The sequence below is a fragment of the Enhydra lutris genome, unplaced genomic scaffold, assembly GCF_002288905.1.
Source record: "Enhydra lutris kenyoni isolate GAN:26980312 unplaced genomic scaffold, ASM228890v2 scaffoldscaffold20, whole genome shotgun sequence".
Lineage (NCBI taxonomy): Eukaryota > Metazoa > Chordata > Mammalia > Carnivora > Mustelidae > Enhydra > Enhydra lutris.
In genome coordinates this window covers 31,125,762-31,232,409 of record NW_019154104.1, presented here as the reverse complement: position 1 = coordinate 31,232,409, position 106,648 = coordinate 31,125,762, and the positions used below count along the sequence as shown (strand labels likewise).

The 106,648-nt window shown below is 52.2% G+C and overlaps 2 protein-coding genes across 3 annotated transcripts; one reads left to right on the top strand and one right to left on the bottom strand.

The window, feature by feature from the left end:
* The first annotated feature begins 10,313 nt into the window (after positions 1-10,313).
* Positions 10,314-13,096, top strand: LOC111148587 (ankyrin repeat domain 9). Its single transcript, XM_022505279.1, has 3 exons — positions 10,314-10,468; positions 11,463-11,531; positions 11,999-13,096. The coding sequence occupies exon 3, from the start codon at positions 12,040-12,042 to the stop codon at positions 12,991-12,993; it is 954 nt and encodes a 317-aa protein (XP_022360987.1). The 5' UTR covers positions 10,314-10,468; positions 11,463-11,531; positions 11,999-12,039; the 3' UTR covers positions 12,994-13,096.
* Positions 13,097-18,975: 5,879 nt separating this feature from the next.
* Positions 18,976-105,949, bottom strand: LOC111148490 (tectonin beta-propeller repeat containing 2). Of its 2 annotated transcripts, XM_022505072.1 has the most exons (19): positions 105,657-105,949; positions 89,979-90,107; positions 89,454-89,585; positions 85,193-85,350; positions 76,498-76,810; positions 74,512-74,644; positions 70,884-71,198; positions 69,067-70,064; positions 67,323-67,506; positions 64,699-64,872; positions 62,691-62,871; positions 61,500-61,641; positions 58,268-58,508; positions 57,458-57,547; positions 55,653-55,886; positions 47,609-47,757; positions 22,295-22,436; positions 21,699-21,848; positions 18,976-21,375 (listed from the first exon to the last, which is right to left on the bottom strand). In XM_022505072.1, the coding sequence occupies exons 1-19, from the start codon at positions 105,873-105,875 to the stop codon at positions 21,224-21,226; spliced, it is 4,236 nt and encodes a 1,411-aa protein (XP_022360780.1). In that variant the 5' UTR covers positions 105,876-105,949; the 3' UTR covers positions 18,976-21,223. The 2 variants fall into 2 exon arrangements, with proteins under 2 accessions (XP_022360780.1, XP_022360781.1); XM_022505073.1 differs by lacking the exons at positions 18,976-21,375; positions 21,699-21,848; positions 47,609-47,757 and having other exon boundaries at positions 22,333-22,436; positions 105,657-105,893.
* Between the last annotated feature and the right edge of the window lie 699 nt (positions 105,950-106,648).

Sequence of the window (106,648 nt, the reverse complement as noted above, 5' to 3'; positions counted from 1 at the left end):
GTGTACAGCATACTCATGGGCTCTACAGTGTGTTTGGCTTTTTGCCTTTTTCATGTGTTTGAGGTTTACCCCCGTGGCATGTATCAGGTGTTTTCATCCCTTTCTGCGGCCGGGTGATTTTCCGTGGCGTGGATACACTACGCCTTCTTGATCCATTCTGTGTGAACGCGGGCTTCCATTCTTTGCTCTCAGCAGCGATGTCCGCGTGCAGATCTGTGCGTGGGTCTCAATCTGCATTTCTCTCAGGCAGATACAGAACGGCAGGTTTGCTGTGTCATACGGTAGGGGTGAGGAACTGCCTGTTTTCCGAAGCAGCCACACCATTCACATTCCCACCTGCAAGGGGCGAGCGTTCCGGTCCTCCACAACCTTGTCGACAGTGGGTGTGCTCAGTCCATGGTTAGACGTTCCAGTAGGTGTGTACTGGTGTCTCATTCTGCTTTAACTTGCATTTCCTTTTTTTTTTTTAAGATTTATTTATTTCGGAGAGACAGCACAAATTGGAGGAACAGGTGGAGGAAGAGGGGGAAGCAGGCCCCCTGCCAAGCGGGGAGCCTGATGCGGGGCTCGATCCCAGGACCCTGGGATTACGACCTGAGCCCAAGGCAGAGGCTTCAACCCACTGAGCCACCCAGGCGCCTCAAAGGTATCTTTTGAAGTGCAAATGTTTTTAATTTTTATAAAGTCCACTTTATCAATTTTTTCTTCTACAGAAAAAAAAAAATCTAAGACCTCTTTGTCTAAAACCAAAGTCATGAAGATTATCTCCCAAGCTCCTTCTTGAATTTACCTTATTTTCCCTCACACGCCCTCCCAATTCCTAGGCCTGACAGTTCTATTTCCTCAGCTTTTTCTTTTCCCACTCAGACACCCCAGTTTTGTCCCCCTCTTTCCCCACTTTTGTCCCCCCTTTAGCAGTGTTTCTGTTTTATTTTGTTTAAATGTTTAACTGGGAGCAAGGAGCCCACTGCGGGGCTTGAATTCCCAACCCTGAGATTGAGACCTGAGCTGAGAGCAAGAGTCTGACCTTTAATGGACTGAGCCACCCTGGCGCCCCTGTTTTTTTTCTTTTCTTTCTTTCTTTCTTTTTTAATTCTTAAATCAAATCATAACCCACAAGGGCAGGGATGTTTCTCTGTTTTGGTCAGTGATGAGTCCCCAGGGCCCAGGACAGTGTCTGGCATCGAGTAGGTGCTCAGCAGCTATCTGTTGGGTTCAATCATATTGTTCCATCGCGTTGGGGAGAAAAGTCCAGCTGCATTATCGAGGCCTACAGGCCCGACACGATCCGGCCCTGCACACCCTGCCCCCTTGCCCACCCTGTCCTTGTCAGGCCTTCTCTCATGTCCTCAGGTGTGCCAAGCTCACTCCCAAATCAGGGCCTTTGCTCTAATGGTTCCCTCTGCCTGGACTCGAATTCCCTCTGCATTCCTCAGGTCTAACACCTGTCCATCAGAGCTCAGCCTCAGTGTCCCCTTCTCTGAGGTGGTCCCCGGCCGCCCCATCTAAAGCAGCTGCCCCATCCACCATGTCCCATGACACCATCGCATCGCCCTACTTTCACTGTCCACAGAATGCAACCTTCAACCCGAAAATTTCCCAGTTCATATCTTTACAGAGCGGTTGGTTATCCCCAGTCTCCGTGGGCCGCAGGACAGGAGCAGGGAGAACAGAGCACCTGCCCCTCTTTGGTCAAAGCCCTCCTCCTCCGGGAGCCCTCCTTGGTTTTTCCAGCTCTCGGAAGTTCACCGTCTCCTCCGTCTTCAGTACTTTCCCGCTGCGGCATCGGGGGCGCCCGAGGGACCACGCTTCCTGATAGTCCTGGCGCTGGCAAAGTCTCATTCCACACTGACTCTGGGCTTGGCCATGTCCCTTGTTCGGGCCAGTGAGACGTGAGCAACTGTGATGGAGGTAAAGGTCTGATAAGCTCTGGCACACGGGCTTGTTCTCAGTGAAGCCTGCGCACACGCTGCGAGGAAGGCCCAGTTATCGCCTGCAGAGGCCATGGAGAAGAGAGCCAAAGGATCTGGGAGGACAGCCGGAGCTGGCGCCCGCTGAGCTCCCGGTGGACAGCCCACGCCAGCCGCCCATGAGAGCACTAAGGGTGTTTCGCCGGGTGTTTCGCCGCAGCTGAGCCTCCGGCTCCTCGCGGGTGTATACGTGAGCTCAGCCCACGTCACAGAAAGCAAAAGAACCAACCAGTCAGTGCAGAGAATTGTGAGAAATACGGACTGTCGCACGCCCCTGCTGTGGGGTTGACACACGGCAGCAGACAGCTGATACACCTGTGGCGCTCTCCTTTGCCCCTCAGTGTTCCCGCTCCTCACTCCCTGCCCATCCCTCCTGAAGGTGGGCAACTCACCCAGTTCACCCTCCCAGGCCCTCCCAGGCCTTACTGACCTGTCCTGTTCTCCCTCCACAGTGGACATAAGAAAAGCCCAGGACTTCACTGACACTTGGCAAGGCCCTCCTTACCCTCAAGGACCACAGCTCCCCACTGGGCAAGGGGAGGCTTCCTGGGGCTCCCTCATCTCCCCATCCAGATAGCACTAGACCCTCAGTAGGATCCCTGAGGCGTGTCCTGGGGGGAGGGGGGTCCCTGCAGTGGAAGCAAAGGACAGTCTTGGAACACAGTAACACAAGAGGTGGCCCAGCAGTGGGTTACAGGGATGGCTGGGGTCCCGGCCGGCCACGTCCCAGCTGTGCACCCTGTGGCCCCCTGGCTGGCTCTCAAGAGGATCATAAAAGTGCACCTGGGGAGAGTGAGGGCTGGTGTTGTGGGTCAGGGAAGCCCCCGGGGGGCGGGGTTTGGGGGGTGGGGGTTGGGGGTGGGGTGGGGTGCATTCAGGCCACTGGCTGGGTGGGCGGGCAACATTCCTGGGGGAGGGAACAGCTAATGCTAAGATTCGTTCCCTGGTGGGCAGCGGAGGCTGTGCCCCGGGTCACTGCGGCCTGCAGGCCATGGGGGTGCAGAAGCCGGGCTGGCGGCCTTGAGGCTGACTTTCGGTGGGGGCTGGGAGCAGCGCTCGGCCTCACTTCCCAGGCCCGGAAATCGAAGCGCCCCTCGGCCTCTTCCGCTCCGGGAGAGCCGCCCTCTCCACGCGGCGCCCAAGCGGGGTCCAAGGGCTCGCGAGCGAGGGAGGCGCGGGGAGAGGAAACCCGGTTCCCCCCGCCCCCGGCTTCTCGCCCCTCCTCGCGGAACAATCCGCTCCGCCCCCTACGCCCCGGGAATTCCGATTGGCGGGTCAGGGCAGCGGCGGGCCCGAGCCCCGCCCCCGGGGAGGGGCCGCTGCCTGCTGTGTGGGGAAGGGGCGGGGCGGGGCGGACCGGGCCGACTGGGCTGACGGGCGAGCCTGGTGCCGGGACAGCAGAGGGCCGCAGGGGTAAAGTGGGCAGGATCGTGGCTATTTGACAGAGGAGACTGAGACCCAGAGGCTGGCGGGGGCCACGTAGCGAGTGGCGAGCGGGGTGAGGTGTCGGGGGTGGAGACCCAAGCCCGCGGACCCTGCCGCCGGGTAAGGGCACGCAGATGTCCTTGCCTCGGGGCGACCTGGCTCCACACCCTCGCTGGGCCAGGGACCGGCTGCAGGCTGCGAAGGCGCGCGCGGCCGCCAGGGGGCGGTGTCGGCCCGCTCTGGGCACTGGTAGGGCGGGACCGCACCCCTGCCTGCTCTGGTCCCTTGTGCCCATAGGGCAACTGAAGCCTAACCCACACCGGCTCCGGCTAGTGACGGCCCCCTCCCCAGGGTCGCGGGGCAGGGACCCAACTTCCCAAGCCCTGCACCCGATGGGTGCCACAAGCCAAGTCAACGTCCCGGTCCCTCCATGCACCTGCTTTGGCCCCTTGCCGAGTGGCGCCACCTCCACAAACTTGTTTCGCCTCTAGTCACTACAGAGAAAGGGTTTCTTCGGAAGCGGGGATCCCGACGCCCACGGCTGGGGGGCCTTGGGAGTGTTCCCACGCTCAGCAGGCACACAGGGGTCGCTGTTTCTAAGAGTGAGCTGTGCGACCTGTGCCAGGCCTGGCCCTACGGCCTCAGCGTCCCCCTCTGGCTCACTTCACTGCAGGCCAGAACTCTCTACCGATGACCGGTTAGTGGAAAGTAAGGCAGAAGGCTCAGACAACGGGGGACCGTGCTTGTCCCCATGGCCCTGGGGTTCAGCCCAGTGAGGAGGTGCTGCCCCAGTTCGGAGGGCTTAGTCAGGTACCTCTTGGCCCTTAGGGGGCACCTACACTCTCAAGGTCATGGAGCCAGGGGGCAGTACTGTGCCCTCGGTGGGGGTGCTGGGGGAGGAAGCAAGCTCAGCCTTCCGCCTTGCCCACTGCTCTCCTTGCTGGCCAGCTCCCCCTCCTGCCACCTCAGTCCCCAAGGCAGCTGGACCTGGCCTCCACCTGAGCAGACAGCTGTGTGTCCCCCGGTCTGCTCTTGTGCTGGGCCTCTGCTGAAATCTTGGCCTTGTGCTTGGGGCTTCCTAGTGGCAAGGGCTCTGGGGCAGCCTGGATGAATCCTATACTTCCTGCTCCCTACCCTCTGGGGCACCTCAGGCATGAGGACCTGCCCACACTCCCCACAACCAGCCAGACCAGCTAGGCTCCCGCCCCTGCCTGCCCCCACCCCGGGGTGCCCTGACCCCATGCACCCTCCTAACTCCTTCTCCACTAAGTCATCAGCATTTATGTGGCACCCACTATCCTCCCGCAGGGGCAGGCCAGCCCCCTCCCTGTGGTCTGACAGAGAAGAACCCCCAGAGGTGCAGGACAGTATGGTAGGGACCCAGAGAGGCTGGGGGAGCTCCTTTAGTCAGGTGACACCTGAAATGAGGCCATGCAGACTTCTGGGGACTGGCCGTCCAGTCCTGAGGGAACAGCACGAGCAAGGGCTCCGGCGAACTGAGCATGAATGGCCAAGGCTCTGGGTGGAATGTGAGAGGGTCTGGCCTTGAGGCAGAACAGGGGTCTTAGTCTGAGATGGGCAGCATCATCAAGCAGAGAGCCTCTGAGCAGAAGAGGGCCCCACCTGTTGTGCCTTTGACAGGATCCCTCTGTCAGCTGGGGCTGAAAATGGCTCCACAGGAGTTGGGGGGCAGACTGGATCCGGGAGGTGGGATGGAGCAGTGCAGACTCGTGGGGTCAGTGTGTGGACACGGAGCCCAAGGGACTTGACGGATGACACAAGGGGCTGTGTGTGACTCCCCCTCATCTCAGGTAACCTCCTCCTCCTTGAAGTCTCTCGTGCCCACTCACCACTAGTCCTCAGAACATGCTCGAAGGGCCTATTCGTTGGAAAGGTTACTGAGTGAAGCTGCTTAGAAGTGCTCGCTGGCTGCCAGACTCCCCAGGCCCGGGATGGAGGGGCCCTGACCCATACCCCAACTTGTGTCTGAGGCCTCCCTTCTGTGAGGGAGAGAGACTTCTAGGAGGACGGGCCGCAGCTCTCATCAGCTCTCGCAAAGAAGTCTGAAACCCCAAGGTGCCTTGGAACTCACGAAACCAAAGCCTTCCCTTCTTGGGACCAGATGAAGCTTATTAGCTCCACCTCTGTGGGCTAAGCCCTGTCCCCTGAGCCTCAGCTTCCCTACCTGTAAAGTGGGCTGACAGTCCAACTTACTTTATGGGCAAGTCAGTGACGTGATGGCCACGAGATAGCACTTTGCCAATGGGAACTACCTCTTAAAACACTGATCTTGGGGCGCCCTGTGGCTCAGTGAGTCGAGCATCTAACTCTTGACCTCAGGGTCATGAGTTCAAGCCCCATGTTGCGGGTAGAGTTTACTTTAAAAAAAAAAAAAAAAAGTACCTTAACTACAAAAGTAATATCTAAGTATGTACCCTTGTGAAAGATTCAAACCACCAAGAAGGTACAGAGAATAAAAACAGAAAGGGTCCCTTTCTCCTTTTTGCCGATTCTCTCCCCAGGAGGCTCTGCTGGCGATAGATCCATGTGTGGCTCCCAGCATTTTTCCAACAACATGTCTGCCTTTTCTTTTCCCATTTTTAGGTTAGAATATTTTAAAATGCCGAATCGTTGAGGCTAGCTCTGTGCCAGGCATAACTGTGTCCTGTGAGAGCTTGGTGTCTCCTCAGGACGGCTCTCTTTGGCAGAGGTCCTTCCTTTCCCCATGACGAAGGGGCAGCTCAGGCTCTCTGTTCTTGCCTGTGGCCCCGTAATACTGGTGTGTGTGTTGGGCATAAGGCAGCCATAGGACTCACCTTCTAAACCAGAACCCATTGAGAGTGAAGGGGACACTGTTATAATTATCCCAGCATGACCGGCACTGTCCCAGGTAAATACTTGCATAAGTCAGGCTTCTCCAGGGATGGGCCCTGCCTCCAGCTGGCCTATGCCAAAATGAGAATCCACCAGCTCATTCAATGGGAAAGCCCGAGATGCAGCATGGCCCGATCCAGAGACCCTACAGGGACCCAGGGATGCCAGGGGAACTTGCTGGGGGTGAGGGGCAGGAATGGAGTCTCAGCCATACGAAGGAGTTGGTCCCTAGGCTTTAGGCTCCCACAGCCCTCTCTATAGCCCAGGAGAGGAGCAGGGACCAGCTGCTGTTTGGCAAAAACCAGAGCTGGGAAGAGTGAATCGTGACTATGTTAGCCCTTCCCCTTCGGCGGGTCTCCTACGTGGTTTCCAGGTTGTCACTGTTAAAAACACAGCAGGCATACTACCTCCTTGTTGCTTTTAAGTCACCTGTGTTCTCCTCAAAGGTTGAACTCTGAAGTAGATAGAAGATATGAAATAAAGTCTAAATTCTTTCATAAAATTCTAAAGTAGTAAGCAAGTGGACAAGACCCCCAGTAGTGATTGTTGGACATGGAACCTGTTGGCGCGTGGGCCAGTGCTTCTGTGGGATGAGATGCCTCCCCCACCAGAATTGCTGGACCCAAGTGCATAGCATCTCCCTTGCTCAGCTCGGGGGTTGGTGCCTGGAGGTGCCCTACCCTCGTCTGCCTGAGAGTGAGGGTCTAATTCTTCACCCTGTTAAATGTTTGCTGATTTCTTACCAAGCTGAAGTCCTTCATGTGTTTATTGTCCACTGCGGGAATTGCCTGTTCATGCCCTTCGCCCATTTTCCTCCTGGGTTGGTGCTTCTCACTGGATTACCAGAGATGCTTACCCCTTCTGTCAGTCCTTCACTTTGCATGCTGGACTCTTTGATTCCCAGAATATCACTTGTCTCCCCTTGGTTTTATCCTGTCTTTAGTCTGTGTTGGCATCTCAAGCTGAGCCTCGAAAGACCGACTGGATGGTGTGAAAACTTCTGTGGGACAGCTTGAACCTGAGTGCATGGGGGGACAAGCCTGGCCGTCCAAGGGGAGAAGCTGGAGGGGGAGGAGAGAGCACCTGTGGAACGGACCCTTGGGGGCCAAGGGGGCTTTAGCCCAGCACAGTCAGGTGAGGTCCAGGACCCAGGTGAGGTGGGGGCATGGGGTACCCCATCCTCTTTCCTGGTCCTGGCCATTTTGCATACTGGCCTTGCCAATCCTACTCTTCCTTTTGAGATCTGAAAATCCACCTGATGCATTTCACAGATAAGAGACTGAAGACAGGTGGAGTTACTCAGCCTAAGTCCCCACAGCTGGTGAGTAGCTGATTAGATCCCAGCTTGTTTGGCACCAGCCTCCTCCCCCAGGAAGCTCCCTCCACTCCTCCCTGTACCTGTTGCACACACCTTGAACTGGGTTCCAGGGCCTTGATTCTACTCCCTGCCTGGGCATACCCAGGTGCCCTGTGGGACAAGCTCTCCCAGGAGAGAGGGGAATGGACTTGGGTTGGGTTCCAGAGGGAACATAACAGGGTCAAAAGTCAAACCCCATATGAAGAAGGCAGTCCCCCCCCACTCCCTTCTGCCCCAGCCACCCTTCACCCCCCAAGTCCATTCTCCCTTCCTGAGGGAAGCTAGCCCTTCGCACCCTGATCACGCTGTTCCTGAAGCAGTCTGGCATTAAGAAGGGGCTGCAGGGGGCACCTGGGTGGCTCAGTGGGTTAAAGCCTCTGCCTTCGGCTCAGGGTGATCTCAGGGTCCTGGGATCGAGCCCCATATCGGGCTCTCTGCTCAGCGGGGAGCCTGCTTCCTCCTCTCTCTCTCTCTCTCTCTGCCTGCCTCTTTGCCTACTTGTGATCTCTCTCTCTGTCAAATAAATAAAATCTTTAAAAAAAAAAAAAAGAAGGGGCTGCAGGAGGTCACACCCTACCCTGGCACCTCCTCCCTGGGTCTGGGCCCCAGTGTAGCCCGCAGGTAGGCACAGGCTAGCAGTGCTGGGGGCCTCACATGTGCTCAGGCACAGAGGAACAGCTCCCACCAGCAGATGATGCCTCAGCAACCCAGACCAGCCCAGAGCGGCACGTACCCCTGAAGATGAGTCTGAAAGCAACCTTGGGAGAAGAGAGCAAGCCACTGAAAGGGAGGGCTGATTGGTGCCATGATGGACAGAGTTACAATGTTAGCCACCACCATGGGAAAGACCCAGAGCTGGGGGAAGGACAGTCACACGGGCCTTCAGTTTTACCCACCTGTTATTTCTGAAACTGGACCATGACTCCCAGGCATTCACTGTGATTATTTTTGTATGCCTGAAATATTTCACTAACCAACTGATTTCCAAACCCCTTCCGCTTTCACTTCCAGATCTTCAGGACAAACCCGAGCTCCTTGCCCCAGTGTCCAAGGCCTGGCCTCTCCCGGCTGACCTCTGAAGCCTCCCTCTGCCGCTCCTAGACCTTTGCTCCAGCTGTGCCTCAGCCAGGAATGCCTTTCCTCTGCTCCACCTGGTCTTTCTGGTTAATCCACAGGGACGGGAAGCTTCTAAGTGGTGGAGAAGTGGGATCCAACATGAGTTCTAACAAGATGCCTTTAGGAGTCCCCGTGAGGAGGGCAAGTTGAAGGGTGAGGCAAGGCGGCAGGGAGAGGTAGAAAGAGACCGGCGCTGAGGCCCTTTGCACACACTGGCAACCGCAGCCCATGCCCTGGCATCCTCAGTCCATCAGTAGTTACGGAGATGGAACTCCAGCCCTAGAAGTGAGCACGAGGAAGCAAGGAGCTTCCTTGAGCTCCAGATAGTTGACCTGGGGCACCACTTCCCTAGTTTGTCTCCCAGGGCCTGGGGGCGGGGGCGGTGCTCCAAAAGGCCAATTGTCAACCCCAGGCTCTCCATTCAGTGTCTCTCTCCCTGCCACCCCCATCATACCCAGAAATGCCAGAATGGGAAAGCTAGAACAAAATGCAGGGAAACTGGGGACCTGAGAGGTCAGCAGGGGACAGCTGAGGTGAGGTAGGTGGATCCCAGATTCCTGGGACAATGACCTCTAAATGACCTTTAAATCTGGTGGTGGCCCTGGACCCCCTGAGAGCTTCAGGGCGGGCCTATGAGACCACACCCCGCCTAGGTGGGCAGGCTTTGGTGGGGGTCTCAGCATGACCTTGGGTGCCTGCATGTGTGGCACCCCCAACCTTGGACTCTGTGGAGAGGCTGGGGTCCGATCCCCCCCCAAGAATGTCTGAAGAAAAGCAGGGGAAGCACCTGGTTTCCCTTGGGGCTGCTCTTCACTTGGAGGCCACCTCCCCGCGAGCCTCCATCTCCTGGCCTGTGAATTGGGGGTCATAACATCCCCCCCCCACCCCCCGGCTCCCGGTTGTGAGAATGAAATCAATTGTTCAGCACAGAGAGTGGCACAGAGGACGCGCTCATTCACAGCCGTCCATTCACCGGCCCCTGGGAACGTCAGCCTAGAGCAGGGGCTCCCCGTACCCGGATCCTGGCCGGGTAGAACGCAGTGGGGGGCCCTTAGGGGTCACAGCTCTGCCTCTTGACCCCCTCCATGTCCAGTCGGGAAAACAGTCCCGGAGGTCTCCCTCAAGGTCATAAAGGGCCCATGCAGAGGGGAGGTGGAATACGACTCCTGGGGTGACGAGGCAGGCACTGTCCGTGGAGACTCGCATTAAGCGTGGGGCCCCGCGATCCTGCAGGGTCCCGGCCGCCGGCTGGGGAGCCCGCGGGGAGCCTCTCCTCGCCGGCCGCTCGGGTTTCCAGGAGCCCCGCCGGGTGTCGGCCGAGCCAGCCCCGCCCCCCGCACGCCCTCAAGTTTCTTCCAACTTTTCCGCGGGTCCTGCCGGGCGCCCCGCCCACCAGCTGGTGACGCAACAATGGTGCAGCGTAGCGACCAATGAGCGGCGACCGGGCCCAGCAGAGCGGGCCAATGGCGGCGGTGGACGGTCCCGCGGTCCTGCCGGGCCGGGGCCGCACTGCGCCTCCCGCCGCCCGCTTGCCCGCCCGCCGCCGGCGCCGCCGCCCAGCTATCCGGCCGCGGTGGCTCAGACCGCGGCTGCGGCGGGCGCGGGCGGCGGCGGCCCGCCAGTCCTGGGACCTTCGCCTGCGCGCCTACCCGCGGGGGATCGGTGCCCGCTCCGGCCCTCCGCCGGGACCGGGACGTCAGGCCCCCGGCCCTGCCGCCCCCCCACGGTGAGTCCCCCCCTTCCCCCGGCCCGTTCGGCGCGCAGCCCCCGCCCCGGGCGCTCTCCCCCGGCCGCCGCCCCCTCGTGTCCGCTGGGCACATGCACACGCAGGTGCAGCCCTCACAGCGCTGGCCACCGGTCGGCAAACACCCTGGCCTCGCCCCCCGCGACCCGCGGCCGCCGGGAGGGGACGGGGAGGAGCTGGCGGGCTGCCCCGGGCGCACTGCCCAGCCCTCGGTGGCCCAACCCCCCATTCACGGAGCCGCGGCGGTGACTAGCTGCCCAGTGACGTGGGGCGGCCCAACTTTACGTAACCCGCCTGGCGCCCCACGGGTATCCACACGGGGTACATACACCTGGGGCGCAGAGTCCCGGGCTTGGGGGGTTGCTCCGGTCATGGGGCTCCCCGGAAGAGCACTCTGGCTGCAGCCCACCCCCACCGCGCCCGTCTCTGTAACTTAGTTACCCAGTGTGTGTGGACGCGGCCTGTCCGCTGACCCAGCCCCCTTGCAACCAAGGACTTATCCTTGAGGGAAAACAGTGACAGTGGGGAGCTTGGACCAGGGTCAGGGGTCAGAGGCTAGGGTTCAGGTTGGGGCTGGGGGCTCAGAGGGCAAGACCACGCAGGGATCAAGCTGGGCACCCTGTGGGTTGGGCGTTCCCCCACTTCTGGAACGAGCCCAAATCGGGAGGGACGGAATCTGTGTTCTAGGCCTGGCTGTACCATGATTGCTGCCTGACCTTGGACAAGCTTGCCCCTTGCTGGAAAATGGGATGACACTACCTGGTTCATCTATTAGGAAGATCAAGAGAAGTAGCAGATCTGGAGGCGATCTGCTGTGAAGAGTTGTGCTCACGGTTCTAGGTTGATTTTGTCCTCCCACCTCCTCCCAGCAGCTAGGGTTGCTGATATCCAGCAAACATCATGTTGGGGTGGAAGGCTCCACCCCATCTCGTCCTGCTGGGGCTCAGTGTTTATTCCTCCCACCCTTTTCTTACAGATGAGGAAGTTGAGGCTTAGAGAAGGAAAGTGATACACTCAAGTCCTGTGATCCCAGTCCAGGAACCAGGTAGGTCTGGGTCTAGAGCTCTGACCCTGCCTGGCCCCATGGGGGGAGGCTCTAGGGGCCCCCATCTGTGGTCAGGGTTCAGAGAGATAAGGTTATGGTTAGGTGGGGTTTGGCCCAGGTAGAGTTGTGGATTACAATATTTACCCTCCTACCTGGTCTTTTCTGTTTGGCGTTGGATATACCTGGTCAGCCAGGTCGGGGGGTCCCTGGGCTGGAGGAGGGGTATTAGTGGGTTTTCAGGGTGGCCTTGACTATGGGTGGGGTTGTGAGGGTGGGGGGCAGGGAAGGGCATCTCTAGCAGAAGTGCCAGAGAACGAGACACAAAAAGATTGGGAGATCAGGTGCAGCTTGATCAAGGATGTAGGGAGGTGATTATGGGTCCAGGAGAGAAGGGAGCTGTGAAGAGTAGCTGGAGCTTCCGGGGCGGGTGGGGGTGTGGGAGTCTTACCGCCATCCCCTCCCCGCAGGTGGTCAGCCGCCGGGCCCATGCCGTGAGGCCGCCACCAGCATGCCTTGGGACGCACGGCCCGGGGGCGGTGCGGACGGCGGGCCCGAGGGCGCAGGCGCGGCGCGCTCCCGGGCGCAGAAGCAGTGTCGCAAGTCGTCGTTCGCCTTCTACCAGGCCGTCCGCGACCTGCTGCCGGTGTGGCTGCTCGAGGACATGCGCGCCAGCGAGGCCTTCCACTGGGACGAGCGCGGCCGCGCCGCCGCCTACTCGCCCTCCGAGGCGCTGCTCTACGCGCTCGTGCACGACCACCAGGCGTACGCACACTACCTGCTGGCCACGTTCCCGCGCCGCGCGCTCGCGCCGCCCAGCGCCGGCTTCCGCTGCTGCGCCGCGCCCGGGCCGCACGTGGCGCTGGCCGTGCGCTACAACCGCGTGGGCATCCTGCGCCGCATCCTGCGCGCCGTGCGCGACTTCTCGCCCGAGGAGCGCGCGCGCCTGCTGGACCGGCGGGGCTGCGGCCGCGTGGAGGGCGGCGGCACGGCGCTGCACGTGGCCTGCGAGCTGGCGCGCCCCGAGTGTCTCTTCTTGCTGCTCGGCCACGGCGCGTCTCCCGGCCTGCGGGACGGCGGCGGCCTGACGCCCCTGGAGCTGCTGCTGCGCCAGCTGGGCGGCGACGCCGGGGCCACCAACGCCGCCGCCGCCTCCGGGGTGCCCGCCGCGCCCGGGGAGACGCGCCAGCGCCGCCTGCTGCTGCTCGACCTGCTAGCGCTGTATGCGCCCGCCGGCGCCGCCGCGCCCACCCGCCGGGAGCTGCTGGGCGACCGGCCGCGCTGGCAGCGGCTGCTGGGCGAGGACAAGTTCCAGTGGCTGGCCGGTCTGGCGCCGCCCTCGCTCTTCGTGCGCGCCATGCAGGTGCTGGTCACCGCCATCTCGCCCGGACGCTTCCCCGAGGCCCTGGACGAGCTGCCCCTGCCGCCCTTCCTACAGCCGCTGGACCTCACGGGCAAGGGGTAGACCTTGCCGGGGTGAGGGGGGAACACCCCCTAGGCGCTGGATTTTTGGAAAATCTATTTTTCAGAGCGATGTACCCAGCACTTTACATATATTGGTCTCTGTACAGGAGAATCTCTGCTTCGTATGTTGCGTGCGTTGCGGGCTGGGCCGGGCCGGGCAGGTGGGCCCCCAGCTGCAGGTTTCCTGGGCCTGGCTGAGCTCAGCTCCCCACTACTCCCCGCTCCCCAACTTTTTGCAAGGGTTCAGGGGTCATGCGACTCTCTAGAGCCAGGCCCAACCCTTCACTCGCTGGCTAGCCGCCAAGGGCGGTGAGGACCAGTGGCCTGTCTTGATCTAGAGCCTCTAGGACTAGGTGTCCTAGAGGGAGCGACAACAGCTGAGCAAAGGAGTTGGACAGGGGCAGGTGGTGTGGACGGACAGGCGGGGACGGCTTGTGGGGAAGCTGAGAGCAGCTCTTGTGAAATCCTAGGAGTTCCTCTGCATTGGGCACGTTTAGCCTTGTAAACTCCCGTGTGGGGGAGAGAAGGGCAGAAGGCTTCTCCCCCTCCCACACTGGCCCCCTGCCGGGCCTTGGGTGTCCTTGTGACAGCGACTGGACTTGTCCCTGTCCCTTCTGCTCTTCCCTGGCACGTAGCAGTCGTCTAGTCCTGGGGCTCCTGCTTCTCTCACTTCCACTGTGGCGCCCCTGGCCCCAGCCCGTCTTCAGGTGGGTTGGATGTTCCTTCTCCCAGGCCTGACCACCCTCCAGCCCTGCGTATGGGTTCCCCTGTCTCCCCGGCTCAGCCCCCAGTGGGTGTTCAGCAGCGCGTGTGGCTGACGGGGCAGCTATAGCTCCTGGTGGCCGAGGGCTCTCAGCCCAGCCCCTGGAGTTGCCTTCTGCCAGAAGGTTCTGAAGATGACCTGTTAACAGATGTGCCACTGCCCCTCAGGAGCATGCTCCGTGCCCTGAGGACCCTGGAGCCCAGGGAGGACGGCCAGGCGGCCCTGCCCGGGGAATTCCATCGGGCCATGAAATTCAACCTGCCCCACCCCAGGCTGGAGGGCCGCCATGTCCTGCTGGGAGCAGCAGCCTGAAGGTCGGCCCAATGGTGGGGAGGAAGGGAGAATGGATGATAATGGATGAGGCCTAGGGACTGAGATTGCAGGTGGGAGTGAGGGCTCCTCCCTCCTGCTGTGTGTCCTGTGGGTCAGTTAAGTAGCTTCTCTGAACACTGACACTTGGGGCAAATGGATGCTAACCTCTCTCCCAGCTCACAACTTGGGGCATCAGGAGCCCTGGCTCATCTAGGCAGTCCCAGGTCTAAAGATCAGCAATGCCGTTGTTGGGGGGAGGGCTTGTTGCCTTTGGGGGTGGCTGGAGGTGGAGACAGAGTGGCTCAGAGTAATGGGGGGCTCCTGGGCCGTGGGCCTGTGGAGGGCCTTGGTGCCTGGAGCCACCAGCAGCCTCTGCCTGGAAAGACCGACAGGGAGCCTGGGCCTGCAGACTTCCTGTCCTGTCTCCCCAGGCCCAGCTCTGTCCTCAGTGGGTCAACCCTCCTGGGCCCCTCTTCCCCTCCACTCTACACCTACAGCTGCTCCTTTGAGGGCCCCAGGCTGGGACTGGGGTGATGGAGAGTTGGAGCTGCCCTGCCTCGGGCCTTCCCGGGAGGCTGTGGAAGGGGCGCCCCACAGAACCCATTGTCAGGCAAACAGGAGGCAGGACCTGGGCAGGATCATTCTGGGCACTGCAGCCTGGGCGCCGAGCCTGAGCACATGTTCAGGGGAAGTTCAGGGGCCCAAATGGGGTGGTTTGGTTGGAGGGTGACCGGGAAGCAGAAACTGTGGGGACTGCTCCATCATTTGCTGGGTGACTTTGGGGCCTCTAGGCCTTGGAGGGCTGAGAGGGCAGGAGGAGGGGATCCCGGGGCACTGGTCCCTGATGTCCTCCTCACTGTGGGCGAGTGGGACGGGGTCCGGGAGGGTAATGGAGTTCACACGCTTGGAGCTGCACTGAGGGCCACAGAAACCAAGGCCTGGCTGGTGTCACTGCCCGATGGCTGCAGAGTGGGGCCTGATTCCTGCCACAGCTCCTGCGGAGACTCACGGAGGGATGCCTGGCTCAGGGCACCGCAGGCTGTGAGCGCAGAGGACCTAGGCAAATGGTGCAGGGTGATAAGTGGAACACCGGGTTATCTGGTGGCCACTGCTGGCCAGAGGGAGGGCAGGAGGCTGGGCAGGAAGTACCTAGCATTGGGCTTATCAGAACCTGGGGCCCTGCAGCCCCAGAAAGGGCAGCCGGCGACTCAGCTCTTGGTCATTGGACTCAAGGCAGGTGGCCTTGGTGGCTTCTCAGAGGCAACCGGTCTCTCTGTGCACGACGAGGCCACCTCTTCTCCAGAGTGAGGCACCTTGGTTTGCACATTGGGTTCACCAACCCCAGTCTTTCTATGGAAAACCTGACGGCGCCCAGGACTGCCATCCCCACACCCACCTGGCGGCCCAGGAACCCCAGCCTGTTAGAGCTCGGGGGCCAGAATCGCGTTCACCCACATGCCTGTGGGGGGAGGACAGGGGAGGTGAGCCCACTCCTCCACAGAGGGGTCGTGATCTCGGGCAGGGAACCTGGAAGGGACATCACGGGATGGCCCATGCTATCAGGGTGGCCTGGGGGAGGTGGCCTTGAGGGCAGGGGAGTGAGGGCCGCGCTCGGACTTCAGCCTTGGTATCACCTCGATACAAATTACTCTGATTTCCTTTCTGTTTCACCAGCTTCAACTACTGGGCTGAGAGCAACTTCCTAAATGACGGCCCGTCCTGTTCGGAACAAGGATGCTTCCTGGGCCCCGGGAAGGAAGGAAGCCAGCGCGCTCAGGGGAAGCTGTGCAGGGTCTGCCCCTGTTCCAGAAGCGAGAGCTGCTGCCATGGCTCCCCTGTGGTTCAGTCCGGCTGCATTTTTAAATGGAGGCATGATTGACCTATGATAGAGGCACATTTTATATATTTTAGAATATATAGATGGAATATATAGAATAAAAGATGGGAAGAGGCCTTTTAAAAACTTTTTTAAATAGGCTTTACATCCAGCATGGGGCTTGAACTCAAGACCCTAAGATCAAGAACCACATGCTGTCCCCACCGAGCCAGCTGGGTGCCCTGAGAATCACAGACCTTATGTGTGTCATGAGGCGTTCTGACAAATGTCTACACACATGTAACCACCCCAGTCAAGACAGAGATTTCTGTCTTCAGTGGTTTGTAACATGAATTTCTGCTTCTAGAATTCACGCTCCAGGTGGAACACTGGACCCGCAGGGAGAAACCAGGGCAGGGCGTGGCTGGGCTTCCAGGGCAGGGGCGTCCTGCTCTCCCCTCCCCCCACGTGGCCGCCAAATAAAGGGGCCAACTTCAAACTTACTATAAGCATTTTCCTGTATTGTAAAATGCTTCGTAAGTGGGATTTCTCAGAGGTCTTTGGTGTTTGCTTTGTGACATTTGACTCACTAGTGTTGACGGCATAAGAAGTCAATGTTAGGACTGTTTCTAAAATGTGAATTTTATTTCTTTTGAAATAAATAATACATTTACATGGCTTGAAATTCAAAAGATACGAAAATGTCTAGACCACAGGCAGCCACTGTGACCAGCTGTGTAGCGAACCCACCGGCAGTTAAACGGGTCTCAATCTCTCTCTCTCTTTCTCTCACCCTGTGCACGGTCTTTGGCCCAGCCACGTCCCTACGCACAGCCAACAGCATGGATGCAGCCACGTCGTGGCCTGTTTCCCCCAGGACACCTGCCCTGTGACGGCAGTGCCCGACCTTGTCAGGCCACTCCTAGGGGTCACAGGACAGCCTGTGTCATACGTCTGCCCCGGACTTAGGATCTGTTCTTGAGGACAGGGTCCCAGAGGTGGATTTGGTGGGTTTGCAGGTTTTAAGTCCGCTCCCCTTGCTCCGTCCGCACCCTGCCTGTGTGCCAGGCGTTTGCTGAGCAGCACCCTTTCATCCGTGTCCATACAAGGGCCTTAGGTGTTCCTCTGACTGGTGTGGACATGTTTTTTTTTTTAAGATTTTATTTATTTATCAGAGAGAGAGCGAGCGAGCACAGGCAGACAGAATGGCAGGCAGAGGCAGAGGGAAAAGCAGGCTCCCTGCTGAGCAAGGAGCCCGATGTGGGACTCGATCCCAGGACGCTGGGATCATGACCTGAGCCGAAGGCAGCTGCTTAACCAACTGAGCCACCCAGGCGTCCCTGTAGACATGCTTTTAAGGTATATATTCACCATAGGTGATGTCGCAACTTCCCCCTTTAAGTGGGGTTTTAAATTTATAGTATTGTACTATTTTGAGAAAATCAAATCTATATACTTAATTTCCTCTGTGGGAAAGCCTTTATCCTCCAGAAATCAGATACTACTACCCCTAGTTTTTTTTTTTTTTAAATATTTTATTTATTTATTTGACAGACAGAGATCACAAGTAGGCAGAGAGGAAGGCAGAGAGAGAGGAGGAAGCAGGCTCCCCGCTGAGCAGAGAGCCCGATGTGGGGCTCGATCCCAGGACCCTGGGATCATGACCTGAGCTGAAGGCAGAGGCTTTAGCCCACTGAGCCACCCAGGTGCCCCTACTCCCCCTAGTTTTAAAGTGGGTTCCACACCCAGCATGGATCCCCAATGTGGGGCTTGAACTCGACCCTGAGATCAAGATCTGAGCTGAGATCAAGAGTCGGAGTCTTCACTGGCTGAGCCATCCAGGCGCCCCTGATTTAAAGATTCTTTAATCCATTTAATAGTTATTTTGTCCACATAATGAAGGGGTGGGGCACATCAATTGTGACCTCCCCTGCCTGTTCCCTCCCCTAGATGTGCCTTCATCACGCTAGTTCCCCGCCGGGCCGGTCGGGCCGCCTGCCGTCCCCAGCCCGCCCGCCCTCCCACGCCATGCTTACTTCGCCCGCTGCTGTCAGCGCTCTTGGTAATTCCCACCTGTGTCTTCCAGGTCTGGAGTTCCACAGAGCTGGGCTCCGCTCCCAGTGGCCCCTGTGTGACCTCTAGCAAGTTACTGAGCCTCCCTGTCACCAAGGCTGACAAGATTTCCCTCAGGGGGCTCTAGGGGTACACGGAGCTGTGCAGAAGCCCTAGGCACACGTCTGGCATCCGGGGCACTTGTGGGCACGAACATTACTCTGGGACTTCTTCCCTGCCTCCCCTGACATAACATCCCTGAGAGGGTTCTTTTCTTTCTTTCTTTCAGATTTATTTATTTGAGAGGGAGGGAGAAAAAGAGACAAGAGCAAGGGAGAGCTCAAGAATAGGGGGACAGAGAAGCAGACTCCCCACAGAGCAGACAGCCCGACGCAGAGCTCCATCCCAGGACCCTGAGATCACAGCCCGAGCTGAAGGCAGACGCCTCACCGACTGAGCCACCCGGCCCCCAGCCACCGAAAGTTTTTTTTTTTTTTTTTAAAGACTTTATTTATTTATTTGACAGAGAGAGAGAGAGAGATCACAAGCAGGCAGAGAGGCAGGCAGAGAGAGGGGGAAGCAGGCTCCCTGCTGAGCAGAGAGCCCGATGCGGGGCTCGATCCCAAGACCCTGAGATCATGACCTGAGTCGAAGGCAGAGGCTTAACCCACTGAGCCACCCAGGCGCCCAGCACGTGATATTCTTTACCGTGGCCCCCTCTGTAGCCTGAGACTGAGGGTGACAAGGGAAGCCATTGGCTTTTGTACCTGTCTGTGTCAGAGCACATGTGTGCAGTAGAAGTGAGAGCTGCAGGCCCAGGATGCCTGCGTCGGCGGGGGTGAGAAGCGTGGGAGCGACGCTGCAGGCCGTCAGCGTTTCTTTTTTTCTTTTGAATATTTTATTTATTTATTTGACAGAGAGAGATCACAAGTAGGCAGAGAGGCAGGCAGAGAGAGGGGGAAGCAGGCTCCCCGCTGAGCAGAGAGCCCCATGTGGGGCTCGATCCCAGGACCCTGAGATCATGACCTGAGCCGAAGGCAGAGGCTTAACCCATGGAGCCACCCAGGCGCCCCATTCCACCAAGCGTTCTGACAAACAGTTAAACGCTTTGGGAAGGATGGATGTCTACGGTTTCCTTTGTCTTTCATCAGGGACATCGGACATGTCTTCTGAATTCAAACTTTCTCCGCCGTCTTCTGTGGAGTGTGACATTCCCTGACAGGAGCCGGACACACCTCGTTCAGGTCTTCCGTGGCATACAACGTGTCCTGCTGCTATGAATGGGATCCTCTCCCACATGCTGGTTTCCAGCAGGGCGCGGCCGACACTTGGATTTGTTTCTTGGATGGAGTCTTAGGCCCAGGGGCTCGAACCCTTCTGAAGCCTGCCCATGGCAGCCTGGCCTCGGCGGGCCTCCAAGCGGAGACAGCTCTGTGCTCCGCCTCCCCTGACGGCGTCCTTCCCAGGGGCGACCGGGGGCGCATCTACCTCTGGACGGCCGCCCTGGGGACGCTGGTGCATATTTAAACATCACATCTGCCACGCTCTCCTGGCTGTGGGGCTGTGCTGGCCGACGCCATTGGCAGATTCTTCCAGCACAGGTGGGCAGGCCGGCCTCGTGAGCGCCTGACGGGGGCCCTTTCTCACAGCCCAAACACCAGACTCGACCAGGTCTGGAAAAAGTCTAGTTTATTGCACTGTCTCAAAGCACAGCTGAAAATTAAAACCAGAAGGAAAAACCATACAAAGCACTGAAGCTAAAAGTAGTTTAAAAGTATCCAACTAGACTTAGGTTTAATTGCACTAAAGTCCCGTGGGTTTAGGGGAACTCTGCCGTCTGAGGGGGGCCGGGCAAGGCACAACATACACAGAGAGAGGCCGCAGCCAGCCTGGGCTGGCCTCTGCCGTCACCAAACTCCGAAAACAAGGATTCTACAAAAGTGGAGTGTGAAGTAGGATCTGGGATTTCAGACTCTTGTCCTCGTTTAGACCAGGAACGCCCCCATCTTTGCGGCTGGCCGGGTCCCGTCAGAGAACACATCTGATCGCTCTTCAGCTGTGGCCTGGGGGCTCCCGGACACACTTGCTTAGGAGAAAACAGGCGTCGAGTAACTGGGCCCTGGGCCAAAGGCAGACTAAAAAAAGCGGCGAGGCTGGAGTCCTGCTTGGGAGCCGCCTGCGGGATTGGGAGGTGCTGACCTCGGGGTGGACCCGTGGTGGGGCTGCCGAGCCCATGGCCCAGATGCCTGCGAGGACCCCAAAGACTGAGGTCTGGCGAGGCCACTGCAGGCCCCGTCGGGAACTCCCAGGAGGCATCCACGGGAGCTCGAGCCAGCCGGAAGGTCCCACGACGGCCCCAGAGGGGGTACCCGAGCTCGGGGAAGCTGCGGCGGAGGACCAGGCAGGCCCAGGGCCAACCTCGCGGAGGAACGAAAGGCCTTCCGCTGGTTTCAGGGAATACATTTCTCCTCTAAATTTATAAGAGCTGATTTCGAATGAGGTATCTTATGCAGGTTTGTAATACAACAAACAAAAAAGGCAATAATTAGTAGACACATCCTGTGAGGACGCTTCTGGGCTCCACAACGGCCGCCAGCAGCACTGCACAGCACTGCGACGAGCGCGCTCAGTGAGCTCCCATGGCTGAGCTCCCCCACGGCCCGCTGCGCCTCCCGGGGCCACGGCTGCCTTGGAAACACGTGCACCTTTTCTATTCCGTGTCCTCCACCGGCCTGTATTGTTTTGGCTAAAGTGTGTTCTCCAGGAAGCGAGCATGCCGTGCCCTGTGAGCGGGCCGGGAGGGCATGGGTTGGGGGTGTGTGTGTGTGTATGTGCGCGCGCTGTGTGCTGGCACAAACCAGTGCCCCACCTCTCTGACGTAGGCTGGGTTTCCCAGCCGGGGTGTCCAGCATGGAATGTGCTAGAACTCACGTCCCTGTGGTGACCATGAAGCTGAGCGGGACCCCCTCAGCGGTGGGAGCACGCTGACCTCCGGCTCCCCAGCTCATGCCTGCGGCGGGCCCGGCAAGGCCGGGAGGAGGCGGCCTCTGCAGGAGCTCAGAGGCACGGCCGCGCCAGCAAGGGCTCCAGATCACTTGGCTGAGGCTGTGGGTTCTGGAACAAGACGGAAACAAACATGGATGAAAGCAAGTGTGGGCGGTCCAAGCCGGCCCGACATGTCTGGACAGGAGCCGACAAGGTGTGGCTAAGAGCCCGCGACTCCGAAACCACCGTGTCCACCCCCCTCTCTCGGCCTGCTCCCTCCTGAGCGCCTGGCCCGAGGCTCCGTCAGATGACCTCCCACTCGTCCTCCAGGTCCTCGGGGTGGGGGGTGGTGGCATGGCTGCTCGCGGCACCATGTGAGTGGCTGAAAGTCCTCGTCAGCCGCTGGAGGAGGTAACCGGGGGGGCCCACGGCCCACAGCTCATCTGACGAGGTCACTGCAGGGACGAGAGGCAGCCGCACGCTCGTGAGTCACCCACCGGGGCGGCGGGCACAGGTGCAGTCGGCCGGCTCCCCGTCCTGCCGTGGCACTTTCTAGCTGGCGGCCCCAGACACGCCACCCCCAATCTGTGCCTCAGTTCCCTCAACTCTAAAGTGGGTGGCCCAGTTCTGGCCAGCTCTGGCCAGCAGGGTGCTGGGTGCCCTCCCTCAGGTGTGACCCTCGGCTCTTGGGAGAGTGAGCCCCGTGGGAGCAGCCTCTTGGGGAGCCCCCACTAACCTTGTCCACGGGAGCCCCAATCCCATGGAGCCCAGCACTTGCCTGTGAAACACGTCACGTTGCCAGGAATTTTCTTCCAGTAGTCTCCCGCGGGGTTCTTGTCGGTGATGCCGTACCGCCGGGCAAGGTCACCGTTGGGGCAGCGGGCCCACACGGTCCTGGTGCTTAGTGCCAGCTGGCAGGCCTGCAGCCCTGCATGTCAACAAGGTGTCCGTCTGTCCTGAGCCCCCCAGCTGGGACAGGCCAGACCGCCCTCTCCCATGAGTTTGCTCCCTCCCCCCACTGGGTCCTGTTGACCAGTGGGCTCTGTGCGGACAGTGCCCTGCACTATAGGGCTCGGAGCGGTGGCCGAGGGAAAGGATGCCCCACCGGGCAGAGCTAGCAAAGCCGCCAAGAGCCCAAGGCCAGGGCACACCAGGACCCAGGAGGTATGGAAGCAATCAGCCCACACAAAACTCCAAGGGAACGGGGCTACTCCCTCCAACAAAGGGTGTTTGGTTAGATCCTTGCTGTCCCCTGCCTCAGTGGGACAGCAGAAAGGAAACGAAACCCCGAGTACAAAGGCCGGGCCTGCCGTGTGGAGGCCGGGCCGCTGGACCGAGCAGGTGCCCGCGGGAGGGGGCAGCTTGTGTTCCCACCTGGCACGTGCTCCCAGTCGGTCCCCACGGGCATCTCTTCGGTGATGCCGGCCCGGACGTGCACGTTCCACCTGCTGTCAAGCGCCCACAGCATCTGGTCGTTTGGACTACAGTGGACGCTGACCAACGTGACCCCCGCGGGCTGCGAGCAGGAAGAGACTTTCCTTAAGGAAGGAGGTGGCGGGGCATGTCGTTTTTGGAGAGAGCAGGGACAGAGGGTTTGGAGCCCGACACAGGGCAGGAGGTGCAGTGGGAGGTGGAGAGGACCTCACATGGACAGACGCCATCCCTGCTGTGTCAGGCGAACCAGATGGCGGGACCACCCAGTGCGTCAGCAGCAGCGTGTCCTGAGGGACAGAGAGGCAGGGACGGGCCAGAGGGCAGGAGGACGCCAGAGGTGCACACGGGGTCCTGCACTGGGACGGGCAGGTGGTGGCCATGGGCAGCAACAGAAGAGGCTGGTGTGGCCACTGTCCATGCCTCTGCCTCATGGCAGGTGAGGCAGCACGAGGGAAGGCGGGCTCTGGAGAAACCCGGGCCTCGGAGGTCCCCGCACGCATAAGCACACGGCCCCAGGCTCACAGCTCCATGCGGAGAGAAAGCAAACACAGCAGAGCATTACCAGTGGCTGAATCTGGACGAAGGGTCTACGGGACTTTGTTGAAATATACCTGCAGGGTTTCTGTTGGCCTGAAGTTTTTTCAAGATAAAAAGTTTAATTTAAAAAAGTATAGAAATGGGGTGCCTGGGTGGTGCAGTTGCTTAAACATCTGACTCTGGATTCTGGGTCCAGTGATAACCTCAGGGTTGTGAGATCGAGCCCTGCATCAGGCTCTGTAGTCAGTGCAGTCTGCTTAGGACTGCCTCTCCCTCTGCTTCCCCTACTCCCTGTGTGCTCCCTTTCTCCCTCTCTCTCTAAAATAAGTAAGTAAATGTTTTAAAAAACTATACAAATAAAATCCACCAAGATATGCTATTGCTGTCGGGGGAATGCGACAGAGGTGCAGGGAAGGAGGCTTCTGTCCGCCCCCGGGAACTCCATCAGCGGGGCGGGGTGGCCTGGGGAGGGGCGAGGTTGGTGTCACGGCGGGCCTCCCCACGCACTCTGAGCCCTAGCTTCCACTCTGCTTTTCATTCCGGTGGGATAGGACGAGGGCAAGGCTGACCACGAGAGAGCCTCTGTGTGCACAGCAGGAAGTGGGGACTGGCAGGCCAGAAGGCCAGTAACTCTGCCCACCAGGCACAGGCCTGGCCCTTGGTGGCCTCATGACCAATGTCAGCTAAGAACAAGGGCATCATTTAATTCCCACTGTCTCTTCTTTAGGCACCATGCTTATAAAGGGCCCATCTAGAGCCACCCACCTGGCCTGGGTCCTGCCACCCAAGAGGAGGACACCTCTTGGCTTGAGCTGCCCTCCAGCATGTCTCCTTAGGCAGTGAATCCCCTGCTGGGTTGGCTTCCCGTCAACGAGTGCGCACAATGCCAGCTGCCCTGCCCTACTCCCCGGTCAGCCTGGGTCCACGTTCCCATGTTCCATATCTCCTGGTCCCTTGTCCACTTTTCATAGGACAAGGGGAAGCCCCTTCAGTGTCCTGTTTGCCACCTACTGACCTGTTCTGGTTCATCCAGGGCTGCCCACCCCTTAGCCGGACGCTTCCGTGCCTGTGAGGACAGAGCCATCTGTACAGTCCCAGCCCTGTCACCGGCAGTGCTGGTGAGCACCGAGCCCAGGGGTCTGGCTGTCCTCCCACTACCGACTGACGCTGTGCATTTTCCCGGACCTCTTGGTAGGCCCTGCCTTCCTGGGCTGCCTCAACTGGACCCAAGGCAGTCCCCGGTGGGCGCTCGGCGCTGACGCGCGGCTCTGCGCTTCTTCCCCCCGGGCTGTGGTGGACGCGGTCCCTCTCCATGCTGCACGCTCAAGACACATCCACATGAGGGGCTTCCTGTTGTCACGCCGACATCACACGACCTCCAGGCCAGCCACCAGACCCCCTCAAGGCACGTGGGCAGAGGGGCTCTCCGTGCTCCCTCCGCCCCATCAAGGGGGCCGGGGCTCCGGGGCTCCGGGGCTCCGGGTCTCACTACCGGCCACTCGGGGCAGGGGCTTCCCACCCGCATGATTCACGAACGGATGAGCCAGCCTCTGGGCAGGGGGGCCGGCAGGTGCCCAGCGGCTCAGCTGATGGGCGACCAGGGCACACAGAGGACAGCAGCCACCGTCCGGACGGTGCAAGGTTCCTCGCACGGCGTTGCCCCCACCACTGGGCGCCCGGCACCTGCCTTGCCTGCTGCACGGCCCTCAAAGTAGCTCCTGTGCTTTCCGAGCGGGGGAGACCTGAAGCTGCTGCCGGCGCGCTTCCGGACACCGGGAGCTTCCCACCTCCCTCCCGACCTGGGCCTGCCTCTGTCTGCTCCAAATTTCTCCCTTATATGGAGCTCACGGGCACACGAGAGGCCACACGCTCCCAGCCTCGCAGCAGGGGCCATCTGTCCATCTGTGGCGTTCTGAGAGAGAACCGGCATCCGTCCCGAGTCCTGCGGCCACAGGCGAGGGTACCCTGGCTCAGCGCATCAGGCCTGCAGACACGAGGCCGGGGGAGCCTGGGAGAGCTGGGCAGACTGGGCTGCCCGTGTGGGGGACGGGATCGGTCAGGCAAGAATCATAAGGTTTTTGAAGGCTGGTTTCAGGGGAGGACAGATGCCATCAAGAAATAAAAGGAGCGCCGTGATGGGGGGACAGCCCTGTGACAGTGGCGATCCAGAGAGGAGGCAGCCTGAGGGAGACACAGCAGCTGGGGGATGAGGGGCCAGCATGGGAGGCTCAGTGGGGAGCATGCATACGGGGGGAGGGGTTGTACGATTGGTTCTACAAGCTTTTCGTGACCGTGCTACCAAAGCAGTCCCTGTGGAAGACCAGGCCGCTGAGACGTCACTGAGGCTTGGCACCATCCCGGACAACAGTCACCAATATAAAACCAAAGTAGCATATAAAGGCCCGAGTCACTCCCCAGCACCAGGCTGCAGATGCACAGGTGAGCTCCAAGGAAGCCCCCGCCATCTCCCCTGTCCGCTGGGCAGCCAGGACTGGGCCCGCAGGGCTGTGGGCCTGGGGCTGGATCCCGCGGGACCACACACAAAGCCACAGAGCACCTGGCCCTGCTCCAGCTCTGAGGGCTACTAGGTGTACCAGAATCCAAGGTGTCTGGGCACTTCTGCTTACCCCACTCACTTTTTATCGAAGGTTCACATGCATCCAAAAAAGCACACAAATCCTAAGCGTATAGCTTGCTGGGTTTTCACACTCTGAGCACAGATCTGGAACCTGAACACGAGCCTGGCTGTGCACCCAGTTACCACCCTGCCTGCTCTCCACACCCCACACACAACGTGAACCTCACTCCGACAGAGGCGGCGGCACAGAGGCCTCTGAAACGGGTAACGGCCCTCCCCAGCAGCTGGAGGCCTGCCCCGGGACAGCCCAGGGGAGACCACGGGGAGAGGGAGGGCCGCAGGCACAGTCTCGGAAGACAGAGGAGCACAGATGGTCCAAATGAAAGCGTGCAGGGAGGCCGGTAACTGTGCACTGGAAGAGGAAGAGCAGAACGTCCTTATGAAGCAGATCATCTTGCAGCATCTCCCAGACTGGGTCCCACAGAACACATGCCACCCCCACAGAGGGGCTCATGCTGCCGGAGCTCTCGGACCCACTGCCTCCTGAGCACTTCCATCGGGGGTCCCGCAATCACCTGCTGGACAGGGAGCACCTGCAGTGCACTGGGCCCTGTGCTAGGCACTGGGGAGACCTCAATGCAAACCAACCACACACCCCGGCCCCCGGGAGCTTTCAGTCTACTGGGAGGGCTGGGTGAGGGGCGCTAGGAGAGCCTTGGCGCAGGAGGGGTGGATGGCCCGGCGGGGGGTCGCCTGACCTGGCCACCCCGGGAAGGTACGCTGGACAGGCCCAGTGGTGGCAGAACCCACAGATAGGTGCAGGTTTGGAAGCAGGAAGGACACAGGGTGGCTGGAGCCCAGTGATCAGAGACAGAGTGGAGAGAGGTCAGAGGGCATGAGGGCCACTGGCGGAGGGAGGAAGTGGATTTCGTGCTGAGTGAGGTGAGAAGCCACTAGACGGTTGTGAAAACAGGAATAACGTGATATAATCCTGGATGTTGGGAGGACAGGCCTCGGAGAGGCCCGCTCTGGAATCCTGGCGAGACAAGAGATGGCCTGGCCCAGGGGTGGCAGTGGACCATCCCTGGGCAGGCATGCAAGGTGCCAGCCATGTCACTCCGGGGCAGGGCTGCTACTTATCTGGATCCTTCCCCTGCACAGGCGGGCTGATAAACAGACACGTGAGCACAGTGGCTGCTGAGTCAGAGTGCAAAGATAGAGAGAGGCCTCTAGCGAGATACACTGACGCCCTTCCCAGAAGAAGGAAACGAATGGCTGCGAAGTTGGCAGCTGGGAGGTGGGCAGCGGACACCAGTCAGCAGGCGGGGCTCGGGCACCCCGCAGAGTCGCGAGTGAGCACCTGAGGGCTGGCCAGACTGGTGGGGCTGGACACGTCCTAGGGCCAGAAACCGGAAAAACCGCCACAGCTAAAAGCAACTGACTTCTTGTTTCTCTGGAGCAGACGGTGCTAACAGGTGTCAGGGTGACTCCCGGTGGGAGCCCACGCACCGTTGAGCCAGAGTGGGCCCCGCCACGCACGCACTCACAGCAAGGGCTTGTCCCCGAGTTTAGCAGCCACCTCCCTGGGCCTTTGCCAGATTTATTTGGTGAACTCAGATTTTCTTTGGTAATGGTCACTTTGGATTTGTTCTTTTGTTCGTAGACTACTGTTTTAACTTTTTAAATTGCAGGAGAATCACCATACAGTGCTGTATCCGTTTCAGGCGCACAACACAGTGGCTCAACCATTCTGCACATTCCCCCAGGGCTCCCGCAGGAAGTGGGTCGCCACCTGTCATCGAGCAGCATCGTGACAGTGCCGTTGACTCTATCCCCCGTGCTGTACTTCCCACATCTGTGACTTCTTTATTTCACAAATGGAAGTTTGTGCCTCTCAATCACCCTCACCTACGTCACCCACCCCGAAGGCTGTCTATCTCCCTGGGCCTCCTGGAGGGCACCCGAGAGCTCCTGGCTGAACATGGGGCACTCAGGTCTACCGGCTGCGTGGCTATGAGAGAGGGACACCACAGTCTGGGGCTAAGTGAGCCTGAGCAGGTCAAACTGAGCATAGCAGAGGCTTCTGGACAGAGCGGGCATGACTCAGAGTCCCAGCCGCCTGCTAGCGACCACCACAAAACCCCAGCCCCTGGGCCCTACACTCCCACAGGCTCGGTAGAGAAACATGAACAATGAAATCAGAAGGAATTGTAAAAAGTGATTTTTGAGGACACTGACTGTTAATACTTTGATTTATTTTTAGCTTTTTTCGTATGACAAGCTCTTTATTTAAAAAAAATCTGGCTTATGTCATTTTGTGTTCTGCTTTTGGCTCAGTTCGCCATATACAAAGCCCTTCCCCAGGCCGCCACAGCTATGATTCCAACAGGGGCTCTCCCCCAGTCACTCAGGGCTTTCTGGAAGACAGACGTGGGCCTCGCTTCAGGTGCTCTCCGGAGGGCCCAGTGCCTGGCATTTGTGATGCCGTCATTCTCAGGCAGAGTCATGGAAACATCTGTAACTGACGGGATAGTAACAAAACAGCGGCAAGCAGGAAGGGCTGGACACGGGTGCTGAGTGTGACTCAGAGGTCAGGAGGAATACAAAATGAGGTCACTAGCAGTCCCTGGAGACCTGGGCAGACCGGGAGTGGCCTGGGGCCTTGGGACCAGATTGAGAAGGGTTAAGAGTGAGAAGACAACAAACCAGGAGGGGAAGGCAGGGGAAAGGGTGGCAAAGCCCGGGTGGGGGGCAGGCTCAGGGTCTGTGCCCAGTCCTACCCTGGAGGAGTGGAGGACTTCTTCCCTGGACAGGGGCCTTGTCTCAGGGAGGGAGGAGACCGCGCAGAAGAGCCATCAGGCACCAAGTGCTACCAGCCCCACAAGCTCCCACCAGTCTCTGGGACACCAGGGTCATGGTCCCGACAACACACTGTGTCTTAGTGACCTTTGTTTCCCAAATGACAACCAAACAGTAGGCCCTGAGGAATGTTTGTTGAAGCGGAGAGAATGGAGGTTCTGGAAACTCACTGACTGGCGCTTGCCAGCCTCTCAGCCGGGCCCTCAGCCACCTACCCACCCATCTACCTATCCTCCCCGTCAGCAGATACCTGCCTACCCCTTGTGCCTCCACCACGCTCCTACCAACTACCAGGTCACTGACCCAGCCAACAGAGCTTTACCTGAGCACCTGCCACGGGCCAGGCCTGGTGCGAGGTGCTAGGAATCAATCTTCTTGACCGCTGGTATAAAGCCTGGTGAGAGATACATCGTTAATCACGAAGTCCCACAAAGAAAGAGAAGACTCCAACAGGGAAGGCCAGTGTGAGGTGCTCTGAGAACATATGGTATGCGTCAGACCAGGGCCAGGACGGCAGGAGGAGTGTGTCAGGGGGAGTGAGGGCACGGGGAAGGAGCTGGCAAGGGCCCTGGGGCCAGACGCCAGGCCAGGCGGCTGAAGTGGGAAGGGCAGGGCGGCACTGCACAAGGCCTGCCTCCTCGTACAGTGCGGGAAGGTCCACTGGGGCCCAGGGCTCTGAGGCTGAAGGTGTTTGGAGAGGGAGAGCTTGGAGGAGGTCCCTGAGGGCAGATGGTAAGAAACAAGATGTCACGTACAAAAGGCTTCTCGGCTGACTTGAGGGCATGCGCCTTGGCCTCTGTGAGAAAAGGGTCAAGTTGGAGGCCGTATGGAAAAGACAGGCACCTCCTTGGGGAGATAAGGCAGCAAAGGTTCCATCAATGTCACTCGCCCTCTGCCACCACTCTGAGGGCTCTTGAACATGGTCTAAGACACAGAGTTTCCCAAATGGCGACTGGAGAAGTCCCGACACGCTGACCACCGGTGGAAATGCAAACGCCGAGGTGGGGGTGAACAGGGAGCAGGCTGTGCAGACGACGCATCACACAGGCCGTTTTCAAACGAGGAAGCTTGTTTTTGCTGAACCCAAGCCCCTCCAGAGGGAAGGTGAGTGAGAGCAGGTCCAGTGGTTCCTAAACCTTAAGTCCCCAGGATCTGTGTAGGGAACTTATTAAAATGGCACATTCCTTATTATCTAGCCGTAAGAAAAAAAAGAATGAAATCTTGCCATTTGAGGAGGGAGCCAGAGGGCACTAAGCTCAGTGAAATCAGTCCATCAGAGAGAGACAGAGGCCGTACAACTTCACTCATGTGTGGAATTTAAGGAGCAAGACAAACGAGCACATAGAAAAAAAGAGAGAGGAACCCAGAAACAGACCCGTAACTACAACAGAACAGACCGCGGGGAGGCGGGGAATGGGGCTTAAGGAGCACACGTGTGAGCAGCACCGGGACGCGTGTGGGAGGCCCGGATCAGTACAGTGCGCACCTCAGACTAATAGAACACTGTACGGTAACCGACCAGAACTTAAGTAAAACTTTATATTAAGGAATGAATGAATGAATGAACAAATGGCACATTCTTGGGCTTGAGTCAGCCTTTCTGCATCAGACTCCGGGGCTAGGGCCCAGACACAACCTTTTCATAAAACAAACAGCTCAGGCAATTCTGTTCCGATTACCTGTGGGTTACCTCCCCCCTTTTGTTGGTAAAGATTTTATTTATTTATTTGAGAGAAAGAGCATGGGTGGGGGGAGGAGCAGAGGGAGAAGGAGACTGAGCTGAGCGTGGAGCCCGATGTGGGGCTCAATCTCACGACCTTTTTGAGGATCATGAGCTGAGCCAAAATCAAGAGTCAGTCAGTCAACCACCTGAGCCACCCAGGCGCCCCTCTGTGGGTTACCTTTTGAGAAACTGCTCTGCCCTTCTGTCAAGAAGTAGGCAAGATGATACTTCCCAAAGTAGTCTACAGCAAGCTCTATCAAAATCCCAGCTCAGTTCAACAGAAATGGAAAGGTAAATCCTAAAATTCATGTGGAATTGCAAGGGACCCCAAGTAGCCAAAACAATCTTAAAAAAGAAAAATCTGGAAGACTCACGCTTCCTGATTTCAAAACTATTATGAAGCTACAGTGTTCAGTGTGGTACTGGCCCATGAAAAGACACAGAAATCAGTGGAATGGAACTGAGAGTTAAGGAAAAAATCCATACAGTCAAGTGACTGCCAAGATCGAGAAGGCTGCCAAGATCATTCAGCGGGAAAAGAGCAGTGTTTTTGACAAGTGGTGCTGGCACAATTGGAGAGCCCACGTGTGAGAGAGTGAGGTAGGACCCTTACCTCACACCGTATACAAAATCATCTGGAAATGAATCAAAAATAAATGAGAGAGCTAAATCTGGCAACGGTGTCTTAGATATGATATGAAAGGCATGAGCAATAAAGAGGAGAAATAAACTGGACTTCACCAAAATGAAGAACTTCTGTGTATCAAAGAACACTGTAAAGACAGCCCACACAATGTGAGAAAATATCTGCAAGCCACGTATCTAATAGGGGTCTAGTGTCCAAAATAAATAAAGAACTCTTAGAACCAACAAAAACATAAACGAACCATTTAAAAAACAGGCAAAGGACTTGAACAGACATTTATCTAAAGAAGACACACGAACGGCCAACAACACCATGAAAAGATGATCGACATCATTAGTCATTAGGGAGATGTGAATCAAAACCACGCAGTACCATTTGTACCGACTGGGAGAACTAGAAAAAGGAAAACGGGAAATAACAAGTGGAGAGGATGTGGAGACATGGGAACCCTCCTACTTGACGTGCTAGAGCCACCGTGGGAAACAGGCAGTTTAACCTCAAAAGGTTAGACACAGAATGACCGCATGACCCCGAAATCCCACTCCTAGATAAAGCCTGAAGAGCTAGGTCGGATGTTCAAACAGCACCCACACAAGTGTTCACAGCAACAGTCTTCACAACAGTCAGAAGGTCGAAGTGGCCCGAGTGGCCCATCAGCTGTTAAGTGGCTGGGTGACACGTGGTCTGTCCACAGGGGGTACCATTCAGCGGAAGAACTGATAGAGAAAAACACAAACACACCTTGAACGCCCAATGCTCCGAGAAGGAGCCCATCGCAAAAGGCCACCTAGCATAGCAGTCCCTTTATCGGAAATGTCTGCAAGAGGACGATGGGTACAGAGAAAAAGCAGACTCGTGGTTGCTAGGGGCCTGGGGAAGGGGGCTGGGGGGGTGGCCACTATGGGCAGAGCGATTTCTTGAAACCCGACGAACATGTTCTGGAACTAGACGGTGATGAAGGTTGTCCACAGTGAGAGGGAGGGCAGTATGGCTAACTCCAGGTTCCATGGAAACAGCACTTCCTACTAACGAAATCTCTGACTTTTCTGTTTTAAAGACTTGCTCAAACGATTTTGGGCTGGAAGGGACCCAACAGACCAGCTAAACTGATTCCCTCAAATTCCGGGTGAGGAAAGTAACGAATCTGGCGCTGACGGTGAGGGCCCGCAGCAGAGCTAAGCCTGGAGCTCAGAGCTCTGGGGGCTCAGATCAGAGTTCTCCCAACTTCCAGCAGGTGAAGTTTTTACCCTAAGAAGTACATGCACACACGTACACACACACTCACACACGCGTGAGCACACACCCCTTAGCCAGAATGCGAATATACCCAGGGCAAAAGAAAAAAAATATTGAAAATTTTATGGCCAAAGGAAGTGTTTGCCTGGACAGATCGTTTAGATACGGGTCTCATGTGAACCTGGACAAAATTCAGCGGGAACATTTCAGGAACACAGAGAGCCAGCAAAGTGGTGGCTCATGCACCCACGTCACCAAGAGAGACACCGGGCAGGGCCAGGGCAGGACCAGCCCTATGGCCACCACCTTCCAGACTCTTCCCCATCGCTCCCAGGAGTCTCCCTCCCGGTATCTCTCATTTACTGACTCGTCAATCCACCTCGCACTTGTGACACACTGTGTGACATCACTCTTCCTCAGTGTGCAGTGACTGCCGGAAGCTGCCACTGTGAGGTCCTCCGGCGTGCGGTTTGGTGGCCCTCTGTCCGTGGCCCCACAGTTCTCGTATGCTCGGACTTCTGTGTGGTCCCTTTAGGTTTTCTGTGTCTCCCCTGTTGCAGATCCCCTTCCTGCTTCTGGTCTCTTCCTTCGAATCTCTGAAGCTTGAGAATCAGACGTGGGTATTAACAGGCCTGCATTTAAGGCACCAGCAGACTGTCAGGGGGAGTGAGCGCCGAGGCTTCGACGCGCAGACCCTGCTGTCTTTTCTTCCCACTCAGCGTGTGTCCCCGGGCAGATGCCCTCCCCCTCAGGCTCCATGTCCCTGTTCCGAGCGTGAGTCAGATGACCTGCCAGACTCCTGACTCTGGGTTTTCGTGTTCTGACTGCCAGGCCGTGTGCTCTGGCCTCGCTGCCGGAGACCAAGGGCAGGTATTCCACTGGAGGGCCATGGAGCGCTGGCCCTGTGAGCTGCCCCATGGCTGTGGTGACGGCCTCCCGGCCAGCGCCGCCCAAACAGCTCTGCTGGGACACGTTGAACGCATCAGGCTGAAGGGTGAGCTGTTACCTGAAGAGCGAGCTCCGCTGCGAAGAATGTCTGCAAACCGCTGGCCCAGCGGAGCGGAGCTACTGAGGCCGGGTCTGCGGTTCTGCACGGGAGAAAGGCTCCCCCGCTTCTGTTCCTTGGTCAGCCGACGGCAAAGCTGGACACCCTGTCCCTGTCACTCCTGCACTGGCTCCGGCGATCTCGGACAGCTCCGCGTCTGGTCTCAAGTGTGACGGGGAAGCCGGCGAGCTGATCTGCTGAGAGCAGGCGAAGTGCCGAACAGCACGCGCAGTGGCAGCTTTCCTGGGCAGCTGTCGTGTTCTCGTCCTCCTCAGTCGGGGCTGGCGAAGCCGACTGCAGCCACTCCTCTGTCCACTGCCGGAGACCCTGCCCCTGACGCCAGCCCGACACATGGGCCGGGGTCCGCACTGGGGCTCCGTGGGGCAAGGATGCCGGGAGCCCGCAGGCACTACCCGTAGGCACCGGCCCCTGGGCGTCTGACAGCTAACCTCCCGGAGGCCGCTCACAGGCAGGCCCACCCTAACCACCACCCCGATTTCTGAGGGCTGAAGGAGTGTGGCGGGGGGCCGTGGGCATCCCCCCAGCGCCGGACCGCAGAGTGTGGAGTTGAAACAAGGTGGCCTCCACCCAGGTTCTCAGCACGAGGGGCTCAGAATCAGCTGTGGAGCCTTAAACCCCACAGCCTCCTGGGCCAGGACAGCAGAGTGAATGCACACCTCCCCTCTCACTCCCTCCTCAACACACCATGAGAACAGGAGCTCACACCTCCCTTGTAGTGAGAAGACACAGTGTGAACAGCTCCCTTCTCACACCTCCCTTCTAGTGAGAAGACACACAGAGTGAACAGGAGCTCACACCTCCCTTCTCACTCCCTCCGCGACACACAGAGTGAACAGGAGCTCACACCTCCCTTCTCACTCCCTCCGCGACACAGTGAGAACAGGAGCTCACACAGGCTCCAACCTCCTCTGCGCTGGGAGAGCGAGAGGGGCAGGCGGCCACCTGAGGAAGCGGCAAGGCGTTGGGGAGCAGGAAAGTCCCTAGTGGGGCCAGAAGGCTGAAAGCCACCGACTGGATGCGGCCCGCAACACAGCCCAGCCGGCCACCACGCAGGGAGCCCCAGGCAAGGCTCCTCCCAGCAGTGTGCCCCACTCTCAGAACCAAGACTGCCAAGGCCTGAGGCCAGCATCTGCCACGGAGATGAGACAGATGCAGAGAACAAGCATGGAGACCACACGGGAGAAGAAACTTCAGAAACACCCTGGGGGGCGGGGACACATGGAGGCTTGACAGTGGGAGAGCAACAGGGACTCGCGGGAACTAAAAGAGGCCCACAAAGTCATCCAACAATGGAGGGCAGGAAGAAGCTGAGAGTGTCTTTTAGGAAGGAGGACAAGAGCCAAAGAGGAGAAAATGGGAGAGGGAAGAACAGTGGAGGCCGCTGGTTAGGACGTCCTCAGGACAGAAGCAGGAATCCCTGAGAGGGCAAATGGAGAAAACAGGAGGGTAGAGGCAGGAAGCAGATTGCCAATGGGGTAGCAGGACACGAACTCCAGGCTGGGAGGCCTGTCAGCACAGAGGCTAAAACAGGCCCTCCTCAGGGCGTGTCACTGTCTCTTCTGGAAACACTGGGAACAGAGAGACCTTAAACTACCAGAGACAGAAGCAGGTTGGACAACGAGGATCAAGGATCGGAATGGCTCAGACTTCTCAACACCAACGCTGGACACCAGGTGACAGAGGAAACCCTTCAAAATTATAAAGGAAAACGATTTCCAAGCCAGATTACTCTACCCAGCCAAGGCCAAGGGTGAATGTGGGCAGAAGACTTTCAAGTTACTTACCATGAGCCATTCTCAGGAACCAACTGGAGGATAGGGCTCACCAAAACGAAGGAAGAGGAAGACTGGGATCCAGGACAGAGAGGACCCAACATGAAGGGGTGGGGGGCAAAGGGCAATCCGAGGTAGACTGGGTGACCAGGCCAGATGGGGGCTGGCCACACCTGCAGGAGGATCCCTCCAAGAGGATGAACTGGATGGGACCAGATGTGCCCAAGTGTACGGAGAGGAAACTGACAGCTGGTGTGGGGCTGAATACGTAAAACCACATAGAAAACCAGATGGCAGAACAAGACCATTACCCAAGGAAAAGAGAGTAGCAGAGGCACGAAAATGCAGTCTAGGTGACCCCCTTGCTCAGCCTAAGGGGCACGTCTCCTTCCCTGTACCGTGGCCGCGAGCGACGGGGGCGAGGGGTGCCGTGGCAGGCAGGCAAGGATAGGGAATGATGGATCGCTCTGCATCCTTCTCTCCCAGCAGAGAGTCAACTGAAAACACTTAGAGCTAGAAGGAACGAGAAATTGCTCCCTAAGCAGTCATTCAGGGATAGGAAGCTAAAGGGAAGTAGCTTTCCAGGGAGGGGGAAACAGGTGGGGAGGCCTGCTTCATGGAGCTTCTTCTAGCTGATACGTTAGCCTCCGTCCTCATGTGAGTGACCTGGACTGAAACTAGCCAACCGAGGTGCCGCGGAGCCCGCTGCAGCCTGCTAAGCTTATCTCCAGGAGAGGGACCTATGCCAGGACCTCTGAAAACATGCCTCGGGTGGGCCTCACGTGGCTCTGATTCTCCACTCTACTGGTCAGGAAATGAAGGGCCAGGGAGTTTGGGCAACTTTCCCAAGGTCTCTTGGTCTCATGGAAAAAGAGAAGTATTAGTTCAGGTTCTTCTGATGCCAAGTAACAGCCTCTGCCTCTGGTGGGGACAGTCCCGGCTGGAGGCCACAGCTTCCCAGAGCACCGCACCCTAGCCCCGAGAGGGGAGGCCACTGCAGGTGGCCGGGGAGGAGACCGCACGCTCGCTTCCCGCTGGGTTTGTGCACGCACGTGTGTGCAGACCAGCTGGGAGGACAGCCTCCTGCAGCACCATGGACTCGAGCCCTGCTGGCTCCACAGGACCTGAGCAGGGCCACCCACAGGGCCAGCAGGCACACGCAGGGGGGCTGGTCCAGTCCCCGAGAGAAGGCTGGATTCCAGCACGGGTTGGCTTTCTTCACGCAAAAGCGTTCTACCTCAGGGTTCCCACTTCCATTCCAACTCAGCCTTGTCTCTCAGACGTGCAAACAGACCCATAGAACCAGGCCAGAGAATTTCCAGGCCTCACTGCAAACCTTCCTCATTCAGCTTCTGCCCCAATGTGGGTCAAAGGACATCTCGAGTCTTTTCTTCATACAATACGTTCTCTGCACCCTACAGTCCCAGTTCTCAATTGGGGGCGACAGTATTTAGTGCCGAGAGGGACAGGCAACTAAGGCCTCCCAGTGCTCAGGGTGGTCCCCAGCCACTGACTGTCCTGTCCAAACCCCAAGGGGCAGCACTTTTCCCTACTCAGAAACACCAGGCCAAACCCGGGGCTTGCTGGTCGCTGGAAACGCCTGTGTCTACAGGGTCCAGTTCAGATACTACACGGCCCACAGAAGCCAGGGCTGGCCACTGGGGGCGATCAGTGTGTTTTTCGTGATTGTGATCATAACGTACCACACCCTCTTCTTTGAGTCAATGATCCCTTATCTCACGTGTGGAGGCAGCTCCGTGCATTTCTGCTCCCCCTGCAACCCCCAGCACCGCGTAGTGTGGGTGGTCCTCCCCCCCGACCCGGCCCCCCCCCCCCCCCCGGCCCCCCCCCCACCCGGCCCCCCCCCCCGACCCGGCCCCCCCCCCGACACTCCTTCACTGCTTGATACAGGTTCTCACAGGCTCACAGAGGCGTAACTGACACACACAACATGTACACATTTAACGTGTACGACTCATTAAGTTTTGACATATATATGGCCTCAAGATATCCCTGTGTCACTCCCCTATAAACCCGCCTACCCGCCCACCGATCCCTGGGCAACCACCGCTCTCTGTAACCACACATCAGCGAGCATTCTCTACACTTTCTATAACCTGATCACACAATACGTATGCCTTTCTGTCTCGCTTCACTCAACATAATTATTGCATCAAATTTGGAAACCTTTTGGCAGTATTTCTTCAAGTCACCCCCGCTCCTCCTCCTCCTCGGGATGGCTGCATGTGAACTAGGCCTGCTGAGGTCATCCCACGCTAACTGCTGCTCTCAGCTTCTTCCGGCCTTTTTTTGTTTTCTCTGTTCTAGTTTGAACGGCTTCACTGCTGCGTCTTTGAGTTCCCCGACCTTTACTCCTGAAACGTCTACACAGTCATCAATCTCATAGAGGATTTTCCACCTCAGACGTAATTTTTATCCCTGAAGTGTGATCTAGGTCTTTTTTATATACCCCGGTTTCCTACTTAAATGTATGCAGTCTTTCCCCCAGTATCTAGAATGAAAAGGGTAAAGTTATAACAACTGTTTTAATACCCTATGGGTTTTATCATCTGGGTCATTTCTTGATCAGCTTCTGTTGATGGATTTCCCTCCTTTCGCTGTAGGTGATATTTTTCTGTTTCTCTGCTTACCTGGTGAGTCCTGACCAGATGTAAGACAATGTGAATCTGGGCACCTGGGTGGCTCAGTTGGTTAAGCTACTGCCTTCGGCTCAGGTCATGATCCTGGAGTCCTGGGATAGAGCCCCACATCGGGTTCCCTGCTCTGCAGGGAGTCTGCTTCTCCCACGGACCTCTCTCCTCTCACACTCACTCTCTCTCTCATTCTCTCTCTCAAATAAACACAATCTTTAAAAAAAAAAAAAAAAAAAAGACAATGTGAATTTTACCTTGTCGGTGCTGGGTATTTTCAGAATTTACAAATATTCTTGAGTTTTGTTCTAGGATGCCACTAAGTTACTCAGAAACAGTTTGATCCTTCAGGTCTTGCTCCTTTTAAGCTCTGGTCACCAGTGTCAGACTTGCATTGACCGTAGGGCTGATTTTTGCCTCCTCACCGAAGCCAAATGCTCTTGAGTGACGCAATTCCGGATGGTTAGGACTTGGGCTTCCTACTCTGGATGGTGAGATCAGGAACCACTCCTGGCTCTGCCTGAGCTCCCAGGCATGCTCCTTCTACCGCTTCCAGGTGGTTCTCTGTGGGCCGAAGCCCGTGGGGCCTCTGCAGTCTCCGCCAAGGTGCTGCCGCCTGCACTTCCCATGGGGCCGGTGCACGTCCTCAACTCAAGGAGCAGGCTGGGCGCGGCCAGCCCCTAGCTGGGATCCCCCTCCCACTGCAACAGCCTGACAACTAGAGGGTTCACCTCATTTGTTTTCTATTTCCCAGGGGGTCACTGTCCTTCGTTGTTGGACGTCCAGAGTCTTGAACACCACGGTTTCACGCAATCTGTCCGGGTTTTAGTTACTTCAGGCAGGAGGGTAAATCTGGTTCCCGTTATCTGTACCGGCTGGAAGCAGAAGTTCATTTGACTGGCCGGAAGCTTCAGATTTTGTGTTCGAGTGACGATCCCTCCTGTGTACAGGATCGTGCAAGGTATTTTATCTGTGTGTCATGTATTTTAACTTAAGAGAGAGCTACCTACAAACGTCAGCAGGTACCGAGGCAGCATGAGCTCACATGTGGAAGGACACCGAGAGAGCCTGGGACAAAACGGGGATGGTGGAGGGAGGCAGCATTACTCATCACTGTGCCCAGATCAATTGGGTCCCCTGTGTCCCCACTCTTGGAGGCAAGTATTTCCTCCACACAGACGGAAAGTATTTTTGAGGGAGTATTTTAGGCTTTTTTGTTCTCCTGACTCTGCTGGAAAGTAAAGGAGGTGAATTAACATTTACTATGAGTCTTCTATCGCCGGTGACTTTACACACATTACTGAATACCCACGTGCCCTCACCCGAGCTTTATTATGACAATTTTGGAACATACAAAAGACCTGAGAGAATTCTACGGAAACACCCGTACACTCACTACCGACAACGCCTCCCCGTGCATGCCTACTCATGGACCCATCCGTCCATCTGTCCGCTGAGTCCGCCCTGCTTCTGGAGGGGCCTCAAGGAGAGTTGCAGACATCAGCAGAGTTTCTCCCAAAATCTTCAACATGCACATCATCAACTACAGTAAAGATTAGTTCACAGTTCTCTCTTGAGGAGGAGGCTACACACAGTAAGCGTACAGACACCAGGCACACCAGTCCCTGAGTGCCGGCAATCGTCATCCCCCAGGGAAGCAGCCTCAAGCCCGCTGCCAATCACCCCCCCAGGCAACCATGGTTCTGATTTCCGCCACCAAGATTTGTTCAGTTTGACCTGCTCTAGAATTTCCTATAACTGGAGCGATAAGGAAGCCACACAAACTGTAGTAGTTGTGGGCCTGCTGTCACCTCTGCTAGGTGGCAAAGGCCAGCTCCAAAGCCGCTAGGGCCACCACTCCACTGAGAACAATTCTCTTTATCAATACTCAGCAGGACATGATTTTTTTAAAAAAAGATTTATTTATTTACTGGGGAGCCTGGGTGGCTCAGTGGGTTAAGGCGCTGCCTTCAGTTTAGGTCATGATCCTGGGGTCCTGGGATCGAGTCCCACATTGGACTCCTTGCTTGGCAGGGAGCCTGCTTCCCCCTCTGCCTCTGTGTGCCACGCCACTCTGCCTGCTTGTGCTCTCTCTGGCAAATAAATAAATAAATAAAATATTTTAAAAAGAAAGGGTTTATTTATTTACTATTTGAGAGAGAGAGGGAGGGAGACAGAGCAGGAGGGACAGAGGGAGAGGGGGAGAAAATCCCAAGCAGACTCCCCACTGAATGCAGAGCTGGACGCAGGGTTCGATCCCACAACCCTGAGATTATGACCTGAGCCGAAACCAAGAGTCAGATGCTTAACCAATTGCAGCAGCCCTGGCCAGGACACGATTTTAAATGGCTTTTCAGAGTACATCCTTAATTATTTATAACCACGGCCACTGCACTGATGTGCTAAGCAGACCCCTCCCGCCAGGGCGGGCGCTGCCTCTGCTTCCCTCACCACACACAGCCCCATGGCACCAGCAGAAGAGTCAAGTTCACCCTGCTACAATCAGCCTGGCAACAAACAGCTTTGAGAACATATTTGATTAGTTCCTAAGATTGAGTCTTATTCAGATCATTCAGAGTCATGAACTACTTATTCCATAAGCAGTGTAAGTTCACTGCCAGAGTTTTGGAAAACAGCAGTAAACAAAAGGAAGAAAAAAATCAGCCACAACAGCACCACCTGGACATACCCATTATCACCCGCTCTGGATACAGAGTTTTCAGTGTATACGTCATTTTTTTCAATGAAAACAGAATCACTGAACATGTTTTGTAACTGACGTTTTTACTCCACAATGTGCTGTTTCTCCACGGGAACAGAAAGTCCTTTGTGGAGTCATGCGGACGAGTTTTGGGGATTTCCCCGAATAAACACTTCACAGCTTAACTCGGCTCCTTCGGGGCAAATCCCAGTAACACCCCTCCTCCAGGGCAGAGACCTCCTAGCCGCTAAGCGCGTAACTAGCAACGTCTTTTCCTTTCTCTTCTTCAAAACCAGGACTCTCAAATGGGATTCCGTCTGCTGCTCTGGCGTGTGAAGCTCGGGGCCCCCGTCCCGGAGAACAACCCCTCCCGCCGCCCCAGAAGGACGAGCTGTGTTGGGGAAAGTCCAGTGAGGCACGAGGCTGACTTGCTGTACAGCGTCATGCCTTTGCAAGAGAGGGATCTAACCCATGGCCTCCCCAGTGAGGCAACAGGGACCTACTAGCATTTGTACTTCAGGACAGAACACTAGTCATCCATCAGAACACCCCAAAATTCTTAGTAGTAGGTGCTCAGCTGTACCCACAGAACTTGGCTTTGGGTTGTGAGTGCCCCCTCCTTCCACCTTCTGTCCCCTGTTGAGAGTGACCCGTGCCAGGTTCGTGGGTGCCACCAGAGGGTACGAGTGAGGGTGTCATCGGGGGTGCTCAGCCATGCCTCCGACTGGGGGTAAGGAGAGGGAAACCTCCTCGGCCTGCTCTCTGCTCTGCTGTCCTGCAGTGACATTCATCTTGAGGAATCGATGGGCGGCCCAGTTCAGGTGGGGGTCTCCTCTTAATGCAAGCCCTTGTCCGGCGACAGTTCTCCTGTGGTTAGGTGTGAACTCTTCCAAAGATCTCATGCGTAAAGTCACATCACGTGACAGATCCCTACTGGCAGATCTGGAGCACGGCACCCCCACGGGGATTATCTACTATCATGCTTATAAACTTATTTCATTGTTTTGTTGTTCATATGGCTAAAAATACCTAAAGCAACTGAATTTAAATGATTTTTTAAATATTAGCTGGACCATTTGCCAGACATAGCCATAGCGCAGGCAGAGTAGATGAGCCTCAGAGAATGGATAAGCGGCCCGCGCAGGAAGGGTGGGCTGCAGCCTCCCTCCTTGTGAGGTGCCGCGCCAGGTTCAGCAAAGAGCAGAGTCTGCTCGGGAGTCCCGAGAGGGGACCAGGAGGTGGAGGGCAGCGAGTGGACGGGTGAAAGAAGACGTAGGCCAAACCTGGACGCTCCTTGTCTTGTCCTGGGGCCCTCGGTGCCCACAGTTAGGCGAGATGTCACATCGCCAACTGACATTGCTCTTGAACTACCTCTAATGTGGACAGAACATTCTCTCACTAAAGCAAAAATGCCAAAAAAGAAAAAAAAATCCTAAACACAACTATAAATATTTTCTCCAAATCCTTCCATATGTTAGTAAGTCTGAAAACTGAGTCATTTGTTTTGAGTACTTCGTGAAAACTTCACCCCAAAACTACTCCGGGGGGAGGTTTTCCCCAGGGATGAGAAAAGAAACAGAAATAGAGTCAGCGCTGCTAGCTGTGACGGGTTTCTGGTGCTTCACCCCACTGTGCCTGTCGGCACCTGCGACCCGCCTCCCTCTGAGTCCACCGCGAACACATTCCACACGCTGGCCAGGAAGCCCACGCGGAAGAACAAGTAAGATGAAGCGGGACGAGGTCGATCATGACTGCATTAAACTCTAATGCTCAGATCCAACCACACGGCCCTGACCTTCTAAACCCTCTGGGGGAAGTGGCATCTCCCCACTGCCACACTCCTCTCGTCAGGCCCTCTGCAGCTGAGCGGTGGGTGCCAGCCGCTGAGGAGAGGCAGGCCCTGCCGAATGGCAGAGCACAGCAGGCCCGGGGCCAGGTCTCAGCTTGGTCACTCACAAGAGTGGTGCTTCCACCTGGCCACTCGCTTGTTCCAAGTCACGTGCTATCTCTGCCAAGTGGGGAGGGCCACTCCTGACTCCTATGTCCTGTGGTAAATTCAGGACGACGGCAGCTCAGGGCTGGAAAAAGCATGGTATAAAAAGCCTGGGCCAATGCAAAGCCTGTTTTTTTTTCCCTATAGGAACCGATTTGAAAAGCATTTTGAATCTTCAAAGTCCACAGAAAGTGAATGTGCACTAAAAGCTAACTGAGTCATAAAACGTGGCTCCAGTCAGTGGAACTCCTGGAATAGTTAGCGTTTAACAGCCCATCTAGCAATCGTTACTATATCCAGAGCATAGCTGAGGCCCTTTCATATGAATTTGCTCTATTGGCCATTTTCCTGGGCAAAGCTGTTGATTGCTACCGTCCATAGAGCACTCCAAGTAAGGCTTTCTCTCTCCAATTTGAGCTCCACTTCCTAGAGGCTATTCTAGAATCTAAATAGAGAAAACAAGAGCAATTTGCAGGTCCATAGAGTCTCTGATGTAACCCAAGCAGCCCGCGGCTGCAGAGAGGGCCCCAAGAGAGCTCGCTGTTTGACCACCCCTCGCCCCCCGGGCAACCACCAGCCAAGTCTCCCACCACATGCCCTGCAGACCTCACTCTCGCCCTCAGCAGCCCTCCACCGATGTTGGCATGGCCCGGTGATGGGATTCTGCACACCTTTCTGGTCACTCTACGTCTTCTATAGCATGTGATAATGTGACAAATACTGCTGGGAAATCTCAGAGGAACACCACTAGCAAGCAGAACATTGTGCACAACAAGCTGTAGAAGAACAAGGATTACAGTGGAAACAGATGAACTCAGGAATAGAAAAAACAATAGAGAAAAGTCAACAAAACCAAAAGACATTCTTTGAAAAGATCAATAAAATTGACAACTTTTAGCTCTACTGAGTAAGGAAAAAAGAGAGAAGGCTCAAACCACTAAAATCAGAAATGAGAGAGGGAGCGTAACTATCAACCTCACAGAAATAAAAAGGAGTACAAGGGGATACTACGAACATGTGGGTACCGATAAGTCAGGTAACGGCGAAGAAGTGAACAAATCGCCAGAAAGACAAACTACTCAAACGGAATCAAGAAGAAACAGAAAACTCTAAATGGACCCGAACAAGCGAGGAGACTGAATTAGGAATCAATACCCGTCTCACTAAGAGTAGTCCAGGCTTACACTGAGGAACTGTAAAAATGCTTAAAGCAAAATTAACACCCATCTTTCAGAAACTCTTCTAAAAAACAGGAGGAAGAAACACTTCTCGACTCATCCTAAGAGGCCAGCATCGCCCTGAGAGCAAAACCAGACTAACACATGACAAGAAAAGAAAACCAAAGACCAATCTCTCTTGTGGACACAGAAATCCGTGACAAAATACCAGCAGACCAAATCCGGCACCATATATATAAAAGATTATACAGCACAGCCAAGCAGGATTTACCCCAGAAACCAAAGGTGGTTCAGCATACAAAAGTCAATCCCTACAATACTTCACATTAATAAAGGGAAAAAACCCACATGATCATCTCAGTAGGTGCAGAAAAAGCACTTGACATAATCTAACGTTTTTTTTGTGGAAAAAAAAAATTCAACAAAACTAGGAATAGAAGGGGCCTTCTTCAGTCTGAAAAGGGCATCTATAAAAAATGCACAGCTAATATCATTATTTAATGGTGAAAGAAAGGATGTTTTCCTCCTAAGATCAGGAACAAAATGAGCTCTCGCCACTTCTCAACACTGTACAGGAGGCTCCAGCCAGGGTAAGTAAACAAGAAAGAGAATTAAAAGACATCCGGATAGGAAAGGAAGAAGTAAAATTATCCCTATTTGTAGATGACATGATTTTGTATAGAAGAAATCCTAAGCAAACCACAAGAAAGTTATTAGAAGAAATAAGTCTACCCAGTTTTCCAGATACATGATCAATATACAGAAACTTATCCTAGCAATGAACAAACCAAAATAGAACTGAGAAGACAATTCCATTCACAATAGCATTAAAAAGAATAAATGACCCAGAAGTACATTTAACAAAGGTAGGGAAAAAAAAACACATACTCTGAAAACCACACAACTGCTAGAGGAAATTAAAGAAGATCTGAGTAAGTGCAAAGAAGCTCATGTTCATGGATTGGAAGATTTAATTCTATGACGATGGCAAGACTTCCCCCAAGTGATCTACAGATTCACACAATTCCTATAAAAGTCCCAGCGGGCACTTCTTTTTGCAGAAATTGACAAACTGGGGGCGCCCGGGTGGCTCAGTGGGTTAAGCCTCTGCCTTCGGCTCAGGTCATGATCTCGGGGTCCTGGGATCGAGCCCCGCATCGGGCTCTCTGCTCAGGAAGTGGGGAGCCTGCTTAACCTCTCTCTCTGCCCGCCTCTCTGCCTACCTGTGATCTCTCTGTCAAATAAATAAATAGATTAAAAAAAAAAGAGAAGAAATTGACAAACTGATCCTACAATTCATATGGATATGCAAAGGACCCAGAGTAGCCAAAACAATCTTGAAAAAGGAAAATCACTTCCTGATTTTGAAATTTACAACAAAGCTAAATAATCAGGACAATGTGGGTACTGGCATAATGATAGATACACAGGTCACTGAAATGGAACAAAAGTGAAAAACCTTAACTTTTGGTGCATTAAAAAAATTTATGATGCATTGATTTTGACAGACCTCCAAGAGAATGTAGTGGGTAAAAGTAAGTCTTTTCAATAAACGGTGCTGGTATAATGGGATATCCATGTGTAAAAGAATGAATTTGGACATCTATCTCATACCACATACAAAAATTAACCGAAAATAAATCAAATACCTAAATATAAGGGCTAGAGGGCGCCTGGGTGGCTCAGTCAGTTAAGGGTCTGCCTTCAGCCCAGGTCACGATCCCAGGGTTCTGGGTTCGAGTCCCAGTTTCTCCCTCTCCCACTCTCCCTGCCCCCCTGCTTGTGTGCTCTTTCTCAAATAAATAAATAAAATCTTAAAAAAATAAATATAAGGCCTGGAAATATAAGACTACTTTTTTCTTTTTTTTAAAAAAAGATTTTACTTATTTATTTGACAAAGAGATACAGTGAGAGAGGGAACACAAGCAGGGGGAGTGGGAGAGGGAGAAGCAGGCTTTCTGCTGAGCAGGGAGCCCAATGTGGGGCTCGATTCCAGGACCCTGAGATCCTGACCTGAGCTGAAAAGCAGACCCTTAATGACTGAACCACCCGGTGCCCTCAGAGATATAACATGTCTAAAAGAAAACACAGGTGCAAATCTTCATGACCTTGGAGTAGGCAACAGTTGTACATATGTCATCAAAGTCTTATGTAAAGCATATATCTGATAACGGTCTAGTATCTAGAATACCTAAAGAACTCTTTTTTTTTTGTTTGTTTGTTTTTTAAACTTTTTTTTTTTTAAGATTTTATTTATTTATTTGACAGAGAGAGAGATCACAAGTAGGCAGGCAGAGAGAGAGGGGGAAGCAGGCTCCCCGCTGAGTGAGAACCCAATGCGGGGCTTGATCCCAGGGCTCTGAGATCATGACCCGAGTCGAAGGCAGAAGCTTAACCCACTGAGCCACCCAGGCACCCAAGAACTCTTAAAACTCAATAATTAAAAGACAATTAGTCCAGTTGAAAAATAAGCAAAGGATCTGAATGTATTGTTCTCCAAGGAAGATACAGGAATGACTAATAGCACATGAAAAGATCTTCAACATCATTAATCATTAAGGAAATTTAAGAGATACCATTTTTACAACTATTAGCATGGCTAGAATAAAAGCATCGGGCAAGTAAAGTTTTTGGTGAGGATGTGGAGAAACTAGAACCCTCATACTTTACTGATGGGATATAAAATGATGTAACCACTGTCTGTGCAGAAAACCATTCATTTATTTGTTTGATTTTATTTTTAAGTAATCTCTACACTCAACTTGGGGCTCAAACCCACAACCCGGAGATCCAGAGTCACGTGCCCCATCAGCTGAGCCGGCCAGCTACCCCAAGTCCTTAAACATTTAAAACACACATTCACCATCTGACCCTGCAATCCCCTTTAAAGGTCTCTACCCAACAGAACTGAAGACACAACTCCACACAAATACTCATCCACGAATGTTCACAGCAGCCTACACGTGGGCACAACCCAAATGTCCATCACCTGACGAATGGGTAAGCACAAAGTCCCTCCACGGATGGAGTATTATTCTGTTATAAAAGGAACAAAGTACTGACACACGCTACCACATGCCATGGTACTTCTCACCATGACACTAAATGAAAGACAGCAAAGGTGGCCACATACTGTATGATTCTATGTAGGGAAAAGACAAATCCAGGAGCAGGCAAAGGCATAACCACAGAGGGGAGATTACAGGGAATTGGAGGCTCCAGGAGAAAAGGAGCTAACTACTAATGAGTATGAATTTTCCTTTTGGGGTGATGAGAAAGTTCTGGAACTGGACACTGTTGCTCAACTCTGTGAATAAAACACCCTGATTTATACAATATGAAAAAGGTATATTAGAACTCTTTTTCTGTTTGTTTTTTGTTTTTTGCAGGCTCCCCGCTAAGCAAGGAACCCAATGAGGGACTTGATCCCAGGATGCTGGGATCACCTGAGCTGAAGGCAGATGCTTAAGGGACTGAACCACGCAGGCACCTCTGCAACTTTGTTTTTTTCCAACAATTCACAAAGTAGGGACTAGCAGGAGTTGGAGTAGATAAATCTTAAGAAATCACAAGGTCCTGATTATAAATTTTAACAGAAATATACCTAGTATAGCAACCAGTCCCGTTAGATCTTTAAAGGATCTAAACAGTATTTAAATAGTGCCCTAAAATCAGGCTTCTGCTTCTAATATGAATGGAGGAACAGTCAAGAGGAGAAGAAAAACATGTAGGATACATGGTAAGCTGAAACATGGCAGGGGTTGGGCAGGGGACAGGGCAGAGGGGTTGGGAAACAGAATTTCAACCAACCAGGAAAGGCACTCACAAAATGCTAATAATAGACGGTCTCCATGACAAGATTTTAAGTGACTCTTAATTTCTTTTCTATACTTTTGGGTACTGTTTGATTTTAATTTTTTTATTTTATTTACAAGTAAGCTCTATGCCCAGCATGGAGCTTGAACTCACGACCCCAAGATCAAGAGTCCTACGCTCCACTGACTGAACCAGCCAGGTACCAATTTTATTTCTTTAAAAAACGATTTTGGTTTTGTAAAAAGTTAAAATATTTTTATTTTGAGAGGAAAAGTCTCTTAAGTGCTGACTCAGATCACCTTTAAGGAAGTGTTCAGTTTGCAGTTCCACAACTGGGATACCAATGAGTGAGCACCCGCGGGGGGCTGTCCTTCCAGGGACTCCTGCCTCTGCCCGCACCTGCGTACACAAGCAGGTGTGGCCCCGCTTCCAGGATCTGCATTCTGGCGGCCTCCGTCTCCCGGAGCAGCCGCCTGCGGTCAGCGCGGTTTTGCTTACCTGGACCGGGGGCTCAATCATTATCCAGGCCGGAAGCATCAGACTGGGGTTGAGAGGCTGGGTCCCCACTCGGAAGTACACGCCACCCCTAGAGTCACACGCCCAGATGTGCTGATTGCCACACGCCAAGCTTGTCAGTTTTACAGCTCCTGTAGGCAAGTAAAGGAAAAGGCCACACGCTAACTACTTTTGTAAAATGACGAATCCTTCACTTAATCTATGGACTTTGATTTTATCCTTCAAAGAAAGAGGGTGAGGCTGCCTCTGCCGTGGCTCCTGCCATCTGGGGTCGGGGAGGCCTCCAGCTGTCCCACCACCTGCCAGGCGCCACGTGGCGGCTCGCCTGCCTCACCGGCGAAGCCGTCAGGACATTGTGGGCACTGGGCCCCGAGCTAGGGAGCACAGGCTTAGCAGGTGTGGGGGCCTCGTCCGTGGCTTCCACACGTCTGTGCAGACCACCGGCAAATTCTGCATCTGCGGGGAGGGCGCTCCTCTTTATCGGGAACCCTCATCCCGGGGAGAATTCACTCAAAGTCGCTAAGTCTCTTAAAACCTCCATGTTTCTGTTCACACGTCTCCTGGGGGCTGAAATCAGTTTGTTTTTTTTTTAAGATTTTATTTATTTGACAGAGAGAGATCACAAGCAGGCAGAGAGGCAGGCAGAGAGAGAGAGGGGAGGAAGCAGGCTCCCTGCTGAGCAGAGAGCCCGATGCAGGGCTCGATCCCAGGACCCTGGGATCATGACCTGAGCCAAAGGCAGAGGCTTTAACCCACTGAGCCACCCAGGCGCCCCTGAAACCAGTTTTAAGATAAAAGGAAATGGGCAGAGGCTTTAAAGGGAAATTACACCTAATTAATAGTCTGCCTGGCAAAAAGCACAGCTGGTGGTGACCCAGCAGCTGCTGTGGGGCCAGGGGCGGCCTCACCCTCACCTGGAGCCCTGCCACAGTGACGCGTGGGGACTATTATCTCAGGTCACACACAAGGTCGTCATCAGGACTCAGACAGGAAGAGACCTGCCCAAGGTCTCAGGGTGAGGACGCAGCTGAGCCAGTAGGCAAAGGTCTGAAGTCAGGCCAGCCCGACTCCCCCACACCGGCCATGTGGCCTCTGGGACGCCAGCGAATGCGCAGATCGGATGTTCAGCCCAGTCAGTTTTGACAGACCCAGGGAACACACGTCCTGTCAAGTTACAGAACACTTTCATCGCCCCGGGAAGTTCCCTTGGGGCCCCTAGTCAATCCCCTCGGCTCTGAGGCACACACCACCCTTCTGATTTCTATAGCCAGGGGTTAGTTCAGTCCGGTCCAGAGGTCCGCAGAGACAACCACAGGTGCGCTCTCGTGGCTTTGGTCAGTCGTGGACCGTGTGCAGGATCCGTCCCCGGCGCCGCTTCTTTGTGTCGTGAGCACCGCCCCACGGCCCGCCAGTGCTGCACCCTACCCAGCCCCGGGCGAGGGACACCTGTGCCGCGTCTGCTCCCTGCGACAGTCATTCCTGTACAAGACTCGTGAGTGTGTGTTGTTTTGCTCGAGTGGTACCTAGGAGTGGATGTGCAGGGCCATGGGGGGGGGTGTACACGTGCCATTCTGCACGCCCACTAGCTGTGCGCGCCGCTGCCCACACCCTCACCAGCTCCTGGTCTTGCCATCTTCCCACGTCGGCCATTCTAGCAGGTGTGAGGAGGTATCGTGTCATGGTTTTAACTTGCATTTCCCTGGTAACTAATGATGCTGAGAATCTTGTAATGTGCTTATGGGGCATAATGTGCTTATCTTATCTTCTTTTATGACGTGCTTAATCAAGTCTTTATCCCATTTTTCAAATCGATTGGTCTATCTTTGGATGACTCAGTTCAAGGTTTTCTTTGCATATTCTGGACACAAGCCTTTTGTCAGATAAACTTTGTGCCTCTTTCCTCTCAGTCCGCGGCTCGCCTTTTCATTTCCTTGACTTTTTGCTGAGTTTGTAATTGGGATGGGCCATTCTGACTTTAAAGCGGGGGAGAGGGTGGCACAGCTACGTCCCATGGCCATGCTCCTGTCGGCCAGTTGTCACTGGGAGCGGACAGCAGCCCACGGATCTGCCCTGAAGCCCAGGCACGGATCCTGCTACGTGACGATCTCGCCGGGCGCCTTCAGTTAGGATACCAGCTGGAAAGCATTAACTGACCACAAAGACACAAACCATTCTCGGTATTCCTTTGTGCACACACCGAAGCTGACGGTGGTTTTTCCTTCCTTACTCTATTACAGAATATCCTAGCAGGGAGTTCAAACAGACTTCCGAGAGCTCTGACATTCCGCAGTGAAAGACGGGTACCGATCAAAATACAGTAACTTCAGCAGCAAATTACAGAAATAGCTGAGAAACAAATACTGATTTTAAAATGTTTAATGAAAATTAATTTTATGCTGGAGTCTTCAATCTGCCCTACTAGAGCGGACGGTGAGAACAGCTACGTGGTGACAAAGACACCCGGGGCCCGCAGCCCCGTCAGCAGTGACTGAAACCACCACCACCAGAACACGCGTTCGCATTACAGAAATACCCTTTCAGGACAAAAGTCAAGATGAAGGAACATACATGTCAGGACAGACAACAACTTATTCGGAACTGAAGAGACGGATCAAAGAAGAACACGGGTAACTGCAGGCGGCAGTTTCCAGCTCACAGAGGGCCCCCGGGCCGCCTGAACACAGAGGATCCTGACACTGCTCTGCCTCGATGGTCAGGACAGGGCCAGAGACTCCTGCCCTCCCCAAATGCTCCACGCCGTCCTGCGGTCCCTGCAAGTTAGGTGGGCCCCGTCTCCAGTCTGGACGATGGCTGTGGGCAGAAGCAATCTGCCTGCCACTCGTGAACTGAGGCATAAGGGAGCTGGCAGGGGGCCTGTCAACTGTCCCCGCTGTGGTGACCAGCACAGGGAAGCCATGGAGCTCCGCCACAGGACCAGCAAGCTGCCACCCAAGGGACACAGTCCTAGGAGACTGCAGCCAAAGGTCAGAACCAAGTTCGTGGCAGCAGGGAAGCAACATTATATTAAGTTGCTGATATTTCTGGACCGTTACTATGCTACCAGCCTGATGAACACGGACACACTACAATTTTCTTGCCTTTCCCTGATGTTTTTTCTATTAAAAAAAAAAAAAGTTTTAATTACTTTATTCAACAGAAGAGACATTTTCCCTTTAGGATTACTTTTCAACATAAAGTTTTGGACATAAATAACATTTATTTGGTGTTTTACTATTTATAAAACACTTTTCTGCATAAATTACTGCCTAATATAATTCTATTTGTTACCTGAAGGCAAAAACTGATACTAAATATTTCCTCATTAAATGCTGTGACCAGATAAATTAAATTACAAATTGCATTAGCTTGCTAAACATTCCAACATCTGACGGAATGCGTATTTACGTATACTGGGAAATGAAATGTTATCAGCATCTTAAATACCCGCTAAATGATGCAAATTTTCTTCCAAAAACTAGGACTGCAATAGATCACAAAATTCTATATTCAATCTCTAAAGCTGGGTTTAGTAGCCAGACATTTAAGAATTCTCTTAATTTAATCTCAAAGCAGCAACTGACTTGCTAATTTGAATAGGGGCAGAAAAGAGCGATGTTAGGTCTTAAACAGGAAATGAAAGATAGGAATCACATTCATAACTTGATACTTTGCAAAAGTCATCCCTGAAACTGAAATTTCTTTTCTTTCTTTTTAAAATATTTTATTTATTTATTTGAGAGAGAGAATGAGTGGTGGGGAGGGGCAGAGGGAGAGGTAGAAGCACACTCCCTGCAGGGAGCCCGATGTGGGGCTGGATCCCAGGACCTGGAGATCACAACCTGAGCTTAACTGACTGAGCCGCCCAGACGCCCTAAAACTGAAATTTCTGCTTGCAATGTAAAAGCTGGTGACATTCCAGACTTTACAAGAACCTGGCATGGCCGGCATGAGGTGGGTCGCACCCCCCCACCCCACTGTCAGCACCAGGAAGACGGGCTTTCATGTTTCATGTCGGTGAGGTCGGGATGCTTGTGAAGAGGAGGCCAGGACTGCAGAGAACAGCACAGAGAAATCACATCCCTGAACCAGATGGTGGCAACTTAGAGGTGGACTAACCAATTATCGCTCCTGTACCTGCCTGTTAGGCAGTTTTATTAGTGATTATCAATATCAAGGCCAAAGACAGGATCAAAACCCATATCCCAGGGGGGCCTGCATGGCTCAGTCGGTTACGTGGCTGACTTTGGCTCAGGTCATGATACCAGGGTCCTGGGATTGAATCCCGTGTCGGGCTCCTTGGTCGGGGGGAGCCTGCTTCTCCTTCTGCCTGCTGCTCCCCCTGCTTGAGCTCTCTCTCTCTCTTTTCTCTCTCTCTCTCTCTCTGACAAATAAAATCCTTAAAACAAACAAACCAAAACCAAACCAAAACCAAAACCCCTCATGTCCCAGAATTACTTAGAAATAGGAGCTACCAGTAATAACCACTTTCCCTGATGGTCTACTTTCCCTCTGGGCTTGGACGTGGACCCCCCCGCACCACCCCGTGTGTGCAGTCACCGCATGGGGTCAGCCTGAAAAGGCTGAAAAGTCTGTGACAGAGTAGGAGCAGGGCACTCGGCATGTGGGGGGCAAGGGCCCTGAGGAGACTTGGACTGAAGGAAGCCGGGGTGGGGCGGGGACAGTCTCCGCAGAGGCCTGAAGGAAGAAGAGCTGGGGGAAGGACAGAGAGGGGAGAACACTCTAGGCCATGGCAAAACCAGCGAGCACCGTGCACAAGGGGGCCTGGCATTCAGGGACGAGCCAAGGTTGGGGTCTGGTGGTCCCGTAGCTCAGGGCCCGGCAAAGACGACTGGGCCAGGCTGTGATGGCCTTGGGGGCCTCCCCGAAGCAGGCGCACCATGGCGCTCTTTCGTGCTGAGGGTTTGCCCCCCCAGCTGTCTTAGGAAGACAGCCTGGCAACCGTGGCGGGGAGGGGGGCACACGATGGCCGTGGTGAGAGGGGAGCAAGGATAAGAGCCTCAGAGACCCCCTGGGGCAGATGGAAGACACACCACTGAGGCACCGGCCTCAAAGAGCCACCGGGGATTCTGCCCTTTCCAGAAGAATGTGGTGGGAGAAGGGTAAAATCAGGAAGAGGACATCTGGGAAAGAGAAGTCTCTTATTGAACAAACCCTCACTGGCAGTCATAGCCCTGAAAGGCCGCACTTCCTTTCGGTGCCGTGAGCACCCCCACGGCCAATTTCTAAAAAACAACGAAGCATCCCAGTTAACCCCAGATCAGGAACGCACGGCAGCATGAACGCTACCTCCGTCACTACACTCTTTACTCACTGTTCGATGCCTGCTGCCTTATGCCAGCCCCCCAAGGGCGCTCCCATGTGGGGGTCTGGGCGGTGAGCACACAGCTGAACTTAAAATCTTCATCCCCTCATTTAAATAATAATTTACTAAACCACTGGATTCATTGGTTTGTCCCACAGGCTATAAAGACCATCCTTGGCCCAGCAACACAACACCCAGAGGTCCTCGCCTGCCTTTTCCTGCCCCCCACCCTGGCACAGTGGGAGGCTGGCACTTTCCCACCTCACCCCGTCTACCTCCTCTGCCTGACAAGAACCCCATCAACTCAGGACATGGTGCATTCTCCTACGTTTAGAAAATGGTGAAAGGATTCTTTCTCCATCATTTCAGTGTCTGCTAGCAACCCAGATAAATAAACAATTTACTACTGTGCTTCCCACCATCACCCCACCAGGCGCGTGGTTAGTTAGTCGGCCCCTGCCGGCTTGGGGAGCGATACAGCTCATGTGGGCCTGACAGGGACCCCGCGTGGGATACCTGCCCAAACAGCTCATGTTGACCCCGGATGCTTCTTTGCATCGTCTCTCTGTGGCGGGGGCTGCTACTCCCATCAGGAAGGTGAGAAGTTGAGGTTTAAATAAGGGAAGCTAGCAGCTCGCCCAGAATCCTGGAGCCTGCTCAGGATCAGGTCTCTTATACTGAGGCTTCGTCCCACCAAAGTGGAGTTTCTCCCCTGGAAAGAATGGCCGCCAGCCCAGTGAAGCCCAAATGCGCACCTCAGAGACCTGCAGGAATCGAGGCAGCCAGTGCTGGGAGGACCAGATTGATCCAGAAGGGAGCCGTGAGCTGTGGGCCCAGTGTCTGCAGGCCCAGGCAGAGCTGGTTCCTGCTCTGTGTGGCCTGTCAGGATGCCATCCACTCTGTACCCACTGTAGCACATGATGTCCTCTGACACACGGGGAAGGGACGCTGCAGGGAAACAGCTATACCTCTCACCCAGATTGTGCAGAAGAGCAAGGCCTCCCACATGCCTCAAGATTCAGTGGTGGGAGAGCACATGTGCCCTCGCCTTCAGACCTACAGAAGGAACCGGCAACATCTTCCAAACGGGTCTGGTTGGGGCTGCGAGAGAAAGGCCCCGGCCAGTAGATCTCTGGATGGTGGCAAGGCTTCCCGGGGCAGGCAGGAGGGTGCCCCATCACTGCACTCAGGGCCATGAGCAGCCACAGCTTTGTCCGGTCCGCCACTGTCAGTAATGGTGGCTGGCAAAGCCTCAAAAGCTGGAAAGTGATGGCCCCAGGGCTGGGATTAGGCTCAAAGGACAAGGGATGAGGTCAAAAGCACAAGTCATCAGAATGTCCCCAGGAAACTCCTATTTTTAGTATATGTGCTGCTGAACTGGGCACGACCCTAGACTATTCCCAGCTCGGGACAGTTTGCTTCTTCAGCTGTGTGCCAACCTCCCCCCTATTTAAGCTGGATTCTATCCAGGGCCTTGCCAGACAAAAGAACGACGATCCTCCTATACGGTGCCTTACAGGAGCCACACGAGCTGACTGACAGCAGCAGAGCCCCGCCTGCTTCATGGGATGGGGAGAGGCCCCTGGCAGCCGGAGACACAGCCAGGGGCTGCTGGAGAGGCACGCGCACACGTGTGTATGTGTGTGTGTATTTTTTTTTTAAGTTTACTTATTCAGTTATTTATTTGAAAGAGAGAGAGCATGTGTGTGAGAAAGAGTACAAATGGGGGTGCGAGGGACAGAGGAAGAGGGAGCAGCTGACTCCCCATTGAGCAGGGAGCCCGATACAGGGCTGATCCCAGAACCGTGAGATCAGGACCTGAGCCGAAGGCAGACACTTAAGGCGCCCCTATGTAAGTACACATTTGAAGTAAACCCCAAGCCCAATGTGGGGCTCACACTTACGAGTCAGAGATTAACAGTCACGTGCACTACCGACTGAGCCAGCCAGGTGCCTCTCCCCCTTCTAATGAGTACACGGGGTTGAATTCTCAAATACTAAATGCTCACACAATTCAACTTTACCACCAACCACACAAAAAACTCGGGTTGTCCATTTACCAAGATGGGACACTGTGTGGCAGGGGAGTGTTCCTAAGGCTTATGTGGACCTTCTGGAGTTGCCAGGAGCAGCCTCTGCCTTCAGACAAGTCTCTGCTATCAGACTAGCCACACATAAGCTGCCCTCGATCAAAAACCTGCCAGCAGCATAACCTAATGCCGTGGGCTGCCTCTACTATCTGGCTTCCTGCACTACCAATGAATGATTGGTGCATGGGTCACGCCCCTCGGGTGGCTCTGTAGCCTTTGAGGGGAGGCTCCGGAGCTGCCACCCAGAGACGCACAGCAGCCCCTTTGGCCGCTCGAGTGAGAATGGACGCTCGCTGGGCAGGGTTCTAGCTGCAGAGGGCCAGGAGAAGGGCTGCTGAGGCTGACGCAGGACACGCCTGTCCATCCAGGCTCAGAGGGCACAGAGCGATACGCCATGCTGAGTTGGACTGGCAGAGGCAGTGCCTCAGGCCGTTCTAGCGGCAGCTTCCTCTGAGCCTGCACGCCCTCCAAGCTGACACGGTGGGGAAGCATGGCTCCTGACACAAAGAAGAAGCCCGCTTAACCTGCCAGAGTGGCCCATCCACGTCCTGAAATCCAGCAACCCACACAGAGTCCCGTAAGAACGCACGCGAGCCGAACACGGGGGCCGTACCTAGCTGGGAGAGGTCCAGCCGCGTCCAGTGCATGCCCGTGGGGCAGCTCTTGGACAGCGTCCTGATGAACACCTGCCCGAGGCTGTCCAGGGCCCACAGAGCGTCCTGGCAGGCGGCGTACGCCCTCATCTCAGCGTCGGGAGGCAGCTGCACTGTGGAGGGGCGGGACTGCGCATCCTGGGCACTGACGCTGCACAGATCCTTGCTGCTCTGGCACAGCCACAAGGAGCTTCCTGTGGAAAAGGTTCGGGTTCGTCACTGACAAGATGCACCAGGGAGCCCTGGCCTTTGGGCGGCTGATGCCACTGCTCCTGGCTCCCAGGCCGCCACTGTGCACGCGTGCTCGACGGACCTGAAGTCAGAAGTTGGAGGCGCACCCCATGGCCAGCCAGTTAACACAGAAGCCTGAGATGTTCTAAAGGGAGGAAAGAAAGCAGGGCTCAGGAGATTTGGTGAAGGCTACAATGTCGGCTCAGTAGCTCTCACCCTGGACGTTTCATAAGGGCTGGGGAGTCTGACTTAGTGTGACTGGGGCTCTGGAGGGAGTGAGGTCAGCAATTCCTCAGAAGGATGGACCCACAGTTCCCCTGTTCTGGTCTTGGCAGGGGCGGTGTGGGTGGGCAGATCGGGGGGAGGCTGCTGGGGAGGCTCGGAAAGCTGGAAAGCATTCTCTCCCCAACTTCTTCTCAAAACCCACCCTCGCCTCCTCTCCACCATTTTATACAGTCCCTTAGACTGTTTAAATGAGTTTAAATGCAGATAGTCTTTGGGAAACTTCAAGTTTCCATCATAATATAGATCACCTAAAACTTGTGGCCAGATAGGTTTTAGAATTCACAACTTCTGAGGATTTTGAAAACATAAGGTCACGGGTATGCCGCATATCTAACAATAGCCTCGGGAAGCCAAGCAGCAACAAAATGCAGTCACGCTCCAGCCACAAAATGTGTGTGTTCGTGATCGATGGGTCAGCAAGTGACCCCACAGCGGTTCGGGCCAGGTTTTGCTGCCAAAGGATTTTGTGCCAATCTTGGGATATAACCTACAGTTTTCAGAGCTTACAGATTTCAGATTTCTGGTCAGAAAACCTTTTCCTGTACGGACAAGTGGGCCAAACTTGGTGGAACTAATCGCTCAAACTAACCAGCTGCCTCCTCTGAACCACAGGCTTCATGGCGACTTCCCATTCGACCCTCAGGGCGATCCTAGGAGGGGCCTCTGGTCACTCTGCAGAGGCGTCACCTGACTGCCCAGGCTCCCAGCTCGCTGGGTGCAGCACTGCCTCTCCTGCTCCAATCCCCATGTTCCGGAAGGGGAGGGGAGCTCCAACTGGTCACCAGGAGGTCTGCCCCTGTACTAACAGGGCACAACTGTGGGACTGAGACTAGCCAGAAGCTGTGAACCAGATTGAAAGAGGCTGCGGGGAGGTGACAGAAGACCTCACAAGGGGAAATGGGAAGACACCCCATGAAGGCTGGTGTCCACTGGCTGCAGTGCTGTGGACCTGTGACACGTCACTGGAAGTCTCCAGGGGCTGGCCCTAGTGGGACACTGAATGTTCCTCTCCTTTGGAATGATGCCCTGCTTTTAGATTCATTCAATGTCCCCACACCAGAGCCTTCTCTCCTGCTCAGGCCTACCCAGCTTCTTGGGCCTTGGCTCAGCCAACAAGGGCTGCTTATCTGGGAAGCCACTGCATTGTCTCTGAGATCCACACGGCCATGCCCCACCTCAATTAGGTCATGGTCAGACCATGGTTTTCACTTTTCAACTGCCAACCCACGCACTGTATTTCTCAACCAACCTTCCTTTGAGGGAGCAGTGGAAGCCAGCACAAAGGCCCACTTCGTTGCAGAAGCTGTCCCACGGGGAACAACATTATTCCAGTAAGTGCCTAGAAGGAACCAACAGGAAGTGTGTTAAAGAAGGAAGAAGAACAGAACACACACACACTCCAGAGCTTTAGTTCTAGACTACAACTGGTCTTCAAAACCTCTTACAGCTAATTCTAGAATGTCCTTAAATTAAGAGGTCCACGCCAGTCAGGGCTGTGAGGCCAGTCCCTTGTTCGTCCTCCTATGTGGACAAGCAGAGCCACAGTCTTGCCCAGGGTTGTGGCCGGGGTGGGGGGGCGGTCATGCAGAGGGAGGAGAGAGCTGGAGAAATTCACAAAGCAGGGCTTCCCTCACAGAAATGAAGCCCTCATGGGAACATGCGGATTATACCACCGGTCACAGATCTTGCCAGAGACCAGCATTCTCCACAGAGCAAGAACTTTTCCTCCAGGAAACTGACTATTCCCTCTTACGACATCCTCTACGTTTGGGTGGGTCTTTTCACTTAAAGGTGAAATTACGAACATAAAGAGCTCCATCTGCCCCTCCTGTCTTGTCACTCATCACACACCATCCAAACACTGGTACCCAAGTTGTTGGAATGACAGAGTAAAAGAAGGAAACTGACACAGAGCGTGCAGAATGCCTCCGTCACAAACACTTGATACACTGGCACCAAATTCTCTTCTGCAGTTGAGTCTTAAAGCTCTTCTTTCAGTGCTGGCTTTAAAATGAAGCTGCTGAGTGAGTCAATGCGAAAAGAAAAGTGATTCACCCACCGATGAGATTTCCTTTAGCGACATGGAACTCGTTCTTGCCCGAGGAGATCCAGACGCCGCTGCTGTGGACCCCGAGGAGGCTTGGCTGGCACTGCAGCTGCTGAGACCAAAACGCCATGCGCAGCTTATCCGCCACCTTCTCCACGGGCACTTGGGCTGCCGTGGCCACAGAGTGCGTGGCATGGATTATGGTCTGGAATAAGCTGCACTGGTCGAACACCACGTAGTCGGTGATGCTCACCTAGAGGGGGGCACGGAAAGATACCCTTCTCTCAGTGCGGCTATGAGTGCCTTCTTCTTCTTCTTCTTTTTTTTTAAGACTTTTCTTTTTATTTATTTGACAGAGAGATCACAAGTAGGCAGAGGGGCAGGCAGAGAGAGAGGAGGAAGCAGGCTCCCCACTGAGCAGAGAGCCCGATGCGGGGCTCGATCCCAGGACCCTGAGATCATGACCTGAGCCGAAGGCAGAGGCTTAACCCACTGAGCCATCCAGGAGCCCCTATGAGTGCCTTCTGTATGTGCGCCACCCGGAGCTAAGACTGGGCCCGTAACCGGCAAATACCTAGCACACGTGGGCAAGCACGCATTTGTGTAAGACCAAAAAAAGTCCAGCAAGACACTATCAAACCACTAATTATAATTCTGAGGGTCAGATTTAAAGGGACAGAAGAAATTGTTCACCTTCTGTTTTATACATTTTTATCCACCGTGGGTCTGTCACAACAGCAGGTATTATTTTTGTGATTATTTATGATCCCCCCCTTAGACCCATGAAGCCCTTTATTCTAATCAATAAGAAAGGGTCATTTCGCTTTTATTTATTTTATTTTTTTTTTTTTTAAGATTTTATTTATTTATTTGTCAGAGAGAGAGCGCGTGGGAGAACACAAGCAGGCAGAGCGGCAGGCAGAGGCAGAGAGAGAAGCAGGCTCCCCACTGAGCAAGGAGCCGGATGCGGAACTCAATCCCAGGACCCTGGGATCATGACCTGAGCCGAAGGCAGCGGCTTAACCAACTGAGCCACCCAGGTGTCCCAGGGTCATTTCCCTTTTAAATTTAGATATTTCCAATGGACAACAGAGTGCAATCCTTAGAATCGTAATATGGGTTAAAAAAGGTACTATAAGTAGGGTGGTGGAGGTACTTGATGACCTAGACCAGAACTGTCGATAAATATGTCAGTTCAACAGCGCAAACCGGGCCCCGCCCTGGACACGATTGGCACAGCCTGGCTCCGGTGTGCAAACCGCTCCTCTAACATTCCTGAAAGACATTTCTTTGGGGCAACTCTGAGGAATACCTCTCTCTTTTAAAGATTCTGTATATTCATTTGACAGAGACACAGCGAGAGAGGGAACACAAGCAGGGGGAGAGGGAGAGGGAGAAGCAGGCTTCCCGCCGAGCAGGGAGCCCGACACAGGGCTCAATCCCAGGACCGCAGGATCATGACCTGAGCCAAAGGCAGACACTTAACGCTGAGCCCCTCAGGTGGCCTGAGGATCTCTCTCTTGTTGGCAGCTCCAGTCGTCAGAAGTTCTAAGTTGGTCAAAATCTGCCTCCATGTGACTTTCATGTGTACCTGTGCCCTGCTGGGTTTGGTCACTGAGAATGTTGCTCCCTAACTCCTAGGACACCATTACACAGGCTGTGTTCCCAGGTCCCGCACGATGAAATGCTGAGTGAAAGGGACATCACTTATTACAGGGAACTTAATTCTAATAAGCAAAAACAAAAAGTAAATTACTATAAAAATCAGTGCTTAAGTGTACAAATCTACACTTTTTCACCCACGAAAGGACCCGCACTGTCCTAACTGAGATTGCAGTGAATTGCTTTACCATGTCTGGACCCCATGGCCCCCTTTCCTACTATCCAACAGCCTGGCCGCGTGGTCTCGTCACAGCCTATAGAACGCTGGGCATGGAGCCCTGGGGCTCACCACATGTGCTGCTGGGCCTCCTCGGAGGGTGCACACGCCAAGGCCACACAGAAAGCCTGTGACAGGCCATCTCCGTGCCCAACACTTGCAGATAAGCAGGATGCAAATTTAAAAAAAAAGAAAGGTTTAGCAGCCAAACCAGCTAAACATAAAGCTGGCTCTGGCGCTACAAAGAAATCAGTCTTAGAGTAATTAAAATAACTCTGCTTCCAAATACCTCAAAGATGATTCTGTCAAATCTCTCTAAAGATAACGTTCTGAATATGATGATAAAATGGTATCCAGCTTTCTTTAGGCTACTTAAAAATGGAACATGGTACATATACACATTTGAGAGAGAGTGTGTGTGTGTACACGCATGAGTGCGTAAAACCAAGTACGCTTACCAGCATGGAGAAGGTATTTGAAAATCACTTGTACAACTTTTCAGAGTATCAGACGTATCAGAGACCTTTGTACACATATACTTACTCATCAAAGGACAAATACAACTTCTTTTCCACATTCTCATCCAACAGACCAAGGGCAGTTAATGACCGATCTGCCCTCACGTGGCAAGTCTGAGGCAGTGACGAGACCTGAGCCACTGGAGACAAACACTGCAGAGACGCTGCCTCATTTCCAGCAGCTGAGGGCCAGAACCACCTCGCCGGCCGCTGCGGGAAGCTGGGGGAGTTGACAGCTACACTGAACGGTACCAAAGAGGGGCAGGAACAACTCCTTGAAAAACACATTCTAGGCCACCCCGGCTGGGACCAAGTCATGAGAAGTGAGCTTGCTTACACCCTCCTATTACACAGAGTGTTTCCTTTTCTGGGAGCGTGTGGGAACATTCTCCTTTCTTTGTTGAAATGCCACTTGCTTAGAGGACTTTGGAACCAGCGGGCACAGATGAATTTTAATTATAGGCCGGGTTTCCAAACCTGCGATCTAGCTCTTCTCAGCCCATGAGTTCAGAATTCAACAGCATTACTACCCAGGTCTTCAAAAGGGTATCACTGGGCTTATTTAGCACGTAAGGATAAATTTCTAAATAATACCGAAGCAGAAAAAGAAGTAATAAACAGAGGCTGTACATTTAAGCAAAGAGAGTTCTACAAGTTACTTCCTACAATGAAAAGCCCGGATATTTCTAACGCACTCAAATAGAGCAAAGACTAACTCATTGAAGAGTGAAAGCAAATGTTGTTCATTTAATCCAACCTCCCCAATCTCTTCAAGGAGAAGAAGGGCTGTAAAAGGGGGAGCAGAGCAGAGACATCCTGGCCAGCACCCCCGGAGCCGAGCACCTACTTGCCACCAATGGTCGTCATCTCCCTGGGGCTTCTTGGAAACGATACCAGTTCGGAACCAGAGGTTCCCTCGGATGTCCAGGGCCCACAGAGTCTGCTGGTCCCCGAGAGTTATACAGACAGGTTCCAAAGCCTGCCTTTCACTGGAAACAGGGAAGAGAAGGAAGAGTCAGCGCCCACACTCCAAGTGCCCAAGCTGGCTAGGAACGCCGGCTTCAAGTGTCTCCCGGGTGGGTTTAGACCCCACCCCCAAGTTCCCCGGAAGGAAGCTCGAGTTTCAAGTTACGTTGTTGTTTAAATGTGTGGCAGCTTCTGAAAGACATACTGAAAGCTGGCATGGCGGGAAACCCCTGGGAGGAAAGAGCCTACGAGAGAGCGCGTGGGCACCCAGGGCACCTCGGCCTCCCTGCTCCCCCCACACAATAGAGCCAGTGGAGGTGCCCCCCTGTGCCGGGCTGTGTCGGGCAGTAGCAGCTGGGTAGACGCTGCTTCTCCGCACACAGTGCCCTTCCCCCTTCCGCCCCTCCAGTAAAGCCCCTGCTCAGCTCTGCCCTGGCACGGTATGGTCCATGCTAACCAGCACTGTGGGAGAGCGGCGCTGGGGCCAGCCTGGTCGCACACCCAGCCCAGCCCCGCTGTGGCTCACGGTAGCCACTCGCTCATGCTGACTGGGTGCTAGGTTCAAACCAAGAAGATCCTAGTCTAATTTTTCTAATTAGCAAAATGATTTGATGGTAATTCTATAATTAAAATTTTGAGTGGTGTAAGTCACCAAATAAATTACTAGAGATCAATTACCACTGATGATTATGAAGGAAAAACATCTGGCCTGAAACCACTGAGATTCTACACAGAAACCACCCGACAGTGCCAGGCAGTGCTGAATAGAAACTGTCGTGAGACCCGTGATCATGTGATGCCTGAGGTCACACGAGAGGGTGGCAGCATTTCAAAAAGCTTTGCCCTGACCCAGCACCCAGTCTGCTGGTCAGAGGCAGGCACAGGGCGACCCATGGTCAGGCCGCGGCCATCGGCTCCGCCGACTCCAGACAACACTATCCCCATGGAGAGCTTCAGAGAAGCAGCTCTGCCGGGGGTAGCCTCCCAGGGGCGCGTTAAGGGGAGTCAAGGTGACAAAAAACCAAGGGTGGGTCAAGCAAGATGGGGAGGACGCGCCTGCTCCCGCCGATACCTGACGATGTCACATTTCCACTGCTCCCCTTCGGGGCAGAAGCTGCTCACGCCCTCCCGATACAGGAGGGCTCGCTGCTCTGTCAGCGCCCACACCACGCTGTTTCGGGCTGTGACCTGGGACAGTGGGTATGGACAGTCGACCTTTACGGCTCTAGCACAAGGGCGATCCACACTGAGACCTGCCAGGGAGACAGACAGGAAGCCCCCAAGACACATAGTCAGGACTTCGCACCTCATTTGTATTCTGCTGTTTGCTTCTTTTTCTTTTTTTGGTATTCTGCTATATTCTTGTGAAGAAAGCATTCTGTCTTTTTAAGGTCTAGTCAACAAAAAATAGGTTGTGCTTAAATAAGGCATGTATTTGAAGTGTTTTCAAATGAAAGGAACGACAGTTCAGAATCTGCGGGTATCCCAAAGTCGCTTAAGATGTTCCGGAAGAACAAGAAAGCCCAGGGCAGAGCGGCCAGGCCCTGAGCCAAGAGCAGCCAGGCCTAGAGCAACACATGCTCTGTGGCTGTGCCCTCAGAGCCTTGGGGCGAGCAGAGCTGTGGCAGCCGTGGATGGCAAGGATCTGAGCCCCCCGCCCTCTGCAGAGGAGCTCCGACGAAGCAGCCGCCCTCTCCTGCTCTGACCTGGTTGGGGGGGTGGTTCCCTACATGAAAGGCGATGTCCCTCACCCAGCAAGGCTACGGCAGGGCCAGAGCTCAGAGTCGCTGACGCCCCATCCAGGACTCCTTCCCCCCACCTCTTTGGAGCCCGTCTGCAGCCTGGAGCTGCTGGGACAGCTGCTAACTCAAATGCCATACTCTGCGGCATCAGCCTGCACTCAGTTCTCAGTGCCCCAGCGTGCTCCCCGACTACTCGCAGAAGCCCCGTGGTCCCACATTCTCAGCTGTCTCCCTCACCCTCAACCAGGGGGAGTCACCTGCTGGGCTGCTTACACTACACACCGTCAGGCCAGCCCTGGAGCCAAACACGGCCGGTCTGGTACTACTGGTTAACAGGGCACCCGTTCCTCAACTCCAGGCCAGAAGCACTCTGTCTCCTCACCAGGAACAAAACACAAGTGCCCCTGGAAACGGGATATGCATCTGCCTTTCCAGAGCTATCACCACTTGAAGGGAGAGACCAGAACTCGCACGTGGCCCAGGAGCTGGCGAGGCTGACCACCAGGGCTCAAGCAGCGGCTTCCAGGAGATGTTGGCCCTCCCACATGTGAGGAAGAGCCAGGGGTGCAGAGACTTTTGGTCTCAGGGCATCACCCCTGGCTGACAGCTCGTAACAAAGATTAAAACAGTCTCCACAAATCAGCAATATTAGATGATTAGAAGATTGATCTTTATGTAAATCCAATACGACCTCCTGACAGCCAGAAAAGAGCTCCCACCCCACACCCTTTCCATATGCCGAGAAATCACGTCGCCTTTGGAAAGTCATATCCTATTTTGCTGACATAAACACTCACGCTCATTACAGTTTATTTTTAATAAACAAGTCCCACTGAGTCTCCTCCGGCAGCTGAAGGTTCCCCACAGGGCAGTTTATTAGGACAAACTGAACTGCTACTTAGATCAAATGATTTTTCTCGTTGTTTCTTCCTGACCCACATGTAAATAAGTATATGGGGACGGGGCTATAACCTGGCTGAAAAAAGTCCAGCCATAACCTAAAGGAAAAAATGATTCTAATGTCACTTCCCCATTATTCTTTCCCCTTAAGATCTGACATTGCAGCACAAGTGATAGGCAACGGTTAGCCATAAGGAGAGTAAGAATCTGTTTCTGTATCTCACGGAATAACCCTATTAAGTCTTGCCCTAAATTTGTCCGGGTTGGATATGAGTCAGTAGCAGGAAACTGCTAATATATTCCAAAGGCAGACTGTCTTAAATTGATTTTTAGCCCCTCCGTCATTGTGATGGCTCTAAGTGTGTCCCTAACAAAGTGAGGGGCAGTAGGAAGCAATTACCCCTCCCCCCACAGGAGCTGGAGGACCGCCCCAGTTACCTGTCTGCAGGTACAGATCTCCATTTGTCCTGATGATCCAGGCCGTGTCATCGCTCAGGGCCACAAACACTGCCTGGGGCAGGGCTTCATACCAGTGCCGCTTCCCCTTGATGGTCACTTTTCCACAAGCAAAAGCTCGGTTAGATTTCTGCTCAATCTTCCAGAGAAGGGCTCCTGTAGAAATAAAAATTCTGTTCCCCATCCAATAACCGCAGAGAATTACTTACACAAAAACGTTCATCCCGGTTGCTGTGGGGGAGAGAGATTTCTAAAACCTCTCTCCCCCTTTTGCTTCCACCCCAACTGGGGAAAGAGCCCACAGTGCCAAGGTTTGGTTCCTAGGTCACCACCCACCAGCTGTGTGGCTTCAGGTATCAAGGCACCTACTGTCTCTCCATGCCTGACTTCCTCCTCTGTACCTACAGGGCTGCTAGGGAAACTGGAGGTGAGAACAGATCGGTGACACGGCACACCGAGCCGGACAGACCTCAGGCACTCCTGACGCGGACAGTGGCAGTGCTGACACAGTTACGTCAGGAGGCACAACTCGTCCCCCATGAGAGTTTGAAAAGTCCTAGAGGGATTCAGACGGGTCACTTCTGGACCAACTGAGGGTTAAGATGCACAGAAAGGAGGCACTTGAGCAGGGCTGTCCTTTTTTACTCAGAAAGGGACTCTGATAAACAGAGATGAAGAAGGGGAGGGAAGGAGGAGGACATTCTGTGTATATGGAGGGTGTGACACAGGCCAGGTGGCCACATGAAAGAAACCACCAGAGAATCACCAAGACCACAGGCTGGACTAGAGGGTCTGATGGGGTAAGAGGTAAGAGGAGAAAAGCCAGACAGCTAAGCCTGAAGCACATCCTGAACACGGTGGGGCTCTGGTGCCCCCTGAAGACGTGGGCACTGCAGGGCGACTCAGTCAAGTACACTGATCTGGTGAGGACAGAATTCCTACAAGATCAGTGAGGGCTGGAAGGTTCTGGAAACACAAAGTAATCAACAGAATCAGGATAGAACCAAGGCTTCTAAATGGCTGGGAGGGTGAACAGAAGTAAATGGCAGAGAAAGAATTAAAGCGCACAGTTACATAACGAGAGTTAGACTAGACTATGATCTCAGCCACTCCCTGAGGAAAATTATTTTTCAGATAAGCAAAGAGATGAAACAACCTTGAACAAACTGCTATTTTAAATAGTGACAAAGACCAGGAAGAGTTCAAGGAAATCCATCAGAAACACAGTAAAATTACGGGGATAAGTCTAAAGTCACAGAGTACGTTTTGTCTGACTTCTGCTCCAGGGTCTTAACAATAAGAAGATACTATGTGGGGCGCCTGGGTGGCTCAGTGGTTGAGTGTCTACCTTCGGCTCAGGTCATGGTCTCAGAGACCTGGGATCGAGCCCCCCATCGGGCTCCCTGCTCAGCAGGAAAGCTTGCTTCCCCTCTCCCACTTGCCCTGCCTCTGTTCCCTGTCTCGCTGTGTCTCTCTCTGTCAAATAAAAATAAAATCTCTAAAAAAAGGTGGGGGGGGAGTTACTATGAGGCAAATACACAGGAATACTTCAATTCTACCTACCCACCCCCCCAGCAGGTGAAGTGGCCAACATCATGACAAACAGATGCACAAATGATTCTGGACAGGGAAGGGAGATACAGGCTCAAAGCATCATTCAGGAACTGTCCGCTCCAGTTCACTAAAAATGGTTAGCCAGACCATGGCTTGCAAGAATGAACGCATTTTTCTTTTACATTCAAGGCGTAGATGATTCGGCCAAAGCATATACATCGTTCATTAAAGAAAAATTTCTAGAAAGGAACCCCAATAATCTATATCCACATAAGTCCATCTCCATTGGTTCAGTTGCTTTAAAACAACACAAGGAAACAGGAACACAGGCGCCTGTGTGGCTTGCTCAGTGAAGCGTCCACCTTTTGATTTTGGCTCAGGTCATGATGTCAGGGTTGTGACACTGAGCCCCGTGTTAGGCTTCGTGCTGGGTGTAGAGCCTGCTTAAGATCCTCTCTCTCGGGCTCAGTGGGTTAAAGCCTCTGCCTTCAGCCCAGGTCACAATCCCAGGGTCCTGGGATGGAGCCCTGCATCGGGCTCTCTGCTCAGCAGGGAGCCTGCTTCCGCCTCTCTCTCTGCCTGCCTCTCTGCCTGCTTGTGATCTCTGTCTGCCATATAAATAAATAAAATCTTTTAAAAAAAAATCCTCTCTCTCCTTCTCCCTCTGCCCCTCCCCTTCCATAAAAGAAATAGGGACACATTTTTGTAAGGTGTTCATATGTTAATCTCTCTCCAAAAAAATCCCTCAAAATTCAAGCTTTGCATAGCTTATAAAAACATGTTAATGTGTTAACATTGTAATTAATAAAAAAAACCGAACCAAGATTCAAGCTGAACATCCATTTACTGGATGTTTATTAATTAATGTTAAATGAAGTGACCCCTGTTCTTTGGAGAAAACCCTCAGACGTGCAGGCACTGGTCACATTCTGCAAGGATGGCGCTGCGGCAGGGCCCACCGTGTGCCCGCCCTCTGCCCGCCCTCTGCCCGCTGCCCTGCGCTGGGCCACTACACCAGCAGGAGCAGGGAGATGGGTGGCGGGGAGGCCAACCTGAGGGGGAGACCGCCACCTGCTGGACGGCGTCCTCAAACTTCTGCCAGCGGAGCCCAGCGCCCGGCAGTGCGCTGCAGAACAGGCCGCCTTTGTAGTCCAGGCACCAAATGTACTTCTCTGAGACCGCCAAGCTGAGTATGCCGTAGCCGGGACCGGAGTATCCCATCCAGCTTTCTGCAAACTAACAAGGACAGAGCCTGGTGAGTTCCGTAGCAGAGCGCTGAGCCGCACTGTTGGGCAGTCGTCAACAAGTCGCAGGGCGGAGGGTCTCTGAGAAGCCAAGGGGGGCCTGCTGTCTTTGGACTGTACCGAGAGAAGCGCTCTGCAATGGGGACTACTGTCCCCCGTCAGGACCCCAGAGCCCGCCTGGGTAGCTCTCCATCAGGTCAGAACACCCTTCCTAACGCGGTGCTGACGTTAAAACAACCTAGCTCTTGCACAACACACAACGCGCGTGCAAACCCACATTCTGTGCGTCGGATCCTTGCCGAGGCGTGCAGATGAGCGGCCCTGCCACCAGCTCTGTGCCCTTGCCCGTGGGTTTTAAGCACGGTCCCATCGTGCGGCTAATGGAAATCTGGCCGAGATACCGAGTCTGGCTGAATTCTACGGACTGATGTTCTGTTGCCGTGATTCTTTAAAAAAGAGCTAAATGAAGTCTTCGCAGCTTAACAGTTTTCTGAAACTGCACAAGGAATCAAAGTGCTCGCGCCATCACCCAAATACGGAAGTTCGCTGCTTCACAAAGAATGGCACCCGCCCCTTCTCAATCCAGCCCTGCTCCCCATGACGAGTGCCCCATGCCCCTGGCAAATGCCACAAAATCTCTTGGTTTTCCAGCTACTGGATGGGGGGGGACCATGAAGGGAGGAAGCAGTCCTCCAAGCACCAGGTCCCCTCTCACCTAGGGGAGGGCTTTTCTCAAGTTCTCGCTTCCGATCTCAACAGCCCACCCGCACGAGACGTCGTCAGCCTGCCCATCAGGCTTCCCACAGCCCTGCACCTGGCTGGCCAGCATCGGCCGAGAGTCGTGCTCAGCTGAGATGATCGGCAGGCACGTCTGGGTCCTCCTGGAGATTCTGGGATCCGGACTGGCTATCCGCGCCCGCAGCCAACGCCAAACACAGAGCCTGGCCGGCGAAGGCACTCAAGAAATGATGAGTGCAGGCAAGACCGCGTGGAAGGTCTCACCTTCCGGCATTTGTCTCAGGACAAGCAAGCAGGACATGTCACTGCCCATGCAGGACAGCACAGAGGCTGAGAGCGGGGTCCTGGGCCAGCCTTGCCCTTCACTTGCTGTGTGACCTGTGTAAGCCATTTCCCTACGCCTCCTTCCCTCCACTGTAAAATGGGGACCACGGCAGCACCTACTTCTTTACCTACTTTTGTTTTGTTCTTGGAGAAGAAAATGGGTCGAACTTACAAAGTGCTTAGCGTGGTGCCTGGCACGTGGCAAGAGCTTCCCGAACAATGCGTGTCGTTAGCGCTGGGAGAATCTAGAGGTCTGTTTAGGGGAAGCACACGCACGTTCACACTCATAATCCACACCCCACAATGACTTAGCAGGACAAGTTATAAGACCTGATTAGTCTCGAAACCAAATACACTGAAAAATAATGACTTGCTAAGAAAAGTAAATATTTTGAAAACAATCTCTGTTATGTAAATGATCAGGAATCATCATCCTTAACTATGTGGCTTGGGTGGACCCCAGGACGCCAGCCACCCCAAACCCACATACCTGATCTGACTTTAGGAGCCCGGTGTCCTCCGCGCCAGGCTGGCTTAGGTCCTGCAGGGAGCGACTACCTCCGAGCTCTGTCACACTTGTCTCCGAGGAAGAAGAAGGCAACCCCTGGGCATAGATGTCCTCCTCGTCACTGGATGTCAACACCTGGTCCCGTGAAGGCTGCTCGAGCCGAGGCTCACGGGTGTGAGCCACCAAGGCAGAGACTGGGGGTGTCAGCCGTCCTCTCACACTCCCCGAGTCACAACCCGAGGCAACCATTTCCTTCAGGCCTGTGTCACTGTCGGTGACAGTGTGCCAGGGATGTGAGCCAAGGTGGCTCGGGCCCCCCATGTGTGTGAGGAAGCCCTGCTCCTTGCTGGGCTCCTCGGCACAGCCTTCATCAGCTCCGGTCCCCGGCAGCCACAGCTCGGCACGGGGGGCCCAGCTGAGGCTGGAAGGCACCGGGGGTGAGTCCAAGAAAGGGACTTCAGAAAAAGTGCTTTGGGGGTCATCAAGCTCCACATCCCCTGCTTCCCGGGCCTCTGCAGAGCTGTCCTTTTCTCGACAGGGCGACTGTCTGCTATTCAGTCCATCGTCTGCGGGACAAGGTTCCTCTCTGAGTTCTGTAGCGTCACTACCTTCCACAGCTTCCCTCAGCTCCAGGAGTGAAGTCCGCACTCCACTGTGCGGCCCTGTGTCTTCTGCACAGTCACATCGTGGGAGTCCAGGTCTGTCGCCATTCCCTTCATGCAGGACGGCAGTGGCGGGCTCAGGCACCTCCAGGACACTGAACGCTTCGGGGTCAATATTTTCCTGCAGGACACCATTCACCTCACCGCTGAGGTTACTCTCCTGGTCAGGAGACTCTGTGCTCAACCGATCCACGATGCTGCCCAAACTCGAGGTCATGGAGAGCAGGTCTGTGTTCAAGGACTGGGGACTGTCACTCGGAAACTCAGAGCAGGGAGTTGATTCAAGGGAACTGTGGCAGGTGTTCCTGCGTGCACCTTCTAATTTAAAATTTAAAATAAGAATGTTTAAAATGGGGTATGACTCCATATAAATAGTAAGAGACTAAAAAACACAATTTTGGCTCAAGGAAAAAAATACATTTTAAATGAAGGATATTTAAGTGGTGAGGAATGCATCTCTCAAGTACAAATTATCCCCATGCAGAGATGTCTTAAATGGATGCAAACATCAGAGTCAGTGATGGGCTCTAGGCCTCGCTCAAGAAATGTTAATGGAAGAAAACAAAGGAAAGGATGGACAGTAGACCAGTTGTTTAAAATTATTAACATGGTTAGCAGTCTGGTACGTATGTGTAGCTCGAGAGGCCTAACAGGAATGAAGGAGTAAAAACTTAAACCATTTCTATGTTAAATCCCATGGTTGGTAACCTATCCAACACTAAACGTAAAACGACCCGTCTAGACACCATCATAAATCTTCTATTTCCGTGTCTTTCCATCCAGGCTCATAGTGTCTCTGGTCTAATACGTGCTTTACATGGATACATCTAAAATTTTACTTAACTATCGAGAAGTATAGCCCCAGACCCATCAAGCAGGGTGGTAAGTATACAGGTGTGTGTTATTATATTACTCACACCCCATGAAGGTGCTTTCGGTGTGTGTGGTACTCTTTCTTAACATATGAAATATTTCATGGTAAAACTCCTTTGAGGAAAGAGTACCCGTGTCTTCTGAAGGCCTTCTCGGCTTCTCACCAAATGGGCAAATGCTCACAGAGTGAAAGCAGCACTCCCCAAAAGTGTGCAAGAACGCCCCTGCGTAAGGAGTCAGTGTGTGTTTTGCGAAGGACGGTACCTGATCGCTTCTTCCTCCTCTTTTTCACTTTCAGAGGCTTCACGACAAGCTCCTGGTCAAAGTCTTCGGAGCTGATCACGCTGAATCTCTGCGAGGCAGGCTGGCCTCCCCTCCCCAGCTCTGGAGCTGCCTGGAGACCAGAGCCACTGTCGGTGGAGTTGAGTGAGCTGCTCCTGCTCCTGGGCTCGCTGGCCACAGAACTGGCCACGGAAGAGCCCCTGAGCCTTGTCTCCGAAACCGGGGCCCCCGACGGCTTCTCCCCACGTTGCCCAGGGGCCTGCTCTGAGCATCCCGGTGTCTCCAGACCATCTCGCGCTGAGAAAGAGGGTTGGGGGTCACTGCTGGTTGTCCAAGGAAGTCGACAAGCTCTCATTCAGGTCTGCTAACGGTAAATCCCCGCCCGCTAGGCTCAGAGAGACTGCTGAAGCGGGAAGGTTGCACTTAACAGTCCACAACGGCTCTGTGCTCTGGGGAGCTCACACACCACAATCAGGAAAATGGCTCGTCACGGCAATTTTCTATAAATAGCTCAATAGGAACGGGAGGCTACTAAGTATACAGCATTTTTTACATCAATTCACAAATAATTCCTAAAGAAGACAAATGAGCTGTTTCTAAGAAGAGGGCTTAGTGATGGCCCCTACTTAGACCACGCCTTAAACATAAAAGAACTCAAAAGGCACTTAAAAAATGTATGCGTACCTATATTTCTTGAAATTTAAGAAGAGAAAGGGCATTTTCCCTGAGAACAAACCCAGGACACAGAAGCGTGGTGTGAGGATGTGGCAGCAGAGGCTCAAGGCACCCTGCTCTGTACCCACGACCAAGAGCCAGCCAGTTGCTCACCTTCACGGACTCGTCCTTCTCAACACAACAGCACAAGTCGCCATGCTACCAGGGCTCCAGCCACAGGACCCCGTACACAGGACTATGGACAACTTTACCCACTCAGCCATCCTGATACCATGTATCCACTATGGGCCCGGCACTGTTCGGGACCACCAGCCAGATGGGAACTCCCGTCCTCTCGTGAGGGTGGCCCCAGGGCAGACTAGGGCTGCGCTGTGCAAGCTGGGGACGGACACGCGGGGCTCTGCTCGGAGCGAAGCCTGGCCAGGGAAGCGACTTGTTGAAGACCACACGAGCCGTGGCAGGTCTCGGTCTAGAGCCAACCTGTGCGATACAGCAGCCACTGCCATGCGCAGCTATTTAAACTCAAAGTTGAGCACGACTAAATGCAGCTGCGCTGCCCACACTGCAAGCGCGCGGCAGCCTGTGCGGACGGCGCGGACACAGAGCGCTTCCGCCACCGCAGAGCGGCGCCCCCAGACTGCCCTCCCGCGAGCTGCCCGCCCTGGACCACACCGTGCAGATGCCAGCTCCGAAAACTCAAAAGACTCAGAGCTTAGTCCTGTTCCACAGAAATTGCGGCCTGGGGTGACAGCTACCCTGTCTGACCCTCTGACCTAAGAAATAACTCACTCCCACCCCACGCCCACCCTGCCATCTTGTAAGAGGCAGTAAAGTGGGGGCCAACGTAGCCCTTAGGACATTTTCATCTTTTCAAGTCCTAAACATCTGGCTCTGAGAGGCTGTTTGGGATATTCTCCTACTAACCATACTTCGTATTCTAACATTACAAAAGAACAAAGGCCTTAGTAATGCCTGGGGGCTCAGGGGCTTGCCACTTGGAGCGCCCTTCCCTCGCCTTGCTCCTGCCTTGCTTCCCGCTCTAGAAGACCCTGGGTTTGCAACTGGCCCACCCACTTGGGTCCAGGCCTTCTACTCCCTCTCCTCCTTCTCCTGCAGTGACTCAGACACCAGCTAGTGCTGGTGAGAGCAGAAGTCAGAGCAAGGATGCCTCCAGGGCCAAGATACCCCAAGCCCGTAGCTATGACAAAAGGTCCACGCTTCTGACCAGTGTAGCCAGGCAGGAGAAGCAGGAGAAGCGTTGGCTGAAGCAGTAATTGGAAGACGGGGCTGGTGGATTTGGGGCTTGTCATTTACCCACCCCAGTCCTTGGTTTTCTAATCTGAAACAGGACACCGCGGATTAAGAAACACTCACTCAGGGCTTCTGTGTGCCATATGCTATCTGGGGCCACAAAGCTGAGCTACAAGATCCTTGCAAGCAAAAGGTTTACTATTTTGTGAGGGAAGGACATGGTAAGGAAATGGCTCCCCGGCCACAGCAGCGGTGGAAGGAAAGGCCCCTGGGAACTCAAGCGAAGACAGGGAGGGCCGACTTAACTAAAGCACTCAGGGAAAGTGTCAAAGATACAGGAAGACCTGAACTGAGAGCAGAGGGCAGCACCGGCTAAAGCAGGCCACGTCAGGGAGGGCACACACCCAGCACTCAGACCAGCCTGGGGCTCTGGGGACAGGGGGTGGTGGCAGGAACCCGGAGAGCTCAGCTGGGGTGGGGGCGCCCTGCACACCACCTGGGACATGGTGGCAACCGGAGCAGTGAGCGAGGAAGGCACAAGGCCGTTCCCAGCCCCGGGGGAAAGGGGAACTGGCTGGGGAAAGGCCGTGGCAGGGCCACCTGCCTCATGTTTCCCACAGGCTTGTCCTGAGCATCAAACAAGGTGCCTGTGAAACTGCTCAGTGAACTCGAGGCTACACATGTGCGGGGCCTCGGGGGCCACACAGATGTCCCCCGCGTGCGGCTCTCATCCCCCCAGCGGTGGTGTCTTTGGGACCTCGCTGCAATTTCCACAGCCCCAGTCTCATCTGTAGAACCAGTACCTTCCATGCAGGGCTGTGTTCATGATTTTATGAGGTCATGACTGTTAAGTGCTTAGGAGTGTCTGGAACACAGTGAGAACAAAGTGAGGGACAGAGAGAAGGAGGGGCTCCCCACGTGGCTGCTGTCACCATGGGGACAAGTTCACTGACGAGGCACCAAATATACCAAGTACCGTGGATGTGTGCACGGGAACATGCTCGCCAGAACCCGGGCTGTGGGACTTAGAACAAGAAGTCAGAAGCACGGAGAATGATCAGCGTCATACGGAAGAACTGCGTGGAGGGTAAAGGACGTGTTCTAGAGAACAGATTTCAATGTCCTAAAATCTTGGCAAATCTGTCCTTTGAAGTGTCAATCCCACACGCACTCTTAGGGTGCCAGCGGCCAGTCACGTGAGTGCTGAGTTCTCCTCACTACTCGTCCAGCCCCCCACCTTCCAGACCCATGGAACCACTTCACCAAATGCGAGGCTGTCTGATGTGAGCCGTAAGGTAGATAAGCTTCAAGAAAAGCACTGTAAACCATATTTTAAGAATCACAGAGGGAGGCCTGGGCAGCTCAGTGGGTTAAGCATCTGACTCTTGGTTTCAGCTCAGGTCATGATCTCAGGGTCATGAGATCAAGCCCCGAGTGACGCTCCACACTCAGTGCACGGTCTGCTTGAGATTCTCGCCGTCTCCCTCTGCCCCTCCCCCTGCTCGTACACACTCTCCCTCTAAAACAAAACAAAACATCTTAAAAAAAAAAAATCATAGGAAACCCTCCAAATACTTCCTTGTTCAGATAAAGCTACAGTTGTTTAACAAAGTAATGCTAATAAGCTTTATCAATTATAAACTACAATTACATACACACAGCACATTTTATAACAAATACAAACCTATTGATGCTAATCCTTCAGGTCTGCTTGAAATTCTTATAATGTTCCTATCTCCCTTTAAGAAAAATATTTCATTTTCTGTGCAGGAAACAGACACGATGTCACCTGACCCTTCCAAACCAGCAATTGTGGCCTGTCCAAAAAAAGAAAAAAGAAAAGAAAAGAAAAAGAAAATCACACAACCAGGCAATATTAACAGCTGAAAGCGGACACCAAGGTGCAGGAGTCCAGATGAGTCCGATGACTCCTGTGCTCTGCCAGGCTCTTTCTGAACCAGCTTAGCAGTGACAAATGCGAGGGGCGCCTGGGTGGCTCAGTGGGCTAAAGCCTCTGCCTTCGGCTCAGGTCATGATCCCAGAGTCCTGGGATCGAGCCCTGCATCGGGCTCTCTGCTCAGCGGGGAGCCTGCTTCCCTCTCTCTCTGCCTGCTTGTGATCTCTGTCAAATAAATGAAATCTTTTTTAAAAATTTATTATTTTTTTTAAAGATTTTATTTATTTATTTGACAGACAGAGATCACAAGCAGGCAGAGAAGCAGACAGAGAGAGAGAGGGAAGCAGGCTCCCCGCTGAGCAGAAAGCCCTATGTGGGGCTCGATCCCAGGACTCTGGGATCATGACCTGAGCCGAAGGCAGAGGCTTTAGCCCACTGAGCCACCCAGGCGCCCTATGAATAAAATCTTAAAAAAAAAAAAAAGAAGTGACAAACTCAAAGGTAAGGAGTGGCTGACGGGTACCTGACCCGAAGTCGTAAGCCTTGCCAGTGACTCCATGAGACTGAGCGAGCAGCTCAGCCCGCGTGTGAGCGCTGGGAGCTGCGGCCTGCCCAGCGCCCCTCCCTCCAGCACAGGGCGCCCATGCTCTTTGGCAGGACCTGCCCACTGGCCGCACATGGCCGCCGTGGTGTGTGCTTCGGGTGCCCTGAGCGGAGTGGGCCAGGCCAGACCCCAGGCTTGTTCCTCCAGGATGCCACGGCTCCACTCGAGCTCCTTTCCTGGCCCTTGTCTGTTGGGAGAGGTCCGACTGGAGTCAGACATCACCTCCTCAGGAAATGGTTCCTGGGGAGCCCAGACTCAATGGCATGCCCAGGACTCACGGCACTTTGCACACACACCCACAGGAATGCTGCTCCTGGGCTGGAGTGATGTGCTGACTGTTCCAGACTCCTACGGTGTGCACTCCCACGGGAGAGACGAGTGGACACTGCAATTCATGGCTCGGAATGAAAGAATGGAGAGAGGGACGGGGTCCCTACCAACACTTGAAAACAGGACATCCAGAGTGTGAATGATTTTAAAACATTTTCTTTTCTGCTAACAGTACACACAAAAGGCAGTTCACTATAGAGGGAAGAAGGGCCTAAATTCTTTGTTAATTTCTAAATAATCCTGATGAACATCTAGAAGCATGCCATTAGTTTGAAAGCTGCCCATCATGGTGCCATGTACACTCTGATGGCAGCCACAACGTCTGCATGTGGACAGCCCCTTTGTGTCGTGAAGTTAATGCCACCCGTCGCAGAAAGCACTGGGGCAAGGGCTCAGAAGAAAGGAACTGATACATAGTCACCAAACCTCTCAACCCCACTCACTACTAAGTGTGCATCAAGTTCAAAGAGTACCCAGAGAAAGAAGAAAACTTAAGTTGTCTATAAGTGGAGAATACAGAGATGCCTTTCGAAGTGTTCCTTAAGAAGAGAAACCAACTCAGGGTTAAAAGGCAGCTTGGTGGCCCCAGCCCCGCTTGTCCTACCCTCAGGTTCCAGGTGAGGAAGCCATGCCAGGCAGACGACACTTCCGCTTAGAGGCAGAACAGCTAGAAGGTTCTACCAAAACCAAATCTATAAAATAATTAGACCCTACTTGATTTCCTTGCAAAGGAAAAAGTAAAGCATTAGAATTAATGCTGTTTCTTCTACCATTATGAGAGACAGTCCGTAGATAAACATATAAAGACACCAAAGGTGTGGTGCGGTCACGCCACTTACCTGGTTGATAGTGTCTAGAAGGTAAATACTATATTCGTTCCAACTCAACACCCAGCCTTCTTGAAAGAAACATGAAACAAGGCCCAGGTGTCTCTCAGGTAAGCCGCAACCTCCCCTGCCGGAGGATTCCAGACGTGGGTACAGTTCAAAAGGCTTGACTCCTCCAGCAAAGACATCTTTTAAGATAAACGTGGCTTGAACAGTCCCATGGATATCCGCCTTCCACAGACGGAGCCCAGGCCGTGACGCGTACAAGGTCAGATCACTCTGCTTACAAAGTCCTGGTATAAAACAAGCTCCAAACTTCCCAGTGCTGAAATTACCAAAAAAAAAAAGAAGAAGAAGAAGAAGAAGAAACAGATACAAACTGATTTAAAGTGATAGTTGTCAACCCTTGACATCAACTCGAACAAGAATTTTTTAGATAAGCCTAAATAAGATTGATGTTTTTTCAAACCCTCTTCTACAGTTTGTTCTGTTGTTACTAGAACGACACTGTCATCTCTGTGTCTCCTCCTCCCTGTAGCCCCTCGGAAGCATGTGCCGCTGAGCAGGCAAGGCAGCCTGGCTCGTGGCGACCGTCATGGTGCTGTGCCCTGGGCTTCGTCTCCACCCTCTGGCTCAATCCTCGCAGCAGTGCCACGAGGCAAATGGTACAGCTCCTGTGTCAGAGAAGAGGAAAGGGAGGCGGAAGCTGACAATCCAGGTCCGACCATCCTCTCCCTGTTCGGAAGTTCTGTTCATCCTTTTTTTTTTTTTTAAGATTTATTTATTTATTTATTTGACAGAGAGAAAGAGATCACAAGTAGACAGAGAGGCAGGCAGAGAGAGAGAGAGAGAGAGGAAGCAGGCTCCCCGCTAAGCAGAGAGTCCGATGCGGGACTCGATCCCAGGACCCTGAGATCATGACCTGAGCCGAAGGCAGCGGCTTAACCCACTGAGCCACCCACGCGCCCGGAAGTTCTGTTCCTCCTAACCCTGACTGCTGTGCTCACACCAGCATCCCAGTGAATGAGCATCACACCTACAACCGAGTCTAAACCCGTCACAGAGACCAGCTTCCTGTCCGGTCCACGGGTATGTCATTTTTTTCTATTTTTTAAAAGTATGAAATACCTAACACAAAATGTATGTTTTATATAATATAATACGTATCATTTTATACCATATATCCACCCAGGTGCACACACACACACTTAGAGGCATATAAAATTATGAAGCCTAACAAATGAAATGCCCACCCAGGAGCCCATCCCTCAATTTTGGAGATAAATCATCAGTGACACGGGTGGTGTTCTCCCACACTCCTAATGTCCCTGCCCCTCCGTTCCCCAGGTGTGATCACCAGACTGAATTTTGCTATTCCCTTGCTTCTACTACTGATAGCTTAGCCACATACCTATGTATCCCTAAACCCTACATATCTTAGTATCATCTTCCATTTGCATAAAAAAAGTGATGCTATTTGTACACTTTTGCCACTTACTTTTAACATTGATTAAAGATTTACCTTTACTGACAAAACAGCTATAGCTCATTCATTTTCACTGCTATATAGCATGCCACATTTTTTTTCACTCACTCCCTTGTTGATGGGTATTTGAATTATTTCTACTTTGCTATTTTAAACAACAATACCACGAGCATTTCCACACAGGCCTCCTAGCAAACGGGTGTGTCAGAGTCTGCCCGGGTCTCCGGGAGATGGAACTGCTGCACTGTCAGGGAGCTGCTGGGTTGCTGAGTTGACCACATTCAGGTTTGAAAGATAATTTCAAACTTTTTTCAATATGCTTAATCCAACCTTTGCTCCCACCAGCAATCTGAATTCTTTTTTTCCCCCAAAGGGATTTTTAAGCAATCTCTACACCCAATGTGGGGCTTGAACCCACACCCCGAAATCAAGAGTTGCACGCTCCCCCAGCTGAGCCGGCGGGGGGTTCTCCTGAGTTCTCATGGTTCTACACCTTTGTCCAATCTCAGGCTCCTACCAGAGCTCAGAGTTCAAGAGTTTCAGGCCACCCTCTCCCCAAAATACTTCTCTGACTTGAAGCAGTAGAAACAGTACTGACTCTTGATTGACAGAGAGGCTCCATGTCCAGCCCTGATATTTACTATGTGAACTTTCTGGAGCTCAGTTTCCTTATCTGTAAACCAGGGGCAATCCTTCCCATCTCAAAGGTTAAAGTGAAGATTAAGTGAGCCAGTCTAGGAGGGCACAGAAGTGCTGCTGCTGACGTGGTAACCCCCCGGACCGGGCTCCGGGTGCTCCCAGCTGGGATGGGCCCCTCGTTCCGCTCATAGCCCTGTGCCTCTCTCCTCACTCTCCCTGCACACAGCAGCACACCGGTCCTCCTGAAGGGCTGTCTCCAGAGCCCATCCCACATGGTCACACAGAGTTATCTGGACGTTCTCTGCCAGTCAGTCTCTCTCTAGGTCCCTCTGGGTGCAGAGTAACTAAATCCCTCTGGATGGGGCCCAAGGAGGGTACTGAATATCAAATTCAGCTTTGAAACGAAGATTGTTAGATGAACCAAGACTGTTCTAACACTGTAGATCATTCCCGGACAACTCTATAATCGGCCTCGGGTTTGATTACTGCCTTTGGTGGATTTGTTCTGGAAAGATTCTCTAAATAGACCCAAAGGAATTCTCACAGGGCAGTCCATAACCTCTTCCTCTTGCGCTTCCTGTCAAATCGATTTCTGTTTGGTGACCCACTTGTTAAATGTTTTCCTTCTATTTATAGGTCCTCTTAAAAACCTCTTGTCACTTCCACTTTGATCTGCTCACCTTGGATAACTGCAGCATTCACTTGAACAAACACCGAGGGAGTCCTGCCCTGTGTGAGACCCGGTGCCATGGGCAACGTGAAAGAGAAACGACACGAGATCCTGGCCCTGGCTAAGAACAGGCGCGGGCAGACGTGTGCGTGGGTAAGAACCACGGCAAGACCATCTGAGGCTCAAAGGGCCCCACGAGTGGTCCAGACGGGAGGCATCTGACTAGGGCAGGAGAGGGCTAGACCTGGGACTATTCCCGGCTGAGGATGGGACGGGCACTGTGGGGGAAGGAACATGCCGAGAGGGTCCTGGTGGGCAGCTGGCTCTACGGAACTGCTGGAACATGTGGTGTGTGGTTGGTGGTGGAGGAGGGAGACTGGCGGGGGGAGGCGGCGAAGCTGAGGATAACTAGCTAGGGCAAGTGCAAACTGTCCTTTGCCCCGGGCTTAGCGCCACCCGCCGGCAGCACGATGGTGCACCTGCTGCGGTCGTTCTGAAGCGGACCCTCAAACCCCAACTTTCAAGGCCCAGGCACTGCAGGGCTCTAAAATCATAACTTCATCAACCCACTTTCTTAATTTTGGTGGAGATGACTTGCAGAGAAATCACTGATGACTTTAAAAAATACGTTAATTCCCTTTATAAGCCACATTAACATGAAAGGTGTGGTTTTTTGTTTGTTTTGGGATTTTATTTTATTTTATTTTTTTAAAGATTATTTATTTATTTATTTGTCAGAGAGAGAGAGGGAGAGAGAGCAAGCACAGGCAGACAGAATGGCAGGCAGAGGCAGAGGGAGAAGCAGGCTCCCTGATGAGCAAGGAGCCGGATGTGGGACTCGATCCCAGGACGCTGGGATCATGACCTGAGCCGAAGGCAGATGCTTAACCAACTGAGCCACCCAGGCATCCCTTGTTTTGGGATTTTAAAACGATTTTCTTTCTTTTTAAAGATTTTACTTATTTATTTGACACAGAGAGAGAGAGAGATCACAAGCAGGCAAAGAGGCAGGCAGAGGGAAGAGAGGGGGAAGAAGGCTCCCTGCTGAGCAGAGCCCGATGCGGGGCTCGATCCCAGGACCCTGAGATCATGACCTGAGCCAAAGGCAGACACTTAAGCCACTGAGCCACCCAGGCGCCCCTAAACGATTTTATTTTTAAGCACTCTCTACCCCCAGCGTGGGGCTCAAACTCACAACCCTAAGATCAAGAGTCTCATGCTGTACCGACTGAGCCAGCTGGGAGCTCTGGAAGGAGTGTTTTCTAACGAGCTGTACAATCCACTGGTACCACAGACTGGAAATGCTGAGCATGGACAGAGAGCCTGAGGCAAGAGAATGAAAGTCTATGATGGGTGACAAAAGGCTCAGCAGCCAACTGCCCACAGACTACCACACAGGCATGACAGCAGTGACCCTGTTCCAGAACCTGGTGCTGGCTCTGCTGGGGGTTTAGACTCCCCAGGTCCACACGCACGGATGGCCTCGTGCGGGGGCCCTGAGGACAGGGCCGCGGGGACACCTAATAGGTAGGGAGAGGGTTCCCACATGAGATAGTGAAACATAGAGCCCAGAAGAACAAAGATACAATACATCTGGGGACAGCTGGGGGCTCTGAGGTCTTCTGGGAGTAACATGTATTATCTGGTCCGGTCTGAGGAGGCTCACAAACTCCATCCGAAAAGGATGACCCCATCCCCCACCACCGCGGTCCCCTGCCTCCAGATGCACCCACACTTGTGCTCTGCTGCCCACTGAGAACACTCCCGCCCTATTCAAGGCCACGCTGTCACCCACCAGCGGGCTCCAGGGAGGTCACGACAGGCACCGCCATCTTGTGCTCTGTGCCAGCCAGCGCCAGCCACCCAGCCCATCTTACAAACCTCTCAGCAGACACGCTCCCTGCAAAGCGCCCCCTCCTGTGTTCCCTTCTACAAAACCAGCCTCCTGCAAAGCTGTCCCCAAGCACCGTGATCCTGTGTCCTCCAGCCCTTTCACCCTCGGCCCCTCTCCTTGAGCAACCCGTGTGTAGCCACAGGTCGCCATACCGAAACGTCTGTCTCAGGCCATCTCTCCGGGCAGTCAGCAGCTCTGACACAGCGGCTGGCCCTGTGACACTTCCTCCATGTGGCTTCCGACTTCTCACTCCCCTGACCCCTCCTCACGTCCCGGTCTCTGCAGATGCCCAGAACAGAGACAACCCTGCCCCCAAACCATGCTCACACCCGCGGCGAGCTCATCGGTCCCAGAGCTTGTCCAGACCGTCCACGTGCTACAGGCTCTGGCCGCACCTGCTTCCTGAGATGCACACCTGCTGCCCCTGCCCCTTCGGCTGCCCCCGGGAGGAAGACTGTGCCACCTGTCCACAACAGCCCCTCTGGCCTCTCCACCAGACTTCTCCAGGCCAGAGCGCCGCCACCCCCCACCCGAGTGCTCAGCCACGGCCTCTGACTCATCTCCCTCCCTCAACTGCCAGAGCAAACCTGTCAGCTCTGTCCTCTGAGCAATCCTACCACCCTTCCCTGGCCTAAGGCCCTGGCTGCCCCCTGAGCTGCCACTCTTGTCCCCTCCAAAGAGCAGCAAGGGTGACCTGCCCTGGCCAAAGCCTCCCACGACTGCTGGCGTGCTAGAATAAAGCAGCCCCGCGTACGGCTCACAAAGCCTACACGACGGGGTCCTACCCCGGCCCTACCCTACCAAGGCCCACACGGCCTTGCTGCTCCCCAAACACTCAAATGCTTGGCACACACACTGCTTCTGCCTCAAGAGCTTCTCTTCAAAGTCCTCTGGTGGCTCCTTCTGCCCTTCCTTCAGGAATCTACTCCAGTCCCTCCTGCGGAAGAGTTGTCCCTCCCTGCCTATCTAGAGCACGCACCCATGTCCCCTGCTCCCTCCTCTGTAGTCCATATCCCGATTACTACCGAACATTCTAGAACATATTTATTTAATGTTGGTTTCCCCCGCCAGGAATATGAGCCTCCCGAGATTAGAGGTTTTCCCAGGTCACAGCTGTCACCTCAGATGGAGAAGGGTGCCCAGAACACAGCAGAGACTCGATGAGGCTTTTTCAGTGTCACGTGAAAAACACTGTTCCCCGATGTCAGGGTCTCAATGTCGCCTGCATCTAACGACCTGCGGGCCTGGAGATGTCACTCCTCACGATGACTCCTGCTTGACTACTACCTAACAGGTACCTCCAGCTCAATAATGCCCCCAACAGAATAGCTGTCTAGACCTCAAACCCGGGCTTGCCCTGTGTTTCCACCACAGCTACCTAGCTGCTGCAGCCGCCGGTACGAAACCTTCTCTTCTTCTCTTCCCCTCACCCCACATCCAATCCTGCCCCGTGCTTTCCATCTCCAAACTGCAGCTCCCTGCACCTCCCCGTCTCCTGACGGCCACCACCAAGGGCCAGCCCCCATGCCTGCTCCCAGGACTCCCACAGCACCCTCCTCACTCTCCCCCTCCTGCCCATCTCCAGTTGAGGCTCCACGCAGAACTGGGTGAGCTCGGAAACGTTGCTCATGTGGCCATTCTCCTGCCTACAGCACTTAAGAGTCTTTGGTTATACCTAGGATAACCCGGGCAACAGCACGTGGTGCTCCAGCCCTGCCCCTAAGCTGGCTCAGGCCCTCCTTTCCAATCTCATTTTCTTTCTCTCTTTCTTTTTTTTTCTTTTAAAGATTTTATTTATTTATTTGACAGAGAGAGACACAGCGAGAAAGAGAACACGAGCAGGGGCAGGGACAAAGAGAGAAGCAGACTTCCCACAAAGCAGAGAGCCTGATGTGGGGCTCTATCCCAGGACCCTGGGATCATGACCTGAGCCAAAGGCAGACACTTAACTGACTGAGGCACCCAGACGCCCCTCCAATCTCATTTTCTACCAGTGCACCCAACCCACTGCTCCCTGGTCACCCGGGCCCCTCTGGCTCCCCGAACGCTGAAGCCCTGGCTGAATCTGCGGCCTTGGCATTCGCTGTTTCCTGAGACCAGAATTCTCCTCCAGCAGCTCTTCCTGTGCCTGAGGCTTCTGCTCAAATATCACTTCCCCACAGAAGTCTTTCCAGACTATTCTAAGAGAGCGTGACCCCCCACCCAGGCTTCACCCCAACTGCCTTCTCTGCAGCACACACTGCTGCCTACACAGCTATTCTGCTTGGGGGCAGAGACCTGTCCCTTGCCCACCTGCCCACCGCATGCTACTGCCCCACACGTGCTGGATGACACACGGCTTCCAGGGGGCAGACCTGCAAGATGCCCCTTCTGAACCACAAGCTCACATACATGCAACAGAAAAACAATCTTTAAGACACAGGGATGACCAACTTTTCCATTTATTCTGTGTTATCCCCACTCCTCTAGGGCTCAGTGAAACAGACCTCCCAGGAAGAAAGGAGAGACATTTGTTTGCATCCGCAGCCTGGAACAGTGCCCAGCATAGGCCACAGGCTCGGCCACACATGTGCACCAGGAGGGGCTCATGGAAACTTGCTTAGGTTTCCACACTGGCGCTTGGAAGACCAGGTTTTAAGAGAAGGACTATTGGCTGCTCCCCGTGAAAAGGAACTGGTTTTCCTATCTATCCTGCACTACCCTTCCAAAGAGTGTAGTGAGACACTGACGCCAAGTCAGAACAAAGCATCAGGCAGAAGAGGGGGACAGTGGCAGAGGGAAAGGCGAGATGAAGACGTGCAGAGCCCCTAAGCCGGAACTACAAATTCCACTGCGTTTTCCAGGGGCCAACCGGGAGACTACTGCTATAAAAAGGCTAAATTGTTGATGGATTGAGGGGGTATTCAGCATGGAAAACAGAAGCCAAAGGGAGGCTTGATCAGGTCTTTTAATAGCTAAGGGCTGCCACACTCCGCCCATGTGACCTCCCCTTCTCCAGGCCATCCATCACCCGCCGGGCTGTCACCACCAGCTTCTGTGGGCCCTCCCTCTCTCACGCAGCCAACCCACATCCCACTGTCAGCCTGTTCACCCCACTCCCCAGCCTACCTGCCACCAGCCCCTCTGATCCTCTCTAAGCAACACTGCCCTTTTACCAGGAACTTCTCCAAATCCCGCTGCCAATCCACAAGCTGCTGGCACCCATCCTCTCTTTCTGCCCCCACTTGGCTCTTGCCCCTCTCTCTCAGGATGAGAGGGTGGCCCCACCACTCTACCCAGCCCCTCCTCACTGGCCCCACCCCCAGGTAAACTGGGCCCCAGGGCTCTACACATGTGTTTCTGGCAGGGAGACCCGCCATGCACTCCTGCTGCCTCTTCCCACATGGCGGATAGGCGACTGGACTTGGTCTACCCCTTCTCTTGCTGTCCTTCTGGGTAGCAGGTCAACTGGGGGACAATCTCTCAGCCTGGAAGCCTCCCACTCTTCTTGGCCAGTTCTACTGCTCCCTCGCCCACTCCTTCAGGGAGTCTGCCTTCAGCTCCAGGCTGGGGAGAAGTTTCACAGCACCCCACACACTGCTCCACAGCAGGTAACACAACAATTAACTTTCCTGCTGAGTTTATTAAGTTTTCATGATGGTGGGCTCCTATCTACCTTGTCTGCCTCTTATCCCCAAGCCTGGCCCAGCCCACACGGTGCAGCGGGGCCCTGACCCTTGACCACGGGGCTGTGGGAGAGGGGCACCTGCGCAGGAGTGGACCCAAAGCAGACCACATCGGAGACTCCCCCAGATCCTGGCACTCAAGGCAGGGAGGCCATGCCTGCGGGTTCTCCCAGAAGAACAAGAGGGATGCGCTGTTCCTGTTTAATGCTGGAACAAGGTGCCCTAGGCAGGTTAGGGACCCACTGGGCACCCCAGGCTTAGAGCAGCTGTGGGCTTGCACATGACAAACAGGAAACCTAGGAAAACTTAAAGCCCCTCTGTAACCACCAGGCTGGGGCACTTGTGACGCCCACCTTTTCCTTGGTTGTGTTCCAATCTGCTTGACAGACTTTTCTTCCATGTAAAAAAGCAGGCTTCTTTGTAGTGTAGACACGAGCAGCACTTTCTGGCTATAATCCAGCTGCACGATGGAAGACGGCTCCTCCAACACCAGATGCGAGTTACACACGCCCTGTGAGAGAGTCTGGTTAAACCCAGCTCAGTGCAGAGTTCAAGCAACCCGACTTCCTCTGTGACGGGAAATATCCTTCTGTTGTTTGTATTCGGATCAGTTTATACCTTAAAACGTATGTTGCTAATTCTCAACAGATTCGGTGTCAACCCACTGTGATAAAATTGTTTGGGAAAGTTCTTACTAATGAGAAAACAACATTAACAACCTATCTCAGCCTATATCAAGTTTGGCAAGAAAAACTGAAAAATACTGTATAATTTCTTTTTTTTTTTTTAAGATTATTTATTTATTTATTTATTTATTTATTTGACAGACAGAGATCACAAGTAGGCAGAGAGGCAGGTAGAGAGAGGAGGAAGCAGGCTCGCTGCTGAGCAGAGAGCCCGATGCGGGGCTCGATTCCAGGACCGTGGGATCACGACCTGAGCCAAAGGCAGAGGCTTTAACCCACTGAGCCACCCAGGCGCCCCTGTATAATTTCTTTTAAAACATTCTCGGTAGGCAGTTCAAAGAAGAGTCCGTAGGGATCTAAGTGGAAATATGTTACACTATCACTATTATTTATTCTAATCAAACACAATGGGACTTTCTATAAAATTATTGTGGCAACTATCACCTAAGGTCACATTACACTCTTTCCCCACAAAGAGTTCAAGGCAATTTTGGGGACATTATATCCATGCCAACTGAAAGGGTCAGAAAAAAACAGAGAAAGAAATTCAAACAGGTTTAAATATATTGAAGAACAAAGGTAAACTCCAGAAGGCATTTTACTGCTGGCACAAACTCTATTTCTTGGTGTCAAAAATCTGCTTCTAGAAGTTACTCTTCTCCTAAACCTGTTTCTTCAGTTGTTTAAGAAATCCTGATGCTCTGTCACAAACCTCGTGGGGGTAGGAGGAAGAGCAGCAATCAGATTTACTGGTAAAACTTACATACAATAAAACTGACCCTTTTTAGATACACGGTTGTATGGATTTTGAAAAATGCATACAGTTATACAACCACCAATACAGTGAAGATAGAGAAATTCTCTTACCCCTAAACATCAAGTACTTTTAAAGCAGATTTTCCTCCCACGTTTGTAGTTATATAAACTGTAGCTTTTCAGTTTTAGACTTAGGTTATAATGAACTAAATTTATTCTATGAATTTTGCAAAAACACTCAGCCTCTCATATCTTTTTTTTTTTTTTTGCAAATCTCTTTATACTTGTATTTAAAACAACAACAACTGGGGCGCCTGGGTGGCTCAGTGGGTTAAGCCTCTGCCTTTGGCTCGGGTCGTGGTCCCAGGGTCCTGGGATCGAGCCCCGCATCGGGCTCTCTGCTCAGTGGGGAGCCTGCTTTCTCCTCTCTCTCTGCCTGCCTCTCTGCCTGCTTGTAATCTCTATCTGCCAAATAAATAAAAAAAATAAATAAAATCTTAAAACAACAACAACGATCAGAACCTCAATAAAGGTGGGAAGTAAGTTCCCAGCACGCTAAGGACATTGTTTTCTACATGTGGCTTTCTCTCCGCTTTGCGAAACGCAGGCCCGGGAGCGGTGCAGGCCTGGTGCTGCCCGCAGGCCTGAGCAGAAGGAAGGAACAACACAGGGGTTCCTAATAACCTCAATGCTTTCCTGCATAACAGCGGTTCTCCAAGTGGGCTCCGCAGTCCTTTCCACAGGGTCTGCAAGGCCCAGACTATTTTCGTTATAATACTAGATCGCATCCGCCTTTTTCACTGAGCTGACATCGGCAATGACACAAAAGCCATGGTGGGGAGAGTGGGGCCCTGAATGCCCCTAATCGTCACTGTGTCCTCTGCCAACACTCGTGGGAAAAAAATGTGCATTTCACTGAAGATGGTCTTTCACACAGAACATTTATAATTTCATTAAATCCTGGCTCTTGGGTAGACACAGTTTTGAATTTTGTGTGATAAAATGGGGCAGGTACTGTCCTACTGCTGCACACTGAGGTACTCTGGTTCTCAAGGAAAAGCACTTGACTGTTAGAGCTGGGAGCGCAACCAGCTGCCTTCCCCCCCAACCCCGCCCCAGAATGCCATTTTTCTTGACATACTATAATTACTCAAACATGGGTATTTGGCAGACATTTTCTCAGATGGAACAAAGTGGCCTTGTCACTTCAGTAAAAACAATTGTGTTTGTTGCTGATAATAAATTTCAAGTTCTCAAATGAGGCTTAGAATTGAAATGAGGCTTAGTATTGACCCTTGTGAACTTGGGCAGTTCTCAGTAGCTACAGCCTTTTCTGATCAGAATGATGGTATTATTGACAAAAACACGTTCTTTGATATTATATAATTAAATGTGTCCACATTTGAAAAGATCTGCTTCATTCAGTAAGATCAATATTTTCCAAGCGACCAACACATGATATTACAAAATCACGCGGGGATCAAAGAGCCACTCAAAGTGCCAGGCAGGCCGCTGGATTTCGCTGTAGGAGGACAAAAAATCCATCCACACGGTTTCAGCTTCCCAGTTACAACTGACCTTTAGAGAAACCACCATCCGTCAGTTGGGGATAAAATTCACGAAGAATATCCACAATTCTCTAAAAAGGCTAGTACAATACTGTCCTGTTTCCAACTACAGGTCTGTGAGAGGCCAGATTTTCTTTATATACTCCAACCAAAACAATGTATTTGCAAATGCAGCTGTCCTCCAACAAGCCAGCAGCCATTAAAGAAATTTGCAAAAACGTAAAGTACTGTCTTTCTTTTCACTTGTTTTGAAATAGTTATTTTCATGAAAGTTATTTCTAGTGATAGGTTTATTTTTTCAAAATAAAATTAATAGGGGTGCCTGGGTGGCTCAGTGGGTTAAAGCCTCTGCCTTCGGCTCAGGTCATGATCTCAGGGTCCTGGGATCGAGCCCCGCATCGGCCTCTCTGCTCATTGGGAGGCCTGCTTCCCTTCCTCTCTCTCTGCCTACTTGTGATCTCTCTCTGTCAAATAAATAAATAAAATCTTAAAAAAAAAAAAAAAAAAAAAAAGAGTGTAGGGGCGTCCTGAGACCAAACACTTTGAGAACTTCCGCTAGACAGAACTTGTAATAGGATAGTTGTTGATCGGAGGGACTAAAAGCTACTCAGCTAGGGGCGCCTGGGTGGCTTAGTTGTTAAGCGTTTGCCCTGGGCTCAGGTTGTGATCCCAGGGTCCTGGGATCGAGGCCTGCGTCGGGCTCCCTGCTCAGCAGGAAGCCTGCTTCTCCCTCTCCCACTCCGCCTGCTTGTGTTCCCTCTCTTGTTGTCTCTCTCTGTCAAATAAATAAATAAAATCTTTACAAAAAAAAAAAAAAAAAGCTACTTGGCTAGTAATTGCTGAATTCCCGCTATGCATGAGGAATGAAGGCTACACGTCAGGAAAGGAAAGGCTCGTACCAAGGTGTTCAGTGCAGCTGGGCAGACACGTGACCCAGTGAAGCACAGGTCTGCACAGAGGCACACGAGCGATGGAAAAGATGCGGGCTTCGGAGCAGAACCTGTTTGAAGCTGAGCTCCATCAGGTGTTGGCCTGTGACCCCGGGCTAGTGATGGGGTCACCGAACCTTGGGTTCTTCATCTACTGACAGGGGAAGAGCGACACGCAGCTCAGGGCAGCGTTGTGAGGATTAAACAAAGCAACAAACATGAGGGTGGCGGCTGGGCACTGGACTGCCACCAAGCCTCCTCGTCCTGAGCCCACTCCCTCCCACATGAGAGGCAGGCTTGGCTGGGGCCAGCTCTCCGCCTCCCTGAAAGCACTGACCTCTGTCCATAGTTATGATTATGAAAGGCTTCACATGGCTCCTACAAACCCTTCAAGGAGACAGTGACAGTGGCTTCTGTTCGAAGGAGCAGCAGGAGACAACAGGAGAATGGACACCGTGAGGGAAGGGGCCAGTGCAAACAAAGGCCAACCCTTTAGTCACAGCAGAATAAGCTTAGAAAATGTTAGAGAAGTCCTTGAGGGAAACTGTTACAAACAATAATGAGATTATAAAGGGACAAATGATTGGGAATACAAACGGACCGGCTATAAGATGATTATGGATATAATTGTTCCAAATAGAAGAAGGCCAAAAATATTTCTGGAAATAATCTTACCTGGTCTAGATCCAGAGAAGAATAGACAATTTTCCCTTTGTCATCACCAGAGAACAATTTCATTCCATTGGGGCTCCAAGCCAGCGCGGTTATGCTGTTTCTGTGAATACCGGTGACATCAAATCTCCGAAGCTGGGAACGAACGACAGACACGCGCACAGGGAGAGAAAGGGGTGCGCACTGTGAGACACGCTCTGTGGGCACAGGGGTACAGAGTCCCTCCTTCTCCTGGAGGAGCTGGTCTCCCCAACCTGGTTTTCCAGGCAAAACCCTGCACAAGGTCTCCTCTGGTTAGTGACCTTGAAAGCAGACAGAGGGCAGCCAGAGAACGTTAGGCACAATCTAAATTACCCAAACGCGCTTTCCGCCAAGTGTCCTCCCGAGAACCAAATGTTATTGAGTATTAAGAGCACAGGGTGAAGCTTTTCTGAGCACGTATCTTCCGAGCGGGGGAGGCTTTCTCCTGTGAAAATCCGCAAGGAATGTGCCAAGAGGGTAAGAAATGCCGGGGAGACTAGCACTTACTTGTTTGTTTCTCCCCGGCAGCGAGGACACAAGCTGAAAGACAGCGACCCTCCCAGAGGCGGTGCCCGCAGCCACGAGGTCATCGAAGCAGCTCAGCAGCTTCACCACCGTGATGGGTTCCGTTTTCCCCTAAAAGAGCAAACATTCAAGACAAGGCCAGCTTCCAGAGTGGAAACATTACCCCTGGAGGCAGAAGCCCGGCATCAGGCTGCGGCCTCTGCAAAGCCCTGACTGAAAACGCATGCAGTCCAAGAAAATAATTACATCTGTTAGACCCTCTTTTTTCTTTCTAGGTCTCTCATCTTGAAATGACGAAAAAAAAAAAAAAAACCATTTCTAATAAAGGAAATGCTCATCAAACAAGTGAGAATATTCTGAGCTATCAAGGAGAGCATGCGAAGATGCTTGGAGAGCTTGCCCAGAACGGGAGTCTGGAGTAAGAAAAGCTCTCCCAGACCCCAGCTCTCTTTCTTCTTTCTCAACTCGGACATGCCACTCCAGCACTGTAGTCCACGGTCTGTGTGCCACGCACGCTTGCCACGAGGACGAGGAGACGATACATGTGAAAGCACTTTGTAAATGGGTTTGTTCTTAGATCAGTAATCAAAAAACACTAACCCAAGCGTCATACATTGGCCTATTAAAAAATAAAGATTATTATTTTTTAAAGATTTTATTTATTTATTTGACAGACAAAGATCACAAATAGGCAGAGAGGCAGGCAGAGAGAGAGGAGGAAGCAGGCTCCCTGCTGAGCAGAGAGCCTGATGCGGGGCTCGATCCCAGGACCCTGAGATCATGACCTCAGCCGAAGGCAGAGGCTTAACCCACTGAGCCACCCAGGCGCCCCACTGGCCTATTAAAAAATAAAAAGCACATGTACTGGGATGCCTGGGGGGCTTAGTCAGCCAAGTGTCTGCCTTTGGCTCGGGTCATGGTCTCAGGGTCTTTCGATCAGCTCCGCGTCAGGCTCCCTGCTCAACAAGGGGCTTGTTTCTCCCTCTCCCTGCCCCCTGCTCATGCTCTCTCTAATAAATAAAATCTTAAAAAAAAAAAAAAAAAAAAGAAGAGAAGAGAAAAAGCACACGCACAAGCATGGCACACAGAAACTCAGGCTTCCAGACCATTGAGTGAAACCATTCATTCAGAAAAATCACACCACCACTTGGCCTTGCTGAGACGGACGGCGAGATCTGCACTGAACTACCGTGATCGCCACATTCTGCTGCAGTAACTTAGACGGTAAGCGGTCTGTCAAGGGCAGAAGCACGCCCTCCACACTCAGGAGACTGAGTCAGCTGCTGCAGTGACAGAAAGTAAAGTAGGTCGCAGGCCCGCGCCGCTGGTGGCGGTGAGCGCGTACAGCCCACGGGGGCGGCGATGACGGCGATGACCGCTCGCACTTCCGTCAAGCCCTGCAGCTCTCAGGGCGCTCTCCTGGGCTATAAAGATGCCTAGTGAGAGCCTGACGGAGGTAAGGGACTTGGGTCTTAAGCTAGAGGAAGGCAAAGGGGAGCCCTGGAAAATTCCTGCCTCTGCCATGTGTCCATCCCACAGGTTTCTTTTCTTTTTTTTTTTTTTTTAAGATTTTATTTATTTATTTGACAGACAGAGATCACAAGTAGGCAGAGAGAGAGAGAGAGGAGAAAGCAGGCTCCCCGCCAAGCAGAGAGCCCGATGCGGGACTCGATCCCAGGACCCTGAGATCATGACTGAGCCGAAGGCAGAGGCTTAACCCACTGAGCCACCCAGGCGCCCCATCCCACAGGTTTCTGGTAAGCCCGACCTGGCACGGCACAGCACGAGGAGGACAAGCGGAGCGTGCAGGTGCGAAGCCCGGCGGGAACCTCCTGTGGTGGCTCAGGCCGAGGCACCACGGGCCTCATCTGGAGAAGCGGCAAATGAGCGAGCACAAAGGCTGATGAGGAAAGAGACTGTCAGGACCTGGTCTGCGCGAGGATAGTAGGTGAACGGCACAGCCACCCCCTTCCCGGAACGTTCCGGGCGCCAGCCACGCCGGTCCGCCCTCCCATGCGGCATGTCCCCGACTCCTCACGCAGCGGCACGGGGCGGGCTGGGGTCGCCCCGTTTGCCTAAGGACACACGGCTGGAGGACTCAAGGGGATCCCGGCCCTGCCCGGCTGCCCCGCAGAGGGATGGCTAGGAGGCGCGAGCACAGGAAGAGGAAGGAAGGACATCATCATCCGCACTGTGGCCAACACGAGTGGCGGGTTCTTGAGCGGGACCCACTGGTGCCACTCCAAGGGACGACCGGGACAGAACCTGCTTCACACGCAGGTAGCCCTGGTAGGGTGGCCCAAGGCTGGAGAACAGCATCCTGGGAATGTGTACTTACAGGAACCACCGCCACAACAGGAATTAAAATCCCTTACCGGACATCGAGCCAGGTCGTGAGACAAATCCCAAACGGCTGTGTACGTTTTCTGAATGAAAGGCTTCAAAATAAAAACCACCACTCACATGGGCCAAAAGCCTGAAAATCTGTGTGTTGTGCTTGTACACATGCTTTTTAATATGTTAACATTTTGAGTTAATGTTATTTAATATAATAATTAATAAACGTTATGGTTCTTGACTTAGGAACCAAAACATCCCAAGAATCAGATTATCAATACTTAGCTTATAGAAGCAAAAACATGAGGCTTCAACTGCCTACAGTATAAGTCTAGCTATTCTGGAAAACATTCCCCTCCGAACACCTCAAAGTGCTGAGTAAGATACATAAAATAACCTTTTTGAAAAAAAGACATTTTATTTATTTATTTGAGGGAGAATGTTTGTGTGTGCATACAGCAGGAAGGGGGAGAGGGAGAGAGAGAATCCCAAGCAGACGCCACACTGAGCACAGAGCCCATGGGACTTGATCCCAGAATCCCAAGATCATGACCTGAGCTAAAACCAAGAGCTGGACGCTTAACCAAGTAAGCCACCCAGGACCCCCCATAAAACATCCTTTTAACTGCATAGCTGACCTCTAGAAAGTAATTCTAGAGGTCCAACCCCAAAAAGAATATTGTCAAAATACCGTCAAACCCTGAAGCTATGGGCCACACCAGGACTACCTAGCCAACACCCAGAGCTTTGGTGTCCTGAACTGAGCGGGGCTAATGAGGATGAGGCTTCAGGCCAGACAAGTGGGGAGCTGGAACTGATATCCCCTGCAAAAGCCCGGGAAGAACCCCTGAAACTCTAACCCTCAGTCAAAGTGTAAACAGTGAAAAATCAATTTGCTGGCAGATAAAGCTGACAAGGAACTCTGTCTTCTCTCAGACATTGACTGCAATAAATAAAAAAGAAGAATGTTCCTCAAGAATCTGTCATCCCAAGCCTGCCCTGTTTAGCATCCGAGTTTGAATGTATTTTTCCTTTCCACAGGCAGTCGATCTGAAGTGCTTGGATGTGAGCAGCAGTCCAAGGGGCCTGGCAGAGTAAGTACAAACCCCACCTGTGGGACACAGTCCTGACCCCTGTCCCTCAGCATTCACAAATATTGGGACCAGCCACAGAGCTCCTAATTAGAAACCATCACAGGAAAAAAGGCCCCATGAAGAAGAATCAACTAAAAAAAGCAGTAATAGGGGCACCTGGGTAGCTCAGTGGGTTAAAGCTTCTGCCTTCGGCTTAGGTCATGATCTCAGGGTCCTGGGATTGAGCCCTGTGTCGGCCTCTCTGCTCAGGGGGGAGCCTGCTTCCTCCTATCTCTCTGACTGCCTCTCTGCCTGCTTGTGATCTCTGCGTGTCAAATAAATGAATAAAATCTTTCAAAAAAAAAAAGCAGTAAAAGACTTGGACAATCCTTTGCCCCCACCCAAGTACTGCATTTAGATTGAAGAGACCCAGAACATAAAAGAAATATGCTTAAAATTTTAAAGAAACATAAAAGGGAATTCAAAACAGAATAGTAAGTTACTATCAGAAATGAAAAAGAATCAGGGCGCCTGGGTGGCTCAGTGGGTTGGGGCCTCTGCTTTTGGCTCCGATCATGATCCCGGGGTCCTGGGATCGAGCCCCACATCGGGCTCTCTGCTCGGCAGGGAGCCTGCTTCCCCCTCTCTCTCTCTGCCTGCCTCTCTGCCTACTTGTGATCTGTCAAATAAATAAATAAAATCTTTAAAAAAAAAAAGAAATGAAAAAGAATCAAAAGAATTTATAACCTTAGTTGTGATTAAATAGCAGAGCTCAAAGAAAATTATTGAACGAGATGACAGACCTGTGTAAGAAAGACAGAAGAAAAGATAAAAAATAAGAAAGAGCAGAGTCCTGGAGGACAGATATAAAGGTCTGACCTATATCTAATTGGGACGCCAGAAGGAAAGGGGATAAACAGGAGGCAACATGTTCAGAGACAAGGACTATTAGATGCCCAGAACTGATGAAAGGCCTGTGTCCTCAGGAGCACAAGCCCTGACAAAGATTAAAGGAAAGAAATACACTGAACACACTGTGTGGTGACACAGCAATGCCTCAAAGACCAGGAGACGACTGTACCATGTCAGACGAAAGGCAAATGACCAGATACAAACAAGTATTAAAAACAAACCTCTCAGGGCACCTGGCTGGCTCAGTTGGTAAAGCACGTAACTCTTGATCTCAGGGTTGTGAGTTTGAGCCCCACCCTGGGTGCAGAGATTAAAGATAAAGTCTTTAACAAAACAGAGCAAAACTTCGCAACAGAAACGATGGAGTCCAGGAGACAATGGAAGATCATCTTCAAAACGCTGACAGAGAAAAACCATTAGCTTTGAATGTACGCCTGTCTAAACTCACAGACATAGAGACATTCAGACAAAAAAGTCAAGTGTACAAGACACTTACCATGTATGAGAAAGACCAGACAGACATCATAGAAAACTATAGACCAATATCCTTCATGAATACAGATACCAAATGACTACAATAAACTATTACTGAGACGACTACAGCACTATTTTAAAAAAGATACTACATCACAACAGAGTGGGGTTTATAGAAGTAATGCACAGCTGAATTAATAATCAAACTCAATACATACAATATGCCATATTGGCAGAAGAAGAAAATCATGTTATCTTAACAGATTCAGAAAGAGTATCTGACAAACTTCAATACTCATTCATGACCATAAGGCTCAGAAAATTAGGAATAGAAATAAGTAGAGGGGTGCCTGGGTGGCTCAGTGGGTTAAAGCCTCTGCCTTCGGCTCAGGTCATGATCCCAGGGTCCTGGGATCGAGCCCCACATTGGGCTCTCTGCTCTGCAGGGAGCCTGCTTCCTCCTCTCTCTCTGCCTGCCTCTCTGCCTGCCTCTCTGCCTCCTTGTGATTTCTGTCAAATAAATAAATAAATCTTTTAAAAAAGAAAGAAAGAAAGAAAGAAATAAGTAGAAATAAAAAAGATCTAGGAGGAATCTAACCCTAATGAGTGTACACACTGAGGCAAAGACGTCTGTTCTGTGGACGTTATCCTGGAGGTCCTAGCAAGTAGAGTAAATCAAGTAAAAAACTGGAAGGCATACACATCAGAAATGATGAAGTAAAATACTTTCTTCACAGGCAGCAATGACAACCTATGTAGAAAACCCCAAGAAATCTATAAATGTATAAAGAAATCTATAAATGTACATAATCGGTTGTATTTCTACAGGCCAGCAACAAAAAAAATCTGAAAGGAAAATAAATTGTTGTACTATTCTTATATCATTTGTAAAGTGGTATAATATTATTTGAGTATAGATGGACAAATGTTGTAAATCCTAGAAAAATAACTAAGAAATAAAACAGATAGGACCTAATAAGCCATAAGGGACATAGAATAGAACCATGAAAAAATAATTAGTCTAGAAGACAATAGGAAAAGAAAAAATGGTAAGATTTAAGAATAGGTGGGATATGCAGAAAACTACCACCAAGATGGTAGACTTAACTAATGTTTCTTACCTGGGGACAATTATGCTTCCCACCCTGCCATGGGACATCTGATAATGTCTGGAGGCCGCTGCAACTTGGCTGATACTACTGCCATCTAGTAGGGAGGAAGCAGGGGTGCTGCTCGACATCCTACAATACACAGGGCAGCACCACCAGACCACAAAGTCAGTGGTGTCAGGCTGAGGAACTGTGACTTAAACCCAACCATACTAATAATCACATTCAACATAAATGGCCTAAATTTGGTATAACAGAAGGTAGAGATTGTTGGGGCATCTGGCTGGCTCAGTTGGTGGAGCATGCAACTCTTGATCGTGGGGTCATGAGTTCAAGCCCCCACTGGGTGTACAGCTTACTTTATTTTTTTATTTTTATTTTTTTTAAAGATTTTATTTATTTTATTTGACAGACAGAGACCACAAGTAGGCAGAGAGGCAGGCAGAGAGAAAGAGGGGGAAGCAGGCTCCCTGCTGAGCAGAGAGCCCGATGTGGGGCTCGATCCCAGGACCCTGAGATCATGACCTGAGCTGAAGGCAGAGGCTTAACCCACTGAGCCACCCAGGCGCCCCTACAGCTTACCTAAAAAAAAAAAAAAAAAAAAAAAAGGTAGATTGTCAAACTGAATAGAAAAGTAAGACCTGACCTTATGTTATCTTCAAGAAATGCACTTTGGGGGCACCTGGGTGGCTCAGTTGGTTAAGCAACTGCCTTCGGCTCAGGTCATGATCCCAGGGTCCTGGGATCAACCCCCACATCAGGCTCCCTGATCAATAGGGAGCCTGTTTCTCCCTCTCCCACTTCCCCTGCTTGTGCACCCTCTCTCTCTTTGTCAAATAAATCTTTAAAAAAAAAAAGAAAAGAAATGCACTTTGGATATAAAAGCACAAATAAACCAAAGGTAAGAATGGAAAAAGATCTATCATGCAAACTCTGATTGTAAGAAAACAGGAGAGGCCATATTAACACCAGAGCAGAGAAGGAATATTACCAGAGATAAAAATTGACATATTATAGTGATAAAAGGATCTATTCAGTAAGACAGAACAATTCTAAATGTATAGGTACCTAATAATAGAGCTTTGAAATGCATGAAACACTCTCCCCCCGCCATCTCTAAAAGTTGGGGAGCACCTGGTGGCATAGTCAGTTAAGAATCTGACTCTTGATTTTGGCTCAGGTCATGATCTCAGAATCATGAGATCGAGCCATGCATCAGACTCCATGCTGGGTACGGAGCCTGCTTGGGACTCTCTCACACCCTCTTCCTCTCTCAAAACAAAATAAAAATAAAAAAAAATAACATTCATGACGCAACGTAACAACCTGAATGTATTTAATACCACTGAACTATACACTAAAAGGAAAAATGGTGAATTTTACATTCTGTATAATTTACCACAATTTAAAAAAAATACGTGAAGCAGAAATGAACAGAACTGAAGTGATAAAAACAAATGCACAATTTCTGTCGGGGACTTCAACCTCCTCTCAGTGACCAACAGAAGCCGGGGTGGGGTGGGGGGGCACTGTTGCAGGAGTCTGCGTCCTCCAAAGAGCAGGACGTGATGGTGGAAGCAGACATGCAAGGCATTTGTTTGGGGAAACACTTGTGAGGGGACGGGGGAAACAGCTGGAAGAGGCCGAAGAACTGCCAGCTCCCAAGGCAGGCCTGCAACTCGAGATGGAGAGAGGGAAGGAAGGGCGGCTGCAAAGGCTAATCTTCAACCGTAGTGCAGTTTCAGAAAGTTGCAGCCACACCAACAGGAACACCCCAAGCCAAAGTCACTTGTCAGAGGATTCCCAGTTTTCACAAGAATAAGTGCGCCTTGTGACCCAGCTGCGCCCAGTCATTGGCTCGGAGTAGCGAGTGGGAAGGCTGGTGGCTTCGGTGCTCATCAGTTACACGCCGCCCCCCCTCCAGGAAGAGAGAATCCTTGAGATTAGGATATTGCCAACCACCACATAGAATAAAAAGACACAGGGGTGCCTGGGGGGCTCAGTGGGTTAAAGCCTCTGCCTCCGGCTCGGGTCATGATCCCAGGGTCCTGGGATCGAGCCCCACATCGGGCTCTCTGCTCGGCGGGGAGCCTGCTTCCCCCGCTCTCTCTGCCTGCCTCTCAACCTACTTGTGATCTCTGTCTGTCAAATAAATAAATAAAATCTGGTTGGGGGGGGTGGAGTTATGGACATTGGAGAGGGTATGTGCTATGGTGAGTGCTGTGAAGTGTGTAAACCTGGCGATTCACAGACCTGTACCCCTGGGGATAAAATATATTATATGTTTATAAAAAATAAAATTAAAAAAATTTTTTAAAAATAAATAAATAAAATCTTAAAAAAAAAAAGAATAAAAAGACATAGACCATGATTCTATTCTCTATAAGGTGATGAAATATTTGAGGTTTATTTTTTATGACTGAATCAGGATACACAAAGCCTCTTGTAGAACACTCAAGGCACAAAGCCACCACTGATCTTCTTTAGCAGTATTTCTATTGCATAAAGTCAATCCTTCATGTGAGACATTATTTAAAAATGGAATTTTTTTCTTACCACACTGGCTGCATTAAAATACCGATCTAGCACTGTTTTTCTCATAAGTCTACAAACAGAGGCAGGGCTTAATAACATCGAGTACCCTACTTAAAAGCATTGCTAGTTTAAAATGACCTGCACAGGAAGACTGAGCAATCCAGGGTCTACTGATGGCCTCATGGTGCCTGTTGTGAAGGACACAAATGACGGGGCTACCTCCAGGAGCTCTCATGGTCCAGGACACGGAAAAGACCCATCACCAAATCCATGAGCCAAGCACACACATGCAGGAGGCTCACAGGCAAAACGCGGTCAGCTCCGACAGGTGCAAGGGGCGGGAGGGGCAGGCAAGATCACTGCCGTCACCATGCGAGTTGGCTCACTACAACCAGGTGCCTTATGGCATGGTATTCTCTTTTTGTTTGTAAAATAATGAAATATGGTCATATACAAGACTATATACACCAGCTTCGACTGTCATAAAATGAATTCCCATGGAGTCCCTGTCGAGCTCGGAAAAGCAGACATCAAGAGCACCTTCGAAGCCCCTGGGCCCTTCTCCCTGACTGCAGGCCCTCCTGTCACCAGAACCACTACACTGACATTGGGGTTAATTATGCCCTTGCCTTTCACCCCTGTACTGCATACGCATGTGTCCTCATGCACCACAGTGAGCAGATGTGCCCAACCCAGACATTCAAACTGGAGAATCATCATGTGAATGGCCCTTGACCTCCGTGACCCAGATTTCTTCAGTGTCCTGGTGCCATGTCTAGTGCCCAGGGAGGGTGTCCTGTGATCACCTGATGCACAAGAAGTTAGAGTTGAAGCCAAAAGTCAACTCATCATTTTATGAATGAACAGTCATACAAACCAGAATGCTCACGTAGGTATGACCTGTACCTTCTTCCCTCACTGGCTGGTGTACATGGGTGTACAGTAAGTTTCGGTGAAAAGGTGTCCGGCTAGCACAGAGCCGTTTCTGATCAAGCCGCTATAAGCATGAGGGCCAGCCACTCCAAAGAGATCACAGCTCTCAAAGGGATCCCCCTGCCGCCCTACCGTATAGGTAGCTCAACCTGATTTTTCCCACGTTGCACAGCAGACCATATACTCTTCCTTCAGTCACATCCTCTTTCCTTTTTTAAAAATTTTTTTTTAAAGATTTTTATTTATTTGACAGAGAGAGACAGAGATCACCAGAGATCACCAGCAGGTGGGGGGTGGGGGGGAAGCAGGCTCTGTGCTGAGCAGAAAGCCCAATGCGGGGCTCAATCCCAGGACCTGAGATCATGACCTGAGCCAAAGGCAGAGGCTTAACCCACTGAGCCACCCAGGTGCCTTCCTCTTTCCTTTTGATATGGGGACAATTCAGAATCATTCTGGCCTGGGGGACACTCCTCTGTCTCTTTAAGGAGACTCTGTCCATCTCAGATCTCAGCTAGTGTGTGTTTAGTGTTAACATTTTCCCCATTCCCAAGTTGTTAGGGAGCACTTCTTGTTGCCCTGTAGCGACAATCTCTTCAAATGGAAATCTAGTTTAAAAATTTAAGGAAAAAAAAAAGACTGATTTGATAGACGCCAGTTAATGATTTTCTGGACAAACACGTCACCATTAGGACCTCATCCAGCCAAGCTCCTCGGGCTCCTTGGCAGGCCGTGTCCCCTTCATATACACGAGACACAACTGCATGGAGGGCAAGTGCTCCTTGTGAGTACAATTGTACCACATTATTTTAAGATTCAGCCAGCTCTGGGGGCACCTGGGTGGCTCAGTGGGTTAAAGCCTCTGCCTTCGGCTCAGGTCGTGATCCCAGGGTCCTGGGATTGAGCCCCGCATCAGGCTCTCTGCTCAGCACGGAGCCTGCTTCCCCCTCTCTCTCTGCCTGCCTCTCTGCCTACTTGTGATCTCTGTCTGTCAAATAAATAAATAAAATCTTTAAAAAAAAAAAAAAAGACCCAGCCAGCTCTGAAGACAAAAATGACAAGAACAACTTAGTTAATCCATCTCTAGGATCATGTAGCTAATGACTGACAGCCAAAGCTCAGAACAGATTTTTGTTGTGTTTACACAAGTAATAAATGAAAACATTAACAAAAAATTCCAATAATTCCACAGTATTTAAAGAAAACAAAAAAATACCTCTTCATATTCCCTCCCTTAGCTTATCCCATTCTCATTTCCCGCAGAGACTGAGAGTATCACATCAATGGATACTCAGGGGTACTCTTCCAGATCTTTCCCTGTGTGTTCTATATACAGATACTTAGCTTTCTTTTCATACCCTAATAATCTAACTCCAAATTCTGTGTTCTTTCCAAAACAATTTTTATTTTGTATTTCCTTTTGTGATCTTCCACAATTCTAGGTTTGTATTCTATACCAAATGGATGCTTGAAAAACACTTTTGATAGGGCTGCTCAAGAATGGATTTTGGCCCCAGTAAAGTACATTTTTTTTCTGATTCCTCAGTAACAGAAAACCAGCTTAAAAAAAAATGTATGTATGTATATATGTGTGTGTGTATATATATATATATGGGATTTTTCCTGGAGTGCCCTCTTTGTCTGCTGGTTCCAAGAATTTGTACTAGATTCTCTCAAATTCCGGTCATCCCTGCAAAGGTTATCTAGCACATCATTTTCCTTCAAAGCTCATAGGGCTCATCATATGATAAAGAGGATGCTAATTCTAGGTAAAACTATAAAATAGACAATTAGGTGTAATTGTAGCTTCATTCTAGGGAACGCTAAACTTGTTCCCTTAAGTTTTTTTGAGTGTGGAGGCTGAAATTTAAAAAACAGTTATATAGTTATATTTTTAAAAAATGACAATAAACTGATGATCAATGAGACACTAAAGAACTGGGTTGTAACACAACCTGAGCAAGGGACCCTAGTACCTTCCACATGGTAGAAGCCCACAAGGGTCCTGGAGCTGACCCTGCCCAAGGAACAGGCTCCAGCCTACAGTGTCATGTGGGAGACCCTGTCTGCCTTTCTGGCCTTAACTCACACCATTCCATGTCCTGCTCTGTATTCCAGTTCCATCCAAATATACTTTCTGAACACACACACACACACACACACACACACACACACACACACACTCCAACACTGAACCTTAATGCCAAAGATTACCTAATAGTGAATTAAAACCTAAGTGGCTGGGATGCCTGGGTGGCTCAGTCGGTTAAGCATCTATCTTCAGCTCAGGTCATGATCCTGGGGTCTTGGACGTGAGCCCCACGTCAGGCTCCGCACTCCGCACTCAGGAGGGAGTCTGCTTCTCTCTTTGCCCCTCCCCCTGCTTGTGTGCGCTCTCTATCTCTCTCTCACTCCAATAAATAAATAAAATCTTGGGGAGAAAAAAAACCCTAAGGGGCTAGCAAAACTACTCTATAGTGTTAGTGGTCAGAAGAGCAGTTACCTGGGGGAGGAGTACTGATTGGGAGCCAAACAATGGAGTCTACTGGACTGTTGAAAATGTTCTATATCCTGATCTAGGTGATTACACAGATGTATACATACACTGATTCATCAAGCTGTATATTTGAGATTTGTGTATTTATGTAAATTGCGCTTCAATTAAAAAGTTGAGAAAACAAAGTAAAACAGAGAAAACCTGAGAGGTCTGCTCTAATTTGAATCTGTTGAGATGTGTTTTATGCCCCAGAATATGGTCTCAGTGAATGTTCCAGGTTCACCAACAAGGAATGCATCCTCAGCTGCTGCTGAGTGGAACATTCTCTAAATGTCAACTAGACAGTGTCGGTTGATGACACTGCTCAGCTCTTCTATATTCTTGTTGGTTTTCTGTCAAATCCTTCTACCACTGAAAGAGGAGTGTTGAAGTCTCCAACTAGACTCGTGGATTCCTCTGTTTTTCCTTTCAGTTATGACAGCTTTTGCTTTGTATGTCGTGGAGCCCTGCTATTGAGGTTCACACACATTTAAGACTGCTGTGCTTCTTGGTCAACCGGGCCGTTTACCATTACGTAATAGCTCTCTTTATCCCTGGTCATTTCTTTGCTCAAAATATGTTGACAATGGGGTGCCTGGGTGGCTCAGCTGGTTAAGCGTCTGCCTTCAGCTCACGTCATGTTCCCAGGGTCCTAGGATCCAGCCCCGCATAGGACTCCTGCTCAGCAGGGAGCCTGCTTCTCCCTCTCTCTGCCTACTGTTCTGCCTACTTGTGATCTCTCTGTCAGATAAATAAGATCTTTAAAAAAAAATACTTTGACATTAATATAGTCACTCTGACCTTTTAATTAGTATTTACATGATATCTTTTCATCCTTTTAATTTTTACCTACCTATATTGTTAAGTTTGAATTGAGTTTCTTATGGAAAACATATAGTTTGTTCATGATTTTTTTCTCTATTCCAGTCATTTCTTTTAACTGATATTTACAGATCATTTCCATTTAATATAACTATTGATGTGTTTTAATTAGGTCTATCATTTTCCATGACAGATTTTCCATGAACATTTTTAAAAATTCCATTTTGGTTTATAGTAATTTTTACTATAACATGTTTTCTAGTGGTGGGATTACAATTTTATGTATTTAACTTTCCAAAATTTATTTAGACTCAACATTTTACCTCTTCAGGTAGAATGTAGAAAACTTATCACTATAGAGTTCCCTTATATTACAGACAATTTTATAATTTTTGCCGTCAAATTATTTCAGAGAACGCAAGAGAAGAGAAAGAGACTGTTCTATTTACTTAGAGAGTTACTCTTCCTCTTCCTTCATTACTAACCTCTAAGTCTCCTTCTGGTATCATTTCTCTTTTGGCTAAAGGACTTCCTGACACAAGGAATTACTTTAGACCAGACCCCTGGTAAAAGGGTAAACCCCCTTAGTTTTCCTCCAGCTGAGAATACTTTTATTTCACCTCCTTTCCTGATAGATATTTTCACGAGGTAAAGAATTCTAAATTGACAAGTCTTTTCTTTCAGAACTTTAAAAATGTTATACCACTGTCTTCTAGCCTCCATGCTTTCTGAGGAGAAATCTGCGGTCATTCAAATCATTGTTCCCTATAAGTAATATGTCATTTTTCCAAAGCTACTTTCAATATTTCTCTTTGTTTTTAACAATTTAATTATGAGGTATCTGGGTAGGGTTTTCTTTGGTTTATCCTGTTACAAGTTTGCTGACAGATTCATAAGTCTTCATTCTTAACTGCTTGAAGTACTGGAGAAATTTTAGATATATTAATGCATAACTATATTTTCAAAGATTAACTATGAAAAGGTCTTAAATGTTTGGGGAATTTAATCAGTCATGCACTATTAACCAAACTAAACAAAAGCAAGAGCAATAGTTTATTTATTTTTTTTTTTAAGATTTTATTTATTTATTTGTCAGAAAGAGAGAGAGAGAAAGCACACAAGCAGGCAGAGAGGCAGGCAGAGGCGGAGAGAGAGGCAGGCTCCCCGCTGAGCAAGGAGCCCCATACGGGACTCAATCCCAAGACCCTAGGATCATGACCTGAGCCGAAGGCAGCGGCTCAACCCACTGAGCCACCCAGGCATCCCGAGCAATAGTTTTTATACAAGAACATTAATATAAACTCTAGAGCCAATCTGCCCAAGTTCAGACAACAGTGCTACCACTTACTGAATGCCTGACTTGGGTAAATTACTTAATTCTCGGGGCACCTGGTTGGCTCAGTGGGTTAAAGCCTATGCCTTCAGCTTAATCACTATCTCAGGGTCCTGGGATTGAGCCCTGCATCGGGCTCTCTGCTCAGCATGGAGTGTGCTTCCCCGCCCCCCTTCCACCTCTCTGCCTACTTGTGATCTCTGTCAAATTAAAAAATAATAATAATAATAATACTTAATTCTCTATGCTTGAGTTGTCGCCCTGGTAAAGTGAGGATGATGAAACAGTATCTGGCTCAGAGTTTTTACAAGAATGAATGAGTTAATATACACAAAGGTTTAGGAGAATCCCTGGCATATAGTAAGTGTTATACGCATGCCAGCAATTTTTGTTATTTTAAATTGAGTATAAAGATAAAGGCTTAAGAAAACCTCTTTGGGGGCGCCTGGGTGGCTCAGTGGGTTAAGCCTTTGCCTCTGGCTCAGGTCATGATCTCGGGGTCCTGGGATCGAGCCCCGCATCGGGCTCTCTGCTCAGCGGTGAGCCTGCTTCCCCCTCTCTCTGCCTGCCTCTCTGCCTACTTGTGATCTCTCTCTCTCTCTGTCAAATAAATAAATAAAATCTTAAAAAAAAAAAAGAAAAAGAAAACCTCTTTGTAAGAAAGAGAGAGAGAATATGTGCACATGCAAATGTACGAGTAGGACGGAGGGGCAGGAGAGGGAGAGAGGGAATCTTAAGCAGTCCCACACCGGGCATGGAGCCCTATGTGGGGGCTTGATCTCACGACCCTAGGATCATGACCTGAGCTGAAGCCAGGAGTCAGACACTTAACCGACTAAGCCAGCCAGGTGTCCCAAGAAAAACTAACTTTTTGAGTTAAAACTTTAATAAGTTGAATATTTATTAAAAGACAAATGTTTGTAAGCATTTCACTTAAACACAAAAGCCTTGTCTTAGTTCAGAAAAGCCCACTAACCACAGAATAGAGCCCCACAAGGCCATGAGGGAGGAGCCACAAGTTGGTCACCTTTGAGTTCCTCACAAAAGCCACATACTCAGTAAACCCCAGCTACTGGCTCAGTGGGTGAACTCAATGCTGATCCGTCAACAGGTGTTGCCTACCAGCACCTACAATGCACAGACATGCAATGCCTGAAGTCAGCCAATGGAGAACAGAGGTCAGTTGAGATCCCAACAGCAGTGTTCTACAGAAGTGATCTTATTTAAGACGCATCTGTTCTAGGAGCTGGCCAATATTGATACTAATCCCTTTTTTATAATAATTTCAGCAGAAAAACTACAGATTATTTAACTGAGTCAGTCAAGGTACTTCAAGAAGAAAATACCTACTTCCAAAGTTTTCTATTACATGTTGAACACTAAAATGTTCTCTTTTAAAGAGATGCTAGATTTTTGGAGGCAGGTTAAAAAAGTGTTTTTAGTTACAGTCCACTTCAATTAAAGATGGTTTTAAAGTATTGTTTGGGTGAGACACTAAGGCCAAATCAGAAGTAAATTATCCCATGCTAGAACACATGAGCATGTTAAATGTTAGCCATGGTGACTACATGCTAAGGAGTAAAGAAAAGCAAGACTCACCTCAAAGTTGTACTTTCTCATCTGGTTGAAGTGTCTGCAGTACAGGTAGAGCATGCCGATGCTGCTGCCCACAGCAATGTAGTCCCCATTGGTATCGAGAGCTGTGAGGTAGACCACAATAGAGCGGAAGCCCTTCTGGACCTTTGTGGGAATGGCATTGAGGAGATAGTACAAGGGGCAGAACTCTCTGAATGTAATAGGCTCTGATACTGATGCCATGGCCAAGGTTGTCACAGATGATCTTCAGGCAGGAAAAGGAATGTTTACTTGGCATCTGGGGAAACCTGGGGGCTGAAGAACAAGGCATTACAATTCTTTCAACCTCTAGTCATGCCAAAAAGAAGTCATGTATAGCAGTGGGAGGAAGGAACTTGCGGGTGGGTAAAATTGTAGGTGGAGCTCAACTGAATGGAGAAAGTACCTGGTTTCATTAAGATCACTTTTAAGCATTTTAATTCAACAGGCACCTCAATGCATATGGGCCCCTGTAATTCACATTGTGCTAAGTACTGTGGAGGAATGGGAAGAACATTAAAAACAGTTCTTATTCTCAAGCAGTTTATGATCTAGCCAGGCAGGCAAAAGAAACTGAAGATACACAAAACCTCATGTGGTTAGTGCTAATCTATGGGTCTTGATGAGAAGAGGGAGGGAGCAATGTGGAAAAGGCTTCACTGGAAACATCCTGAACTATGAAGCCCACCAAGAGGAACGGAACATGGAAAAGAGAAACAGGAAAGACACTGTACCAGGAGAACAATGAACCAGTCCTGACGGAGAAATACACTCACTGCTGAGACAGCAGAGAAACGTGTCCCCCAGCTGGATGTTTGCAGCCTCCTTGACACCCAGAGACTCAGTTATACAACGGTTCCACCGTGAGACCAATATCTCTTGGTGCTCTAAATTCAAAACTTCCCTCAATAAGGATACTCAGTCCTCACATAGCACGCTGTAATTTATGATGAGCTTAATCACTCGTTGAATCCTTA

Coding starts and splice junctions, on each gene's coding strand:
- LOC111148587 (XM_022505279.1), top strand. CDS start 12,040: ATGCCTTGGGACGCACGGCCCGGGGGCGGTGCGGACGGCGGGCCCGAG.
- LOC111148490 (XM_022505072.1), bottom strand. CDS start 105,875: ATGGCATCAGTATCAGAGCCTATTACATTCAGAGAGTTCTGCCCCTTG. Junction 70,065..70,883: donor GAGGAGGAAGAAGCGATCAG/GTACCGTCCTTC, acceptor ATTTTAAATTAG/AAGGTGCACGCAGGAACACC. Junction 21,376..21,698: donor CAACGTGACGTGTTTCACAG/GCAAGTGCTGGG, acceptor TCGTCCCTGCAG/TGACCTCGTCAGATGAGCTG.